This window comes from Podarcis vaucheri (assembly GCF_965113315.1).
Source record: "Podarcis vaucheri genome assembly, chromosome: 3".
NCBI classification, from domain to species: Eukaryota; Metazoa; Chordata; class Lepidosauria; order Squamata; family Lacertidae; genus Podarcis; species Podarcis vaucheri.
In genome coordinates, this window is record NC_138761.1 from 53,606,947 (window position 1) to 53,728,842 (window position 121,896).

The window sequence follows — 121,896 nt, forward strand, 5'->3', positions numbered from 1 at the left end:
TTTATGTGAAACACCCAGTGGCTGTTGCCACCAGAACAAAACATCCCATTGGTGGCCACTTCAAGGTACAGTGGTACCTCGGTTACAGACGCTTCAGGTTACAAACTCCGCTAACCAGGAAGTGGTGAAGAACTTTGCCCCAGGATAAGAACGGATCTTTGTGGATCCTAAAACAAACAGACCTAATCTGCACTTCTTAGACTTTGAACACAAGAAGATTGCATCTATTATTAGCTGTGAAGGCCATCTTTAAAATGCTTTTAGAAGCTCTTAATTGTTTTTAATTGTTCTACATTTGTTTTTATTTTATTTTAATTGTACTATTTTTACTACTTTGTGGTTTCCTGCCCTGGGCTCCTTTGGATGGATGGAAGGAAGGAAGATCAATAAATGATGTAGTTCAGCATCCTGGTTTTTACAGTGGTCAATAAGATGCCCATGGGGAGCCCACAAACTAGAGTCCAACAGTGCTTTCCCTGCACAGGATTCTCAGCAACTGTATTTAGAGGTCTGTCGTACCCAGCAGTGGAGGTAGAACATAGGAAATGTTTATCCACTTGCTTCTGTACTTCTTGAATGTTTTGTTCTCACCTAAAAAAACCAGATTAAAATCTGATTTAAAAGATTCATCATTTAAGGGGAAATGTGTTTAGTAATGCACATATTGACAGAAAAAATGCATTAAAAAGACATTTAAAATACAAATTTTCATGCAGGTTTTAAAATATACATATCAACAGCAGTTTAATGTTGAAACGGGGTGGAACATGAGTGACACAGGCTGAAAATAGACTGGTTTGTCTCTCCTTACTTGAAAGGAGTGATTCTATAGAAATCAATGGTACTGTCTGTCAAGAGACTCTCAAGGTGACTTTGCAAAGAACTAGCACTGCCCACTGAACTTTTGGTCACCTAGCAGGTCTTGCAGAACAAGATTATTCATGCCATTCCAAATCCCTGAATTACATACGGCGTGATTATGATACCTGCATTAAAAGTGTGTTGAGCTAAACAAATGCTAAGGAGTGTCAAACGTTACACCTACCAAACATGCCTCTCGTAAAATAACCATCTGTTGATTAAGTAGCAGGCAGCATTTCCTGTACACACACTATTTTCAACATGCACATTTTAAATGAGATTAAACTGGTTGGTGCACATTTCTTCCCCTTTCAAAGGCTTATTATTACCCTAATTTGTTCCACGGTAAAATCAAATATTCACTAATATTTTTCATGTCAAAATGACAGGGCGGGGGGGAAATGCTTTTTTAGCACTACGGAAAATTCTGTTAAATGCCAGAAGAGTTTAAAGTATTGTTGTGCAGCTGAAGTTCCCATTTCTAATTAGTTCTCCAGTATCCTTATTTTTTTCCAGGGGGTGTGGGAATCATTTAGAGCCAAACCAGCAAGGCATAAGCACAGTGCTTGCTCATAGACCATGGCCTTATTAGATTAATGCAGAACTGTTGAATGTCACTGTGCAGAAAATAATGCATCAGGAATGTGGCTCTGCCCTCCCCCATCAATTGTTCATTCCGCTGCAGCATGAATATGCATTGCACACTCTCCTATTCCTGCCCTAGCCAAATATCTGCGCGGCCGCCACAATGGCTTCCTTATTCCACCCTGAAGGGAACAGCTTTTTCATTCCCGGAAAAGAATGGCACACATTTCAAAAGTGCATGGAGATCGCCCACAGGGGAGAAGGATTTTGCTTCACAACTTTCATTGCTATGTTGAAATGCAGAAAACTGGGGAATAGCAAATACCAAAAATAACAAGGGAGCCTCCCAGTTTCACCTTAGTCTTAGAAACACCCCTCCCATGATGTTGCTCCTGCAATGGGACCTGCATTTTTTTCCTCAGATGATGATGATGATGATTAGGCAGCTCTCAACAGAATATTTAAAACACAATTAAAACATAAAAAACTTCCCTAAAGAGGGCTGCTGTCAGGGGATGATTAGCTGCTTGTGCTTAAAATAGTGCCCCTTCAGAGTTTGTGCGACCCCACAAACCTCTGTGTGTGACAGAGCTCCTCAGACATGTCTGCTCTAGTCACTTGTAGAGTCCGACAGTGGCTGTCTGCGGAAGCGCTTCCAGCAAAGAAGTTCCTTAACGGAAACGCGTCTCCTGGACTCACGACGTGACAGCTTCCGGCGAAGCATAGGTCTCCCTGCAGTTGCTTCTGACACCTCCCCGCTATTTTCGCTCGAAGTGTCTCTCACCCCTTTCTCTCCCCTTCTGCTTCCTGCCTGGGCTGCTGCGTCTCTCTCAGCATTACTGAGATCCTCCTCCAGAGACCCCGCGCTCCCCCTACTGGTCCCTGCTTTAGCTGTTGACTCTCTCCCAGTCTCTGGGAGCCCTACCACTTCCCTTTCCTCCGATGTCAGTTCCCTGACATCCACCTCCCCTCCAGGGCCCCCCTCTCCCCCGCCCCTACTCTCTCCTCTGGGCGGTGAGGAGCTGAAACCCCTAAAAGAATCCTCCTCATCTTCCGACGTCTCGAACATTTCCCTCCATCGGTCTTCGTTCCGACTCGCTGAATCCTCCTCCACCTCGGAATCAGCGAACCCCTCCAACTCTTCTTCTTCGTCGGTGGTGGCGAAGTATTCCCTCCGGAACCTCGCCACTGGCTGGGGTTTCCGAGGGAATCTCTGAGGAAAAGTTTCAATCAAAACCTCGTCATCTACATCCTCTGCCCTGACCCAGGTGTTTTCCGACTCCGGCTCCCCTTCCCACATTACCAAATACTCTACTTGCTCTCCCCTCCACCTGGAATCGAGAATCTCCGCTACATGGTAGCTGTGTTCTTTTTCCTCCATAGCTGGTCCCCTATTGACCCTCCCCTCTCTGTCCCCTATATACGGTGACAGCAATGATCTGTGGAACACTGGGTGCAACTTCATGTGGTTAGGTAACCGGAGTCTGAAAGCCACTGGGTTGACCTGTTGCGTGACTTCAAATGGGCCCAGTCTTTTGGGTCTTAACTTCTTACAACCTCCTTTAAATGGTAACCCTTGGGTGGACAAACACACCTGATCCCCCACCCTAATGCTTTCTCCTTCCCTTCTGGTTTTGTCTGCCTGCCTCTTATATTCCTCCTTCGCCCTGTTTAAATTAAGTTGGAGCTGGCGATGGATCGCTTCCATTTCTTCAACGAACTGTTCTGCGGCTGGAACGCTCCAGTTCTCCCCCTCCCCCCCTGGGAAGGCTCGGGGATGACACCCGTGATTGGCCAAAAAAGGGCTCATTCCCGTGGACACGTTCTCCGCATTGTTATAGGCAAATTCTGCCAACGCCAGCTTCTCCACCCAATCATTCTCTCTGTCATTCACATAACACCTCAAATATTGCTGGAGGACACCATTAGCTCTTTCCGCCTGCCCGTTGGTTTCTGGATGACGGGCAGTTGAGAAATTCACCTCTACATGCAATAAGCTCATGAGCTTCCTCCAGAACCTGGAAGTAAATTGTTTCCCTCGGTCCGAAACCACCCTCAAGGGGGCACCATGCAATCTAAACACATTTTCCACAAACAATTTAGCGGTTTCTTCTGCTGTGACCGCATGTGAGCAGGCTATAAAGTGGGCCATCTTGGTTAACAGGTCTACCACAACCATAATGGCTGTCTTCCCTTTGGACCTGGGCAGATCAGTCATAAAATCTATTGCCACTGCCTCCCATGGTCTTTCCGGCGTGGGTAGTGGTTCTAATAAACCTGCCGGTGCCCGCCTCTCCCCCTTGGCTCGTTGACATCGGTCACACCCTCTCACATACTCCCGCACATCTTCCCTGACCTTGGGCCACCAGAATTCCCTGGTAACCAGCCACATGGTTTTGTGTTGCCCAAAATGCCCTGCTGTGGGGCTATCGTGCAGTTGCTTGAGTACCTTTTCCCTCAATTCTCCTTCAGGTACGTATAACGCTCCCTTGTAGTACAACGCCCCGTTTCTCTCCTCAAAACCCCCGGGTTTGTCTCCCTCCCTCCTGAGACCCCTGAGTTTGTCCTGGGCATATTCATCCTGCCCCGTTCCCTCTATCAGTTCCCTTAGCCCCACCAGTGCCGCCCCACACACCCAGCGATCCTCGGGAATGACATGGGTCTCTTCGGGTGCACCCTCTCCCTCCAAATATTCAGGTTTGCGTGATAGAGCGTCCGCCCTAACGTTCTCCTGGCCTGGTACGTAACAAATCTCAAAGTTAAATTTGGAGAACTCCTGGGCCCATCTCAACTGCCGTTGGTTGAGCACTCGCGCAGTTCTCCAATACTCTAGATTCTTATGGTCCGTGCGTACTTGCACCTTCTGTTGTGCACCAATTAGTAGGTGCCTCCATCTCCGGAAGGCCTCATAAATCGCAAGAAGTTCCCGGTCATACACCGTGTAGTTTCTCTCCGATTTGTTCAGCTTTCGCGAAAAGAAGGCACACGGTCGCCACTCGGACCCCTCCTTCCCTGGCTGCAGAAGAAGCACCGCCCCTATGGCTCTGTCAGAAGCGTCTGTTTCGACCCTCAGCTTTTTTTGTAAATCCACATGTAGAAGTTGTTCGTCAGAGGCGAAGGCCTTTTTCAGTTCCTCAAACGCTCGCTCCGCCTCCCCCGTCCAAACAAACTTCTTTTTGCTGCTGAGACAGTCCGTGATGGGCGCCGTCAGGTGAGCGAAGTTTCGGATGAACTTACGATAAAAGTTTCCAAACCCTAGGAACCTCTGCACATCCTTCTTAGTCTTGGGGGTTTTCCATTCCAGCACCGCTTGAACCTTGCCGGGGTGTCCATTTTGCAACTCTAGCGACACTTCAATCACTAGGGCAGGTCGAGGAGCTTCTGGCACTGGCACTTGGGAAAGGGGCACTTTCACTGCTCTTTGGCCTGGCTGCAGTGCCCTGCTGGCAACCAGGCGTTGGCTTTTACCTGCTCCGTTTCTCCCTGCTCTTCCCCCTCAACAGTTCCCACCATCCCTTGCCATTCCTTCCTCTGGGGGCAGACTCTGGCAAAGTGGCCTGGCTGTTGGCAGAGATAGCATTTCCGGGGTCCCTTTCCCTCCTTCTTCGCCCCCTCACTGGGCTTTGAAACTGCGCGCGCGCGGGCTGTTCCGATTTCCATCGGCTCTGCCGGCGGGAAAGCTGGCTCAGGAATGTCTGGAATGCGTAACTCCTTCCAACGTTCCCCTCTCCCTTCCCGCCTCTCCAAGGCTCTTGCCTCCTGGCGCGCTCCAATGGTCAGCGCAGATTTGGTCAGCTGATCCATAGACACCGCCCTGGGGCTCCTGGCCAGCTCGTCTTTCACAGCTGAAGAAAGACCTTCTTCAAATAGCATCTGAATGGGTGCTGCCGATAAATCCCACCCCAATCTGTGAATCAGCATGGTAAATTCAGTCCAGTACTCACGGACAGATCTGCTTCCCTGCTTGCAAGCCATTAGCTGTCTGCGCACTCCCCCCTCCTCAATATCGCTGGAGAACATGATATCCATTGCACGAAAGAATTTCATAGCGTCCTTCAGGATATCGTTGTGCGTTGCCATCAGGGGTCGAACCCAATCTCGCGCCCCCTTCTCAAGATGCCCAATTACGAAAGCAACTCGGGATTCCTCATCAGGGAACTCATCAAACTGCACATTCAGGGCATATTGCATTTCAGTCCTAAAGGCATGGTAATCCTTGGGGTCCCCCCCAAACTTCTGCACTAATCCTGGTACCTTTCTGGGGAACTGAGTGGTTCTCCCCTTCTTGTCTGCATCTTGAGCCCTCCTCTCCTCGAGCCTCGCCGTCTGCAGCGCAAGTTGGACCTCCAATGCTCGGTATCTGTCTTCCAAGCTTGGACCAGCTCCACCCCCTGCGGCTCCGGCTCCTGCTGGGTCGCTCATGATGCCTTCTCCTGCACAGGCAGCGTACAGAGACTGTCGGACTGCTGTCAGGGGATGATTAGTTGCTTGTGCTTAAAATAGTGCCCCTTCAGAGTTTGTGCGACCCCACAAACCTCTGTGTGTGACAGAGCTCCTCAGACATGTCTGCTCTAGTCACTTGTAGAGTCCGACAGTGGCTGTCTGCGGAAGCGCTTCCAGCAAAGAAGTTCCTTAACGGAAACGCGTCTCCTGGACTCACGACGTGACAGCTTCCGGCGAAGCATAGGTCTCCCTGCAGTTGCTTCTGACACCTCCCCGCTATTTTCGCTCGAAGTGTCTCTCACCCCTTTCTCTCCCCTTCTGCTTCCTGCCTGGGCTGCTGCGTCTCTCTCAGCATTACTGAGATCCTCCTCCAGAGACCCCGCGCTCCCCCTACTGGTCCCTGCTTTAGCTGTTGACTCTCTCCCAGTCTCTGGGAGCCCTACCACTTCCCTTTCCTCCGATGTCAGTTCCCTGACAGCTGCCTTCAGGTGTCTTCTAAAAGTCAGATAGTTGTTTATTTCCTTGACATCTGACAGGAAGGCATTCCACAGGGAGGGCGCCACTACCGAGAAGGCTGTCTATCTGGTTCACTGTAACTTCACTTCTTTTTTTTTTTTTCATAATAATTTTTATTGCATTTTTTTCCAAATTACAGATAAAACAGAAAAAAGAAAGAACATAGAAGGTAGAAAGAAAGAAAAAACAGAAAATCACAACCATTTCAACAACTTATTTCAGATTTCTATCGGACTTCCCCACATCTCCCACATAATGCATTCTTGACAATAAAGTTATCAGCAAGTTATGACCTTGTTTCATGTGTTTCTTTGTACTTTCAATTGCAGTTTAAGTTTAAATCTCTTGTTTTCCAATTACTCTAAAAATATAACATATTGTCATTTTTACCCATTTAAACTTTGATTCTTTTATAAATATTATCCAATTTCATATATAATCCACTTTCGTTGCTGGGGCTAACATTCCAAGTCATACGGCATCTTAAGATTCATATAACTTATAATACTTTTGCAAATAGTCTTTAAATTTTTTCCAATCCTCCTTCATTGCTTCTTCTCCCAAATCTCGGATCCTTGCAGTCATCTCGGCTAGTTCCATGTAGTTCATCAATTGCGTCTGCCAGTCCTCCAGTGTGGGCAAATCTTGAGTCTTCCAATGCTTGGCAATAAGAATTCTTGCTGCTGTAGTAGCATACATAAAAAAAGTTCTATCCTTCTTTAGCACCTTCTGGCCGACAATGCCCAGAAGGAAGGCCTCCGGTTTCTTGGGGAAGGTGTATTTAAACACCTTTTTTAACTCGTTATAGATCATTTCCCAGAAGGCCTTCAATCTTGGACAAGTCCACCAAAGGTGAAAGAATGTCCCCTCAGCTTCCTTACACTTCCAAAATTTATTATCGGACAAATGGTATATCTTAGCCAGCTTGACCGGGGTCATGTACCACCTGTATACCATTTTCATAATATTTTTTTTCAAAGCATTGCATGCAGTAAACTTCATACCGGTGGTCCATAACCTCTCCCAGTCTTCAGACATGATATTATAACCAATGTCCTGAGCCCATTTTATCATAGCTGATTTAACTGTCTCATCCTGAGTGTTCCATTTAAGCAGCAAGTTATACATTCTCGATAATAACTTGGTCTTTGGTTCTAACAACTCTGTCTCAAGTTTCGATTTTTCCACCTGGAATCCTGTTTTTTTGTCTAGCTTAAAGACCTCATTAATTTGGGCATAATGTAACCAATTTTGCACCTTACCTTTTAGTTTTTCAAAGCTCTGCAACCTCCAATTACCTCCAATGTTTTCTATTATTTCCCAATATTTCGGCCAGCAGGCCTCCATATTGGGTTTTTTCCGAGCCTTGGCCTCTATTGGTGATATCCACCTCGGAGTTTTGCTTTCCAATAAGTCTTTGTATTTTTTCCAGACCATAAATATTGCTTTTCTGACAATATGGTTTTTAAACATTCCATGTGTTTTTCCCTTGTCATACCACAAATACGCATGCCAACCTAGCGAGTTATTAAAGCCTTCCAGATCTAGGACATCAGTGTTTTCTAACAGAATCCAATCTTTCATCCAGCAGAAGGCCGCAGCTTCATAATATAACCTTAAGTCTGGCAGGGCAAACCCCCCTCTCTCCTTTGCATCAGTTAGTATTTTAAACTTTATTCGGGGCTTTTTGCCCTGCCAGACAAATTTAGAGATGTCCTTCTGCCACTTTCCAAAACAATCCACTCTGTCCACAATCTGCAAGGCTTGAAACAAAAACAACATTTTTGGCAAAACGTTCATTTTTATAGCTGCAATTCGGCCTAACAAGGATAGTTTCAATCTTGACCAGATTTCTAGATCTTTTTTCACTTCTGACCAACATTTCTCATAATTATCTTTAAATAAATTCAAGTTCTTGGAAGAAAGATTGACCCCCAGGTATTTCACTTTTTTAACAATATTTAGTTCTGTTTCCTTCTGAAACCCCTCTGTTTCAGTAGCTGTCAAGTTTTTCCCTAACACCTTAGTTTTTTGTTTGTTCAGCTTAAAACCCGCCACCCGACCAAATTTCTGTAACTTCACTTCTCACAGTGTGGGAACTGCCAGAAGGCCCTCGGAGTTGGACCTCAGTTTCTGGGCTGAATGATGGGGGTGGAGATGCTCCTTCAGGTATACTGGGCCGAGGCTGTTTAGGGCTGTAAAGGTCAGCACCAACTCTTTGAATTGTGCTCAGAAACATACTGGGAGCAAATGCAGGTCTTTCAGGACAGGTGTTCTATGGTCTCGGCGGCTACTCCCAGTCACCGGTCTAGCTGCCGCATTCTGGATTAGTTGTAGTTTCCGGGTCACCTTCAAAAGTAGCCCCACGTAGAGTGCACTGCAGTAGTCCAAGTGGGAGATAACCAGAGCATGCACCACTCTGGCAAGACAGTCCACAGGCAGGTAGGGTCTCAGCCTGCGCACCAGATGGAGCTGGTGGACAGCTGCCCTGGACACAGAATTGACCTGCGCCTCCATGGACAGCTGTGAGTCCAAAATAACTCCCAGGCTGCGCACCTGGTCCTTCAGGGGCGCAGTTACCCCATTCAGGATTAGGGAGTCCTCCACACCAGCGTGCCACCTGTCCCCCCAAAACAGTACTTCTGCCTTGTCAGGATTCAACCTCAAACACATTTTCATCTCTGCTTTTCAACACAGCGCAGAACAGATCCATCTCTCCTTCTGGACACATTTTATGCTCATTTAGGAAAAGGTTAGACTCTGGCCTGAAATCCCAGCACAGACATTTCATAATTCAAGAACCATACATGTTGAATTAGGAAGGGCAAAGGAACACCAGTCTGTTTCTCATGTTAAATTTTACATTCATGTGAAGACTGTCATGAGCAATTCATGCAGCCTCAAAGAATGACATGCATCTTGCTCTAAATCAATAATAAATGGAACTGAATTTCCATCAGACCCATGAAATATGAAGATGTTTCCAGGGTATTACAGCTTACGGCTACGTGCAGGAGCCAGACATGCACATCTGTTGTTGAGACAAGAGGTTGTCTTGTTTTTGTGGACGTGAGAATGATATGAGCCCCCGGCAGCAATACATTCTTTTAATGGGATTTGAGCAATCTGACTAGATGTGGGAATGCAGCTAAAACCTTTAAAATATTATGTCTGATGCTCCCCTCAGATGATTAAGACCAGGTTGGCTTGATGTATGGGATAATGTTTTCCAATCAAAGATGGCTCAAACCTCAGGCGAAAGCAGAAAGTATCAGTGGAACCAGTTCTCAATACAAGGCATTAGGTGTAAAGGTGAGGCATCAAAGAGACCCAAGACCTAATCAATGGAAATAATTCATAATGACTGAAAATGCATATTCTTTGACTCATTAATTAAGGAAGTGGAAAGTGGTCCCCTATACTCTGAAACAAGTATTATAGCTCAGGGTAGATAGGGAGGAATTGACCCATTAAATCCCAGTCTGTCCCAGTTACACATGGGGAGGAGACACAGAGCACTCACTGCCTCTGTTCTTGAAAAAGCTATTTGCTACTTTTATAAAAAGATCAAAAAACAGATCATCCAGCTGCCCACAGTCTGGAATGGCTAGTAGGTTTCACAGCCACAGCCAGGAGCTACCTTGTGCTTTGAATATAACAAGTTCCTTTGGCAGGATATGTTGCTCTCAGGGGAAATTGTATGGCTGCCCTAATGTAAAAATGTGTTCAGAGTGGCAAGGAGCTTCGCATTGTTAGCAGCAAACAGGTTCACACAGCCAAGGCAGCATGATTTAATCCCCTCTCATCAGCTGATAGGAAGGGGTTAAAATAAGGTTACCAGATTTTTTTCAAAGAATCTGGGGACACTTTTTTAAAAAAGAAAAAAATATTTTAAAAAGTTATTTTTAAACAAAAAAAAAATTAAGAAGATATATCTTCTCTTCTGTGGTCTCCTCTGTCGCGTGGCCTTCCTCTTGGCCCCAGTCTACTCCTTTGAGCGCTATCTGCCGTAGAGTGGCTCAGGTCGGGCCTGGGCTCAGCCATGTGTCCTTGCAATCCCAGTGCTCTCCTACTGCTCCTCAGCGGCAGCACCAGCAGTGGTGTGGCAAGGTTGGGGCTCCCCTCTTTTTTCTCCTTCCTCTTCCTATCTCCTCCTTCTCCTCTCCTCCTTTTCCCTGCATTGGCTCCGGGGTTTTCCTGGCCCCAGAGTGCCGCTGGGCAGTCGGCCGGGTGCCCAGGCACTCTCGCTCCCTGCTTGATTTGGGTCGCGGGGTGTGTGTGTGTCAGTGGTTAGCGCAGTTGGCTCTGGCTGGCTTCAGGAGCTGCTCTCTGCTGTGGCACCCGCCATTTTGCCTTGCCGGAAGTCCCTATATGATGTGTCTTGTGCCGTTGAACTACTCATGCAACATTCATTCCCTACTAATAAATCTACAACACTTAAAATATAAATCCGGGGACATTAAATGAAATCCGGGGACATTCCTGTGACAGATTTTGTCCAGGGACAAATTTGTAAATCTGGGGACTGTCCCCGGGAAACAGGGACGTCTGGTAACCATAGGTTAAAACCCTTTTCAACAGTGTACTTTGAAACTGCTCCACTCTTCTGCTTAACCAAGTGGATGATGAAGACTGTGCAATGCCGGCTTCTTTCTACTCTTCTTCTCTCCCCCCCCCACATCACCACCTGCCCTTCCATTTAAAGGAGTATATTGGAGCTGCTTCAAAGAGAGCTTTGCACAGAGCTTTAAAACAGTCCCATCAGGACTTCCGGAGGCGGCGCGAAACGAGTAATGGCGGTCCTCTTTGCGTTGCGAAGAGGGGCTCCGCAGGAAAGGGTCGTTCGCTGCGGCAAAGCGACGACCCACTAAGATAAACCACGAGCAAAGCGAGCTCGTGGCCGTGGGATCCGGCGGGCACCTAGAGCGACCCCCAAAACAAAGAAGGAACCCCGTAAGGGGCTCCGGAAGCGCGGAGGGGAAGCGGTGCTGTGGATTCATCGCTCTTTCTGCGGGAGTGAAGCCGCGCGGCTGTTACAGATGAGCGCCGACCTTTCTTCCTTAATATTGGATTACAAATCAACTACTCGTGAGTAAGAGTTATTTGAAATTGGATTACAAATTTATGAATTTGTCTGAAAGCGGGAGACGAGAAAAAGGAAGTCCATCTCCCGGTGGTGCTTAGTGATCAAAGGCAAAGGAACTGACAAGCTGGAAGCAATACAAAAGGGTTTTAAAACGGGAAGTATCATACGTCTGGTGAAGTCAGAAATTGAAGGGAAAGGCAAGTTATCTTTATTCTCCTTGCTATTGTGTTTATTCTACTTGGGGACCCTCTCCTCTGCTGGACTTTTAAAACTTTAAAAACCCCAGTCCCGGGCTTGCAGCGGGGCAAAAGGCTGTTCTGCGGATACACATACAAAGTTGAAATGGATACTTAGAGGCATCACTGGTGGATACAACTAAATAACTGTATTTTGCACCTCCAGAGAAACTATTGTGGCAACATTGAGAGGGCTCTGCCAGAGGGAAAAGGTCTTCTCTAAAGACTATAGTTAATTCATTTAACTGCAGGAACTTTAATGGCGACTGAAACTCTGTTTCTTCTTTCCTGAACTGTAACAACACTCCCTCTAGTGGAGTTTGGGATTTACAATTTCCTGAGAACTAACTTTGTTTTGACTCTCTGTGGTTTGGTTATTTACTCTGAAGCCTGTCTTTCCCATGGAATTCTTGACAGCTTGACCTTGAATCCAAAGACAGGTGTGGAATGAGTGGCCGAGCAAAAACAAGAGCTGCGTCGAAAGCAGGGAAAGGCCAATTGGTACAAACAACCCTGATTTCCCAGGCTCGTAGATCTTCAGTCCCTGCTGTCCTACAGGGAGTTGTACCATCACCAACAACCCCATCTAAGGAAGCTGAACAGTCAACAACTGAGGATATGGCAGCTGGGGGTTCTAGCACTCTTTTAGAGGAAATGTTACAACAATTTGCAATTTTGAATAAAAAAGTGGATGATCAAACTGCAAAAATTGACTTAGCCACATCTTCAATTACCAAACTTTCTGAACAGGTGGCTAAGCATGCACAAGACATTGGGAATCTAAAGGACGCTACATCTGAAAATCGGAAATTGGCCGAGGCTGCGAATGAAAAAGCAGGTCAAGCAATTCAGAAAGTGGATGAATTGAAAGGAGAGGTAAGGCCGCTCCATAAACATATCAGCGACCAGCAGGCCTACCTGTCTTTGGTGGAACTGAGAAACAGGGAAAATAATTTAAGATTACGCTCTATCCCAGAGATTGAGAAAGAGGACTTGACTGGCTTCTTGACAGCAGAATTTTCTAAATTCTGGGGTATAAAGGAAGATACAGACTTTAAAATAACAACCGCATTCAGACTGGGAAGAGTTACCAGGAAAGACAGGCCTAGAGACTGTTTGATCATTTTAAGGACTAAGCAGGAGAGAGACAAGCTACTTGACTTACATTTTAACAAAGCACTTGAGATCCAGGACAGAAGAGCACAAATTTACAAGGATATCCCTAAACAACTATTGGATCTCAGATCTAACTACACCGACCTAGCTGGACTTTTGAGAGGCAACGGAATACCATACAGGTGGGAGTTTCGACAAGGCTTATCATTCAACTACAAAGGAAAGAAGATTAAAATCAAAACGAAAGAGGACAGCCAGAAGTTTCTACACGACCACGGAGAAGACTTGCAGAAAGGAGCAGCAGATCTTTGGCCTCCACCAGAGTTTGGAAAAGAGCTAGCACCCTCGGATTTGGATAAAAAAGAAGACGCCCCATAAAGAGCAACAACAGATTGGTACAGGATGTCTCTTCAGCTGTACAGTTGGAACATTAATGGCGCAAATTCCCCGGAAAAACGCAAAAGGATTTTTCATATCTTAAAGAAAGAAAATTTGGACATAATTTGCTTGCAAGAAACCCACGTGACCAGGCTCCACAGGAAGGTGTTAATAAACAAAAGATTAGGCCAAGAATTTATTTCATCAGATAGAGTTAAAAAGAGAGGCGTGGTGATCTACGCTAAGGAGAATTTATCACCAAAATTTCTGTTCAAAGATGAACAAGGAAGAATCCTGGCCATTGAAATACAGACTCAAGGAGAGAAAGTTTTGATATTAGGAATTTATGCACCAAATGAGGGGAAATCAGAATTTTACAAGAAGCTACATGAGACACTACTGGACTATCTGGACTATTCTAACATCATTATGATGGGAGACATGAATGGGGTTGTCTCTACCCTTATGGATAAGTCACAGAACCAGAATTTGACCAAAGATGGAAGACTACCAAAAACTTTCTTTGAACTAACTGACAATATGGATTTAATTGACCTATGGAGGACGAGAAACCCCCTAGGTAAAGAAGGAACTTTCTTTTCTGAGGCCCACCTGTCATGGACAAGAATCGACCAAATTTGGACAACTAGAGGGCTGGCACCTAAGACCACAAAAGTAGAAATCTGCCCAAAGACTTGCTCCGACCATAACGCTCTGAAAATGGAAATGAGATTTACTACTGCCGACTCCTTCAGATGGAAAATGAATGACAACCTGTTAAGAGATCAAGAGATTGTAAAGAAGGCCCAAAAAGCTTTAAAGGACTATTTTGAAATTAACTTGAATACCTCGGTGGAAAAAAGAATAATCTGGGACGCAAGCAAAGCTGTTATGAGAGGGTTTCTGATACAACAGAATACGATTAAGAAAAAATTCTGGAATGGGAAAAAGGATAAGATATTGGAGAAGATAAGAGAAGGAGAGAAAAAACTAAGATTGAATCCAAAATCAAAAGAGACTCTAAGAGAAATCAAATTCCACCAATCACAATATTCGAAACTGATTAACCAAGAAGTGGAATGGAAAATTAAACAAATGAAACAAAGATCTTTTGAATCTGCGAACAAATGTGGGAAACTGCTAGCTTGGCAGTTGAAAAAGAGACAAAAATTAAACTATGTTACCAATCTAGAAGTTGAAGGGAAAAATATTCAGAAACCGGGAGAAATTAGAAAGTGTTTCCAGAAATATTTTAAAAAACTCTATACACAAGGACCCGAGGAAGCAATTGAGATAGAACAATTCCTGAAAGACAATGGCCTACCAGAACTATCACAAGAGAAGAGGTCAATCTTGAATTGTAAAATAACACAACAGGAAATTGAGGATGCCATTCAGAACATGCAGTTAGGCAAATCTCCAGGCCCGGATGGACTTACCTCCAAATATTACAGGACGTTAAAAGATTTCTTGATACAACCATTAATGGAGGTTTGTAATCAGATTATGGGGGGAGGGAAGGCACCAGATACGTGGAAAGAAGCATTCATCACATTGATACCCAAAGTGGAAACTGAAAAGACCCAACTTAAGAACTATCGTCCCATCTCACTCCTAAATGTGGATTACAAAATATTTGCAGATATGTTGGCTAATAGATTTAAAAAAGTTCTAAACGAAGTAATTCACAAGGACCAAGCTGGCTTTCTCCCAGGTAGACATCTGTTTGATAATACTAGGAATATTATCGATATTCTGGAACTTTTACAAACAAATATTAACACCAGAGCAGTTTTAATTTTTATTGATGCGGAGAAGGCCTTTGATAATATTTCTTGGAAATTTATGAAGAAAAATTTGGAAGGGATGGGAGTGGGAAGGGGGTTTGAGAATGGAATAGAAGCAATCTATTCAGAACAAAAAGCTAAGTTGATAGTGAACAATGTGGTGACAGAAGAACTTCATATTGAAAAAGGAACACGCCAGGGGTGCCCCCTTTCCCCTTTATTGTTTATTTCGGTCCTGGAGGTTTTGCTGAATATGATAAGGAAGGATCGGCTGGTGCAGGGAATCCAGGTCAGAGCGAAACAATATAAACTGAAAGCATTTGCAGATGACTTGGTTTTAACATTACAGGAGCCAGAATCTAGTACAAAAAGAGTTTTGGAATTGATTCAGAAATTTGGTCGGGTGGCGGGCTTTAAGTTGAATAAACAAAAAACTAAGGTGTTAGGGAAAAACCTGACAGTTAATGAAGCAGAGGGGTTTCAGAGGGAAACAGAACTAAATATTGTTAAAAAAGTGAAATACCTGGGGGTCAATCTCTCTTCCAAGAATTTGAATTTATTTAAAGACAATTATGAGAAATGTTGGTCAGAAGTGAAAAAAGATCTAGAAATTTGGTCAAGATTGAAACTATCCTTGTTAGGCCGAATTGCAGCTATAAAAATGAACGTTTTGCCAAAAATGTTGTTTTTGTTCCAGGCCTTGCAGATTGTGGACAGAGTGGATTGCTTTGGAAAGTGGCAGAAGGACATCTCTAAATTTGTCTGGCAGGGCAAAAAGCCCCGAATAAAGTTTAAAATACTAACTGATGCAAAGGAGAGAGGGGGGTTTGCCCTGCCGGACTTAAGGTTATACTATGAAGCTGCGGCCTTCTGCTGGATGAAAGATTGGATTCTGTTAGAAAACACTGATGTCCTAGATCTGGAAGGCTTTAACAATTCGTTAGGTTGGCATGCGTACCTGTGGTATGACAAGGCAAAAACATTTGGAATGTTTAAAAACCATATTGTCAGAAAAGCAATATTTATGGTCTGGAAAAAATATAAGGACTTATTGGAAAGTAAAACTCCGAGGTGGATATCACCAATAGAGGCCAAGGCTCGGAAAAAACCCAATATGGAGGCCTACTGGCCGAAGTATTGGGAAATAATAGAAAACATTGGAGGTAATTGGAGGTTGCAGAGCTTTGAAAAATTAAAAGGTAAGGTGCAAGATTGGCTACATTATGCCCAAATTAATGAGGTTTTTAAGTTAGACAAAAAAACAGGATTCCAGGTGGAAAAATCGAAACTCGAGACAGAGTTGTTAGAACCAAAGACCAAGTTATTATCGAGAATGTATAACTTGCTGCTTAAATGGAACACTCAGGATGAGACAGTTAAATCAGCCATGATAAAATGGGCTCAGGACATTGGCTACAACATTATGTCTGGGGACTGGGAAAGGTTATGGACCACCGGTATGAAGTTTACGGCATGTAATGCCTTGAAAGAAAATATTATGAAAATGGTATACAGGTGGTACATGACCCCAGTCAAGCTTGCTAAGATTTACCATTTGTCCGATAATAAATGTTGGAAATGTAAGGAGGCTGAAGGGACATTTTTTCATCTTTGGTGGACCTGCCCAAGAGTGAAGGCTTTCTGGGAAATGATCTATAATGAGTTAAAAAAGGTGTTTAAATACACCTTTCCCAAGAAACCGGAGGCCTTTCTTCTGGGCATTGTTGGCCAGAAGGTGTTAAAAAAGGATAGAACCTTTTTTTTTTTTTTATAATAATTTTTATTACATTTTTTCCAAATTACATAGAGAACAAAAAAAAGACAGAGCTAAAGACAAAAAGAAAGAAAAAACAGAAAATCTCAACCATTTCGACAACTTATTTCAAATTTCCTTTGGACTTCCCCACATCTCCCACATGAGTGCATTCTTGATAATGAAATTTGCCAGCAAATTATACCCTTATTTCATGTGTTTCTTTACATTTTCAGTTGCAATTTAAGTTTAAATCTCTTATTCTCCAATTACTCTAAAAATATAACATAATATCCTTTTTACCCGTTTAAACTTTGATTCTTTCATGAATATTGTCAGTTTCATAAATAATAAAATTTCATTGCTGGGGCTAACGTTCCCAATCATACGACGTCTTATGTTTCATACAACTTATAATACTTCTGCAAATAGTCTTTAAATTTTTTCCATTCCTCCTCCATTGCCTCTTCTCCCATGTCTCGGATCCTTGCAGTCATCTCGGCCAGTTCCATGTAGTTCATCAATTGCGTCTGCCAGTCCTCCAGTGTGGGCAAATCTTGGGTCTTCCAGTGCTTAGCAATAAGGATTCTTGCTGCTGTTGTAGCATACATAAAAAAAGTTCTATCCTTTTTTAACACAAGGATCCGAGGATGCGACTGAGATAGAACAATTTTTGAAAGAAAACGGCCTTCCAGAAATATCACAAGAAAAGAGATCAATCTTGAACTGTAAAATAACACAACAGGAAATTGAGGATGCCATTCAGAATATGCAGCTAGGCAAATCTCCAGGCCCTGATGGACTCACCTCCAAATATTATAAGACTTTAAAAGACTACTTGATACAACCATTAATGGAGGTTTGTAACCAGATTATGGGGGGAGGGAGGGCACCAGATACGTGGAAAGAAGCATTCATCACATTGATACCTAAAGTGGAAACTGAAAAGACTCAACTTAAGAACTACCGACCCATCTCACTCCTAAATGTGGATTATAAAATATTTGCGGATGTTTTAGCAAATAGATTTAAAAAAGTATTAAATGAAGTAATTCATAAGGACCAAGCAGGCTTTCTCCCAGGTAGACATTTGTTTGACAACACTAGGAACATTATCGATATTTTGGAACTTTTACAAACAAATATTAATACCAAAGCAGTGTTAATTTTTATTGATGCGGAGAAGGCCTTTGACAACATTTCTTGGAAATTTATGAAGAAAAACTTGGAAGGGATGGGAGTGGGAAGGGGGTTTGAGAATGGAATAGAGGCAATCTATTCAGAACAAAAAGCTAAGTTGATAGTGAACAATGTGGTGACAGAAGAACTTCATATTGAAAAAGGAACACGCCAGGGGTGCCCCCTATCCCCTCTGTTGTTTATTTCGGTTCTGGAGGTTTTGCTGAATATGATAAGGGAGGATCGGCAGGTACAAGGAATACGGGTCGGAGCGAAACAATATAAACTGAAAGCATTCGCAGATGACTTGGTTTTAACATTACAGGAGCCAGAACCTAGTACAAAAAGAGTTTTGGAATTGATTCAGAAATTTGGTCGGGTGGCGGGTTTTAAGTTGAACAAACAGGATAGAACCTTTTTTATGTATGCTACAACAGCAGCAAGAATCCTTATCGCCAAGCATTGGAAGACCCAAGATTTGCCCACACTGGAGGACTGGCAGACGCAATTGATGAACTACATGGAGGTAGGCCTGCTATCCCCATACACTGCCCACTGAAAGTGACAAAATATCACCAAGCCCAGGCATAGGCAAACTCAGCCCTCCAGATGTTTTGGGACTACAACTCCCATCATCCCTGACCACTGATCCTGTTAGCTAGGGATGATGGGAGTTGTAGTCCCAAAACATCTGGAGGGCCGAGTTTGCCTATGCCTGATCAAGGCATAGACACTTCCAGGACTGTATAATACAAAGTATGTAATGGGAGGGAGACACACATACATGCCAGCTACTCCTGGCTGTGGGTATCTGACCAACTTTTTGAAAGGCAATAAATAGCTTTGACAAGGGCAGGGGCAGCCCTGAAAGCCTGACAGCCTTGTAAAGGTATCCACAGGACTGTGGGTTCTGACGTAGACTCATAATCCAATCATGATACATATAGATTGAATAAGATGTGTCTTCATTGGCATCTGATTTTGGCATCCTTAGAGGCACATGACTGATGACTGGTGGAAACAGAATTCTGGATTAATGCACCTTTGGTCTAACCTAGCAAGGCTCTTCCAATGTTCCTCCTTTAAAAAAAACAACCAGATTCAGAAGCTGGAAATTCATTTTGTTAAATGAAAGTCTTAATAAATGCATCAGAATCTAGAAAAGCATAGCTAGAGAGAGAAAGAGTTATGGCTGGAATGGTAAACAGAAAGTAAGGGACATGTCACTGTGTTAAATGCCACCCTAACAAGAAGAAAGAGCAAGTGTTATAAGATCATTCACCTAAATGCCTCCCAGGGTGTCTTCTCTGATTAAGGGTTTGCAAGAGTTATTGAGTTTTGAATTAGATACACTTTAATAAAACAGTAGAATGTTCTTATCTGATTGCACCTGTATTGATTATGTTAAGAGGTCTATCTTCAGATCAAGGTCAATAGTTTTGCATAAACTTAGAAGGAAGATGAATTCACTGTTATTATTTAGGTTTCCTGAAGTGTGCTTTTGCTCAATGAATTTCAAAAATCATTTATGGAGAATGTAAACATAGAAAGTGCATAGCATTCTCTCTCTCTTCAATTTCCCCCCACTTACCCACAAAAGCACATTCTTGCACTTATATGATGTGATCCAGAGATGTGCATGTGCTCTAGAACACTTAATATAATCAAAGTATCTGCTAAGAATGTAATTGTCACTGTCCTTACTGCCTGCATTTCATTTCCCTGTGACCTCACTGTTTACAACCCTCCCCATACCAGTAAATACCATTTTGAGCATCTAATGGGGTAGATTTTAGACCAAATAACTTGCGCTGTCTATCTAAGTTGCCACAAGATTCTTTGATACTTTATCAAGTCTGCAGTACAGTAGGGCTGCCAAACCTATCCCATTCCACTGTGTTTCCTGTGGCTCAATGGCAGCAAAAGATCTGTCAGCGTGACTTGTGACTCACTGCAGCACTGCAATTAGAAAGAGTCACACCTGATGAACTTTTCCTGCCCACAAAGCTCTGAAATACACAACAGTCCTCTTGTTCAACATGGGCTCCCTTCCCTTTCCTGCAAACCCAATATATCATTTCCCTTTGGGTGTGGCAGCGTCTCACAAAGTATCTCCACCCCCAACCCCCAAATACCAAGGTAGGAGAGCATTTTATTTGTAAAAATTATAGGTCAGGAACAAACATCACAAATGATCCATTTCAGCCTGTGGGAGTCACTAGCATCCTTCACACAAATGTCCCTCTCATTTTCTTCAAAGGCTCAGGTGAAAAAATGGTTGCATGGTCCCATCAATATTTAATTGCAGCATCCCATTGAAGTTAATGCTACTTAAGCATTTAAGTGCACCTTTGAGTCCCATTTAATGATGGGTGAACACGTCCTAACATGTCTTGTAATTAATTTGGTTTTTCCTAAGCTTTCACAGTAAAGCTTGGAAAAGGCAAGCATTGGGGAGCTTGCCCCCTGCCCTCATCAATCCTACCAGTGCCATACTTTCCAAGAAAATTTACCATTGAAATGCATATTTTGTTTGTTTGATTTAATATGATGAGAGCTCTTTTACAATGAAAATGTGGAATAAAAATATTTCAATAAATATATTAGTTGTGGGGAATACAGGCCACAGTGCAACTACTTTATTGCTAACATATTTCAACACCTGATGATGATGATTTTATTTAATATTTGGTTATTTGATTATTTAATAATTATATAGTCATCTTCTACACAAATGTTTCATGATTATATACAATAAAAATAGCAAAAACAGTATAAACAACAGATTATGCATGTGTGTATCTATATCTAGCAATACACAAAATAGACATGATGGCAGAGAACCACTCATCCAATTGCAGAAGCCCATCAAAACAAACATATATTTAGTTGGTTCCAGAAAGTGCAGGCAGTGTACACCTGCTATATTTAAAAAGGAATGCACAGCACAGAGGCAGCTACATTGAAAGCCCTGCTTCTTAGCAATTATGAGAATGTTTGTGAGCATTCCATTGCATGAAATAGCCACGCTTAATATTTCAGGATTCTGGGGTTTTTTAGTTAAATAGTTAGATGTTGTAATTTATTGTTGCTTTGATTGTTGTTTTGCTGTTTTAATTGGAATTTTAAGTCCTCTCAAGTACAGTGGTACCTTGGTTTGCAACCACTTTGGATTACAACCGTTTTGGATTACAACCACGTCAAACCCAGAACAGCATGTCCCTTTTCTTTAAATTACAACCAATGGGGGGGGAGGCCCCATTGGCGAAAGCGCACCTTGGGTTACAACCTGTTTTGGACCTCCAGAATGGATTATGGTTGTAAACCAAGGTACCACTGTAGTTGCAGGACAGCAATATTTCTTAGAGTGAGGGAGAAAAATAAAAAACAAGTTGCAGGCAACAATCCATTTCCATACAGAGGCATCATTCTATCTTTGACAGAAAGGCGGGCACACCTGCATGAAAATGGATCGTTACACTATGGAAATTGCTTCCACGAGATGTGGTGATGGCCAACAACTTAGACAGCTCTAAAAGGGCATTATATAGATTTTGGGAGGATAAGGATAATGAATACTATTTTTGATGGCTACATGCTACCTCAGGGGTCAAAAGTCCCATGTCCCAAAATACCAGTACTTGGGGAACGGCGATGGGAGAGTGCAATTGCCCTCAGGTCCTGCTGGTAGGTTTCCCATAGGCTTCTGGTTGAACACAGGATGCTGAGCTACATAGGTTCTTGGTCAGCTCCAGCAGAGCAATCCTTATGTACTTGTGATGGCAAGAAAATCCAGTCGCTTTCTATTTCTGTTGCAAGAACTGACTGACTCTAGAATATATGCTTCTTTAAAGCATTGTGCCCAGTTGTTTTGCCACAATCTTCTGTCCTTCATCTGAATGGAGTTTACAGAGCAACATGACGTTTTTCACACACCACGCATTTTCCTCAGATAATATTGAAACTTTGCAGCAGTTAGCATAGATCATGTGAAACGGAAGCAACAGCTGTTGGTACAAATACGCCTTTCTAAAAATAGAAAGGTGGATGTTTTTCACAGAGGTTACTTGCTGCAGTGTCCTCAAGGGCCATGGTTTTGCTCAACGGAGTCGCAGAAATGTTCAACAATTACTTTTGATTCAATTATTTTAAAACTGACACAAAAACGGCACCGGGAAAACCTTTATATAAACATCATAAAGCTTTAGAAATGAAGGTTCTTAGGCTACAATCCTATTATGGCATAGTTTTTAAGGTGCCACGCAAGATGCTTGCAAGTTGTTTCTGATGCAACAGTATAGCCTGGTGAAGAAGAGGTCACCTTAAATAGCTGTGTACAAAATGGAATTTCTGCAGGGGTTGCTTACAATTCAGTGTGAAATTCCCAATTCAACACAATTTTTGAAGATGTAGGAACCTTTCCGCCCTGCTTCTAGCATGGCTACCTTCTGCAACTAAGCCCTGAATGTGGAATTCAACATTGCATTAAGGTGATTGCTCCACCAGTCGAAGTATTCCTGCACACCTGATAGAATGATTGCCCAACACCATTCTGGTACTCATGACACACACCCACCCCAGAATGGATTTGAATGAGGCATGGGGACATGAAGGAGGAGGAAAATTCCATTGCATTAGCAAGAATCCTTGCGCTGGCTTCTGCTAGTGTACCAGGTTAGCTGAAACTGTCTCAAAGCTCTGAACGTAAGCTCAAAGAGGAAGCTCTTCTTAAAGTGTCTTCAAAAAGAACTTGGGCTTTCAAGACTTGCTTTTCATCCACTCCTGCATAATATTCTAGGGTCCATACTTAAGATGTGTATTATAATATCTAAAATCTACCAGCCCAAAGGCATTCCTGAGCACACTCCTTTGCATGTCTGCTCAGTAGCGAGTCCCACTTAGTTCAGTAGGGCTTACACCAAGTAAGTGTGCACAACTGTCTAGATGTTCACACAAAACCAAGACCCACTGAATTCAATGGGACATACTCCCAGGTAAGTAGCTATAGGACTGAACTCTAAATTAATCTGTCATTTTGGAAGATCAATTCATACATTCTTAATATGTTTTCCAGCTTCATGGTGACTCTGCATCTCCTTCTTTCTTGAAAAATCTCCCTCTCGTTCCTATCCGTTTTTTTATTTTATTTTGCAGTCTAAAAATTAAGTAATGCAGAGCAATTAGTTTGAATGTGATCATTTCTATCAAGGAGAAGTGAATAGCAAGATGTGGTTTCCTTTCTTGGAAAGAGAGAACGAATGAAGATGGAGAGAAATTAGGCAGTCCACATAATATTGATGCAAACCAAGAAAAATGGGTAAATTTATGCAGATCAGTTTGCCAGCCATCCCCCAAGTTCCCTACACTGTTTCCACAAGTCGGTCTCTTGTTTGGGGTTAATTTTATTAAGGCTTGAAAATATGGATAATGATAGCTAAAATTAGGCTTGCTGCTGCTGCTTTTATTTTTTTAAAAGCAGGGCTTTTTTTTCAGCCAGAACTCACCAGAACTCAGTTCCGGCACCTCTCAAGTAAGTGCCATTGCCATTATAAGAGAACAAAAGAGGCATTCGTGGTGCATTCTGGCACCTCTTTTTCTAGAAAAACAGCACTGAGAAAACCTGTTGTTTACCTGCCTCCCCCTTTACTGCTGATCTACAAATCAGATAGTGTAATTCACATCCCATTCCCAAATTGAGTAGTTCCAGGCAAAGGTTCTTCATTGGCTGACTGTGAATCAGACATCCCAGGGGGACCGAGGAGCCACAGTTGTGGTTTATTTGAGCCTCTCTCCCTGGACTTAAAAGCAGCTTCATCAATTTGTACTTAGATTTCAGTCCTAAGTACTGGGATGAAGGAAGGAAAACAACAACAAAGACATCCAGAAAACTCTGAGTGATCCTGCCAGACCTTGGGAAGTTAGATCCAACCACAATCAGCGTTCCTCAAAGGAAACGGGAAATAACACAGTAGCAACTTGAAAAGTTGTCATCCTGGCCATTTAAATTTTCTTGTTACAGTTACTTTGGTAGCATGACCTTCTTAGAAACTGACGTATCCAGCTGCCTGCACAACAGGCTCATTCATTGCTTCGCAGAGAAGGGAGTGTGTAGGGGAAACACACTGCAGAATTGCAAGTGCAGGAACTGGGAAGCTACAACATGTTCCCAAGGAAGCTTTGTACACCCACAAAAACTTGACAGAGGGGATCTGCAGCTCAGAGCATATAATAGAATGCAAATGAGGAGTTGGGCAGCGGCAGAGCAGTGATGCTTGGTGAAAAAGTGGAGGCATTGTGCCTTTCTTTAAGAAAGGGGGGAACACCACACAGCTCTCCAGGGCTGAACAAAAATAGAACAGATAGCTACTTCCTCTCTCCCCATTTCTCCCTGCTGAATAATTTTTCCCCGGTGAAATCTTGCATATGAAAAAAATTCAATGGACTTCTGAAATCAGTCAGTGTGTGAGTCACCACCCAGAACAGATATGAGCATTTGCTTTTTGTTTCAGTTTGTTTGTTTCAGAAAGGAGTGATGGGGAAAAAAAGGGGGAAAGAACAATGAGATGATGGGTATCTTTGAGAATGGGCCACTTTCAATTATCCAAGGACACTGTGGCTTTCTGTGGAAGCCTATGTTTGGGCTGCCAAAAAGGAGAGGGTGGGAGGAACATCACCAGGGGAAGGGAAAAAAGGGAATAAATCTAGCTAATTGTAAAAGGCTGAAGAAAGTGTAAGCAGTCAGCACTGGCTTTGGAGCTGGGGGTGGAGGGGAAGGAACTTTGGATGAGTTAACTAGCTTCCAAGTGAAGGGAAGACTGATGTGTGGAGAGAGCAGGAGGGCAGCTCACAGACATATGTCCACAGTGATTTTTTTAAAATGAAATTAACAGCATAAGCAGCCCTCAGTGGAAAACAAAAATTGAGGCTGAAGCCTGATCTGAACATTTTCATGCCGCCTTCCGAACAGATCTCTTGGGACCATTTTACAGCCCCACAAAGGTCAGAGGTTATTCAGTTAGTAGCCTGTCTCTGGAATGGCTTTGGCACTTGTCCTCCATTCCCAAGGGGAGGCTGTTCAGATTTGCTGGGTCGTTTACTTTTATCATACATTTCATGAATTTAGAAAGCCTGAGCTGGTGAAACTGAAAATCTCTGTAAAATGCCCAATCCTCAGCAAAACAAGGCAAGCCAATCCTCTTCTTCACCCCCCCCTTTCATCATTGAGTAAAGAAGGGGCTGATTCACATGTTTTGACTTATCTTGTGCAATGTAAGCACTGTCCCTTGGCTGTTGATTCATCAACAAGGACAAAGTGAGATTTTTTTTAAAAAGAATGAATGTGTTAATCCTTTTTTCAAGAATATATTCAGTGAGAAGAAGACATTCATTGAGAAGGGAACAGTTAACCCTTCCCTTTCTAGCTATGCCCACCCCTCAATGCCCATCCCTAAACATGTTAGGACTTAAAATAGCATCCCATTGGAGTAAATGAGCTGCTCTTTCATGCCTAATTCATTGAAGTGGTGGGGGGGTAGCAATGAGGGATTAGAGACTTAACCTCTCTTTCCTCTGCTGTGACCCTTCCCCTACTGTAAATCATTACTCATGTGGCATGGATGGATTTTTTTTTAAAAAAAAAACAAGACTAATTTAAACTAGATTAATTTCTGCATAGGGGAGGCAAGGCAAAGCATCCAATCAAAGACACCCAACTGAAGCCTGTCAGACTTTTTTTTGGGGGGGGAGTATGGGGTTGGGCTGTATCTTCTCCCCCTAACCATAGCCGTGCCCCAACAATCTAAAAAACAGTTTGCATTTCATAAGATTGATCTGGGGGGCTCCCTCTCCTCAGCAGTTCCCTAAATTCTACCCAGGATTCGATACAAAATAAAGCTGAAAGAACTGGAAGGCAAGAATGTTTTAATTTCAGACGCTCGACCAAATCAGGAGTTAACATATTAGTTTTATTTTAACAGCCGTTCGGTCATTTGCTTAGCCAGTATTAATGAACACCTTCGGCATGTTTCCCCAGATAAGGCTGTGATTCATGTAGTACATGTGACTCAGAGGCTCAGCGGGGCAGAAAGGTGGCAACGAAGAATTGTTATTTTTCTTTTTAAAAAATCAACCCAGAATCCACTCTGTTCCTGTGGCTATTTTCATATCAGTAAATAACTATAGGTTTTCTGACCTAAGCAGTTCTGTTTGAGATGTTTGCAGCCTCAACGTTTTCTAAAATGTTACCAAATGATTAAACACAAAATCCTTAAATGAAGAGAGCAGGTTTTATTAAATATCCCAGAGCAATGTTGTTTGCCCGCTCTCTTGCCTAAGTCTGGCTGCTAGCTGATAAACGCCTTCGCTTTAAGATATTACTTATTAGCATGCCTGTATATTTCTACCTCACACAGTCACCCAAGGGTGATTGCTATCTGTTAATTGAATTCTGTGCCAGCAACGACGTCTTTGTGTGCCTGCCATTATAATTTCTGAGGGTTGTAACTTCATTTCCTATTTACAAGACGTGTGTTGTCTGCATGTACATGATGTGTGGTTCTCTGTGGCGAAAGGGCAGGGGAGGAAGAGACATAGATACATAAAATGTGGGTGTTTCCAGATGGGGGCCTCATATCGTAAATGGGCATAACGATATTTATTATTTGACTGATTTAATGCCTACCCTGTCCTTCTTCCCAGGCAAGCTAAGGGTTGCTGGCAACAGTTCTTTTTTTTTAATGTATTGGCTTTCCCCCAGAAAGCGTAAATTCAGATTAAAGAGGAGGAGTGATGCAGGGTGGCATTCTGGTGCCAGTGATGTCCCATGGATGCTGCAAGAAACTTGCATGTCCCGAAAGCACTGATCACCATAATAAACACCCATCTGGAAGCACTCTCTGTGTGTTGGAAAAGGAGAGACATTACATTTTGGGATAAGCAAAAATAGCAAATATAAAAATATGCTGGGTCAATGAATATTAGGAAAACGAGGTGATCCCATTCCAGAGATGCTTTAGCAGTTGCTCGGAGCTTAATTTGAGCCATGGCTTAGCCATGTTGCGCTGAATGCAATGCACGTGAATGACTAATGGAAAATGATGACCCGAAGCATGTTCAGAATTTCCCATTGCAGCTGCCATACACACATCTGGGATTAGCAGCAGAGGCTTCCAGATAGATCTACCCCCCTGCGCTTCTTTGCCTAGAAACTCACCACTCTGAACACAGTACATGTGGCAAGTTGGTGCTTTTGCAAGCAGGAGGTGCAGCGCTACGGCTTCGAAGGCAGTTAGTAAACTGCTTGGCCGGTGAACAGGATTGGTGAAGTTCCAAGCACACTGCTGGAGTTCTCCTTCGATTCAACTGCTTACACACCTCATCCATGCTACTGCTTGGAGAGAAGACCTTGACATTTTAACATGTGCTCCAAAACAGGGAGGTGACGATGGGTGAGGACTGGAGACTGCTAAGCCACCAAAACTGTGTGGTTTGTGAGTGATTTATCTGCTGCAACCAGGGAAGCGTCGCATGCAGGGGTTTAAAGCACCTGTGTTGAATGCAGTGTGTCCCAGATTCAAGCCCTGGTATCTCAAGGCAGGGCTGAAAAAGATGCCACTCTGTGTGGACCAGAGGTAGGAACCTGAGGCTCAGAGGCCAAATGTGGTCCATGGGCTCCTGAATCTGGCTCTCTCTCTAGGTCAGGCTCTTCCCCAGCCCTGCTCCTTCCCACTTCTCAAGTGCTTTGAACTATGATCGTCTTCCACCTTGCTGGCCTCGATAGAGGATGGTGAAATGTGTGTGATGCATGTGCAAAAACCTCTCACTTTTGGATGGATGGACTATAGCCTCCTTACAATACAAAGAGAAGAGTCACAAAGAAATCTGGGTGTTTTGCCCTCCAACAAAATCTGAGAAAGGAAAATAACTAAATGAAATATGGCAGCCCAGCACTAGTTTACACACTGAGAAATGTTGGTGTTTCGTTCTCTGTGTTAAGGTGCCCCACCCCCACCATGCCTGCTGTTGTTTTGTACTATTGTTTCTATAAGTTTTCAGTTGTCCTTTCATTTCTCTGTTTTAACCATCGATGTGAGCACCCTTGGCAGTGGTTCCACTGATAGAGCATGAATACTTTAATAAATGCATACAAGCATTTACTATTTATTTACTGTTTATTACATTTCAGTCTCACCCTTCCTCCCAGCCCAGGGAAGCAAATAGCAAAGCATGATCAAATGATACTTAAAAAAAAAAATCAGACCTTTTAAAGCATCTAAAAGCAATCTGAAAACAAGCACATACTCTCACAGGAACACTGTATTTCAGCCATCAAATTCCTCAGTGAATGGAAATGTTTTGGATTCTTCTTGAATGAATATTAAGAATATTAAGAATGAAGGAGACAGGTGCACTACAGCAAGGAAAGTGTTCCATACACGAGGAGCCACTATCAAGAAGGCCCTGCAGTTGATCAGCCCCAACCGGGCAGCACTCAGTTTTGGCACCACCAACAGAGCCTCCCCTGCTGATCATAGGCTCCAAGATGGTTCAACAGTAGGGGTCTCCTAACAGCTTTCAGCACTGAGACTACAATCCTCAGAATGCTTTGGGGAAATCCATGACTGAAAGTGGTATCATAGTGCTTTAAATGTATTGTGCAGATGGGGCTCCAGTCCAGTTATGGACCATAAAAAGAGAGAGCAGGAGCTTTGAAATTTCACATCCACAATTCACACCTGGAGAGATTCTATTTAAATAATAGTAATTACAGTGGTACCCCGCAAGACGAACGCCTCGCAAGATGGAAAACCCGCTAGACGAAAGGGTTTTCCGTTTTGGAGGTGCTTCGCAAAACGAATTTCCCTATGGGCTTGCTTCGCAAGATGAAAGCCCATAGGGAAATCTCCGGGGACCTCTTTTAAATGCTAGCGGTGGGGAGCAAAGCCTTTCCCCCCCCCCTCCGGCCTTCAGAAGAGGTCCAGGAAGGCTGGCGGGGGCCGAAAGGCTTTGCTCCCCAACGACAGCATTTTAAAAGCAGTCCGGGATAGCTTCCCGCTATCCCGGACGGCTTTTGAAGGCAGGAGAGGTCCGCGAAGCCTGGGCACGCTGATCTCAGCGTGCGCAGGCTTCGGCATGCTGGCAACTCTCCGCAAACAGCGGCAGCGCTGCCGCTGCTCGCGGAGAGGTCCGCGAAGCCTGGGCGCGCTGATCTCAGCGCGCGCAGGCTTCGGCATGCCGACAACTCTCCGCAAACAGCGGCAGCGCTGCCGCTGCTCGCGGAGAGGTCCGCGAAGCCTTGGCCGGACAGCTTTTGAAGGCAGGCGGGGGGACAAAGACTTTCGCCCCCCGCCAGCCTTCAGAAGAGGTCCAGGACCTCTTCTGAAGGCTGGCGGGGGGCAAAACTCTTTGTCCCCCCTGCCTGCCTTCCCAGGGGCTTTTAAATCGCCCCGGACAGCGGAGAAGCCCTCCGCTGTCCCGGGGTTTTTTTAAATGCTGGGGTGGGTGGGAAGAAAAGCCCTTGTCCCCCCCCCCAGCCTTCAGAAGAGGTCGGGGGACAGACTGTCCCCGGACCTGGTCTGAAGGCGGTTTCCCTAGGAACGCATTAATTGATTTTCAATGCATTCCTATGGGAAACCGTGCATCGCAAGACGAAAAACTCGCAAGAAGAAAAAACTTGCGGAACGAATTTATTTCGTCTTGCGAGGCACCACTGTATTTCCACATTTGCATCTATGCATATAAATTAGCATACACAGATTTTATACAGATATGTGTCCTCTTTTGTCCTTTTGGGGATGGACATCTGACTTTAATACTGTATCGTTCCTCTTTACCTCTATATGTGGAAAGATGGGGTCTATTTTCTCCTGATAAATAAATAAATAAATATTGTCTGAGACTCACAACATCCTGGAACTAGGCTGGGTACTGGAGGGGAGGGGGGAGGAGAGTCCTGCAATGGCAAGGTGATTTGAAAGCAGCAGCAGCTGGGCTATCAATGGAAATAGCATCTAAGGGAAGCCTTATGGGACATCTGTGGGGAGATGTCAGATGCAGAAACACACATTGTTTTGAAGGACAGGTGGCCAGGCTAAGTATGAGGATTGACAGATGCATTTTCTAAATTCAGAAAGAAAGGCATTTCTACAGATAAGGATCTTCAGGCAGCCCCTCTTCAGTGATTGCTAAGTGCATGCATATGGTACATTTCCAGCAAGATATTTGGGGAACACCAACCTGCAGCCATTCGCCCCTGTCTTGTCACTGTGCAATATGATCATGGAATCTGTATTTTATTTATTTTATTTAGTTCATAGATTTTATTTAGTTCATAGATTTAGATCCTTTCCTTCCACCCACCCTTAATAAGAAAGACCCAACAATGCTGAAAACCAACAAATCAAATAATATACAATGAACAGCATAAAAGAAGCCAGGGTTCATTTTCCTATTGTGTGCAAACCTGGAAACTATGGTTAATGGGGAACAAACAAGCCAGGATATTAAGATACTTGAGAACTGGCATGTGTATGGTTGATTATCCACAGTTTGGGGGTTTGCATGTAACAGGAAACTCTGACTAAGAGATGTGTCCTGTTTTCTTCAGCCGCCTATATGGAAGCAGAAGCAAAACTCCATGCCCCACCACCCACCCACCCACCCAGCATGTGCACATCCTGGCTTACTAAGTCAGAAATTGATAGTATGAACCAGGTGCAAGTGTGCATTCAGCAAGAAATAGCCGCAGCCCCAGCTCTCTCATGGTGTCTGCAATACATGCATTTTTCCCACTTTTTGTGGTTTGAGAACTTCATTGCAAAACTTTAAGAGGTGTACATTTTGAAGGATAACTGTGTTTCTTGTTTTGGAAAATGATAATTGGTGCATTTGCATTGAAATTTGAACCAACATTCAACTAACCTGTCAGGGAACTGACATCAGAGGAAAGGGAGGTGGTAGGGCTCCCAGAGGCTGGGAGAGAGTCAGCAGCTAAAGCAGGGACCAGCAGGGGGAGAGAGGGTACTCTGGAGGAGGATCTCATGAATGCTGAGAGAGACGCAGCAGCCAAGGCAGGAACTAGCAGGGAAGAGGGAGGGGTGAGAGACACGTCCAGCGAGAACAGCGGGGAGGTGTCAGAAGCAACCATAGGGAGACCCATGCTTCGCCGGAAGCTGCCACGTCGTGAGTCCAGGAGACGCGTTTCCGTTAAGGAGCTTCTTTGCTGGAAGCGCTTCCGCAGACAGCCACTGTCAGACTCTACTAGTGACTAGAGCAGACATGTTTGAGGAGCTCTGTCACACACAGAGGTTTGTGGAGCCGCACAAACTCTGAGGGAGCACGATTTTACGCACAAGCAGCTAATCATCCCCTCACAGCAGTCTGACAGTCTTTGTACGCTGCCTGTGCAGGAGAAAGCATCATGAGCGACCCAGCCGGAACCGGAGGAGCAGGGGTTGGAGCTGGTCCAAGCTTGGAAGAAAGGTACCGAGCGTTGGAAGTCCAACTTGCGCTGCAGATGGCGAGGCTTGAGGAGAGAAGGGCTCAGGATGCAGACAAGAAGGGGAGAACCACTCAGTTCCCCAGAAAGGTACCAGGATTGGTGCAGAAGTTTGGGGGGGACCCCAAGGATTACCATGCCTTTAGGACAGAGATGCAATATGCCCTTAATGTGCAGTTTGATGAGTTCCCTGATGAGGAATCGCGAGTTGCTTTCGTAATTGGGCATCTTGAGAAGGGGGCGCGGGACTGGGTTCGACCCCTGATGGCAACGCACAATGACATCCTAAAGGACACTATGAAGTTCTTTCGTGCAATGGATATCATGTTTTCCAGCGATATTGAGGAAGGGGTGGTGCGCAGACAGCTAATGGCTTGCAAGCAGGGAAGCCGATCTGTCCGTGAGTACTGGACTGAATTTACCATGCTGGTTCACAGATTGGGGTGGGATTTATCGGCGGCCCCCATTCAGATGCTATTTGAAGAAGGTCTTTCTTCGGCTGTGAAAGACGAACTGTCCCGGAGCCCCAGGGCGGTGTCTATGGATCAGCTGACCAAATCTGCGCTGACCATTGGAGCGCGCCAGGAGGCAAGAGCCTTGGAGAGGCGGGAAGGGAGAGGGGAACGTTGGAAGGAGTTCCGCATTCCAGACATTCCTGAGCCAGCTTTCCCGCCGGCAGAGCCGATGGAAATCGGAACAGCGCACGCGCGCGCAGTTTCAAAGCCCAGTGAGGGGGCTAAGAAGGAGGGAAAGGGTGCCCGGAAATGCTATCTCTGCCAACAGCCAGGCCACTTTGCCAGAGTCTGCCCCCAGAGGAAGGAATGGCAAGGGATGGTGGGAGCTGTTGAGGGAGGAGAGCAGGGAGAAACGGAGCAGGTAAAAGCCAACGCCTGGTTGCCACAGTCGGGGCACTGCAGCCAGGCCAAAGAGCAGTGAAAGTGCCCGTGCCAGAAGCTCCTCAACCTGCTCTAGTGATTGAAGTGTCGCTAGAGCTGCAAAATGGACACCCCCTAAAAATAAAGGCGCTGTTGGACTCAGGCAGCTCCTGCAATTTTATGAGCAAGGAGTTTGCTGCTGAACACCAGATACAGACGATCCCTTTAAGCAACCCCCTGCAGGTGACCACGAGCGATGGCAGGGAGCTGTTGGGAGGAGGAGTCAGCTTGCAGACCGTCCCAATGATAATGAGGGTGGCAAGGCACACAGAACTGATAGCGTTTAATGTGGCCACCTTGGGAGGCGCTCCCATTATTTTGGGAATGAGCTGGCTAGCCCTACATGATCCGCTGGTGGGCTGGCATCAAAGAGTGGTTTCCTTCGGTTCAGCACATTGCTTAGAACACTGCAAGGGGGAAAAGGGTTCAGCAGGGGCCCAAGCCACCCTAGCAGGGACTGAAGTAATGGAGAAGGTGAAGGTACCACCACAGTATGCAGATCTCAGCGACGTGTTCAGCGAGAAGGAAGCTGACCAACTACCCCCGCATAGGCCCTTTGATTGCCAGATCAATTTACTCCCTGGAGCACAGCTTCCTGTAGGCAAGTTGTATGCCATGTCAGACAGGGAAATGCAGGAGTTGCGAGAGTTCATTGACAAGAACCTGAAGAGAGGCTTCATCAGAGAGTCCAAAGCAGCGGGGGGTAGTCCAGTGTTTTTTGTGGATAAAAAGCACACGGACAAGCCGAGACTTGTATGTGATTTCAGGCGGTTAAATGCAGTGACAGAACCGGTGGCTTTCCCTATGCCCAGGATTGATGATATTTTGACCAGGGTGCGGAAGGGAAAGATTTTTACAAAGCTGGACCTAAGGGGGGCGTACAACCTAATACGTATAAGGAAAGGGGATGAATGGAAAACCACCATGTTCACCCCTTTGGGGGCATTTGAATATCTCGTGATGCCTTTTGGATTACAAGCAGGCTCCGCGTGCTTTCAATCGTTTATGAACCACGTACTGGGGCCTTTGCTCTACAAGAATTGCGTGGCCTTCCTAGATGATGTGTTGGTGTATTCGGAGAATGAGGAGCAACATGTGAGAGACGTCAGAGAAGTGTTGAGCAGGCTGCAAGCCAACAGGCTGTGGGTGAAACTGGAGAAGTGTCAGTTTCATACCAAGGAGGTGGAATTCCTGGGGTACCGCCTGTCAGACAAGGGATTGGCCATGGATCCCGGCAAGGTTCAAGCAGTGCTGGAATGGAAAACACCCAAAACCAAGAAGGATGTGCAGAGGTTCCTAGGGTTTGGAAACTTTTATCGTAAGTTCATCCGAAACTTCGCCCACCTGACGGCGCCCATTACGGACTGTCTCAGCAGTAAAAAGAAGTTTGTTTGGACGGCGGAGGCGGAGCGAGCGTTTGAGGAACTGAAAAGGGCCTTCGCCTCTGAAGGACAACTTCTGCATGTGGATTTACAAAAAAAGCTGAGGGTCGAAACAGACGCATCTGACAGAGCCATAGGGGCGGTGCTTCTTCTTCTGCAGCCGGGGAAGGAGGAGTCAGAGTGGCGACCGTGTGCCTTCTTTTCGCGAAAGCTGAACAAATCCGAGAGGAACTACACGGTGTACGACCGGGAACTTCTTGCTATTCATGAGGCTTTCCGGAGATGGAGGCACCTGCTAATTGGTGCACAACATAAGGTGCAAGTGTGCACGGACCATAAGAATCTAGAGTATTGGAGAACTGCGCGAGTGCTCAACCAACGGCAGTTGAGATGGGCCCAGGAGTTCTCCAAATTTAACTTTGAGATTTGTTACGTGCCAGGCCCAGAGAACGTTAGGGCGGACGCTCTCTCACGCAAACCTGAATATTTGGAGGGGGAGGGAGCACCCGAAGAGACCCATGTCATTCCAGAGGACCGCTGGGTGTGTGGGGCGGCATTGGTGGGGCAAAGGGAACTGGTAGAGGGAACGGTGCATGATGAATACGCCCAGGACAAACTCAGGGGTCTCAGGAGGGAGGGAGACAAACCCGGGGGTTTTGAGGAGAGAAACGGGGCGTTGTACTACAAGGGAGCGTTATATATACCTGAAGGGGAATTGAGGGAAAAGGTACTCAAGCAACTGCACGATAGCCCCACAGCAGGGCATTTTGGGCAACACAAAACCATGTGGCTGGTTACCAGGGAATTCTGGTGGCCCAAGGTCAGGGAAGATGTGCGGGAGTATGTGAGAGGGTGTGACCAATGCCAACGAGCCAAGGGGGAGAGGCGGGCACCGGCAGGTTTATTAGAACCACTACCCACACCTGAAAGACCATGGGAAACAGTGGCAATAGATTTCATGACTGATCTGCCAAGGTCTAGAGGGAAAACAGCCATCATGGTTGTGGTAGACCTGTTAACCAAGATGGCCCACTTTATAGCCTGCTCACATGCGGTCACAGCAGAAGAAACCGCTAAATTGTTTGTAGAAAATGTGTTTAGGTTGCATGGCGCCCCCTTGAGGGTGGTTTCTGACCGAGGGAAACAATTTACTTCCAGGTTCTGGAGGAAGCTCATGAGCTTACTGCATGTAGAGGTTAATTTCTCAACTGCCCGTCATCCAGAAACCAACGGGCAGGCGGAAAGAGCTAATGGTGTCCTCCAGCAATATTTGAGGTGTTATGTGAATGACAGAGAGAATGATTGGGTGGAGAAGCTGGCGTTGGCAGAATTTGCCTACAACAATGCAGAGAACTTGTCCACGGGGATGAGCCCCTTTTTGGCTAATCACGGGTGCCATCCCCGAGCCTTCCCAGGGGGGGAAGGGGAGAACTGGAGCGTTCCAGCTGCAGAACAGTTCGTTGAAGAAATGGAAGCGATCCATCGCCAGCTCCAACTTAACTTAAACAGGGCTAAGGAGGAATATAAGAGGCAGGCAGACAAAAACAGAAGGGAAGGTGAAAGCATTAGGGTGGGGGACCAGGTGTGGCTGTCTACCCAAGGGTTACCATTCAAAGGGGGTTGTAAGAAGTTAAGACCCAAAAGGCTGGGCCCATTTGAAGTCACGCAGCAGGTCAACCCAGTGGCTTTCAGACTCCGGTTACCGAACCACATGAAGCTGCACCCAGTTTTCCACAGGTCGTTGCTGTCACCGTATAAAGGGGACAGAGAAGGGAGGGTCAATAGGGGACCAGCAATGGAGGAAAAGGAACACAGCTACCATGTAGCGGAGATTCTCGATTCCAGGTGGAAGGGAGATCAAGTAGAGTATTTGGTAATGTGGGAAGGGGAGCCGGAGTCGGAAAACACCTGGGTCATGGCAGAGGATGTAGATGACGAGGTTTTAATAGAAACTTTTCATCAGAGATTCCCTCATAAACCTCAGCCAGTGGCGAGGTTCCGGAGGGAATACTTTGCCACCACCGACGAAGAAGAAGAGTTGGAGGGGTTCTCTGATTCCGAGGAGGAGGAGGATTCAGCGAGCCGGAACGAAGACCGATGGAGGGAAATGTTCAAGACGTCTGAAGATGAAGAGGATTCTTTTCGGGGTTTTATCTCCTCACCGCCCAGAGGAGAGAGTATGGGCGGGGGGGAAGGGGGCCCTGGAGGGGAGGTGGATGTCAGGGAACTGACATCAGAGGAAAGGGAGGTGGTAGGGCTCCCAGAGGCTGGGAGGGAGTCAGCAGCTAAAGCAGGGACCAGCAGGGGGAGAGAGGGTACTCTGGAGGAGGATCTCATGAATGCTGAGAGAGACGCAGCAGCCAAGGCAGGAACTAGCAGGGAAGAGGGAGGGGTGAGAGACACGTCCAGCGAGAACAGCGGGGAGGTGTCAGAAGCAACCATAGGGAGACCCATGCTTCGCCGGAAGCTGCCACGTCGTGAGTCCAGGAGACGCGTTTCCGTTAAGGAGCTTCTTTGCTGGAAGCGCTTCCGCAGACAGCCACTGTCAGACTCTACGAGTGACTAGAGCAGACATGTTTGAGGAGCTCTGTCACACACAGAGGTTTTTGGAGCCGCACAAACTCTGAGGGAGCATGATTTTACGCACAAGCAGCTAATCATCCCATCATATAACCCGATGTGTTAGCAGAGGCCAGTACAAGGACTCCCACAAGCGCAATAGGGCAATCCCCTTCTTCTTCTCCTGTGTGCTGCCAGGGACTTCCTCAAAGCCACTCTGGGGTGTGGTAAAATCCCCCAGAAAACTGCACAGAGGGAAGAGAGGGGAGATGGTTCCACTTGGCCAGCAGAAATGCTTGTACTGATGGTAGTGTGGTATTGAATTCCAGCCGACATTTCTCTCCCATCTCTTATACGATACCAGCTGTGTACGCACCATACATTTAAAGCACAATCGAAGCACCTACCTTCTCACAGAACTACAATTCCCAGCACTCTTAGTAAATTATGCTTCCCAGGAACCAGGTGTGTGTTTTAAACGGGTGGTGCGTACACAGCCACACATGTTTTCAAATCACCCGTTTTTCATGTTCCCGCTGCGTATTTTGAAGTGTACCTCCTGAGTGTGCACTCAGAGATGTAAAGTGTGAAGAGCACATCAGAGGAGATAGTTCTGTTGTTGTTGTTTAGTCATTTTGTTGTGTCCGACTCTTCGTGACCCCATGGACCAGAGCACACCAGGCACTCCTGTCTTCCACTGCCTCCCGCAGTTTGGTCAGACTCATGCTGGTAGCCTCGAGAACACTGTCCAATCATCCCATCCTCTGTCGTCCCCTTCTCCTTGTGCCCTCCATCTTTCCCAGCATCAGGGTCTTTTCCAGGGAGTCTTCTCTTCTCATGAGGTGGCCAAAGTATTGGAGTCTCAGCTTCAGGATCTGTCCTTCCAGTGAGCACTCAGGGCTGATTTCCTTAAGAATAGATAGGTTTGATCTTCTTGCAGTCCGTGGGACTCTCAAGAGTCTCCTCCAGCACCAGAATTCAAAAGCATCAATTTTTCGGCGATCAGCCTTCTTTATGTTCCAGCTCTCACTTCCATACATCACTACTGGAAAAACCTTAGTTCTAGGCTGGATGAATTAGTAATCTGACTCAGTATAAAGCAGCTCCTGATATTCTAAAATCGCTAGGAAGCCAATCCTCTTCTAACCTAACCCTTGCATTCGTTTTGAAAAGAAGGACATTTGAATAATTTCTCATTAAAACTGAATGTTATAAATACTCGGTGTGCAGTTTCAAAAAAACCGAAGGCCACTCTGAGCTGTCCCATCTCTTGCAACTCGGTACAGTATCAGCATGCTGTCTACAATTTTCGCATTGCAGGCAATATTCACTCATACGTCATTACAGCACATTTAACATTGCAGACAATGTTTTGACGTTAAAATCTCCGCTCAGTGACTGAATGGAGGTTACAATAAATAAATAAATATCCACATATTTTATAAATATTTGCATAATGAGCTATTTAAATGCAAGAGTTTCTAAGATATGTAAACAATTGGAAAAACTGTTTATCTGCGAGGCTAAAGGATGCATCAATATATAAAACAATACCCACAATTCCTTGGGAAAAAGCACATGTGTGATTTAGGGGGTTAACCACAGCACACATTGCAAAAGTTTTCTTGTCTTCGGGAACTACAGTTTCTAAATACATGTTGCATTTCAGACAATCATACATTATCTAGGAAAAATTAGCAACTAATGTCATTGAGCTGAAACAAAAAGCAGGGTTGTAATAAATGAGAATTAGTTACTCTTCCATGGCAAATGGACAGGAAAATGCACAGGAAAAGAATTCTGTGGAATCAGTACTATTACCGAGTACAAACATCAAATGAATTTCTCATTGTTAAAATGATAGGTTATACAGTATAGCTGAAAGGTCTGAAAGCCACTTAATCTAGGCTTGCAAACAGTTGTTGTTAAGCACTGTATATACTAAAAATAACAATACAAGCCTGGCCCAGTAGCTAATCAGCCACCGGTGCAGCTCTCTGAATTATATGCTGACCATATCTTACTCCTGTCAGCAATTGTACTGCAGCATTCTGCACTAACTGCTGCTTCCAGATCAAGCACAAGAGAAATGACGTTCTTGTTATATGGCCAAAATGTTGCTTTGTCTTCCTTGGTAGGATGGCAAGCAGATCTAAGTCAACAGGTGCACAGTAGAGTCAGCCTTGTATTTGCAAGAACATGGTTTGCTTCTTTGGCAATGCGTAGCCAAGTATGATTTTGAAGATAAAGATGAACGCATCGGAAGAATCGTCCCATCAATGCAGCCTTCAGGAAGATGATGTATTTCAGATGAATGTACAATACCCCTGTGGAAATTAAATTCGGAGGAAAGGGTTGTGCAGTTATAAAGTAGATGATACAGTTCTACACCACTAGCTGTTTATAGTTCAGTGATTGAGGGTCTAATTGAGATTGTATAATTATCTCCTCACTGTATAAGGCAAAAAGTGTGTTTACTCAGAGGAGGCTGTTGATGGAAAGGCATGTGGGGAAAGGCTGAAACGTGCAGACAGATCAAATTTATTTTTAATAGCTTTTTAACATTTCTTCCATATATTTTTAATGATAGAAGCAGATGGCAATGAACGCCATGTCAGGTGCTGTGTTCTGTGTCATGGATTGCGGTGGTGACTGTTTTTGGTCTTCTCAGTTTAAGATCTTTACACCCAAATATTTTATGACAGCCATGATATATTTAAAGTAATGTTAATGGCAGGAATGTGTGAAAATAAATATTTCATTAAGGGGATCAGAAGCCTTTATAACCATCTTGAAAGTTTCTGTCTACCTGGGAGCAAAATAATAATAATAATATCCATTTGCAAATAACAACAATAATGATAATTTTTTGTTATTTATACCCCACCCATCTGGCTGGGTTTCCCCAGCCACTCTGGATGGCTCCCGACAGAATATTAAACAGAATAAAACATCAAATAATATGGAAACGAGGGATAAACTTGTGCTAATATGCCACAATAGCTCAGCTACAATGTGGAAATTAAGCTGCCATGGGAATGCTACCTCAGAACAGTCATACCTTGGAAGTCAAATGGAATCTGTTCTGGAAGTCCATTTGACTTGCAAAATGTCCGGAAACCAAGGTGTGGCTTCCAATTGGCTGAAGGAAGCTCCTGCGGCCAATTGGAAGCCGCAGAAGTCAAAACGGATGTTTGGGTTCCAAATAACATTTGCAAACCGGAACACTCACTTCTGGGTTTGTAGCGATCTATGAGTAATAATAGTAGCATCATTATAATAAGGATGTTTGAAGAATTCAATCTTCCTATATAAAATATCCTGATCTGAACCTCTCAGACAAATGTGTAGTTCCAAACTGAGATCGTCAACAGATTTTTCACTTCTCTCATGTTGGAAGACAGTTCTCAGTACTGAAACATAACAGATATTTTGAGAGAAAACATGTAGATAAATATATATTTTGAGAGAAAATGTGCCAGTAAATATGTGTCTTAGAAGGAAATAGGCATTTAAATACATGTTTAAAGAATAAAGGTAAAGGTAAAGGTACCCCTGCCCGAACGGGCCAGTCTTGACAGACTCTGGGGTTTGTGCGCCCATCTCACATCTATTGGCCGGGGGCCAGCGCTGTCCGGAGACACTTCCGGGTCACGTGGCCAGCGTGACAACGCTGCTCTGGCGAGCCAGAGCCGCACACGGAACGCCGTTTACCTTCCCGCTGGTAAGCGGTACCTATTTATCTACTTGCCCCCGGGGGTGCTTTCGAACTGCTAGGTTGGCAGGCGCTGGGACCGAGCAGCGGGAGCGCACCCCGCCGCGGGGATTCGAACCGCCGACCTTTCGATCGGCAAGCCCTAGGCGCTGAGGCTTTAGCCCACAGCGCCACCCGCGTCCCCTGTTTAAAGAATACGTCTGCTTTATTTCATTTTATTTTTAAAATTGCAGTTATGCCAAAATGGTACAGAACAGAATGGAATTATAGTTTACATGAGAAAGTGAAACATACCAAAAATAGTTTTGTACATCTCTAAGCAATACAACAGGTATGCGGGTGGCGCTGTGGGTTAAACCACAGAGCCTAGGACTTGCCAGTCAGATGGTTGGTGGTTTGAATCCCCGCGACGGGGTGAGCTCCCGTTGCTCGGTCCCTGCTCCTGCCAACCTAGCAGTTTGAAAGCATGCGCAAAAGTGCAAGTAGATAAATAGGTACCGCTCCGACGGAAAGGTAAACGGCATTTCCGTGCACTGCTCTGATTTGCCAGAAGCGGCTTAGTCATGCTGGCCACATGACCCGGAAGCTGTCTGCAGACAAACACCGGCTCCCTCGGCCTGTAAAGCAAGATGAGCACCGCAACCCCAGAGTCATCCGCGACTGGACCTAATGGTCAGGGGTACCTTCACCTTTAAGCAATATAACAACTAAGCATTTATATAGTACTTATACTGTGCTAGGCAATGATCAGGGGGGAATATTTTTCCAAAATGGAAAATTTCCAGGGAAGGGAGAATCCATTGCTATTTGTCCACAGAAAATTCACAAAACATATTGAATGGATATCATTCAACCCTTACCCTAGCATAATGAATAGATGCAAAGGGAAACAAATAGGGTTTCCCTATCATCAGACTACCCTAATGAAGAAGAAGAAGAAGAAGAAGAAGAAGAAGAAGAAGAAGAAGAAGACGAAGAAGAAGAAGAAGAAGAAGAAGAAGAAGAAGAAGAAGAAGAAGAAGCAGCAGCAGAAGAAGAAGAAGAAGCCACCCCAGCCACTCTGGGAGGCTTCCAGCAAAATACAAAAAGGCAATACCACATTAAACATTAAAAGCTTCCCTATATAGGGCTGCCTTCAGATGTCTTCTAAAAGTCTTATAGTTGTTTATCTGTTTGACATCTGATGGGAGGGCATTCCACAGGCCGGGAGCCACTACCTCCGTTCAGAACAGAATGTCCAATCCTAGCTTGCTCTGAAATGTGGGGATGTTGAAGGGGGCATATTCAATTTAGCAGAGGCTAAGGCACTGCAAACAGGAACTGAGCAGGAAAAGCAAACCATCTCTCATGGGTTGTGGGTATTTATGGGAGTGTTTATGGAGATCTTCACAAGAGCCAAAGGATGTACTGGTGGGAACACTGGCATGCACAAGCATTACATTGCAGCCCCTAAAGTATATGAACAGAATAATAATAATAATAATAATAATAATAATAATAATAATTTATACCCTGCCCATCTGGCTGGGTTTCCCCAGCCACTCTGGGCGGCTTCCAACAAAATATTAAAATACAATGGTCTGTTAAACATTAAACATTAAAAACTTCCCTAAATATGCACTGCATTTCACCCAATCAGTTTAGAAAGCTATAAATGGACATCTGCTTGGCCACTTAGAGAACAGAATATGGGACTCTTCTCAAGTTTTTTTGCAGAGAGGTGAAATACAAATTATTGTAATCAACAACACAATGACAAGAAGTATCCTGACAACCTCTGCTGCTCCATTATTCTGGTTTAAATATACGTTATGTTTCCACTGATTTTATTTTGTCCTTCATAAATAGATTTTGAAAGCATGGATGCACATTTATAGCTCAGCGTGGCTCTTGATGTCACAGTGAAATGAGTGCTTAATTTGAGCCACATAACTACATATCTTCTTATGACATGGATCTTTGGAATACATTATGTCCTGGCAAAGTTTAGGCTGCGTTTGCTGGTTTAATCACGAATTGTACAGTTGACATTTCCCCTGCTACATACTTTATTTTCTCAAATAGGCTTATGTCTCTTTGTTTTGCATGAATGCATTAAATGTTAGAAAGATTATCAGTGCCCTCAGATCTCCTATCAGATGTTGCTATTAGCTCTGACACCAAAATCATTAAAGAGTTGCCATGAGGAGTGATCAGAAATGTATTGGCCCATATGCATACTTGCATTATGTGTGTAAGTAATTAAAGAGAATGCATGCTGGGAATATATCATGTATGAATAATGACACAAAATGAAATTATTCTGGCTTCCTGACAATTAGGTACTCTCCATTTCAACTTTATAAACTCTCCAGCTGATGGGAGTGACAGAAACTCCCAGTGCAAAACTGCAGTTATTTAGTACGGGAGACTGAAGCAGCAAAACGAATATGTGTTAGCTTGCCAACAAACCCCTTTTTTACTTCACTTTAGGCCTTGCAGGACAATTACTTATTGTCCAAAGAGATAAATGGTATTTTGCTCTTGCCAATTTCAAATCTCCAAGGTTCCCAACACGAAAAGGTTGCCTGCTATTAAAACATCAGCACTGTTACAGAGCACTGAAGAAAAATAATTAACCTGAGAGTTCTTGGGTTATCTTCGTCCACCCCCAACTGCAAAGGGTAATTATTACCAATCAGTGCACAGGAACAGAGAGTGGGGATTACAGCGCTTTGTATGTGTTCTCCTAATTTGATGTGCAATGCAGAGTCAGGTAGCTTTGTGTCAACATGACAGCCTGCTCCCCTGGCGTCAGTGGCAAGTGCATGCTTCCCAGCTAATCTGGCTCGTTTCTCAATAACGACTGAAGAGGAGCTTATATTGCCTGCCCTCTTTAAAGTGTCCAAACACTTGGTCATCCCTGAGAATGACAGGCCTTACTGGAGCTGCTTCCTTTCTCCTGCAGTTGTCTCGCAGCTACATGCAAATCCATGCTATGTGCCCATTCATTTAGCCTGAGCATATGACATAAGCAAAGTTCTCCCGAATGCAACAGCTGGCTCTAAAGGATCATTCAAAGGACAACTTCTGTGGGTGGTGGCTGTGCAGAGTTGCAGAAGATTTGAAACATCAAATCACCAAATTTTATGCCCAGAGACTGGTGTCCGTAATATAGCTTGTACAGCATCAGTGTACGTTACTGGTAATGGCTGGAATATTCCATGCTATCCCAGAATGCAACGTATGTGGCCTTCAGTCCACAAAAGTTGACATCATAATATCCTTATTAGTCTTTGAGGTGCCACAAGACTGTTCCTCTCTTTCCCCCTCCCCTACGAGAGACAAACAGCATCAATTCTGTGATGCGGTCACACCTAAATAAATCAGCGTGTGTCAAAAGGAATGAGTTCTTGAAGCCTCTGATCAATCAATATTTTCAGCAGAGCATAACACGCCAGCTACCTCCTCCCCGCCACCACTGGCTGAGGCTCTACTCCTTTAATAGCTACAAGTCACTGAGGATTTCAACAGGCACAGCTTTCCTAGCATTATATGCATGGGAAATATTATACTGCATGTTGGAGAAAATGGAAATGCCTGTCTACTATTATAAAAAAATGGGATCAAAATACAAAGTGGGTCTAAATGAATCCCCAAGCGTTCCATTCTTCCATACCAATCCAGCCCTTTCTTCCTATCTATTAGCAGATAGGTCAACTTGTAAGCATAACCTAGAGTTATATATAGCATCTGTCGCATGCATTGCAAGAATCCATTGATAAAGTGCAATATATTATAAGTACAGCACGTGCCTCTAGAGATGGTGTCATGGAAAGGTTTCAGACAGAATGTACTACATCTTTGTAGGGGAAAGGCCCTTAAGTAAATAGAAGCATATAAGCCTTCCTTCAAAATGAGCACGTATAAATTCACAGGGAAGATTTGCTATGTCAATAAATCCTGGGTCACCATAAGATTCTGAATGCATAAATGTGGGCAGCGTTTTCTGAAGGCACTCTTAGGGTGGAACAATTTTAAAGTATACAGCGTGCACAGAGTCTATTCTCTTTCCCCTATTTCTAGAGTTGCTAATTAATTTCTTCCATTTACCATACTCTGTGCCCATTTCAGACATCTATAGCAATCCTTTTAAAAGAAGGCTTGAAGATGAATTAGAATTATTACAGATTTCCCTTACAACTTTGAGATATATGGACCGAGAGAGGGTAAAGTGAACAATGGCAAAAGGAGGGGGAGTGAGGAATGAGGGTGTTTCCTGAAGGATCCCCTCAAAGGGCAGATTGGTACATTAGCCATCCTTCACCTTTTCAGAATTCAACAGAGATAGCAATCTATATATGAAACACAGTGATTTATTGATTTAGTTGACAGATATTTATACTTACTTGAATTTGCTCCCTCAAAAAGTAGCAATGGCCACCAACATGGATGGCTTATGGAGGATATGAAATGAGGTAGTGAAGTACTGGTCTTAGTTTGCCAGTAGTAAAATTCTTGCAATGTGTTTTTAGGTTGACAGCAGCCACTCAGTCCAGAAAAAAAGACTGTGATTACAGAACCAGACCATGGTTCTTGTTGGGGGCACAATGATGTATATATGTAAGAACCCTTGTGTTAAAATTAGTTCTCTGTCTGTAAAAATGCGCTCTCTCTCTCTCTCTCTCTCTCTCTCTCTCACACACACACACACAATTGTTTTGAATATGAAAGAAGCTTTGTTATATTTTTAGGCACGTCATAAAACAAGTTCTCTAGGCATCATGCAAAGTTATACAGTGGTTTGCTGATAACAGATATTTTAGAAGCACTGAGATAATGCAGCTATAAAAACTGATGAAAAACAGTAAAGATTTGTAAATTCAGTAGACACATACAGTACTACTTTGTAAATAACAAAATTATTTAGCCTTGCATTCCACCCTTCCATACGTAGTTTCCAAGTCATCTCCTATGTCCAAATTTGCTAAGCTTCAGAGATGGATATACACAGTGATTTTTTCGGGGGGGGGGGCATGGATATATGTACATCAGGCACCTTATCCCCATATTTTTATTTTTATTGTAAGAGTCATCACCTGTTTGGAAAATATGTTGCTTATTCCAATACTTTCAGTTCTACAGAGCAATGAGCTCTGCTTCTGCCCTGCATATTTTTCCAGCCCCTGTCCCCTCTCTAATTTCATTTCCCATCATCGGTCCAGAGTGTCCCTTACCTTTGAAGGATTTATCAGCAACCTATTATTTGGGCCCCATGCTAACTTACTTAGTTTCTAATTAAGAGCTGATACCAGGAATCATACTCATGCCAGTACCACGTCAGTGTGACCAAACAACCTGGAGGCCATCTCAGATTTTGTGGCATAGCATAATTCACCAAAAAAAACACACCCCACCAATCTATTCTGAGTTCTTCCTTTCCTCCCACAAGTCCTTAGCTCTCAAATCCTGTCTCAAAATAATTTCCGTCCCCCACCTTTTTTTTGGGTCCTCTGGATGATTAATGAGAATATGACCCTCCCACGCTCTCAATGCATCACACACATTCCTGCTGAATAATACATTTCTAGGTCTGAAAAAGTTCAAAGCCAGTTTAATTTAGCATCAATTCCCCCTCCCCTCCCTTGCCACCACCACTTAAACTATGCCTTTGCTACAAAACCAGCATGTGTTATTATGATATGATCGCCAGAAGCCCCAGCTCATGTTACCATCCCTGCAAGCTGTCCATGACTTTCAGAGGTCAGGATCATGTTATCCGTCATCTCCTCCTGTCTGAGCAAAAGAAAATTGTGTTCTACTCCATGCCCAGTTTCACCTCTGCCTGCAGAGTTGGTGGCTGACAAGCACATGTATAATGGGGACGTGATCTACTAGCAGAAACTGCAGCAAACAGAGGGGGGAACGAAAACCTCTGGCCATATGTGAGGTTCTTTGCTTCTTCGGATGAAATTGGATTGAAAAGAAAAGCCGCCTGCATTTTTATCTGCAGAAAGTAAAACAGTCAACACGGGAATGTGGCGAAGATGCTCAGTATAGCTTTTGAAAAAGCACACACACATTTTTAATAGACTTTTAACTGGAAGATATATATTTCAAGCCAATGCTGCCCGGACACCTGGTAGCATGACATAAAATATCTGTACAATAAAAGACCACCTTGAATAGAGAGAAAGGCAATTCTTTGTAGCAGCATATTTGCAAAGGACGTCCAGAAGGATTTAAACAGGGGATACCCAGAATAATGAGCTGCGATATACAAAGGGTGGTTAAGGTCAGCTGACAAACAGCAGTGGCATTAATGATTAACAGCCTGAGCCAGGCCAGCAGAGGTGAGTCAGTGTGGCCCACAATATCAGGCTTGTGACAATCCTGCATCCATCCTGTTCATTCTAACATTGATTTTAGAACCTGAATGTGATGCCGTGATTCCCTCCTGCTGGGCACCAACTCCCAATCCAATCCAATCCATCTCACCCCATGGATGGTCGGGCTAGGAGCAAATTAATGTCATTCCATGCAATTCTAGTGCTAGTTTCAGAACAAAATACAATGGTACCTCAGGTTAAGTACTTAATTCGTTCCGGAGGTCCGTACTTAACCTGAAACTGTTCTTAACCTGAAGCACCACTTTAGCTAATGGGGCTTCCTGCTGCTGCCGTGCCACCGGAGCCCGATTTCTGTTCTCATCCTGCAGCAAAGTACTTCACCTGAAGCACTATTTCTGGGTTAGCAGAGTCTGTAACCTGAAGTGTATGTAACCTGAAGCGTATGTAACCCAAGGCACCACTGTAGTATGCAAATCTGAAATGCAATGGAGTTTTTTTAAAAAAAACAAAAACAAACAAAAAACTTCATCTGCAATGTCAGCATCTTCACATACGCTTATTTTAAAGTCCAGATCATTTCCAAGGCTTCAGCAGCAAGTGTTAATGTGTGGTTTCGAACATTGTACCTTCTCGCCTAAACATCCTCAGTTCCAACAGCATCCACAATGGTGAATGTTATGCAATATCAAAATGTGATGGGAGGAAGCTTTCAAAGGTCTTTTTAAAAAAAAGAGTTCTGAGAATACGCTTGAGGAAATGTTTTTGTCCAGATTTGGTTCAACTTTAATCCATTTTGCTTTGAGAAGGTCTGTAAATCAAAGGTAGAAGTGACCCTTTGAAATCAAAGGATGCTGCACCGGAAATGAAGATCATTCAAAACTATTCCTAATGGCAAGTGTTAAAGAAGAAAACAGGTATTGTCATGCTGGATCAGATCAGAGAGATCCATTTAATTCAGTATTATGTCTCAAATGATGGTCACCCAAATGCCCAAGACTTCACACATGGTCCCATGATAGAGAAGGGCATCTCCTGTCCTTTGTCCCCATAGTCTGATAAACTGAGGTAGAAGTGGGACCTGTAATTCTTTATGATGGCTGAAGGGGGTTTGCAGATGGAAGGGGGAATTTTATTCTTCCCGTTTGTTCTTACCTTGCAATTAGCATCTAGTGAATTTATCAGTGAACCAAACTTAATTGTGCTACCCAAAATTAAGTATATATGTTGCTTTTTTTCTTTTTCTTTTTTAAAATCAGCTTTCCCAATTAGAGAAGTTGATGGTAATGTAAGTTGTAAGATGGAAAAATATTGTTGATTCTAAATACTCTTACTTCAAAAATGTATTAAAAATATATTCTGAAGGATGGTATTGTTCAAGTGGTTATTTCTTTTATTTTCAGTACACAATGATAATTTTGTAATTTACAAAAAAAGAAAAAAATATTTTATCAAACTTTAAAATAAAGAATCTTTATGACTTGTTTCCCCTTCAAAGAACCTGTCCATCCTTTTAAGAGCAAAATCAAAAGGTTCAGAATTTAAACATTCTGAACATGTTTCAATTTTTAAAATGTGTGCAAAGTTCTCTTTCCACTCTAGAACATTCTTAGAAGTGAAATTCAATCTCCTGGAATCATGCCTCTAGTTTAACCAGGCTACTGTCACAAAACACCAGTGACTGAACAGAAAGTTTTAAGACCTTTGGGAATTTCAATCATGCATATAGTCAGAGGCAAATGAATCATTATGGCAGAGGGATCAAGGGTGGAATACTGTTTAGAAATTACCGTATTCAGAAACGGTGATTTTCAGAATGACTTCACTGAGAATCAGTCTATAGAAAATTATAGCAATTGTCTATGGCTATTTCAGTTCTTTGTCTTGGAGATTTCTAACAGCAGAAAAGAAAAGTCTTACAATCAATGCCACCTATACAAAATCTTGCCCTATTTTAAAGTCAACTGTTTGCAAAAGAAAAGAATTATTTGAGCATAATAATCATCATAGACAATAACCTTATAGATAAAACACAACTATCGTCACAATTTGAAGCAGATATGCATTGCAGTTAACCACTCATATCAATGCTGGTCTTGTTCCCACTTTCACAATTGCTTTTTAAGACATTTGTCCTGCAGTCCTGTGCTTACCAAAGAGTATGTGCCATTGAATACAGCGGTAGTACTAATTTCCAAGTAGCAGAGTTGATACCACATTAAAGAAATCATGCAGTGTAATCTTCTGCACAACCACTCAGAAATTAGTCTCATTGAGTTGAGTGAGACTTGCTCCCAGTTAAATATGTATAGGATTGAATCTTGGACTGCAAGATTCTACTTGCTTGTGAGCAAGCCCTGTTTAAACTGGGATTTACTTCTGAGGGGACGTGTAAATGTTTGCACTCTTAATTGATTAAATTTGGATGCATGTAAGAACAATATTGCTGAAGCAAAAAAGCGTATTTTCTTTACTTCTAGATGATGAACACACTTGCTTAAAAGATGCATCGCCAACTGTGTGAAAATGGAAATGTCTCTTCTGAGATGTGGCATGTCACCTGTAGGTTTTTTTTAACGACTTCTTTTTGTTTGTTTTTAAATTCAAGGAAAAAATACCCTAGTTAGTTGGACACCTTTTTAATTGTGTGTGTTTTACAAGTTTACTCCCAAGTAAACATGCATAGGATTGTATCAGTCACATAGACTATGCTAGCTTAAAGGCAATGTTATATTCAGTGAAAAAGAAAATGTCACTGCCTGGATGTTGAGACAGCCATGTGGATATTGCATGACTTAGTAGTAGCAGCAGCAGCAGCAGTAGTAAATTTATTACCTTCCCTTCATCTGCAAGTCCCAGGCAGAGTTACAATAATTTAAAACCCAGGATCAAAAAACCAGTTAAATCACAGTTGCAGGAATAGGGTGAGTCCTGAGGTCAGGGTAACGAGGTGCATCTAAAGCATTCATTGAAAGTTGTGTAGTGAAGAAAACAGATCAGGAAGGAATGCCACAATTTAGTGGCGGATGCAGAGGATGTGATCTCCCAGGCCACCACCACCCAGAACTTCTAAGAGAGATGGGACTACCAAAAGGGCACCCTCTACTTGTCTTAAAACCCAGGAGGTTCTGTAGGGAAGGAGGTGGTCTTTCAGATATTTAGAGTCTTGGTCTTTTAGGGGCACTAACAGGAGCAATTAGAATTGTGCCCAGAAATGAACTGACAGCCAATTGTTGATGTCAGCACCACCCTTTTTAAGGACAGTGACCGCAAGCGATTTGTAGTGGGATATGAACAGCGAGGCAGACGTTCTGTGAATATGAGTAGTCCCTATGAATGGGGGAAAATTGTCTGAACTGAACTACACATGTGTATTAACAAGAAATATTTCGGGTGGTATTATCTGGGAAAAATTAAAGTGTAAAACACTTGCAGTGAAACTGCAAATGAAAGATCTGGTAATCAGCTCTGAGCTGCTTAATACTCAGTGGAAGAAAACTGCAGGAAGAGATTATGTTTTCAGCCACAAATAACAGCCCCCTCCCGCAAATTCTCCTTGGAAAAATTAGCCCGCTAAATTGCCATAAATATGAGGTGGTGGGAGGGTGGGGAATCTGCATTCAACAGGAGTGAGATTTATGCATGAGATGCAAATTACTATGTGTTATTTACACATCTGAAGAAAAACAAATCTTGAATGTAAATGTTTAGAGGGCATATTATTTTTAAATATGAAAGTGGGGAAATTATTATAGTGTTTATAACTCCCACACTGTTAACAAGACATTTAAAATCAAAATAAAAAAGAGTCTTCTTATTAAAACTATAGAGGGTGCACCAAAGTAAGACCAAAAACAAGTTTTAAAATTGCAAGTATTTCTTCTCTTGATAATTGGATGGCACAATTTGTTCCCCTAAGATTTTAGCCAACATAGGGAGAATTTACTTAAGAGTAATTGCTGAGGGAACAACTTGCATAGTTCCACTGTTTCAATTAAACATTTCATCAATAATACACATTTAATAACACCATAAAGACTAACAGATTATGAAAAATGGCAGCAGTCGCTGAATAATTAAGGCCACACAATGTATTTCTGTTGAAGTCTGATAATTCCATGTCCCCGGTGCTTTTCAAGAAGAACTTATAGCCAAAACAAATGCATAACCATACAAAGTGACTTTAACAAGTGTATTTGTTGCATATTATGCTGGGCTGTATCCAGTTGGTGTCCTTGTCTTAGTACAATAACATTTGATCCAGTAGATCACTAATGGAAGAATAGTGGAGATAATTTTTTGCTCATTCCCCTTCCCACTTCAGTGACCCCACCCCTCTTAAAATCTATGATTGAGGGTTGTGGGACCCACCATAATAGATTTTCTGGGGTCACTGGGGTCTTCAACAGGGTGGCAGGTTAGCAAAAATCACCCAACTTCTTGTTAAGCCTGCACCTTTGCTTGAGCAATTGGAGTCTATCCACTGATTTTAAATGCGGAAAATTCAGGGTGTTTTTTTCCCCAAAATTGGTTAAAGTATATTACCATTCCTTGAAAGGATTCAACATTTTGTTTATATGGAAAGGAAATGTGAAGCAGCCCACCTTCTGATTATACTGGGAGAAAGGTTTTGGTTCAGACTGCTCCTGCAGTAGAATAAGATAGTAGCCCCCTAACCTTGGTTAAAGAATGGACTGCACCACTTCAGAGTTCAGCTAGGGGTCACATTTTTAAAATAATTCCATTGGTGCAGGAAGCTCACATTCAAGCTGTTGCTCAGCTACGAAGCCAAAAAGTGCTTTAGAAATGGCAAACAACATTAGATCTTTAAAGATAGGCATCACTCCCATGTGTGACCCTGAGCTATTTGGAAGCCATGTGAGAGACACCTCACAGTTATAATTTCACTTGGGCCAAATGCTTCCAGTACAATTAAAAATGAAGACGTAAGAACAAATCACTGAAAAACCTATATGCACAGCTAACATTTGATGTCATTCTTATTATTATTATTCTTGTTGTTGTTGTTCTAATTCTTATTACATTATTTCTTTAGTGGATTTTTATGGTATACTCCTTTGAGAGCTTTGCTTAAAAGAAGCCTCTAGTCAGGTGAGAGTTGATAGGAAAACTGGACTTTATTCATTTCTAATAATTCCTCTGTATTGGTAGTACAGATAACAACACTCTCCATTCTTTATCTAGAAGGTCTGGATTCCACAGTGGATGTGGAATGAAGACCAAAAGCCAAAACTATCATAAGTCAGACCCAGGATCTACTTTTAATCCAAACAGGCATTTGGGGATCCATTTCTTACTCCTTTATTTGCATGGTAGTAATGCTCCTGTTGTGACCTACCTCTGATCAGGCCACAACTCACCAGAGTGCCCCATACCACAAGCTGAAGACAAGCTTGTAAACACAAATGAGGAAATAAACTTCCACCATTAGCATATAACAAGCATTCCCCTTTCTGTTTGTTTTCAAATGTTATGCATTCACACTCACTAAAGGTGAAGTTACACTGTGAATTATCTGTTTATACCAGTGTAAAGGTAGAGTAAAATCTAATTTAGGCCTGCACAGCACACTGATGCAAACACAGTGCATGAGTTACATACTGGGAAACACAATGCTTGTCCCAGGCAAGTGGCAAAACCAGGAAGCATCACAACACTGTTTGTAGACTAACCACTAAGGATGGATGGATCTGTCAGTTTCAGTTTCTCATTTTTCCCCAGTCTTAAATTCAGTTCTCCACATGTCTGCATCAGTTTACTTTTTTTTAAGTCCTCATGAAAATTTGTCAGCCTTTGATGCAAATTTCATTTTATTTGTATGCGCATCTTGGTGTTTCCCCCTAATATAATGCATTTTGTATGATATTTTCACTAATGTAAGACTTTTATGCACACTTTCCCCTCGCATACACATTATTGTATACATTATTTGGTTGGGAAACTGCATCACAAAATTCCAAGAAGTGTAAATTTTAAAGGATAACTGTTTTTCAGTTCCCATATTCTTTCAGAAGGTGTGAACTAGGCCAGTTCACATTAAAATCAAAACTGAACCAAACTTCTCCACCCTCCCTAGTAGCCTAGTAGCATTTGGCTCGATAAATCACAATACCTAGAACAGCCATCTCATAGGAGCTGTGCAGACACTGGCCAGCAGGTCAACAGTGCTCTCCCACTCAATGAGTCAGCCCTATTAATATCACCAGAAAGAATTGCATTCATGCAGCAGGTTTTGGTTTACTATTGCAATTCCTCCAGCTTTGTCTTCAAACTCATCGGAGTTCAAACAGAACATCAAAGTGATGCAAAGGGGACAACTTTTCCCCAAAAGAAAAGCAGCCCTTTGCTCACCCAGATGTCCTCTTATTAAGATGTCCAATTATTAAGGTCAATAAGTCAAAATGCTTGGATAAGTGGTTTATGAATTGAGCAGTAAGGGATCTGTGTCTAAACCTTCAGGTTCCATCTTGTGAACTCATACTATACCCCAGTACTTTGAAACAATACTGGGGCTGGATGGGAAGAAGGCAAGATAACAACAGAGATTGATTGTACACCTTTGTTCTCTTATTTTCAGCATCAGACATACAATTGTGCTGTTCTTCCCCTTCTGTTGCTTGGCATTTGCTGATCATTAGCCTAGGGTCAGGAATCCATCTCTCTGATGGCCCTTCTGTATAGCTAAGGCCTTTTGGTATTTATGCTTTCCACCCCCTGAAACAACTGACATTGATCATTGTCACAGACAAGATAATGAACTAGATGGACCATTCATCTACTTGGGGAGAGCTGATCACGTGCTCTTACTGCAGTGATGACATCTGTCAGTAACATTTCGTTACAGCCTCCATTTTGCCGCCTTTCATTCCCTCCCTAGTAATGCTCATGCAAAGTGGCATCTGAAATCTGAAGTTCAGGCTTCATTTTATATGTGGTGATGGACACCAAACTGCCTTTTTTTGACATGCTGCCATCCTCGAGTCTGTCAGAAAAATATAGCAAATCCAACTGGCAAATCGAAAATGCCCAGAGACTGGAAAGGAGACTTGCATGGATCTGTCCACAACTCAGCCCTTTTCTTGTTCTGAATGTGTAAGTATTGTTTTCATTGAATTTTAGAGCTGTGAGGGATCTAGTCCAACCCTCTGCTCAGTGGTGGATCAGTCACACTCATTTCCTACTTCCTTTGCCTTGCTCAACAGTAGGACTTTAGTTTTGAGTAGCATATGACTTGTGAGGAGTTCTCACTCAGAATCAACAGAAACCAACCTATGGAGAAGGCCACTGACCTGCCAAAACTGCCAATTGCCCAGTGACTCCCCCCTTTGCTCAATCCTCCTCCACCTCCTTCTTCTACCTTTCATGGTCTCTGGTCCTGCATCTGGGGGCTTTAGAAAGATGGGTGTGCTCCCTGAACTCTGTCCTGCAGGTATTCAAAGTAACTGCTATTTCAAAATCTTCGATGACTCTTACCTTCCAGGAACTGCCATCACCAATGAAAAGGTCTACAGTACTTAGTGTTTTGTAAGAATGCTTTCATGCAGAAGATCAGCTTGAACTCAAACAACCGGTTTTGGCCTTTAACAAAGCAAGATGTGATAGAATGCAACAAATTCCTTTTTAAAAGTTGCCATACTTGATGTTTGGTATTACATCTTAGTAAATTCCACACCTGCAACTCATTTTTGGGTGGAAAAGATTTGATAATACCTGGCATTACAATATCTTGAAGGAGTAATATAATAAATAAATTATTGCACAAGAACCAATGACTAGTGTTCTGAATGACCCACTGTTAAAAATACAATATCCTCTATAATTCTTCAAAACCAATGCAATATCCATTTAAATATTAGCTTTTTAAAGAACCCCCCCCCCAATAAAGTTAATGTATTCTTGTTCCTGTTTTTCTGATCTGCAAGGAAGAATGTGATCACGGAATACAAAGAATCTATCAAGAGATAGTAAGAAACTCCTGCTTTAATGGTGCAATCCTAACCCTGGTTGCTGCCTAGTAGGGCTTAATAGGGCAATGAGACTACCACTGCATCTGCAGACCTGCTGCACCCACTGGCGAGGGTCAAAGATGTGGGGAGGAAGATGCAAATTGTTCTGTAAGCCTGGAGCTGGTACAGCAATTGGACCCAGATTGGGCCTGATGGAATCGCATGATGGTAGTGGAACTGGCTCAGGGCCCAATGGATCTTAGGCCACTTCAGGCCACTGCTACCCCCAGAATTATCTATTTTGGGGCTTTCTAATGGACAACCTGCAGGTATCACTGCCAAATGCCTGTATGTTTGGCAAACAGAAGAGGGAGCGCCATGCTGGAAGAGTGATGCTCCATCCGTCTGCAGGCAGATGTTGGCAGGGATTGGTGAACCCTCCTTCCAATCCAACTGCCAGCCAGTCCACTGCATTGTATCTTCCATCAATATTATTGTAAAAAAAATAATGGACACAACAATGCATTCATCTACTTGTGGTGTGAATCTTCTAGTGCTCCTTCCTTGATTTTTGCCTTGTGTTTGGGTAAACCGTGTCAAATATCTTCCATTATATCAAATGGAACTTGTGGACCAACATATAAATATCATAATGAGAACGCAGCAAAGAACTCAGACAGTCCCAAGTCAAGGTAAAGTTAAGGGAGTCAAGGGAGGGAAACGCTATCAGTGGCTACCCATAATGGCTATGTTCTACCTCCAGTATGGGAGCTGATATGCATCTGGATACCAGTTCCTGGGAATCGCATTTGGGGGGAGTGGTGCTGAAGTCAGCTCCTGCTTGTAGGTTTCCCATAGGCACCTGGCTGGTTGATGTGAGAACAGGAAGCTGGACTAGATGAGCCAGCCAGCTCTTATGTAGGTTCTTTGGGTTGTGTTGGTCATGACCAAGACACAATTGGGGCCGTGGCTTTTGAAGGTGAAGCTGGTACTTTTTGAACATTTTATGAGGTGTCAGTAAGACGCCAAGGAGGAATTAGCTGCATGCTCACATATTATATTGCTACGATTTGTTTATTTTTTTAAAGGCTTTCTCTGTTTAACTCCATGCATGTTGCATGATTTATTGGCTTGTTTCTATATTAACTGCTCTGTTTCCAGAGCTGTCCCACTAGATTCCAGTTTGCTTTGTAGCCCTTTCTGTTAAATAAAAAAAACCTGAGCAGGTATTACACAATTCTGGCCACAGGCTACTACTGACTGTTTGGCAAACATAAGAAAGAGCAAAGGAAAAATACTACAGTTTTTCAGGAGCTCAGATCATTAATCAACCCCTCGTAATTTTTGCTCTTTGGGTGGTAAGAGGCTTCATGAACACATCTCTGAATTCATATTGAAAGGCCAGGTATAAACTTTCTTCAGTAAACAGAAGGGCACATGGAGAAGAATAGTAATATAAGACAGGCTGGTCCATTCAGGAGGCAAGATGTAGCGACCACCTCAGGCAGCAGATCCTGATGTAGATCTTTATTCTCCCTTAGTTCCTGATGTTAATCTTCACTCCTTCTTCCCCTTCTTCCCCAGTGGGGAGGGCGACCATTTTGTGGTTCGTCTCGGGTGCCAGTGTGTCTCGGGTTGGCCCAAATATTATATCTCCTAATGTCTGACTGACCCTAAGCAGGCATCTCTTGCTTAACAAGTTCAGATCTGGTTTCAGAACTGAATCGACCTTGGTTGCCGTGTTTTTATCATGAGAGAGAGACAGGGAAAGGGTGACCCTGTCACTTCTGCTTAATTTCTCAGCTACTTTTGATACCATAGACTATCTTTCAGGACTGATTCAGTGGAATGGGTATCAAGTCACCATATTATGGTGTTTCCAGTCTTACCTTCAGGGCCATATTCAGAGAGAAGTACCAGGTGAGTACTCATGGGCCCATCGCTTCTGTCTTTGCATGGGTTCACATATGGAACAAGCACACAGAACAGTGCTTGTTTTAATTCCAGCTAAAGATCCTTTTCGGGGTGACCATTCTGTGACAACTTCACACAGGGTCTCCAAATGAACATGTCCATCACCCTCTGTGTTAACAGAATAAAGGAATGCATGCAGCCTGCACATCTCACCCTCCCACTTCCTTGCTGCCACACTGCCTCACTCTTTTGACAGACTGGATAGTTCTGGGTGACCTGGGACTATTCACAGCCATCTCAACCTGATCCAGCCAAATCAGCCTTGATTTGGTTCAGGATCTGGAATGCAGCCAAATCCAGTGCACAGATCTAGTTCTCAGTCATGCTTTGGGCCCATAGCAAAGAACCCATAGCCCCAAGAGGATTCTAAAGGTTCCAGAGACCAGTGGAAAAGATGGCCAATTATGCAACATCAAAAAGAGGAAATTCACCGTAAAAAAAGAGGGCACAAATTTCCATAAAACTTCCTTATGATAATGTATATAATTTCATATCAAATTCCATGTAATTTCCATATCACATGATACACATTGATGCACATTTAGAAATAATTACTATAATTTAAATAGAAACGCATTATATCTCATCATAGTAGGAAAGACTGTAACCAGGTAACCTGATACTTCTGGTCTTCCTTATGGCTCTTTAAACCAGACTTGGCCAGACAGCCTTTCAGTTAGACAAGGGGTAGTTAACCTGTGGCCCATCAGATAGTGGAGACTGGTTCACTGGGGCTAATGGGGCACAACCATCCCACAGAAAATGTCAAATTCTCCCTAAACTCTCAAAGTGACATACTCTTTCCTGTCCCACATACATTTTATATTTACTCAAAGTTATAGAGGTATTTCTGTTAATATCCTCTTCTCTTGCCAATCAGCTCTCTGCACCACTCAGCCAATCCCAGGCTTGAAGTAGAGGTATGTGAAAGAGGTCTCTCCTATGCGCCTCAAAGCAGAAAAAGGCATGGGATTAAATGGGCTACCTAAATTGTAGCCCTGTTAGGAAGGCTCCTACTCCATCTGATGTTATGAGGCCTATCCAGCACAGCCACTATAGCAGATATGGGAGAAATTAGGACTGCTTCAAGAATAGATCCATGTAGCTTTAAACTATAGCATGCTCAGATGTGTTTCCTTGAAGGCTGGGATTCCCCATAGGTAGCAAAAGGGAGCATTTCCTACTTTGAGGGGCCTTGTTTTGTTTTGTTATGCTTTGCATTCATTCATTCATTCATTCATTTATTTGGAGGAGAAATAGTGGGTGGCTTGTGTGTGTGTTGCAACAACCTGTATTAACCATTTCCTGACATTCACTCATTAAAAGCTGCAGCAGCTACTGGGTGGGGGCAGAGCAGGTGGATCTGAGCCACATGCAATTCCAGACTATTTTCCAGAGTATTTCCAGGAAAGGTGTGCGGATTTGCTTCCAACAAGCTGTTCCTGAGCTTAAACTCAGAGAATACCTCAAATACAGAGAAAAATGCTGTCACTATTATTTCTAGCTTACTTACAATCATAAAATCTTAGACTTAGAAGGGACCCCAAGCATCCTCTAGTCCAGCGCCCTGCAAGGCAGGAATCTCAGCTCAAGCTTTCCTGTGAGTTTGTCAGTGAATTTCTAAAATGAAAAGTTTGGGCTCTTTGCCTGTCTGGTTATGACTTCTGATCCTTCCCCAAACCTGGAAAGATACTCTCTCTAATCTCAGGCAACATAACAGAGGCTGGTTATGATTAGACTGGTGCGATACAGAGATTATTACTTCACATTTTTAGGACAAAGGTATGCACTACAAATATGTTCTGCTGTGCTCTGATGTGCCCTGACTCAAATGAAACAATCTTTTTTATTTTTATTTTTTTGTCTGTTGGTAGGAATACTTTATTCTTTTAATTTAGAGGGGGAAAGGTGATTTTGATAACGAAAAGTGAACTTGATTTTCTTTGAGGGAGTGGAAGAAAACCGCATGGATCTGGAAGCAGGTTTTCCTCACATTTTAGAGGTTTCTGAGCGTTTGTTTTGATTTTGGCAATGGATATGTAGGTGTATACAATACACGGATTCAAAAACCTATGCCATGTGTCAGGGCAGGTTGCTGTCCCACAAAATCTGGAAGATTGTCCTTATGGCAGCTATACCACATAGGAAACTTTCTATCCCAGACTGATCACATTCAGTTCTGTTAAGCATTTTAGCCAATGACATAAACCTTAGAGAATTTTTTTAATATATATGCCACGACTGCAGCCCAAACATTGGTGGCAATGAATTGGAAAGGGGGAAATGTTCCAACTATATTGGACTGGCAAAGCAAGCTTCAGGAATATATAGAAATGGCACAATTGACTAACAGCCTGAGAGGCAATTCAAGGTAAATATTTGTTCAGAAGTGGGATAAGTATAGGAGATATCTACAAAACCACAACAGCAGTATAATGTCTATGGCAGCATTCGGTGGACCCTTGTTTAAAGATATATATGAGAAAAACGAGAAAAGGCACAAATTGTTGTAAGAATGTATTAATAAAAATACAAAGAGCAAGCTAATAACGATATGTACATTCACAATTAGAAAGAGAAGAAGCATCGGGAAATGACAGGAAGTATAACTTTATTCTTTCTGTTTAATTTATGTTAACAAATAGACAAGAATATAAGAGATATCAAAATACAACTTTAATTTAATTTCTGTAAATATCTTAATGGTATAAGGTTTTTGTTTATATGGTTGAGATTTTTGTATATGTAAGATGATGTGCAGTATATGTTATATATGTAATATAAAAATTTCAATAAAGCATTTCTACAAAAAAAATAAAATGAAACTTTCTATCCCAAACTGATCACATTCAGGCATACGAAGTGTGCGGAAGAGATTTAAAGATGTTTTCAGCTGCTGTGTGTAAAAAAACCCCACTGTCTCTGTCTATTGCAACAGTGGCAAGACGGAGAGCTCTGAATAGCACACCCTTGTGAAAAATGCTAATCATTTCCCTGAAAGCATGTGCTTGCATACAATCTGTACAACATTCCTGTACTTGTGAGGGCATCACAGCGTGTTCCAGTCTAAATAAAGTTGCCGTGGAACAGATAAACAATTAGACTTCAACACACCCAGATGCACACTCAGAAATGCTTTCTTATCAGGCCCGAGATAATAAACACGAGGAGGGCAGCCAAGTGAATCGGACCTGATTGACAATGCATAACAGATTGCCTAGCATATTCTTTGAGAGAAGGAGAACATACAATTAAATAAAATTCGTGATTAAAAGGCAGAACCCCCTGAAAAATAGATGTCAAACCCACAGCTAAACTAATGTGGTACTTCAGGTGGAAAATTGAGTGGACAAATAGGAGTAATAGGAGCACTTGCTCCTGGTAGAGCCTGAAAAGTGTAAATATTGCTTGCCACAGATGCTGAGGAGTTGATGAATGTATCAAAATATTAGCATCCAAAGCCTATCGGAGTAGGTTTGCCAATGTGTCTAAGCTCGCAAGGGGTCTTTGCCTTCCTCCTGTGGCTTTGTATTAATCTCTGGGCTCTGGCTTATTCTCCTGGGGTTGCATGCAGTATAATTAGGGGATAGAAATACATGAAGGGGGGAAGGAATGGGACTAATTAAGGTAAACTATCTCAAACCTGTCCTCATCCTTTTTAAACCATCTAAAAATACACACATGGTGTGGCTGTTCAGTGTGCTGCCCATCAAGGAGAAAGGAGCCAGACGCAGTAATTGGGAGGTCTGGACTCCTGCTACTGGGGTGCCCCGCTCTTCAGGAAACCTATTTTCCACACCAAAATTGATCCTGCAAGGTTGTTATCTTATAATGCACACGTAGAGAGAGATGCTTGGAGGCCTCGGGGTATAGAATATCAGGGCCCTTAACAACTTTGGCTGTGCATTATGGGATGCCATACCCCAATCTTGAGCCACTTGATGCTGATATGGAATTAACATGAGAAAAAAAAACCAAATATCTAAGCACGAGTTCATTAAACACTGGGGGAGGAGAACCTGGACAAAGTAAAGAAGTAAAATTAGGTTTCATGACATCCAAACTGAAATTACCTCTGGCTTTCTCACTTCCTACATATGTTTGGGACAGGAGATTGGAATACAGCTAGGACTTTTATTTAACTATCCCAAGCCCACTTTTGTTCCCCAGCAGACAAATTCCAGGCAGGCTGAATAAATAAAGTCATTTGTACATAATTGCAAGTGCTTCTTTGACATTTCCCCGTACATTTTAAGGGCACTGCCTGCACGTTTGGGGCCAGTGAATAATTTAGTGCTGTTTGACATAAATTCCGTGGGTCAATTATTCAGTAAGTGCATTAATGCCTTCTGACTTTTAAAGAAGCGTGTTAGATTTTTGGCAGGCGTATCGCGTTACATCACTTCTTCCCTCTTCGGCTGCGTGGTGGAGAATGCTAATGCAATCCAACAATGTCACTTGACAATGTTATCCAAACAACAATTAAACATTCTTCAAAGCTTCTTCACAAACCCTGATTGTGTATCCCTAGACCTGTATCTATCTAGCAAAGCCTTGACAAGTCTTGTTGGCTGATGCTGATGGGAGTTGAGGTCCTAAAACATCAGAATGGCACCAGGTTGTCAAAGGCTGATCTAGGCATTTATCAGAAAGAGAACACACCACAGTATTTGACCATTTTACAAATATGACAGGTTTAACATAGCCCCACCAATCTTATCTCGTGCTAATTTTAAATATCATCCTCAAAGTACATGGAAGGGAAGGTGTCTCCTGATGCGAAGCAGAAATTCTCTTACATGGGGACATGTTCCGAAATGTACCACAGGACAAAGACACAGATCCCCTGGTTTTTATGCCTTTTTCTGTAACTCTCATCCCACCTACTCTGTGCTTCTCAGTATTTTTAATTGTCAGGATTCCTTCTGACTGCCATCATATGGGTGGCTCTGACTCACAACGGATTGCCTCCAAACTAGACTTAGCAGATGGCCCGTCTCTAGGCCGAAAGAGCTCACATTTGTAATTGCTGCTAGTGTGAGAAAGAAGGGAACAGTGAGGGAATAGTCATGCCGTCAGAAATGTCCATCTTTTCTCTTCCCCTCCATTATACACTGTAAAAACTATGGTGTCATCCTAGTGCTGACATAACAGGAACCGTGGCAGGGGGGAAAAGGGTGTGAAATTATCCATACATTTCATCAGGTGAGGCCAAAGAAGCCCTGATATGCAGGGAGCTGTTTGGCAGTTGCCAACTTCTGTCAATGCTATGGAGATGATGACGACGATTGTTGTTGTTGTTGTTTTATTATTTCTACCCCACCCATCTGGCTGGGTTGCCCCAGCCACAATAGATAGATAGATAGAAGATAGAATAGTCATTAATTAGCATGGGGGTGGGGGTGTTCACTAACAAATCCAAAATGGAGCAACTATTGTTAGCTGCACCAGCAGATATCACTGCTTGTTGTAACAGTAAGAAAATATTGCATTGGAGTGATTGCCTCAATGAAGATATGGGGCATAGATCAGTCACCATGAAGTGATATGTTCCAAATAAGCTTGCAAAGGGAAACCCATGATTAATGGGTTTAGTGCCCTAATCAACTGAGGTTTTAGCATCAATATTTTGTAACTTCATTACCAGTGAGAACTACATCACATTACATACTCAAGAAAGAGACAGAGATGTCTTAATCCAAAGGGCTGTAGACCTCCAAAATGAAGAGTTTCAATTCTACGTACACAACCAAATTTGTGCATAGGGTTTTACAGCAGGAGTGGGGAACTCTCCAGATATTATGGGACCCCAACTTTCATTGCCCCAGCCAGCCTGGCTGATGGTCAGGAGTGATGGGGGTTGTACTTCCATACATGTTCTGCATGATAGTGAAACTAATGAACACCTCCCACTGCTTTGAGACTGCTATCCGTACATTGAAATCTCAAAACTACAACATTAAACCTTCACATAATGAAAGAAGTTCATTAACAAAATCTGTTTATTTTAATGTATTGCACACAAATCCCAAAATATTGGCTAGAGGTTGATAGATTAGCAGACCAATCTAGGCAGATGTAGGTCCCATTATTCAATTGGATTTTGTGCTAGATATAGGATTGCAGATTTAATGTGATATAACTTTAGAATAAAATATACGTGTATTAAACAGCTACTCATTTTTTTTCAAAAAGTATTGTTAATTTTTAAAATATTTCCTTGCTGTGTGGAAATTCAGAACACAACAGCCTTTCTGACAGATGGCATAATCAGTAGCTGAAAGGACCATAGATTCTTACTGAAATCAACACTAGCGATTTTCAAGCATGGCTATCTTTTTACACAAATACCAGAACTCGGAGCAAATATACCAACTAAATTTTCAAAAAAATTATTTCAATGGCCACAATCCAGCAAAAGTTAATTACTTTTATCCCCCATTGATTTCTATGGCAGAGTTAAGCGCACATGCATAAATCTCTTCTATTAGAATCAAGGGGACTTAGATTGCCTTAGCATTTGGAATTGTGCTCCATAAAAATGGGGGAAAAAGTATTTTAGCACATTAATTTTCAACTGAATAAATTCTTCATATGTAAATAAATCAAACAAATCAATCCTATATTTTTATTTTAAGGTAATTTAAGTTGCCTGGTTTGGCACAAAACACACCTGACTTCCACATTATGCATAGATTTTAGTCCATCTTTCATTTTAATGGTGTTTTGTTTCTCAATTCCTTATGGATTTAAGAAAAGAAAAACTCTTCATTCACCCTCCCACCCACCCACCCACTAAGTTGCTTCGATTTAAGGCTACATCACACAGCTAAAACATTTTGAAAAGATCATTGTAATAAAAATAACCAGCAAAGATCAAAGCAGTACTGAAGACTTAATTGACACATGTAACTTTATCTTCTGCTCTGGTTATAGAGGAAGAAGCCAGCTTAGGAAAAGAATGTATTCCCACTGGGTGCAAAACAGGGAGTGTGACAGGTGCAAGAGGCTTATGAATCATGGTATTTCTAGCCAAGCAGATCCCTTTTATTTCAGGGCAAAACAGCAAGCAGTTTTGTTTAGTTCTCGAGCAAGGAAAACAGGAAATTGTAAAACATTAAGCTTTAGGACAGAAAATAGAAGTTCCTTCGCTTCCTCCTCCCACACGGCTTTTATGCATGGTGACTGCAGTTTCAGAATCGGTGGTGAAGACACAATATGAGTGGACTATGTTGTGCTATTCTTGCTACTGTTTTTGTCACACACCCAGGACATCTGAATTGCATTTCATGTATTGCGAATTCTGCAAGGCTTTTCTGCCAATAAAATTTTACTTAGGCACTTCCAATCAGTGTAGAGCAGGGAGAAGTTTTCAGCACAGTACTACATCCATGCAATGACTTGGATGGAATCTACACACATATTAAAAACCGTTCTGAAAATGCTTTTTTTTAGTGTGTTTTTTTTAAAAAAAAACCATTGAATTTTCCATAAGGCTCGCCATCGCCATCTAGTGTCACATTGTATATTGGACTTTAAGCACACTTAAAACGTTTTATTTGCAGCTATACACCGAGTCCTTGGTCTGTGTGAACATACAGAGCTGGTGCACAAGGCCCACAATTTCTTATCATTTGATCATGCCCATGCCTGAGGACCCTCAGATGCCTTTGTGAACTGAATCTGTAGAACATTGTTGTGTTTGATGGAAGGGGAGTGGGTATGAAATTTCTGTTTGTGGCCCTTTATTTGTCCTGGTTCATTCACATAAGTCACCACTTGGCACTACATTCTTAAAGTGGTTATTCTGAATGTGTGAAGGGCACTAGCCCACGGCTTCAGTAACCTGTAATAAGAGTTGTTAGTGCAAATCAACACCATGTTTTCATCTTCAGCCAATTGACAGGAGTACACTTTCCCCTTCTGATCATTGATAGTGTTTTGGCATCTCTCTCATCTTTGACACCCCAGACCTTTCCCTTGGGGGCAGACATGTGTCCATGGAGAGATGGACTGACTTCATTCTTGTATGGTCTACCTCCTACCCACCCGAGAGCTCCTATTTGGGAACTAAAAATGCATATCAATTTCACTTATTTATAGTTTCGATGTCCCACTGCTTGCAGTCATAATTCATTTCACAGGGACAAACCTCAGCATGTGGCTCAAGGATACTTAAAAGACTTTGACCTGTCACAGTCACACCTTTTGCATTTTATTTATCTTTCTCATCTGTGAATAAGAACAAGCAGCTTCAGCAGCGACTATGGCACCAACTTTGTAGCGGAGTATCCAGCAGCAGCATTTAGCAACCATCATTTCCACATCCATTCCTTCAAAGTTAATTCTGCGACAAGCAGGGCCAGCAACAAAACATTGTGGCGTGGAGTGCAGTAGTTTCTCTTCCCACTTAGTTTTCTCACCTCAGCCCTGTAGGTCAGCATTTCGTGCCCTCCAAGCATGCTCAGTCCTCATTGGTCTGTTTCCCCCCCTAAAGTTTTTCACACTTCTGCTAATTTGGCATTCCTCCAAATCTGCTAATGCCTTTAACATTCTGTGTGGGTGGTACCTTTTGGCTAGGTAGGCAGTGACACTCAGCCTGACTGTTGGAAATAAAATGAATTTGCTAGGACAGTATTTCTGTGTACATCTGCCTGAGAGAGGAGTATTGAACTAATGCTTCTTTTTGAAATGTGTTTATGATTTGAAGGGCAAAGTTTACTTCCCATGTTGAATATGCCACTTTCAGGACAGGTGCATCTCTAGCCAGTCCAGAAGTCTAGTCCATATGCTTGCAGCCCTTCCAACTTTGTATATATCATAGAGCATATCTGAACATTTGTTAGTCTTGTTCAGGTAAATGAGTGCAGATAACTGAGTGCAGGATTGAAGCCAAAATAACCAGAGCAGGAAAGCTGGAAAATTCAAAAGTTAATGTATACTAAAGATCATTAAATTAAGGTTTGTCAGCTTTTAAATGCAAGGGGTCAGGAGAATAAGGTTTGTGTGACTTTAATAGCTACATGGCAAGTGGAAATTCAACAGCTGAATCTTATCCTGGCATGCAGATGCAGTAATGGGGTAGAAATTTCAGCAAGTCACACAGCTCTGAAAAGCACAGTAGTCCTGACAGAAGAAGAAAAAAGATAGCAAGCTTAACTTAAGGTGACATTTCAGTGCCCCTCCCCAACACCACATGAAGGAAAACTGTTAGAATGAATACATTTCCCACTGTAAGAAAAAGGTCTCTCAAGTTTAAGGTCATATCAGCACCTCACAAAATGATACAATAAATAAATACATTTGTCACACACTCAATATTTTGAGTGCAGCGTGATTTGTTGCTAAAGGAAAGCTGCTTCAATGAGTTACTCTCTTTTCATTTTACTGACCTTTGAAAAACAACAACACATTTTTGTACACAGGTCACAAGCATGGCTCCTATTGTGTTTTGGTTTGATCTAAAGCCAACAAACAGCCCTTGAGAAAAGATTAAATAGTAATCAGTATTTAATTCCTTTTATGGCTTGATGATGAGAAATGTTCACCCCACCTCAAATTAGTAAGTAATGAATGTCAACTGAGACTGCCAAATGGCACCAATTTTCTTTCAGAGAATCCAGCAGCATATAAGTTCATGACGGAGCAGTAAAAAACAGGGAATGTATTCTTTCCTCACGGAGAAAGCTGAAAGTTTGGTGAGTCAGCCCAGAGCAAAATGGATTCATTGCAGTGTCGTCTAATATTCCAAATGCAAAACCAGCTGTCTGTCCTTCAGAACATGAAGCAAGTTAGGATCTAAAGGATACGGCTCTGTGACTGAACAGACTTGAATGACAGGTAGGCGAAGGGAGAAAACATTATTTTTATTTTATTTATTAATAGATGACTACACCACACTTCATTGCATATGTTGAGGATAGCTGATTAGGGAGAGTCTGGTGAGATGAATGCTCCTCTCTTCCTTTTCTTCAGAAAGAGAACTGCAGTTTTTCACTTTTCTTCAGGAGAAACCATTCCACTAACTGCAGTTCAAAAAAGGAAGGAAGAAAAACCCTTCTGTGACCTGCTAGTAGCCGATAAAGGAACAGAAGCTGAAAGATGCTGGATGCTTGCCATATCTAACTAATACAGCAGGTGCAGCTATTGCTCTGTACCCTTCAGGATCAGGCCCTCAATCCAAATGGGAATAGGAGACTTTGAAGAGTTGTGCAAGCAATACCATAAAGTTTGCCAGTTTGTAAATTTTACATGGCATGTTACATTTTCAGTAGTAGTAGTTAGCCACACTTCATCTTCAGATCCCAGGGCGGTTCGCAACATAAAATGACAATATAATAACCACAAAATTCATAGTAAAAATAAGAACAATAAACTAATAATATCCCCCTCCCAAATCAGTTTTCTCTCTCTCAGTCTGTTTGCTTTTAAAATAAAATAAAAGGAAAACAATACATGCTTCATGGGTTCAGCCAGATTTTAAAACCAGAAGGGCTCCTTAGGGCAATGGGAAGGAATCAGTAGCCCTCCAGGCCTGGCTGGACTTCATTACCCATCTGCCCCAGGCAATATGGTCAGTAGTCAGGGATGACTGGATTTGCAGTCAAGCAACTTCTGGAAGGCCACAGATTCCCCATCCGTGTATTTTGCAGAGGAAAGAACAAATTGAGACTTGCTTCTCAGTTGTCATGCCTAGGATTGTAGTCTAAATCTGTTTCCTTGCCCTTCTCCCTTCCTCACATGCCAAACATATTTTCCCCCTTGCAAAAAGACACTCATAATCCTAGGATAAGAATCATTTAAAAATAAATATATTATGCTGGTAAGAGAAAACATCTTATGCTTAACACACATACACACACTACATAATTCCATCTAATGTTTTGATCACTCTCTTGTTTAAACAGATTTAACTTGGCAAAATGGCAAATACTCAATGTTCTATTAATTGCAAACTTATGACTAGGAAAAGTGTTAGCAGCTGCTTTGAGGTAAAGAGCTCCCTCCCTGTGTGTGTGTGTGTGTGTGTGTGTGTGTGTGTGTGTGTGTGTTTGGTTTCCTCAATGGCAGCCACAAAACATCCTAACAAAAAAAGAAAGGAAAGGAAACTGTCAAGAGGCAGTCTATTTATTCATACCCAAACACCAGTTTCCATGGGAATAAATTTAGTACTTTGTGTGGAGACTGAATGATCCTGATTATAATATACAGTATACTACTACTAAATTGTCCATCACAGCAAATATTATGCCACAAATATTTCCTCTGCTTCCTTCCCAGTCCCACAAAGGAACTTTCCACTGAAACATTGGGGTTGCCAACTGATGGAGGGGAATTATCAAAGCCTGCTTGTATACTTTTGGCATCCTATTGATATGTAGCAAAAAGCAGATAAAGATTCAGGTAGGTACCCATGTTGGTCTGATGCAGTCGAAATAAATGGGGAAAAAAATACAAAATTGTCCAGTAGCACCCTAGAGACCAACTAAGTTTGTTCTGGGTATAAGCTTTCATATTTACATCATCATTATAAGCACAATTATCCACTACTGCCTGGAGACCCATATAGGCATGACTAGAGACCAGCAGGCAGAGTGAGACATATGCCTCAGTTGGCAAATTTTGGGTGTCATGATAGGGCAGCAAATTTTTACTTACTTGATTTCTTGTTAGATAACTGCCTGGAAGGAGGAGAGGTGCTTGTGGGGTTTTCTGCCTCAAGTGCCAACATGACCTTGGGTATTATGTGCCATGACTTGGTAGGGGCAGAGACGGACTTTGGTAATTGTCAGGCGTGCTGTCAACAGTTCACTGGCTATCTGCCTAGTGAAATCAGAGAAGCAGAGAGAGCTTGTCGGTTCTTTGATTTTAATCCACAGGTACACAGGAAGACATGGAAAATACACCCTCTCACTTGAGCCGACATTGCTCAGAGTGCCGCTCCAATCCCCAGCAAATACTTACTAACAATCAGATCCCTCCTGCTGCCTGCTAAGGACAATTCTCTTTGGGGCTTTCTGCTCTGAGTCACACAGTACACGTCTTGTCCTGGGGGAAAGAGGTGGCTCTGGCAAATTCTCCAGAGACAGCGTGTCACTTGGCTGATGCACTGTTTCTAACACGTCTAACTCCTGTCTCTGTTCACCACTACCTTGCTCCTGTTTGTCGTCACCCATTATTTCCCAGCTCCTCCTTTTTCTCTGGGGTGTGACCTGTCTCAAACCACCACTCCATACTCTCTCCCACTACCTCCTCTCTAGAAGGCTCTTGAGGTGGCCGTCTCCACCAGTCCCCCTCATCTGCCCAGTCCCTGACATCAAAATGGCGCCCTGAGCAAGGGCAAAATTTGGTGCATTCCCCCCCCCCAATTTTTTTTTCACAATAATTCCTTTTGGTACAGCTGCTTTTTCCTGCATCTTCTCAGTAGGCACCTGTATAAATATAAATATAAATTGAAATTGAAATTGAAATTGAAATTGAAATTGAAATTGCTTTATTGTTGTTGTTATGATTATTGTTACTATTAGTAGTATTAGTATTATTATGTGCCCCCTCGGCTTGGCACTGTGTGCAGGGGAACGTCCTGTACCATCCTAAATCCAGCACAGTGGTACCTCGGGTTACATACGCTTCAGGTTACAGACTCCGCTAACCCAGAAATAGTGCTTCAGGTTAAGAACTTTGCTTCAGGATGAGAACAGAAATCGTGCGGCGGCGGCGCAGCAGCAGCAGCGGGAGGCCCCATTAGCTAAAGTGGTACCTCAGGTTAAGAACAGTTTCAGGTTAAGTACGGACCTCCAGAACTAATTAAGTACTTAACCCGAGGTACCACTGTACTGGGAGGGACATCATTTGCTGCTCTGCCTCAGGCAGCAAAAATGTATTGGGCCAGTGCTCTCCTCCACATCCCCACATTCACTACTTGTGGGATTTCATGCTACCCCTTGTATAAAACAAGTTTTTAAAAATGCAAATCCAGACTTACACACAACAGCACCTGTGGGATTTCATGGGCCTGTAACACTAGCTGTGGGACCCTTTGTATGAAACAAGTCAGTAAATGATGTGACTAAAATCTCATAAACATACTGGATGCAGAGAAAAAAACACCTATTATTGCTTGAACCACCTCTTCTGACAAGCAGCATTAGCAAATGGTCAAACTATGTAGATGTTTACCTGACTTGTTCTGTGCTTTAAATGACAGCACATATCGAGCCTTTAGGGCAACAGCAGTGATATGCCTATTAAAGCTGGCACATGACAGGATGAGAAATCTGATGACCTAAGATCAGTCGGGTCACATGAGAACTCATGGTCTGTCTACTCCATTGGATCAAAGGGCTGTAATTTGACACTCTAAGACTTTTAAGGAAAGCAGTGTGGGTGTGGGTGTCAGGGGAGAAACTGTTTAGGAATCCATTATTCAGATGCTTCCACACACACCGTTTTGGGGTAGCAGTCACCGTAATGTCCTTGCCTTGCCTTCCAGTAAGGTAATTGTGTAGGACATCTTCCCAGATATCACAAATGAAATGCTTAATTTATTCTGTTGCATTTTCCAAGGCCTTAAGTTCGTAAGGTCCATTGTTTAAAGACGGTGGGGCAGAGTGATGGTAGTCATGACAACAAAATCATGACAACAGTCAGGTGACAATGCACAATGAACAAAACTGCCAGTCCAAAGGATGATTATACTTAATTGGAAACATTTTACTAAATCTCTACTGTACCTCATTCCCGGTATGTGTAGGTCATTTTTAGATTTTAAACCTGTAGGAAGGGCCATGTGATTTTCAATTCCTGGTGTGCAATGCCTGGTAATTTTAGGGGCATTTCCGCCTCCGCCCCCAATAAGAGATGATGTTGATGCCTGCAATCCACAAACCGATTATGCCAGCATGTTTCTACTGAAGCCAATCAATCACATTGATCAGTTTAATGGGACTAATTCCACTTAAATTCAAGTACTTTAGCTTAGCCGAGGGAAGGATTTAAATCAGTATTCTCCTTAAAGGCTGCCATCATGTGCACTGATTTTGGAGCAAGTACCAATGAACTCATAGGAGCATGGAAATCTGCCTTAAACCAAGGATGTGTACACATTACCAGCTTAAAACAAACTATGTCAGAAAATGGGGGGTGGGGTGGGGGTGGGAATGCTTCAAAATATAAAGTGTAAAGTGATGTATGCTGGGACAAAAAAATCTTACTTTCACATATACATTCATGGGGTCTGAACTGAAGGTGATGGACCAGGAATGCGACCTTGGGGTGGTTATAGATATAGCTTGATGAAGATGTCAGCCCAGCGTGTGGCAGCTGTGAAAAAGACAAGGGATCATTTGGAAAGGAATTGATAACAAAACTACTGATATCACAATGCCATTCTACAAATCTGTGGTGCGACCACCTTTAGAATACAGTGGACGCTTGGGTTGCGAACGTGATCCGTGTGGGATGCACATTAGCAAACCCGCAATGTTTGCAACCTGCAGCATCTGCACACGCACAGGTTGCGATTTGGCGCTTCTGTGCATGCGCAACCCCCCAAACCCAGAAGTAACCTGTTCCGGTACTTCCGGGTTTCAGCGGGTCCGTAACCCGAAAAACCGCAACCTGAAGCGTCTGTAACCCGAGGTATGGCTGTACTACGTATGTAGAGTTCTGGTCACCTCAGCTGAAACAGGATATTATAGAGTTGAAAAAGGGTTCAGAAAACGACAACCAAAATTATCAAGGGGATGGAGCAATGATCCTGTGAAGGAAGGTTGCAGTGTCTGGGACTTTTTAGCTTTGATAAAAGATGAATAAGAGGTGGCTTGACAGAATTTTATAAAATTATACATAGCCTGGAGAAAGTGGATACAGAAAAGTCTCTCCCCCCCCCCCATTACAGTACAACTCAGCCAATGAAGATGCACATGGGAAAATTTAGGACAGATAACAAGAAAGCACTTCTTCATATAGTGTATAGTTAAAGTATGGAACTTGCTCCCGCAGGAGGCAGTGAGGTCACCAACCTGGATGCTTCTAAAAGAGGATTAGACAAATTGGTGGAGGAATGTTGGCTATGCTCTGTTTCCACAGTTGGAGGCAGCAATGGTTCTGAATACCAGTTGCTGGAAGGGAAAAGAGGGGAGAGTGCTCTTGTGCTCAAATCTTGCTTGTGAATTTGCCACAGGCATCTGGTTAGTCACTGCGAGAACAGAATGCTAGACTAAATGGGCCACTGGCCTGAACCAGCAGCCTCTTCTCATGTTCTTAATGCATCTCTCAGTGATTTCAAATAATAGACTTTCCCTGTCCTGCCTGGAGATGCCAGGGTCCAAACCTGACCTAAACCCTGTGCCTAAACAGGACCTAAACCCTGGCAGAGGTTATTCTCGTGTTTCCAATAGATGCCACTGCCTGCAAATCTTACGCTCTGTCGCTGAGCTATAGCAGCCATGAAATGATCAGCAGCTACACACCAGCACATCCACTACTTTCTGCAAGGGGGCATATGTGCCCTGGGCAGCTGGTTGGGGAGTGACTTCTGCAAGTCCCATACAAGGCCTTTTCAGAGAAATTTCTTTTGGATTCTGCCCAGTCTCTCCAATATAGTCATTCACAGGAAACTCTGTGCCAACAATTTCAATTAGAGCTTTAGCACTGGCGTCTATAGATGGAGCATTTTGTGGCCACCCCCAGGGTGAACATGGCACACACCTGATTTTAACAACCCAGTTGAGGCACCGAAATTTGGTTCCATGGGGGAGTTTGTCTTTAATGGGCATATTTTTCTTATTTTATTGGAGCAGGAAAAATCCTCTCTCTTCTGATCAGCTTCCCCAAATGACTTCTTTTCTTTATTGATTTGTTTTCCGGAAGTATTTTGTTTTCCTTCTAATGTTTTATTTATATACCAATGTTCACATTTTTATCCCTAGGAACCTTTTTAGGTCTGCTTTGTTTGCATTTGTGTTTCTCTATTGGAAGTGGGGAGGAAGTTCAACAACTTGAATTTCTATGGTAATTTTTTATAGTTCCGAACATCCCAAAGTGCTGTACATTTAATTACGCACTCACAACAAAGTGACTGCATGACAAATGTAGCCTTTGGGCTTTCCATGGAGGGAGAGAATAACAACCCCTCACTGCAGTCAGGCGAGAGAGCGAGAGAGATGCCTGGCAGCCTTCTTGCAAATGAACCACAGTTCTTGGGTGCAATGCACAGAACAAAAATAAAACCTATTATCTTAGGAAAATCAAAAGAAGAGCATAAGGGAAACACCTTTTCATTTCCCCAAACAAAGGTAAAGCAGGAGGTCGACATCTGGCATTTGCCAAAGCTTAATTCAAATGAATGCTAAACAGTCAGCTCTGTGCTCATTCTTTTCCTCCAGCTGTACAGAAATGAAGGCAAAGTTAAAGAAACACAGGGGCCTACTCTAAGCCAAACATTGGCTTAGTGTGAACCAGAGGCGCCAAGTTTCCCCCTAGATTGAGGGGTGTGGCATGTGGCACATGTGTGTGACATCACACGTGCAATACACACGTGTTGTCTCGTTGTTTGGAGAAGGCCGAGCGCCCTGGAGGAGCTGGCCACTGAAGCTGCACTGCGCTCAGATCCATGCTTGCCCTCCACTGACCCCTCAAAATTGAGGGGGTCTGCCCCCTTCCAAGAGATACTGAGAGGGCCGAAGACACCTCAACCCCCTAGAGTTGGCACGCTTGGCATTAACGCACAAGCATGCTAGCTCTCAGGGAGGAGATCGTGGTCACTTTGTTCCTCTGCGGTCGTTTTGCTGCTGGGATTCTCTGAGCTAAGTCACAGCTTGGTTTAGCGTGTCATCTAAACCCAAGCTTGTGGTTTAGCTCTCCCAAACCACGAGCTGTAACTACCTCAGGAAAGTTCATGCCAAGTGTGGTGGCTGAACCTACAGAGAACAAACAGACAAACCATTTCCCAAGATACATAATAGATATTATAGTGGAGTTAAGAAGGATTTGATCCTCCCACTTTTAATGCATTTCACTGGTAGACTGTTGGATGTTATGTTAGCATTCTGTACAAAGGGAGAGTCGGAGTGAACAGATGTAAAGTTTTGTATGTCTTGCTTGCATTATGCTTCACACCAAAAGCAAACACTCCATATTATTTGGGGTCTGTTAGTCCAGTTGTATTTTACAATGGGTCTATGGCCGTATAAATAAATCCAATCAGCATGTTCATTCTACATGAATGAACACCTGAAAGGGGCTCATGGGTAGAGTAATCAGAAGTAGATAAGAAATGAAGTGATATAGACGGCTATCAATCCATTTGGTGAGGGGAATTCAACTCATGGAACAGGGTTCTCTCCTTTTTCAGCTCCTCCTTCTCTCTGCAGCCCCTGCAGCCCTTGAACACTTCCTCCAAGGTGGGGAAGCTTCAGGAAGAAGGGGGGAATTATGAAAATACACACACAGAGAGAGGGGGGGATTTATGCACATTCACTCATACCCTCTCATTTGCAAAAACCTTTAAAGCATCAAAGCCTGGATGGAACTGAACCTTCTATGAATGGATGGGTGCCTCTGGAGAACAGAAGACCACCTTTAACTTCCATCCATTGTGTTTTGAGTTTACATTGGTCACATTCACACACCACACACTTAAAGCACTATGATACTGCTTTAAACAGCCCTCCAAGGATTCTGGGAGCTGTAGTTTGCTAAGGATGCTGAGAGTTGTTAGGAGACTCCCATGTTGGCACATAAGTAGAGGAGGGATACAGAGAGCCAAAGGGTTAGCATGTTGATACCTGATTTATCATACCAACATTGTTACATCTGAACTGTCTCTCTCTCTCATTTCTCACACACACACTTATTGTGGGTCTTTTGACTGTGCTTTGAAAATCTGTAACTCATGTTCGAACTTGCAGCAACAACTCATTCTTCTCCTATCCATCTGAGATCACTCCTACATAAATTAGAATTTCTGCTTCATTTCCTCTAATTTCATACCAATTTTGGTATTTTTTCATCACCTCTGCAGTAATGATCTCTATCGCCACGCCATTATTATCAGACCCCAATACAGTATCTCTTCCATCTCTTCAGCAACGATGCCTCTTTTACCCACAAATTCATTCTAATCAAGACTGGAAGCCAAAATGTTGGATCTAATAGAGACGGTGATATTTTACCAAGCTTTTACTTATATGCTGAAAATCAATGCGGCACAGAGATTGCTCTGCTAAACGAATGCAAGGAGAAAGTGTATTTGTGGCTTGCCTGAGCCAAAGGAAAGTGTAGCAAAAAGAAGAAAGATTATGTAATCCAAATTGTCTCAGCTACCTTCTTTATCATTGTTATTCGCTCTGATTTCTCCAGGGGTGGAATTCAGCATGGAATTTTCCATCTTATTTTTCATGAAACTTAGAATCATTTTAAAGAACAAGGTTCATGAAGGATACTTCAGTCAGTTATAAATCTTGAATAACAATTAGATTGTGTTTTACTTCTGATGAATACCTCTTTCAATTCAAGTTAAAAATGATAATCAGGAAATTGACTCATCATCACTGACACATCAGTTTTTAAGGGATTGTTTTCAGGGGCCTTACAAACTTGTAACATGAGCTCCAACCTACACACATACCACAGGGGGATGCGTCCCATTTTGTCACTTGAGACGAAATGGGAATGTGCCCCCTGCTGCTTCCCTGCCCCCTTGCTGCCACCCCACTGCTGGCAATGCATTGTCTGGTGGCACCTGTGAAGTGGAGGTAGCGCCTGTCCGTGGAGTGCTAGCAGCGACAGCAGCTTCTGGCAAGATCTCGTCAGATTTTGCCAAAGTCTCACGACGTCTCACAATAAACCGGCGCCACTGCTGCCGCTGCTTCACCACTGGCAGCGGAGGCTGCAGGGCAGGTGGTGGAGGCAAGGGAGGTGCCACCCCTTAGGTTTCTACCACTTGAGGCAGGTGCCTCACCCTGCCTCATCAGTGGGCTGGACCTGCCACCAGGGCCGGCTTTACCCGGGGGTGCAAGAGGTGTGGGGCACCCAGGTGCTGAATCCTGAGGGGCGCCGGGCGCCTGCCGCTGAAGCCACCCAAGCTCTTAGCTATCAACCTGTTATGAAATAATAAATAATTTTGATCAAGCTAAAAAAACAAAATACATATATACCGGTACCTAAGTATTACCGAAATGTATACTTACTGTTTCACTAAAGGACTTTAGACTTTGTGCGCTCATTTACCAAAGACTCGCCGCGCCAGCGACGGCGCTTGTCATTCACAACGGCACCGTGCACACGAAATTAACTCTTACATCAAACTGTTATGTTACGTATTGTATTGAGCTGCTATGTGGCAGCGGGGTCAGCAGCAACTTTGACACGACTGATGTTTCTCCTAAGTGCCTAAACAATGCTTATAAGTTTAAGTGTGGTGGTGTTGTATACTTAAATATAAGTCTATTGTAAATAAACTTTCTTTTGCAAACAAGAGATAAGGCGTAAGCATGGTGTCTGATATAAGCATAATAAAAGCTAATTTGGGGGCTAAACTAAATTTGGGGGCGCTGGGCGGATCTTTGCACCCTAGTGCCACATATCCTAAAGACAGTGCTGCCTGCCACAATTCTGTACACATTCAATCTCGAAAGTCCTGAAAGAAAATTTTCTATTTTATTTCTGAAGCTACTGGGGCTTCTCTATTACGTCCCAACACATCCCCGCTGTCTCTCATACACTTTTTTTCTCTCATGCTATTTTTGTTTAACATAACATCTAGCCTGAATATGAGTTTACAGACTACCTTGTAATTTGTTTGCTCCTAATAAAGTGTGAGGGGATGATTAGCTGCTTGTGCTTAAAATTGTGCCCCCTCAGAGTTTGTGTGGCTCCACAAACCTCTGTGTGTGACAGAGCTCCTCAGACATGTCTGCTCTAGTCACTAGTAGAGTCTGACAGTGGCTGCCTGCGGAAGCGCTTCCAGCAAAGAAGCTCCTTAACGGAAACGCATCTCCTGGACTCACGACGTGGCAGCTTCCGGCGAAGCATGGGTCTCCCTACGGTGGCTTCTGACACCTCCCCGCTGTTTTCGCTGGACGTGTCTCTCACCCCTTCCTCTCCCCTGCTGGTTCCTGCCTTGGCTGCTGCGTCTCTCTCAGCATTACTGAGATCCTCCTCCAGAAACCCCTCGCTCCCCCTGCTGGTCCCTGCTTTAGCTGCTGACTCTCTCCCAGCCTCTGGGAGCCCTTCCACCTCCCTTTCCTCTGATGTCAGTTCCCTGACATCCACCTCCCCTCCAGGGCCCCCTTCCCCCCCGCCCCTACTCTCTCCTCTGGGCGGTGAGGAGCTAAAACCCCGAAAAGAATCCTCTTCATCTTCAGACGTCTCGAACATTTCCCTCCATCGGTCTTCGTTCCGGCTCGCTGAATCCTCCTCCGCCTCGGAATCAGAGAACCCCTCCAACTCTTCTTCTTCGTCGGTGGTGGCAAAGTATTCCCTCCGGAACCTCGCCACTGGCTGAGGTTTACGAGGGAATCTCTGATGAAAAGTTTCTATCAAAACCTCGTCATCTACATCCTCTGCCATGACCCAGGTGTTTTCCGACTCCGGCTCCCCTTCCCACATTACCAAATACTCTACTTGATCTCCCTTCCACCTGGAATCGAGAATCTCCGCTACATGGTAGCTGTGTTCCTTTTCCTCCATAGCTGGTCCCCTATTGACCCTCCCTTCTCTGTCCCCTTTATACGGTGACAGCAACGACCTGTGGAACACTGGGTGCAGCTTCATGTGGTTCGGTAACCGGAGTCTGAAAGCCACTGGGTTGACCTGCTGCGTGACTTCAAATGGGCCCAGCCTTTTGGGTCTTAACTTCTTACAACCCCCTTTGAATGGTAACCCTTGGGTGGACAGCCACACCTGGTCCCCCACCCTAATGCTTTCCCCTTCCCTTCTGGTTTTGTCTGCCTGCCTCTTATATTCCTCCTTAGCCCTGTTTAAGTTAAGTTGGAGCTGGCGATGGATCGCTTCCATTTCTTCAACGAACTGTTCTGCAGCTGGAACGCTCCAGTTCTCCCCTTCCCCCCCTGGGAAGGCTCGGGGATGACACCCGTGATTAGCCAAAAAGGGGCTCATCCCCGTGGACACGTTCTCTGCATTGTTGTAGGCAAATTCTGCCAACGCCAGCTTCTCCACCCAATCATTCTCTCTGTCATTCACATAACACCTCAAATATTGCTGGAGGACACCATTAGCTCTTTCCGCCTGCCCGTTGGTTTCTGGATGACGGGCAGTTGAGAAATTCACCTCTACATGCAATAAGCTCATGAGCTTCCTCCAGAACCTGGAAGTAAATTGTTTCCCTCGGTCAGAAACCACCCTCAAGGGGGCGCCATGCAGCCTAAACACATTTTCCACAAACAATTTAGCGGTTTCTTCCGCTGTGACCGCATGTGAGCAGGCTATAAAGTGGGCCATCTTGGTTAACAGGTCTACCACAACCATGATGGCTGTTTTCCCTCTGGACCTTGGCAGATCAGTCATGAAATCTATTGCCACTGCTTCCCATGGTCTTTCAGGCGTGGGTAGTGGTTCTAATAAACCTGCCGGTGCCCGCCTCTCCCCCTTGGCTCGTTGGCATTGGTCACACCCTCTCACATACTCCCGCACATCTTCCCTGACCTTGGGCCACCAGAATTCCCTAGTAACCAGCCACATGGTTTTGTGTTGCCCAAAATGCCCTGCTGTGGGGCTATCGTGCAGTTGCTTGAGTACCTTTTCCCTCAATTCCCCTTCAGGTATATATAACGCTCCCTTGTAGTACAACGCCCCGTTTCTCTCCTCAAAACCCCCGGGTTTGTCTCCCTCCCTCCTGAGACCCCTGAGTTTGTCCTGGGCGTATTCATCCTGCACCGTTCCCTCTACCAGTTCCCTTTGCCCCACCAATGCCGCCCCACACACCCAGCGGTCCTCTGGAATGACATGGGTCTCTTCGGGTGCTCCCTCCCCCTCCAAATATTCAGGTTTGCGTGAGAGAGCGTCCGCCCTAACGTTCTCTGGGCCTGGCACGTAACAAATCTCAAAGTTAAATTTGGAGAACTCCTGGGCCCATCTCAACTGCCGTTGGTTGAGCACTCGCGCAGTTCTCCAATACTCTAGATTCTTATGGTCCGTGCACACTTGCACCTTATGTTGTGCACCAATTAGCAGGTGCCTCCATCTCCGGAAAGCCTCATGAATCGCAAGAAGTTCCCGGTCGTACACCGTGTAGTTCCTCTCGGATTTGTTCAGCTTTCGCGAAAAGAAGGCACACGGTCGCCACTCTGACTCCTCCTTCCCCGGCTGCATAAGAAGCACCGCCCCTATGGCTCTGTCAGATGCGTCTGTTTCGACCCTCAGCTTTTTTTGTAAATCCACATGCAGAAGTTGTTCTTCAGAGGCGAAGGCCCTTTTCAGTTCCTCAAACGCTCGCTCCGCCTCCGCCGTCCAAACAAACTTCTTTTTACTGCTGAGACAGTCCGTGATGGGCGCCGTCAGGTGGGCGAAGTTTCGGATGAACTTACGATAAAAGTTTCCAAACCCTAGGAACCTCTGCACATCCTTCTTGGTTTTGGGTGTTTTCCATTCCAGCACTGCTTGAACCTTGCCGGGGTCCATGGCCAACCCCTTGTCTGACAAGCGGTACCCCAGGAATTCCACCTCCTTGGTATGAAACTGACACTTCTCCAGTTTCACCCACAGCCTGTTGGCTTGCAGCCTGCCCAACACTTCTCTGACGTCTCTCACATGTTGCTCCTCATTCTCCGAATACACCAACACATCATCTAGGAAGGCCACGCAATTCTTGTAGAGCAAAGGCCCCAGTACGTGGTTTATGAAAGATTGAAAACACGCGGAGCCTGTTTGTAATCCAAAAGGCATCACGAGGTATTCAAATGCCCCCAAAGGGGTGAACATGGTGGTTTTCCATTCATCCCCTTTCCTTATACGTATCAGGTTGTACGCCCCCCTTAGGTCCAGCTTTGTAAAAATCTTTCCCTTCCGCACCCTGGTCAAAATATCATCAATCCTGGGCATAGGAAAAGCCGCCGGCTCTGTCACTGCATTTAACCGCCTGAAATCACATACAAGTCTCGGCTTGTCCGTGTGCTTTTTATCCACAAAAAACACTGGGCTACCCCCCGCTGCCTTGGACTCTCTGATGAAGCCTCTCTTCAGGTTCTTGTCAATGAACTCTCGCAACTCCTGCATTTCCCTGTCTGACATGGCATACAACTTGCCTACAGGAAGCTGTGCTCCAGGGAGTAAATTGATCTGGCAATCAAAGGGCCTATGCGGGGGTAGTTGGTCAGCTTCCTTCTCGCTGAACACGTCGCTGAGATCTGCATACTGTGGTGGCACCTTCACCTTCTCCATTACTTCAGTCCCTGCCAGGGTGGCTTGGGCCCCTGCTGAACCCTTTTCCCCCCTGCAGTGTTCTAAGCAATGTGCTGAACCGAAGGAAACCACTCTTTGATGCCAGCCCACCAGCGGATCATGTAGGGCTAGCCAGCTCATTCCCAAAATAATGGGAGCGCCTCCCAAGGTGGCCACATTAAACGCTATCAGTTCTGTGTGCCTTGCCACCCTCATTATCATTGGGACGGTCTGCAAGCTGACTCCTCCTCCCAACAGTTCCCTGCCATCGATCGTGGTCACCTGAAGGGGGTTGCTTAAAGGGATCGTCTGTATCTGGTGTTCAGCAGCAAACTCCTTGCTCATAAAATTGCAGGAGCTGCCTGAGTCCAACAGCGCCTTTATTTTTAGGGGGTGTCCATTTTGCAGCTCTAGCGACACTTCAATCACTAGAGCAGGTCGAGGAGCTTCTGGCACGGGCACTTTCACTGCTCTTTGGCCTGGCTGCAGTGCCCTGACGGTGGCAACCAGGCGTTGGCTTTTACCTGCTCCGTTTCTCCCTGTTCTCCCCCCTCAACAGCTCCCACCATCCCTTGCCATTCCTTCCTCTGGGGGCAGACTCTGGCAAAGTGGCCTGGCTGTTGGCAGAGATAGCATTTCCGGGCTCCTTTTCCCTCCTTCTTAGCCCCCTCACTGGGCTTTGAAACTGCGCGCGCGCGCTGTTCCGACTTCCATCGGCTCTGCCGGCGGGAAAGCTGGCTCAGGAATGTCTGGAATGCGGAACTCCTTCCAACGTTCCCCTCTCCCTTCCCGCCTCTCCAAGGCTCTTGCCTCCTGGCGCGCTCCAATGGTCAGCACAGATTTGGTCAGCTGATCCATAGACACCGCCCTGGGGCTCCGGGACAGCTCGTCTTTCACAGCCGAAGAAAGACCTTCTTCAAATAGCATCTGAATGGGTGCCGCCGATAAATCCCACCCCAATCTGTGAACCAGCATGGTAAATTCAGTCCAGTACTCACGGACAGATCGGCTTCCCTGCTTGCAAGCCATCAGCTGTCTGCGCACCACCCCTTCCTCAATATCGCTGGAAAACATGATATCCATTGCACGAAAGAACTTCATAGTGTCCTTTAGGATATCATTGTGCGTTGCCATCAGGGGTCGAACCCAGTCTCGCGCCCCCTTCTCAAGATGCCCAATTACGAAAGCAACTCGCGATTCCTCATCAGGGAACTCATCAAACTGCACATTAAGGGCATATTGCATCTCTGTCCTAAAGGCATGGTAATCCTTGGGGTCCCCCCCAAACTTCTGCACCAATCCTGGTACCTTTCTGGGGAACTGAGTGGTTCTCCCCTTCTTGTCTGCATCCTGAGCCCTTCTCTCCTCGAGCCTCGCCGTCTGCAGCGCAAGTTGGACCTCCAAAGCTTGATACCTTTCTTCCAAGCTTGGACCAGCTCCAACCCCTGCCCCTCCGGTTCCGGCTGGGTTGCTCATGATGCTTTCTCCTGCACAGGCAGCGTACAAAGACTGTCAGACTGCTGTGAGGGGATGATTAGCTGCTTGTGCTTAAAATTGTGCCCCCTCAGAGTTTGTGCGGCTCCACAAACCTCTGTGTGTGACAGAGCTTCTCAGACATGTCTGCTCTAGTCACTAGTAGAGTCTGACAGTGGCTGCCTGCGGAAGCGCTTCCAGCAAAGAAGCTCCTTAACGGAAACGCGTCTCCTGGACTCACGACGTGGCAGCTTCCGGCGAAGCATGGGTCTCCCTACGGTGGCTTCTGACACCTCCCCGCTGTTTTTGCTGGACGTGTCTCTCACCCCTTCCTCTCCCCTGCTGGTTCCTGCCTTGGCTGCTGCGTCTCTCTCAGCATTACTGAGATCCTCCTCCAGAAACCCCTCGCTCCCCCTGCTGGTCCCTGCTTTAGCTGCTGACTCTCTCCCAGCCTCTGGGAGCCCTTCCACCTCCCTTTCTTCTGATGTCAGTTCCCTGACATAAAGGTATGATTATCCTGTTAAAGTTTTGATTTTTTTAAAAAAATATATTATACTATTGCAGCTGCAAACCTTTTATAAATATATGAATGCACTGTAAGGCTTGGGCTTTCTGACCTTCACTGCAAAATCATGGATTATTCCCCCCCCCCAAGTCAGTTTTCCTTACAAGGTCAGACTTGATAGACAAATAGCTAGACAGCTTAACTGCTCTTGCCCATAGTAGATCTCCTGTAGTATTTGATGAAAACTCCTTTTAGCTTCTGCCAGAAACACTGGCAGTGTGCAAAAGATCTGTAGGTTATGCACACTTCACACAAAAAAATAGTTGTAATCCTTTCTTTTCTTTTTCTTTTCTTTTCTTTTCTTTCTTTTTCTTTCTTTCTTTCTTTTTCTTTTTTTTTTTGCAAATCTTATTCCAAAGTAGACTTCATTTTGTTTTAAAATTCAATATTTCACAAGGAAACCTCTCTAAAAGAGCTGTTGGATATTTGCGAAGTAGATATCTTGAAAGTTCTTCCATTTCCCCAGCCTCTAGTGTCACACATTTTAGGACTGAACTGAATGTAAGACAAATTATATGGTTGCTTTAATCTACCATTCACCCTCAGTTCTCCTTCCATTGTAGTGAAGTGGCAGCTTGGTTTTTCAATATCTCTAGGCCTTGGGAAAATGTACCCTCTCCACATCTTTGGATTCTGACAAACACTTTTACCAACAGTAAATCAAAGGACAAGGAGAACCTTGTTTTGATATGAGGGGTTTTTGGCACAATTCTTAATGCAAGAAAGTTTAAAATGAAGCTGGAAATAACCTGTTTAAGATCATTTATGTTGTATTGTCAAAGGCACAAATGCTCTGAGATTCTTCATTTTGTGTTTAAGTGGGACCATTTGGTTTAGTTTAAAAAGCTCTTTAGAAAAATTCAAGACAATGTTCTGCACTATCAAACCCAACACATCTTTTGTCTGACCATCTCGCCCAAATTTGTCCTCGGAGCTAGTAAGACTCCTATTCATGGGATATACTGAGCAGTTGGCACCCTTCTCAAATAAAAGTTCTCTTCCCCGCCCCCAAATCTCTCTCCCTCTGTGTGTGTGTGTGCTATAGTTCTAGGGATGCGGATGGCGCTGTGGTCCAAACCACTGAGCCTCTTGGGCCTGCTGATCAGAAGGTTGGCGGTTCGAATCCTTACAACAGGGTGAGCTCCTGTTGCTCTGTCCCAGCTCCTTCCTACCTAGCAGTTTGAAAGCACACTAGTGCAAGTAGATAAATAGATACCCCTGTGGCAGGAAGGTAAACAGCATTTCCGTGTGCTCTGGCTCCCGTCACGGTGTTCTGTTGCGCCAGAAGCAGTTTAGTCATGCTGGCTACATGACCCGGAAAGCTGTCTGTGGACAAACGCCAGCTCCCCCGGCCTGAAAGCGAGATAAGTGCCGCAATGCCACAGTCTCCTTTGATCGGACTTAACCATCCAGGGGTCCTTTAACTTTACCTTTACCTGCTGTAGTTCTGCTGAATTTTAAGGAATTTATTTGAGAGGTTTCTAACCCCAGCACAGAGCTGCATGCCAGCAACTTGTAACGCAACATTTAAACAGGTTTGAAATTGTATTAGATTTGTACTTTTGACATGCACGATAATTTACTGTCCAAATGGATTATCCAGAGGCACTGTTGACTTTACTGGATGTAATAAGAGGCACTGGTACTATTACCCTAGCTTTAAATATTCTGGCACTCCTGCCAGTGCTTGGAAGTCAACACCATTGATTTCAGGAGAATGCTTTTCCTGATGCAAGTGTACTTAGGATCTCAGCCCATGTTTCATAACCAAGTCATCAATAAAAGGGGGGGGGGAATCCTTTCCATACTCCACTCACTGTCCTACAGCCGAAGCCATCTAAATGCTGATTGGAATTGATTCTGACACAAATTGAATGCTCCTGATCTCGCGTCTCAGTGGTAGCCTGGAAAACGGGAAGATTTAAGAGGCTATTTTTAAAATTTATTTTTGGGGAAATTCTTATTATACCAGAGTTCAATACCCTGGCAATCCATAGTCGCCCATCTAGGCACACTTAGAACAAAATGTCCACTGCATTGATTATGCACGGGACTGAATAAATCAGTTTAAAGAGTGCACTTACCACTTTCCCACAGCCATTTGGCATATGTTCCTTTTAAGTTTTTGACAAAAAGAACCTCTTGATGGATGAATTCATCTCATAAGTGGGCAAAACAAGGCCCGTTTCTTCAAGAGTGGAGTGTGGTTATGAAGCAGTCCTTCCAATAACTAAATCTGATGCACCACACTTGGTCATTAATCAACAGACAGCATCTCATCCCTACAAACGCATAACAGTAATTCATCACCACCCTGAAAGACCCATTTGAAGTTTCTCCTGCTTATTTAGTCATATTGGAAACTTCTAAATGTCTTCTCAAGTGACCTTATAATACCAAGGGGCATGGATCTTTCAGCCCAGCCCGGTTTGAATATTATAAACGTGAAAAATGTGGTGGAAATACTCAATTCAGGAAAAAACCCTGTTTTGCAGAAGTTCCACATTATCCTGTGTTGAACTCGGTTCATTTTGCCAGGATTCACTTAAATTCTCTGATCCCTCCAGACCATATAGGTCTTTTAGCCATGCTTATGCTGCGTCAGAGAGATCAGGAAACAGAGAGATCACCCAGGTATCCTAAGGTCTACAATATTCATAGCCTGTAGGGGCAGGAATTAAACTCCATAAACAATTGTTTTATTATCACATTTTTGTTGTAAGGTGTACATTCTTTGTTTCTTCAGCTTGGAAACTGCCTTGAGTATTGTAAAATAGAAAGATGGTATACAAATTAAAAGTGAAATGGAAAAAATTAAGCCTCAAAGTCCTGTGCAACGTTGCAAGTGATGAACCTCACATTCAGGTCATATCTGCATTATCCATGTAAAGTTGACATTCCCTCAGGGTCCCTTCCAACTCTACAATTCTATGATCCTACTTTAGACAGCCATGGCTTCCCCCAAATAATACAGTGGTACCTCGGTTACATACGCTTCAGGTTACATACGCTTCAGGTTACAGACTCCGCTAACCCAGAAATAGTACCTCAGGTTAAGAACTTTGCTTCAGGATAAGAACAGAAATCGTGCAGTGGCAATGCAGCGGCAGCAGGAGGCCCCATTAGCTAAAGTGGTGCTTCAGGTTAAGAACAGTTTCAGGTTAAGAATGGACCTCCGGAACAAATTATGTACTTAACCCGAGGTACCACTGTACTAGGAACTGAGTTTGCTAAGGATGCTGCAAATTGTTAGGAGATCCCTACTCCTCTAATAGCATGGCAGTTCTCAGGGTGGTTTAACAGTCAACCCCTCTTCCCAGGGAACTCTGGGAATTGTAGCTTTGTGAGGGGAACAGGTGGCTCTTAACAACTCTCAGTCCTTGACATGCCCCTGGATTGCCACCTTTCTGCCCTCTTTTCACATTTTCTAATGGTGGGACACTAGCAGCAGAGATACTTTCCTCGACAACTAGGAGGGGGCTTCCTAGGGCAGACCACCACCCAAAGGGAGAGAGATCAACAAAATCTCTTTGGTTCCTGAGATGCCTTCTGGGGAACCATAGGATTGCACTCTGAGGCATGTGAACAGCTAATTTCTTCTAAATGCTCTTGACAATTTATCCTTTCATGAGGTTCGCTGCATCTAATTACATTTTCTTTCTCATCGGTTAACCATCATTATGTCAACTGTATTGCCTGTATTTATTACTACTAGCACAATTTTAAAATAAATATATATGTATATATTACATTTATCCTGATGAGGTGAGATCATAGTGAGTCCATAGAAGCATGAAGCAGAATCCAAGGAAGAGGCTGTCGAAAGAGTTTGCGAGTGGAAACATGACAGGCCTATTAAAGAACGTGAGTCATAAATGGAAGTCATGCAGCGCTGATGCAAGGGGGGGGGCGTGTTGGACACAATGTATTGGGGCTTTCCACACCAGTAGCAATATGTAGGAACAGATTTACAGGATAGACCAAGAATCCTGTCAGATTTAATGAGGAACACAACAGAGTGGCGCCTGCAGCTTTGTACAGCCAACTTATTTGCTTATTCACTCCAATGGGAGCTTCTTTTCCCAATGCAAATTGCAGGCATGGGGAACTCAACCCAGAGTGGGACCACTGCAGAGGATATATGTATCTTTTTATGTATATTTGTATTTATCAGTAGATGCTAAATAGTGGCACTAAATAGCCATTGATTATGAGGGTTATAAATTGTGTAAATACAAACATAAAATATTTGCTTCAAGCTTATTAGGGGCTAATTTGTTATGTTTATCTATGGGGCAGTACATAGCTGCTTTATCAAGGGGGCAGAAGTGGAATGAAATGTAGATGAGCCCTGGTTCACACCATTAGCAGTGCTACAAAGCTGCCTCCATACCCTTCATTTCACTCTACAGTTTGGGTCCCCAAGAGGGACGGAGAGCAGGAAATAATTGATTGCCAAAAGATCACAAAGGAAACTGTGCTAATTATTCAACCCAAACACTGAACTCTTAATTTCCTCACCACTATTGCCCTATTCTTTCAGATGACTTGCTGTATCAACACACTGGCGAATGAAGAGCCAAAGAGTTTCAAAATGCTAAAAGCAAAATTGCCTTAGCAATACTCAGTGGGTGGCCACTAATAAAGTCCTAGATGGGACCAGACAGTTGGACCTGGGACATGCAGCCCTCCTGCGGGCTACGTTCCTGCGATGCTTAAAGTGTTTTTACTGCTAGTTTCCTTCCTCAAGCAGAGCACCAGCTGTAAGACTTGCCACCCACTGAGCATCACTAATGCAAGTTAGTTTCAGATGCTAGCACCTAGCTTATTGGGCTGTAGCTGTCAGAGGTGATTGGGACACATAAATACCTTTTCATCCAATGAAGCGTTTCTTATTTACTCATCTTAATTCTGGGTGGGTGGGGGACAACCTCACAGAACTCAGTGCAGGCTGTTCAGAAGTAGACATGTTTCAATGCCATTCACAAGGTATCGCCCACTTGATTTTAGCTCCCTTCTCCCATCCACATCGTTCACATGCTTTTGAAAATTATTCAAATACTTCCATATGTGTACATATAGTGCATAAACAAGCACATCCCTTGATGAAAATAAACAGAATAATTTCACCCTAGTTAACAATTCTTCTGAATCTCCAGTGGGCTAAAAACTAAATCCAGTTCTCCATGTATGAGTTTATTTCCCTTCCCTCTGGAAGGCTACAACCCTATATACATTAAGGTAAGCCCATTGAATTCCATGGGGATTATATCTGAGTCCATAAATGGGTAAATTTTGCCACCAGCAATGTAGTTCATCATCTTCCTAGCCAAGCTTCACTAGATAAAACATAAGAACACGGGGAGCTGACTTCTGTTGAGTTGGATCATCTAGCTCAGTTTTGTTGGTGTTGATTGGCAGTAGCTTTCCAGTAGACTGGGATCTATTCTAAGCCTACCTGCAGATGGTGGAGATTGAACCCAGGACCTTCTGTGTGCAAAGCAGATGCTCTACTAATGAGCTATGGCCTTTCCCCAGTACGGTGGTACCTCGGTTTAAGAACAGTCCGGTTTAAGAACTATTTGGTTTACAAACTCCACAAAACCAGAAATAGTGTCTTGGTTTGAGAACTTTACCTCAGTCTAAGAATGGAATCTGAATTGTGGAAGGGGACTGGCAGTGGGAGGCCTCATTAGGCAAAGCGCCCCTCGGTTTAAGAATGGTTTCGGTTTAAGAGTGGACTTCCGGAACAGATTAAGTTTGTAAACCGAGGTACCACTGTATTCTATTTAGATTCTGTTTCAGTCCTGGATTTTAGGAACAAATTAATCATTTATTTTTCATTTTACTGTCTCAAAAGATTCCTTCATATAACATAGAAGAACTATTGGATTTAATGAGAACTTTTGGTCTGTCTTTTATTATCACAGTTATAGCTTGCTGAAACCAGACATTTTTAGGGCAGGCCCACCAAATATAACCATTGTCTGCCTGAGGTTGTCCAAATCTTCAACAAGGATTATTTTGTATAAGATTATAATAATTAATGTTTCTTTATTTACTGCTTTTCAATGAATGCAGAGAGCCCCAAAGGGCTGATGATATATACATATCTTTCTCGAGTTAAGATCTGTTTGGTCATTGTTTCATTTATTTTTCATTTTTCATCATTTAAATTATTTTTCTCTTAAAGCAATAGCTATATACTTTTTACCCTCTTGAGTAAATATATACATATATCCAACATGATATTATAGTTCAGTTCCTTCCCCATTCAGGTGTAAATTTATGTTCAGCTAAAGATTTAGCCTTCGATCCTAAAATACTTTCAATGGGCCCAGCCATCCCAGAGGGTGCTAGAAACATTAGATCTCCTTCTCTAAGGCCACAAAAAGTTGTTAAACTCTAGAGAAGGACAGCCAGTGTTGGATGTCTCCTCTTCCCTACCACCATGGTACTTTCAGGGGTCCTTGATCTTCTGTTGGAGCATCAACATCAGTAAGGCAGAAAAGGTGCATGTCATGGGCAGATAGAGGGCATGTTGGTGGGAGGCAGAACAAAAGTAGGCAAGGATGCAAAGGATCCAGTGCTTTCTGGGTCTCCAAACACCACCACTCCCTGACCTGTGGGAAGAAATGAAATAAAACCAATGGGCATTATTTACAAATTAAAATACTTATACCTCACCTTTGGAATCATGGAATCCTCAAGCTGCCTTGAGAACATAGAAGTACACAATATAACTTTAAAAAATACATAGCATTATATCCAGGAAATAATCAAACCAAATGGAAAAACCCTTCTCCCCGTCCAAAGAACTTCCAAAATTCTCTAAAATAGTGCTGCCTTTCCCAGGTATCGAAAACAACCATAAAAGAAGCTGGATGAACAACCTTTGGGAGGGAATTCCATAATTTTAACATATAACTCATCATATATATAGAAGTACCTCTTATCTTAGAGTGCTCATTGAAGATATTATCATTTTTAGAGATAAATCAAAAGCAATTTTCTGCTTAATCTCATCCAAGTTCCAAAATAAGAAGTATAGTATTAGATTATTATCAATATTCATTGGTCTTTTCTTTTGCTCTGACCATGAATGTGAATTCCAAGGGTATCCCATTACCTTTTTGTTCCACAGATCAAGGATATCTAATCCAGCATCCTAATCCTATATATGATTGCCACCAATTCCAGGTGTCAGGAATATTCAAACTCCTATATTGATCTCTCTTTTGCAAGAATTTTCAATTCTACCCCTCCCATTATTTATAAATTTAATACATCTTATTCCATTTTTAAAAACATATTTTATCTGATACACTAATAGGTAATGTGGGAAACAGAAAAGGCAATTTCAAAGGGCCATTAGATTTTACTACATCTATCTGAGCCATCCATGATAAATTCATCTCATTCCATCGCCTGATATCCTTCTTGATTTCTTTACTATGGATCATAATTATTCTCAGAGTCTTTAAATCCACAGATAAGTTAATGCCCAAATGTTTATTTGAGACTTCTTTCCATGGAATAGAACAGGACTGTCTCCTGGAGCTTTTTGTATCGCAATCCTAGCTTTTCAAATTTGGTTTCATTTAATAAATAGCATGATGCTTTGCTACACTGGCGGAGGATTTCATTCAATACTTCTTTTGAAGACTCTACTAGTTCTGTCAACGAGATTACCAAACTATCGTCTGAAATTATCTGTACCTTTATCCTATCTGCTGCCTGTTGCCTGCTATAATTCTTTTTATTTGATATATGTATATTCCTGCTAATGAGTTAACGGTCAAAACAAATAGCACAAGGAAGAACAAAGACCACTGTTTCCCAAACAACCACGATCTCTAAAGTCTGTTTAAATAACTAACCATGTTGGGATTCAGAATCAGACATATTTACAAGCCCAGTGGAATGAAAAAGTAAAAGTGCTTCTTTTTCTTTTTAGCTTTCAAATCATGGTGGTGGTTGTTTTTTATACACATGTACATTATTGAAGTGTACCTTGGTTAGATGTGTGTTTAGCAGAGGGGTGGGCAACCTTGATGTAATTTTGAACGCTTTCTACCAGTGATTGTTTCAGATCTCCGGCAAGAGTGATCTGTTTCTCTTCCAGCAGTCCAGACAAAGAGGGAGAGCCATCATACAGCCACAATAAAACAGGAAAGCAGAACATGAAACCTCATTTTTAATTATGAGCCTGTTACAATTCTGGAACTTCAGAGTCAGGGGTCATTATACATATGGGAATTAGAACAGGCTAGATTTGCATTACAAACAGTTATAATTAACTGGTTTGGCATCATCATCACTGTACATTGATGATGGCAAGTGTGAAGAAATAACCAGTACTCAATACTCTTCCATCAAGACTCCTTCCTTGTTGCCCTTCCACCAGCAGGTGCAGGCTTTCCTGTTCTAACAGGTTTTGGGGAACTAATTGGTTTTAATGAAAGGGCTCGTGCTTTTCCTATGTTTTTAGCTATTCTTGTTTTTATCTGTAAACTGCTTTGAGTCCCTGTTTGGAAAAAGGCACAAAATTTTAAATATAAAATGGTCTCTCCATTGGGGTGTATGGGGTGTTAGGGGACATGTTGTGATCCTTCTGGGGTAGTCTGCCCACCTTTAGTGCCCATCTAACACTCAGCTCTCACCTGTGGCTCTTAGAAGCTGTCAGCATGTGACAGAGGCCACACCCTGGGAATGGATTCGACTGGCTGGCTAAACCAGGTGAAGGTAGACGATGGGTCTCAAACACTCAGTGAGTTAGGGACTCCCCAAGCTCTGGAGGATTAAGCAGACAGAACAAACAGTGGCTCCAATGGTCAAGAAAGTGGTTTCTACACATGCTGCAGAGGGAAGTGAGGGGCAGATGATGTCATCATCCCGGGAAGGTGGCTAATCTAGGAGAAGGAAAACTATAATCCTAAACCTCCGCTGCCTCATGGGATATCTCCGGGAGAAGAAAGATCTAAGCAGTAGACCCTACACAAATCCGGAATGGAGTCTTAAGATGGTTGGATGGCATCTTGGATGCCACCTCCCAACAGCTCCTGCAGCCAAGCTGGTACCAAACATATGGCTCTGCTTTCCTTTGAACTACATCAGCAAGGCCAAAGGGGGCAGCCCAGGACCTTCATACACTCTGCCAGGGCTTGTGCCACAGGGATGTCACTTCAGTGCTGCTAACACAGCAGTTTGACTTCACCCCTGGAGATGCACGCCATTGTCTTTCAAGACAGATAGATGCCAACAACAAAGATCTCTCCATCCCCTCTACCTTTATTATTTTATGTATTAAATTTGTACACCAGCCTTCAGCCTGCAGATCTCAGGGCAGTTCACAACATAAAAATATGGGACCTTTTCCCACCAGCCATCATCAACTGGACAGTTTTCTGTGTGCAAGCACAGGGAGTGGTGAGTTTTGAGAAACCATGGCTATCAAAGCCCTGCTTCCTCACAACAGTTGCTGTCTTCAGCTGCTCCAATTTCATGCACCGACCTACAGCCCCTGAGCTTACCTTCAGTTGCCAGAAGGGCTTCACGGTAGCTTGGGAAGCAGCAGGGCAGCTAAGCATAGCAGCTGTCGGAAAGCAACAGGAAAACAGAGGGAAGAATTCTAGGGACATGACTGAGTTGTAATTGTGATCAGGTTGATTAGCAAGTCTGCCACACCTGCTGGGACCAGACGTCAGCAATGACTGTTCCCCCACCACACACACACACACACACACACACACACGGCTTTGTCCTCTGGAAGCTCATCAGCTTGGTTTTTATTTTTTGTGCAATGTACATCTTTCCAAGGATATCTCACTTAAAAATTTGCATCAGTGATTTGCAGAAGGTTGAGATTCCCCAAAGAATCATGGTTTAATTGCTGTTATTATCTTCATAAAGCTGTCCAGGGTGCATGTGTGTGCTTTTATCCCATGGTTATTTAAAGCTTATCTCAAAGACATTGATAGCAGTGGAAGGTCTAGTGGAAGACTGCAGTCCTGGATTTCCACTAGCAGAGTTATGGTAAAAATAAAAGGACTCCTAAATCAATCATTGGCTTTCTCTAATTTATGGCATTGTTGTATTTTCAGGCCCAGCCGTGGCATACACAGCACATCATTATGGGGAAAAGCAGTTACTCGATAATATAAAAAAAGATAACTGCAGAGATAGTTAGTGTCAGCCCTCTGAAGAAAAAAATAAAATACTTAGACAACGGGTAGAAAGTCAATATTATAAATTGAAATGACAAAAAACCCTGAGATGCCTTAATAAAAAAACAAAACACAGCCCCCCCCCTCAAGCTTTAAGAGTTCACATTAGTTTTAACAAGTTGCACAATGCAGTTGATTATATGATACATAGCAGAACTTTCAAAAGCGGAATGAGATGTTGTTAGACATCTTGAGAGTTTTGTGGTGGTAGGAAATGCCCAGCTCTTGACAATGGACGCATGTGATTTGGTGGCACCCAATTCCATCCCTCACCCACAGAGTATTTCGGCCAGGTGGTGGATCTGCAGTCCACCAAGAGCAAGAACTAGAGATCTAACCACTCAAGTCAAACTTCCATTTGGAAAATGCTTTGAAATTTCATGAATTGAAATTCATGAAATTCATTTCAATATTATGGAAGGTGTTGTATCTACTGCTCAAGCTGTTTTGCTAATGCCTAATGGAGCTGTGTCCATGATGTGCCTTCAAACATCTCCAAACATGTTGGATGCTTGAGCATTCCTCCAGGCCACCCTTCCTCCACCTGATGCCTTCCATCAGCCCCAGCCAGCCCCAGTCATTGCTTGAGGCAATGACTACCTCAGTTGTTATTCGGGAATGAAACCAGAAAGCTATCTGTGACCAATAAGAAGCTTTGATGACATAAGGGTTTTCATGACCATTCCAGTATATCTGGGACACTTGGAGGGTATGAAACTGCATCATGATCTTGTCACAGCTGCACACTGACAAGGAGCCCTCTGTGACTTCTAAAGAAAGTACGTGCTGCTAGACATCCTGGTGTACAATAAGATATCATGATGTGAGGTAACATGCAAAACAGAGGTGAAAGATGAATCTTAGCACTAACAAAATGGCAAACAATGTGAAAAGTAAACCCCACTGAATTGTTCCTAGGTAAAGGTAAAGGGACCCCTGACCATTAGGTCCAGTTGTGACCGACTCTGGGGTTGCGATGCTCATCTCGCTTTATTGGCCGAGGGAGCCAGCATACAGCTTCCGGGTCATGTGGCCAGCATGACTAAGCCACTTCTGGCGAACCAGAGCAGTGCATGGAAACGCCATTTACCTTCCCGCCGGAGCGGTACCTATTGATCTACTTGCACTTTGACATGCTTTCAAACTGCTAGGTTGGCAGGAGCAGGGACCGAGCAATGGGAGCTCACCCCGTCGCGGGGATTCGAACCGCCAACCTTCTGATCGGCAAGTCCTAAGCTCTGTGGTTTAACCCATAGCACCACCCGTGTCCTGGAATTGTTCCTAGGGCTGCATATAAAAAGCATCTGAGTTGGAAAATCTGCCTGTGCAATCCTCTGCACACTAACCTGGGAGTAAGCCCCCTTGAATTCAGGGGGGCTTATTTCTAACTAACCATGTTTAGGATTTTGCTGTTAGGCTTCAATTCTGCACCTGGTTTCTTGGGGGTAAGCCCCATTGGACTCAATGGGACTTCATTTTAAGTGGGGGTGTATAGCATCACACTGCTAATCTGCAGTTTCTTCTTATTTGGGGAATTCCTTTAAAATTCTGCTTCTGTTTGGGTTTTTATTCTTCCCTCCTCACCTTATTGTTTACAATCTCACTTAAAGTGCACTGTAATTCATGAGGCCCTGCTTGGATTCTTGAAGGTCACTCGGGTCTCTGTATGTAGTCATACAATTCTGTTTTTCAAAGGTCAGCAGGGGGGGGGAGCAAAACTCTCCTTTTGGCCTACTCTGGCTCTGGAGTAATCTGATACTCTAGGAATCAATATATTCTCGAGACAGCGTTCCATGGAAAATGTAAACCTTAATGTTATCTGATATTTGGGTTGTACAAACTCAAGCAAATTGCCGAAACTATAATCCCAGGCTGTGAGTCGCTGGTCCAGATCTAATCAGTAACATGCTCTTCTGTCCATCAGCAGCACTTCTGGTGTAGCAGAGGAAGAATGGCTTGTGCATTACTGCAGTTTTGTTTTTTGGTTTAATAAGATGTGTAGAGGACTGACTAATGCTACTTAATATTAACAAATTATTAGAGCATTTTAAAGCAAGTAAACTATCCTATACCATTAGCTCATCTGGGATGGTGATTAGCTTAGCAGTAGAATGCATTCCTGGACTGCAGGAAATCCCAGTTCATTCTCTGATAACTTCCATTAAAAGGACTGCAAGGTTTGGGAAGGCCAGAGAGCAGCTTCTACTCAGTGTAGATTGCACTAGCTATGGGGGAAAGGGAGAAAGACAGATATAGATACGGAACTACTGGCAGATTGCTGAATACTGTGAAGCAGATCGGTAGGGATTTTATGAGTGTTTGTGACAAGGAGTGCTTGTGTCATGGGCCACGTGGAGGTGCCTTGGTGAGAGTGGTCAGACAGGGAGGAGTGGGACAAGACTGGAGAACTGAAGGGACTCAACCCAGGGGAGGGGACCAGCAGAGTGGGGGGGGCAGTGAGCAGAACTCATTGGCGATCTCTGACCCAGGGCAAGGGGCAAATAGGTTGCATTGTCATTGGATACTCCAAGTGCAGCATCCCAGCTTATCAAACACTGCCTTCAGCACCACCCCTCTGCCAGTAAAGAATCACTCCTTTCAGTGGAGAGACTAAAAGATAAATCTTACAGGAAGACACAAGATTTACCCACTCTGGAAGAATGGCAGATGAAGGTGATGGACTATATGGAATTGGCGGAAATGACTGGCAGAATCCGAGACCAGGGAGAAGAGTCGATGGAAGAAGATTCGAAGAAATTTAAAGACTATTTACAGAAATATTGCAAAATTAATGAATGTTAGAATGATGTCTGAATGAAGTTAAGTGGTTTTAGCAGCAATGTTATTAAGGTGTATGTAAAAATGGATTGTTAACAGATGAAAGTCCAAAGTCATAATTTATTAAGTTAAAGGATTAAGATAAAAACAAAGAGGGAAAGGAATTGCTGAATTAATTAATAGAACTGGAATACAAAAAAGGGAGGTCTGAGGAGGTCAGGGAAGCAAGGAAATGAAATGTAAGGTACGGAAAGATTGATGTGTTTTTGTTTTTTTAAAAATGTTTATTATCTTTTTTCTGTATTTTGTATTTTTTATTTCTTTCTTTTTTCTTTTTCTCTTTTTATTTATGTAATCTTTTCTTTGAAACTTTAATAAATATCATATAAAAATAAAATAAAAGATAAATCTTGCAGTGAGCTGGTCTCATCGTACCTACCTCCATCATCAAGGACAAGGAGACGAGTGCACCAGCACAGACTGCCTCCTCCACACACTCACCCTACTTGGCAGGCTGCTTGCTTGCCAAGATCTGAGCCTCAGGACATCAGCCACATGTATGAAGGTGCCCACTCTGCTCTTCAAAAGGGGTGTATGGGTGTGTGGGGCGAACAGTCATTGCTGATGTCTGGTCCCAGCAGGTATGGCAGAGAGAGAGAGAGAGAGAGAGAGAGAGAGAGAGAGAGAGAGAAATGTTGAGTCAACATCTTAGCCTCTGCATAGCCATATACTCTAGAGCTCTGCCATACTTTTTGACTTAGTAACCTGTGACCAGACTTAAATTTGGACACTAGCAGATTGTAGAATAAAGCCTTCTGCATGAGTGAGAACCAAGACAGCTTGCAAAACACAGGTGGGTTTTCAGGACAAGAGAGGTGGTGTTCACCTCTTGGGGCCTATTCAGGTTCTCCTGAATATTCTTCTGAGAGGACAATGCTGTGGTGATTGTATATAACCCCAGCCAATGATACTGATTCATTAAATGTGTCTATCATGGGAGAATCACTATGCAATGAGAAGTGATGATAAATGGTGACCATCAGCCATGACATTTTATCTGTTGACTAGCAATAGGGAAGCTTGAAGAATTCAATAAAAGTCAACTCTGATGCAAACTGACTTGATCTATAGCTCCTGAACTAATGTGTGGATCAGAACATAATTACTCTTTGGATTTCATTCTTTGACTTTTGTGGTGAACAGATCTCAACTCAAAAAATGTACCAAAATGTTATTTAAAATGTATATTTTAGAATGAAATAGGTTATGAATGTATATATTAAGATAAGAATGCATATATATTAAGATAATGCATACCTGAATGCATATTTTGTGAGACAGTGCATTTTTTGAATTTTTGTGCAGAATGATTCAGATAAGGGATGAAACAGATTTGTTCATCACTAACAGCAATAGCTGTTTCACATGCTGGAAATCATCACTTCATATTGTCATCATTAAGGGATGGTTTTTCAAGTTCTAATTAATGCAAATTGTGAAGTCATCCGACTTTCAAAAGTGAAGTTCCTTTGAGCTATAAATATAATCAGGCTATCAAAAATAACCAGATGTATACATTCTTTATCCAAGCAAACAAATACTAGAAAAACCCAGAAACATGCACATATATATATATATATATATATATATATATATATATATATATATGAATATGCATTGAGCACAGTTTGAGGATGTTCTTAGAAACACCTGGCTCCTGCCAATAATTGCATTTGTGGACCCTTGATTGTAAAAATTGACTGGTCTAAAATCTGCTGTTGTAATTATGGTCTTCCATGGTTGCATGGATTCTCAGCAAGCTCTTTCATTTTAAAATATCCCGCTGAAGTCATTCTTTAAATATTTTCATGCTTCAAAGAGGAAAGTGTCTTGGAGCCAATACTTTTTGGGAAAGGCTACCAGAATGAAGGCTGTGTGATTTCATAATGGGTTGTGCTTCCAGACAGCAGGAATTCAAAAGGTCCTGGGAAGAAGCAGAAACCAAAGATCTGATGAGATGAAAGCATTAAAAAAAAAAAAACCTTCCAAAGTGGAATAGTTCAATAGGTATTCCAATATGTATTCTTTTTTAAAGGGGTGCAAAAAAAAATCTTGCCCTTACCTAAATCTGCTCTTGGAAACTGAATAGAAATCCCTAAATCAGAACTACTAAAGTTTGGTTTGGAAGGAAGAAAAGTTCAAAGCTAAAATATTTCAGTCCTGATGAATTTAAAAAAGGAAGAGTTCAGTATTTTTTCTGAATTAAAGTGAAAATTCACCTGTTTGGTTTTTGTCTGGTTTATTTCTTTGTCCCATTTGACAAGATAGATACTTAAGCAGGGAACAGAAAAGGAACCCACTAGCTGAAGTATTTTTGGCCATCTTCATCAGGCAGAAGCATGACTGCTGCATGCTGAAGATAAGTAGAACATACATGGTAGCCAATGCCTGCCTGCCTGCCTGCTCTACAAGTCCTGGGAAAGACAGAAGGTGACAAGGATCTGTGAGCAGGTAGATCTTTGCAAAGCCAATGTGAGAACTTTAGAAAATGAGGCAAAGCAGGAATACGTGGGGTCATACCTTCATAGTCAATAGTTTAATTTTCCATAGTCAGTTTACTAAGCAATTGCCATTGACATATCTAACACAGCTACACAAAATTAACTTAGTGATTTTTGTAGTCAAATTGCCCGAAATAAGTTTTCATTTCTCAAAAGTGTACATGTACTGCTCGCTCTCTCTCTCTCTCTCTCTCATTTGTATATACAGTGGAACCTTGGTTGTCGAAAGTAATCTGTTCCGGAAGACCGTCCAACTTCTGAAACATTTGACAACCAAGATGCAATGGGCGGTTGGCAAATTCCATTGAGACAATGGAGAAATGCACCTCGGAAGCTGTTTGACTTCAGAGGCGCATTCGAAAGCAGAAGCATTCACTTCCGGGTTTTCAGCCTTCAGGTTCCGAATCGTTTGACTTCCGAGACGCTCAAAAACCAAGGTTCCACTGTATATATAAAGTATATATAAGCATTCAAAAAACTGGAATATGCTGTAGATTAGCTTGGAACCAAAAGTATGGGTAGGATGGAGAATTGTGTTCAGATTCCCTAGCCACAGGGGGTGAAATGCGGAAATAGCAAATTAAAAGTGGGTTTGATTATATAACAGAAAGGAACATTGTACAAAATGCCTTTTATGGGTAGAATAAAGGATAGAGGCCACAAAATGTAGATTAAAAAGAAGGCCCCTTTCTGATATCTAAGACACAGAAATGCTCCATCTGGAGCAGGACTCCCATGTCTTTTACTGTTTGTGATGAAAAAGTAGGGCATATGCTTGTATATGGAATGCACATGTGAAAAGAACAGAAGGTAAGTTGTGTGGCTCCTGAACACCCACCCCCCACCCCCCACGCAAAAGCATCTAATGCAGTTTGTATTTGTTCATCTGAATACAGTCCCAGACTTTTCAGTCTGGAAGGAACTGAAAAGACTGTTTATGTATGCTACAACAGCTGCAAGGATGCTTCTTGCCCAGAACTGGAAAGATGACAAGATACCTACCAGGGTGGATTGGCAGATGATATTATTGGACTACGCAGAGATGGCAAGATTCACCGGGAAAATCAGAAATCAGGAGGATCAAAACTTCAGTAAAGAGTGGGATAAATTTATATCATATCTGAAAGATCACAATAAACACTTGAACTCTCTGACAGGTTTTAAATAACTCTTGCAATGATATATTGACCTCGGATACAATGGAGGATTGTAAATTAGATGGACTTATAATATACAGTTTCAAAAGCTACCTAAAGAACCCATGGAGGGGAGGAGGGAAGTCTCAAGATTCAGAAGAATCTTGTGTAATTTTTATTATTTGTGATTATGAATGTGAATGAATTTGTAAAATCAAATAAAAACTTTTTTAAAAAAGAATACAGTCCCAGACAAAAAACTCTTCAGGCGTAAGGGGGCAGAGACATCTAATGGTTAGCAAAATTTGCAGACCAACATCTGATGACACCACTGTGTACATTTCAGCTACTGACCTCAAAGTTTCCAGCACTACTTGCCAATCCCCTGAAACAGAGGTTCCCAAATTGTGGTCTGAAGGCAGCTGCTTTGTCACATGATGCTGGCTCCCTTCTGCATTTTAAACTGGGACATCATATCATCTAAAATTACACTAAACAATTTTTGAATACCTTTTTTGCATATAACCAGCTAGCCACTGCCACAACAGCAGTGGGAGTGCGATTATGAAAATGTCCAGGTAGGCATCATGTTTCTCAATACAGTGAACAGATATGAGATCGCTTTCCCCTGCTAACCTTGTAACACCTCAGAAATGGATCAGGGTTCTTTCCCAAAACAGATAATTTCCCTATGCAACCTAAGACTCAAGAAAAGATCAGCAAAGGAAAGGGTGTGTGGGATTTGGTGGAGGCCAAATGAGAGAGAAGGGAAAGAGAAACCAAGAACCCTTTGCCAGATCAGTTTTTATTCCAAGACAGAAGAATTCCAGTACTTGTACATACATGCATACATCATTTTATTTGAATGCCGCCTTTCCACAGTTCAAACCATGCTCAAGGTGGCTTTCAGCATGAAATAATGTGTAACTACAGCATAACAAAAGGTAAAAGGTTAAGGTAAAGGGATGTCTGACCATTAGGTGCAGTCATGGCCGACTCTGGGGTTGCGGCGTTCATCTCGCTTTATTGGCCAAGAGAGCTGGCATACAGCTTCCGGGTCATGTGGCCAGCATGACTAAGCCGCTTCTGGCGAACCACAGCAGTGCACGGAAACACCATTTACCTTCCCACTAGAGCGGTACCTATTTATCTACTTGCATTTTGACATGCTTTCAAAATGCTAGGTTGGCAGGAGCAGGGACTGAGCAACGGGAGCTTACCCCGTCATGGGGATTCAAACTGCCGACCTTTTGATCGGCAAGTCCTAGGCTCTGTGGTTTATCGCACAGCACCACCCATGTCCCTTTTAACAAAAGGTAGTCATAAACAATAAATAAAAAATTGAAACAATACACAGCCAAACTGAAACATTTCCACATAAATCACAAGAAGATCTAAAATAAAGAGGCAAAAAACGTACAGCAACAACAGCAAACAACATTCCAGCCCAAGAGTCTGTCCACCAGCCTCAGGTTTTGTAGATGGAGTCAGTCCAGATCCTCACTTTTGCAGGCCACATGGGGAAAAGGCCTGCAAGGCATGGAGCAGGACTTCCAGACTCACAGCCAAGATGGTCTCACCTCGTTCATGGCTGGTTTTTTACTAGGCACCAAGTTTCTTCTTTGAGCATAGCCTGGAAGAAATGCATAGAACCATAGAACTGTAGTGTTGGAAGGGACCCCAAGGGACATCTAGTCCAACTCCTTGCAATGCCGAAATCAAAACTAAAGAATCCCAGACATATTACCAGCCAACCTCCATTAAAAAAACTCAAATGAATGAAGTAGTCTGTTCCACTGTTGAACAGTTCTCGCCATCAGAAAGTTAGTCCCAACGTTAAGTTAGAATCTCCTTTCTTGCAGTTTGAATCCATTGGTCGGAGCCTTACACTCTGGAGCAGCAGAGAACAAGCTTACTCCATCTTCCATGTGACAGCCCTTAAGATATTTGAACCTAGCCATTATATTGCCACTCAGTCTTCTCTTCTACAGGCTAATTCATTAGCATCTCTAAATAGGGAATTAGAAGACAGGTGCTAAGGAGAAGTAGGCCTACTGTGGATCTTTGAAAAATCCAGTCTAGTGCACTGTCAGGTCTTTGAGGCTGCATTCCTAAAATTGTATTAAAATGCTAGAAAATGCAGCTTATGAAACATAATGCCATAATAAATTAGTCTGTAAGGTACTACAAAACTGGTCGGTGTTCCTGTCAACCCATCTGCATGGTACACTTAGTGCTGAAAGTGGGACAGAACGGAGTCCAATGTTGACTCGCTTTGTTTTAAAAAAGACCCCAAACCATCTCCCTTGTTTTCAAATCTGGTGTGATCTAAAGAAAAACCACCCCACAGCCCTCCTCCATCCCACTTGGAGCACTGAGGCAGGGCCAGCCCACCCAAGAGGCAAGGTGAAGTGACCGCCTCAGGCAGCAGGATCCATAGGGGCTCTAAATCACAGAAGCTGCTCTAATACACCAGAAGCCAGATTATTATGAAGCAGCAGTTAATTTCTATTCTGGAAGATGCTATAATTCAGATGTTGCTGCACCTTGTTGCACTTAACCGAAAGGCGCTCTGCACATGCTTAGGGATGGCTCTGAGCACTTCAGAAATCCAGAGCTGAGAAATAAATCCTGGAATTAAACCCAAATAAACTGGCTCAGATTATGGCCGGTTATGAAAGCGATTTATTTGGAGTAACAAACACCACAAACATCACGTTGAAATATAGTCCCGTTCCGTGGATGCCATGTCCAAGCAGGCTGGGATCTTTCAGAAGCCTGAATGGTGATATCATAGACCACAGCCTGCTGAGGAATGCAGTGGGGCGGTTCCAAGGCAATCTTAGACGGGAAGCTGGGCAAATAAAGCTCCCTTTGCATGGTTTTTGGGTAAGGCAGCTGCATGGAGTTCAGCAGGAAGCTCTTTGTACTGCACGCTCCGGTCACAGACACAAAGAAAAAGGTCAAGAGCTTCTGCATCTGTATGTGTCATATTTATGTCACCAGGAATCAAATGCTTACAAGGGGAATCTGAAATGAAGCACATGTGCTGCCAATGTGCCCCGGAGAACTAAGAATCTGGAAGGAGAGAAGGTGTGTGTGTGAAATCTCCCCTTGCACTGGGAGAAATGGCACAGCTAGAGAAACAAAGGCTGAGGGGTAAGCTTTCAGCAAGAAGCACAGATGCGTATTCAGCTGTGCAACTTCCATTAAGGCTAATCCCCTTGACAGCTTGCCTTTAAGGATCTAAGAGGGCGAGGCAGTGCAAGTGAGGAAGGGCTATTCTTCTCCACAAATCTTGCAATGGGGAGAGAGGAACAACAGTTGAGTGGTCATCCGAGAGAATTAGGGCAAGAGGCATTAAGATTCTCCAGGGCTGTTGTTAGAAATTATTCTACTTGCCACGATAGATTTAAATACTGAATTTGATCCAATTTGTTGCTTGTGGAATTATTACCCAGCTAGGTTTGAAGGGATACGGAGGGGTGGAAGCGAGAGATTCTGAAAGTAATGCCAGTTGAGCTCTGGGAACAGGTCCATTGAGAGAACACGTTTTATTCTATTTAGATTTCTAACTGGCTGCCCCATAAAGAGAAGGACAGAAAACCCTGCCAGGGTCATAGGATGGGGCAGCTGCATGGAGCGTCTTCCACCTCCCTCCCGGAAGAGAAATCTGTGGTTACAGAAGCAGAGACAAGGATAGGCTAGAGGGAAATGAGAGGTGGCATCCTATAATAATGCTTTGTGCGTTAAATATTTATGTCCCGTCTCATCATCATACTGACTCATAAGGTGACTAAGAATCATAAAAATGCATAAAGCCACAGACGTTTCTGCAGTAGAAAGACCTGACATGTTATCATATGGATTCAGCTGCAGCAGCAAATGTCGTTGAAGGCTGCGGGGGGGGACAGTGGGTTGATCCAACATTGCCTCTCCATTTGCAAAAGGGTGTTGGGTTCAAAAGAAGCTCCCATTTGTGGAAGGGGGCAGGCAATTTTTGCTGATCCACCCTTTCCCCTACAGCCACCCGCACACCCCTAACAAGAATCTGCTCTGGAATGTTGGGGGACCCTCATGAACAGTGTGGGAACAACCTGGCTAGCTTTAAAAGAGGATTAGACAAGTTCATGGAGGAGAGGGCGATCGAAAGCTAGTACAAATGATGGTTACTATGTTCTGCCTTCACAGTTGGAGGCAGCCATGATTCTGAATACGAGTTGCTGGAAACCACAGGGGGCGACAGGGCTCATTGGCCCGATCCCACAAGTTCTTCTTATCTCCTTAAGTGGAAAGTGACACAGAGGACAGATGGGGGAATCAGTGAAAGCTGTCATCCGGTTCTGTTAGGAGAAGCCTCTGTGGGATCCAAGTCCATTCTGTGAAATGAAGAAGTCCTCACAGGTCCTGTATTGTTCTGAAGAATGGCAGACAGGGGGCCTGGGGAATGGATGGAGGACAGATAGTCAAGAGGCCAGGCTTCACAAGACTGATTCTTTGTTGCCTGCCACCTCAGAAGGTGGAGGCTGCTCTGAGCATTATTGTAAGGGTTCATAGGGGAATAGACCAGCAGGCTATCCTGGTCTCCAGCTGTTTAGGGCATGCTTTCCATTTCACCCTTAGAGCCAGGGAAAATTCAGGCAGGCCCAGGGTATTGGTCAGAGGAGCAATAGCTGCTGTGAGCTTTCTCAGCCTCCCACTGAGGGAGAATTCAGATAGCATTCTGTCAGAATTCCACCTGCCCTGTGGCTCTATAAATGAGGGGGAAAGACAGGCTGGCTTCTGTCACTGGTCAGAGGACTAAGAGCTACTGGAAGGTTACACCACATGCCTCTCAGTTGAGAATATGTGACACAACTGCCTCAACTGGCATTGGCTATTTAGGGAGAGGGGTGTCCAGAAATATTCAGGGAGATTCCATTTCTTGGTTGTTGTTTTTCCTTTTTTTAAAAAAGAAACACATAATTTTAAATATTTAAGCAAGCCACTCAGAGCCTTCAGGACGGGAAGTGGGATATAAATCTGATAAATGAATTAAAAGGTTTAGAACGAGCAACGAAACATTAAATAGCAATCCAATAACACCAGCTGATTAAACTATCCATTAAAATACCACATACTGTATGCTAAAATAGAACTGAAATCTCCAGAGAGTGAGACCTACTTAGTTTCTGCTAGTAAAATGTTCCAGTGAAAGGGAGGGGACATCACTCAGGGACAGGGAAAATGAATAAAGTCTTTGGCATCCCATGTGAGAGGCTCTCAAAAAGTACCAATACAGCTAGCTAAGGATGGCAGACAATTGTAATCCAGGCCAGATTTTATGGTGACACCCCCTCTCCCCCGATTCATTCTGTCAAACCAGTCATCAGCATGGACTGCAGATCTGAGATTTAGGTTACACCCACACCATACATTTAATGCACTCTTGTGTCACTTTAACAGTCATGGCTTTCCATCAAAAATCCTGGAAACTCTACTTTATTAAGGGCTCTGACAACACCACAGACCTACAGGTCTCAACACCCTTAACAAACTACAGTTCCTGGGATTCTTCTTTTCTATGGTATGAGGTATAAGGGTACGTTAAATATATGGCATGGAAGTGACGTTAGTCCTCAGATCTTTTGGAGAGCTCGTTGAGTTACAGGATGTTCTGAGGGCTGTTCTGTATTCCCCCTCCTGTATTTATAGATGTGAAGCTGCTTGGAACAGCTTCATAGAATAGTAAACATGTTTTTTAAATGGTGCAGGAAGTGACCACATGCCACTCCTGTGTACGGCCTCTGAACCTACAACAAAATGGCTGCCACCAACTGTACAACATGGGGCAACATTTTGTTACACATGCAATGGTCCTTTGTTCATAGAATTACACAGGAAGTAATGTATGGTCACTTCCTACATCGTTTTTAAAAGCATTTTTTTTACCTGGCATGGTGGAGGTGCTGTGATCTGAAGCTGCTCCAAGCGCTTCACATTGTTTAAAGGAATTAAAAAAAAATTAAGAACAGCCCTTAGTATACCTTATAAGTACTCCTCAGTTGAGGCAGGGGAGTTGACCGTTTTTATGTGCAGATTTGTTCCACACAGGAACAGAGCAAAACATAGGTTAAGATGTCAACAACTGTCTCATATAGAATCAGACCCTTTCCTAGTACAAACCACCCTCCTCTGGAGCCTGTTTGATCTTCTAGAACAGGGCAGGCTATCTGTGGGCCTCCATATATCACTGAAGACCAACTCCCATCAGATCCAGCCAGCCAGCATGACAAAAGGTCAGGGATGATGGGAGTTGAAGTCTAACACAATATGGAAGGCCACAGGTTGCCCACCTCTGCTTTATATAACCTTTGCCTGTCAGGGTAGCCTGTACTGGCTGTGTGGGCAATTGGTCTCCTTGTACCTCTGAATCCAAATATGCTGGACAAAGAATTGGACACAGACTGTGTTGAAATCCTCCCTCAGCCACAATAAAGCTTACTGTGGGTCGAGAGGACCTTAGACCACTCATTCATTTTCAGACTAATCTGGCTTGCAGGGTTGGTATGAGAATAGCATGAGCATTAATTTACTGAAGGATGGGTGGAATAAGAGCAGAACTGATAAATACAGTTTGGCCTACACATATCATACTGCTTGAGTTCTTCAGCGGCACAATAAATATGGGCTGAGTTGCTTGCTGGGTATGTGATGAAACTCCTACACAACAGCTCTGTTCCATATTTAATTCCAGCACAGACCCACTCATCCCTCATTCTCATCAAAGCATTTGCTTATGTGAATTCCCCTGTAAGGTCCCCAGAGCAGTGACAGTCACTTTTGTGATGTTGGTCTGAACCAGCAAGTAACCACCTACTGAATTAATATCTGGTGTAGCAGTGGGGACAGGCTATAAAACCAGCGCTTATTTGACAGTCCTACTTCACAGAGAGCTGCAGCATGACGAGTCTGACTGGAATCAGAACCCAGTGAAACAAATAATAAAAGTGTATTAAGATGTGACTGAAGTTAAATGGGTTATAAAATATCATACAGGGTTTGTTTGTTTGCTTGTTTGCTTGCTTGCTTTTTGCTGTTGCTGGATTATTACATTTTGAGCTTTTAAATTTGTTTTTCTTTCATTGCTTTATAAATTTCACCCTAGCTGCTTATTGTACTTCTGCTGTGGGACTTTTTTCATCATTTGGTAATAACAAACACTTCTAAAATAAATCCCTCTAGAAAAGATCTGGATACCTTAAACCATGACAAAGCAGGACGACAAGGAGGAAAAGGGCTGGAGGACCTCCCTCTTTCCCCTCTTTGATTGTCCCAATACTTGAAGAGCAAACAGTGTAACCAAAAGACACTTAGAGCAATGGTTCCCTAACTTCCCTCCCCTACGGACAACTTAAAAATTGCCTGCTATAGCAATTGTAATGTTCTGTGCTAGAAGTGGTGTGATTTTTATTTTATTTTTTGTATTTCAACGGGCATGCTGCAGGCCACCTGAACAAAGCTTGCGGATTACTGGTGGTCCACAGATCAGTTTGGGAACCCTGACACTAGAGCAAGAAGTCATCTCTCAAAGGGGAGATCATTCCACAGACAAGGTGCCACCACACAAAAGGCCCTGCTCCGAGTTTTTGTGAGATGAACTTCCACAGGCTAAAATACAACGAATAGAATCTCTTCTGAATATCTTAATGGATGGGCATGTCTGTATGGTGGGGAGATAACCTTGTGCCTAAATGTTTGGGGCATTATATGTCAGCAAAAAACCCATAAACGTTTTGGCTACTTGGCAGCCAGTGCAGCTCTTTCAGCACAGGTGTCTTATATGTACAAGAGGATGTTCCACTTAGCAACCTGCTTACTCTATTCTGCACCAGCTGTAGCTTTGGAACCAACCTTAAGGGCATATACAGTGCATTGCAATAATCCGGGCCTGGGACTGGCCATACAGGGGTCTGCGTGGCTAACCAACTCTGGTCCAGAATCAGTTTTAACTGGGGGATTATTATTTCTTAAATTTGGGGGAGCTGCCGCAGAAAAGACCCACCCCTAACTCCTGCTGTGGAGAGGGCATCAGTGCCTTCTCCGGTCAATGAGGAGCCTTGCTCTTCTGGCTATGTGACTGAGTAAAACAGCTGCTGGGCTGGCACTGACACCACCTCTGTTTCCAAGGATATAGAGATTCCACAGCTAGAATGGGCAGACCTTACAGAACTACACCAAGGAGTGTCTATTTGTTTGCCCAGTCCCAGGACTCTGGCTGCATGCCATGCCGAGAGTTGTGCCCACCCTGCTGTTCAAACGGAAGGTGGTGAGGAGATGCTGCACATTGGATCAATGTCTTGACTTGTGCTTAGCCATGTGTTTATACCTATGATGTACCTGCTGCACCTTGTAACCTGTGCTTTCCCTAGGTGCTGCTCTGATTTACGCATTAAAGCCTTTTGCAGAAACACAGGTGGGAGTTTGAATTCTTTGTCTGACAGTGATGGCCAGGACACAGACCTTACATAAGGGCAAGAAGTGAGGGATACATTCTAGTGCACACACCTGTAGGATAGCCAGAGAACTATGGGAATCCCCATTATTTCTAAAACACCGATTTTTGTGACATAACATGAACCCGGAGTCATAGTTTATGCAAACTCTTTTACACATTAGTCCAATTTATATTCCAAGAGACAGAAACCAATATCTTCTCTTGTATAAAACACATTAATTTGGTTCATGTGGAAACTTTACAAATGTGCGTTGTTATATTCTGAATGATGTGAATTTTTTAAAAAATAAAAAAGCACCTTCAAATAGAAACAAATCAAATTCCACAGGAACAGCTATAAAATGCCTCAGAAAAGTGAGAGTGAGCACTGATAATTGAATTTCCTCTCAGTTTAGAAAATGAGAACAGTGGAGAAAAGTGATGAGAACATCTGGTGTGTTCAGCGGGGTCTTGCTGCCAGAGTTTAATTGTGTTTCTGCTCCAACAATCAGTTGCAAAGCAATACATGAGGGCATGATGGGATACATTAGATATCCCATCATACATTATATATACATAATAGGCCAAACAGGCTCCCCTTGTGTTAGTAGCTAAGGTTGCAATACGGATTCCTCCTGCCCCACTCATGGCAATCTCAGACCCACGGAAGCAGCTGCAGCTGCAGACAATAAGGTTTCAATATGGTACTCATTTGCTGAAGAACTAGTCAAACCTCGGCTCCCAAACGCCTCCATTTTGGAACATTTTGGTTCCTGAATGTCAAAAACCCAGAAGTAAGTGTTCCAGATTTTAAATGTTTTTCGGAAGCCGAACATCCGATACGGCTTCCGCTGGCATACAGCAAACTCCTGCAGCCAATCGGAAGCAGCGCCTCGGTTGTCGAACATTTCGGAAGCCGAACGGACAACTGAGGTTTGACTGTATCTGGCTTTCTGTGTTGGGTTGCACTGGAAGTCTGATAATTTGTAACACTTAAGAGGTAGCAAAAAAATATTGGATTGTTGTTCTCTTTTTTCTTTTTTCCTGAAATCTGAGAGATTTGGAAAACGATGTCCTGAATGCCAACATGGTTTTATACTGTGGACCTGGTTCACCAACACATATAAAGCCCTAATTTAAGTCGCTGTGAGCCTCCTTTGAAGATCTTAGTGAATGGCAGGAGTGCCAACTAGGCCCCACAACCATGGGTGCCATGCAGCGTGCATGACCCTGGCACCGAAATTTGTGGATGTCCAGCTCCTTCATAGGGTACTTTGTGGGTGTTCGGGTACCCAGGGCCACAGGGAGTTGGCACCTATGGTGAATGGACTGTGCAGTGGGGAGGTATTCTGTCAGGTAAACTTTTCCCCCAGGCCTACAGCTGGAAAAACTCCCGTAAACACCAGAATTGCATAGCAGGTGCAGCTGTGTACAGTGGCTCTCAAATCCACAAACTTGGAGGTTGGCCCATCCTGAATGGGGTTGCGCTCCTTCTGAAGGAACAGGTATGTAAACGGGTTGATTCTTGTTCCATCTGTGTTGCCAGATGCACAAGTTAACTCAGTGGCTAGGAGTGCCTTCTACCTTGGCTGTTTGTAGAATGCTCTCCCCAGGGTGGTTCGTCTGGTGTCTTCATTACATATCTTTCGGCGCAAGGTGAAAACATTTCTCTTTCACCAGGCCTTGGGCTGATTGAGATCCTATATTCTTTGAAATGTGTTTGTGGGAGGAGGGGGTTGTTGGTTTGTTCTTGCTCTTGTTTTGTGTTTTTATCTTGTGTTTTTATCCTGAGATTTTTGGATGAAGGGTGGTATACAACATAAATAAATAATAATAATGTCTCTTTGGGACTGTTTCTAGACTCATTATTTCCTTCATTTCCCAGTTCTCTGAAACACAATACAGCCTTCTTTCTTTCTTTCTTTCTTTCTTTCTTTCTTTCTTTCTTTCTTTCATGAGATGAGCAAGGAGACTCTCTTTCACCATTCAGCTCTCAATTCCTCAATGGATTTTGCAGAACACCTGTGATACACAGTGTATGTAGTGTACTGATTAATCTGGACTTGTTTGGAGGTTCATTGGTGCAATTTATTAGTGAGCAAAAAGGATGTGTCATGTTCAGAAATCCTAACACCACTTTTGTTTATGACAATTTCATTATGACAGCACGTTGAGTGCAGGGGGTTGGCCTCTAATTTATTACCATGCAGGTATTTTTAACCACATCTACCCCATAGTAAATTTGCCCAGGCTGGACTTTTTGCATTACTGCCATTACGAAACTGTGCAAAAAAAGAGGGGGGTGGAGACAGCAAATCAATTTCATAGTCGGTGCTCACGCAGCAGGAGACAATTCATACTGACATTTGATACCTGCTGGCTGCTGCTTCCAATTATGCCAGATGCCGGGAGAGCAGGGCTGTCGAAATAACAGTGTCGACAGTGCAATCAGGTTGGTTAAGATTCGGGGAGTGTGGTTGCGCTTGGTTCAGCATGTCGTCAATTCCCCACCATAAGCAAAAGAGTGACACCTACTCCTTTATTTTGTTAACTTCTTAACTGGCAGAGAGACACCCATTAATTCAATGTAAAGCTGCATCTTTGGCTAGAAAACTGAAATCTGCCCAGAGGCTAACAATCAAAAAGATTGGAAGAGATGTGAATGAAAAGTGAAATAAACATGATAAAAAAAGCTATAATAATACAGGCCTACTAGACGGTACAACAAGAGTGCATTGCAGCCCTTGAGGCAAGATCATGCGAAACACTTGTCTGACGGCTCACAGAATACAAGAGAATGGTCATGTCATCAAATCAGATTCATTGTGCATCCCCAGCATTGACTTAGAACTTGGGTAGTAAGTAGGCAGGATGGAAAGTTGAATACAAGGGCAGGAAACTGCTGGGGCATTCACTGATCTGCTGAGACAGAGCAGGGCACTCATCCCTTTGCAGCAGATGCCTCAGCATAAGTTGGGAAAGGAGGCCAGCAGGGGATGTTTGACAGGAAGCATGAAACTGCACAATTCCCCTGGCTCTCTACCTTCCTCACAGGTTTTGAGGGTTAGAAAGGAACAATGGAGCTGTAGAATGAAATGCAAGGCCATTGTTAATCACAGCACACAATGCTTCCCTTAATCAAGCCCTTCTCAGGTGCAAGGAAAGATAATGGTCTAAGAAAATGGCTGTGCCAGTTAAACGGGACGCAAGCTCAAAAACGTACCCTAATTTCAATCCCCAATTCCACTTTAACTTCCATTAGAGTAGACCAAAGGGATGCGGGTGGCGCTGTGGTCTAAACCACTGAGCCTCTTGGGCTTGCCAATCAGAAGGTTGGTGGTTCGAATCCCCGCGACGGGGTGAGCTCCTGTTGCTCGGTCCCTGCTCCTGCCAACCTAGCAGTTTGAAAGCATGCCAAAAAGTGCAAGTAGATAAATAGGTACCGCTCTGGCAGGAAGGTAAACGGCGTTTCCGTGCACTGCTCTGGTTTTAGTGTTCCCATTATGCCAGAAGCAGCTTAGTCATGCTGGCCACATGACCCGGAAAAACTGTCTGCGGACAAATGCTAGCTCCCTTGGCCTGTAAAGCAAGATGAGCGCCGCAACCCCAGAGTTGTCTGCGACTGGACTTAACTGTCAGGGGTCCTTTACCTTTACCTTTCTTAGAGTAGACCAAGAGTCAAACTGGATGACAAGAGCATGATTCAATTTTACATGTCACTTTTAAAAAGAGGCAATAGCAGACACAGAGGGGAGGGGCAGTCAGGATCAGGACCACATCATGGAGAAAAGGGAGTTGGATGGGATATAAATAATAAAATTATTATCTGCCGCAGCCCTTTTGAAAATTGCTGCCCCTGCTCCTGAAACTATTTGTTCTGGGATGGAATCTGACCTTGGGGTAAGAGGGTTTCTCTCCCAGGGCAAAGAGCAAATTCAGGAGCAGTTTTAATTGGGACCTTGGCACAGATGAGAGGAAGGCTTAACACGCACATACCTTACTATGTTCCATGGTCCTGAATGTCATTAATCATCCCCCCCCCCAGAGAAGGGGGATCATTTTATCTGGCAAGCAGAAATGCTTGCGCTGATGGAGCAACTGCCATGCTGAATTCCTCCCTCGGGTGTGTTTTCAATTACCAGTTTTTTACTAATGCCAATTTTGAATGGAGAGTTGGTCAATCAACTACATTGGTACCTCAGCGGTTGAACAGAATCCGTTCCGGAAGTTCGTTCGACTCCCAAAGTGTTCGGAAACCAAGGCACGGCTTCCGATTGGCTGCAGGAAGCTCCTGCAGCCAGCCGGAAGCTGCCGAAGCCGTGTTGGACGTACGGGTTCCAAAGAATGTTCACAAACTGGAACACTCACTTCCAGGTTTTCGGCGTTCAGGAGCCAAAAGGTTTGAGTCACAAGGCATTCGTCAACCAAGGTATGACTGTAGATCTATCTCTGTGAAGTACAACATTAATATTGTTGCACCCCACCCGAATCTCCGAGCAGTGCAAAATTCCAGGGGTTCCAGGTGCTTACCCAGGATTCGTGTTTAGTTTTGGAAATGAGGCACATTGGGGACTGTGGTGTCTTTATGATTTAAGGTTTATTTACATATATATACAACCCGATCCTGTGTTGGAGGGGTTCACAGCATGAACCCTCCAAAAGGGTATTGCTTCTTCCATAGCCGTAGCCTTGGATTCAAAGAGAAATCTGCCCTTCCTTTCCAGTCTGTGGCTTTTGCATCCAGCTTCTAGATCACATCACGCAACTCCCCCCTCTGACCTTTTGTCTTTCTAACTAGCAGACAGTTGAGGGAGGAAAGGAGGCCCATCCATTTGTTTTCTCCCACTAAGCCACTTCCTTTGTTCCCTTATTGACCCATGTTTAGCAGGCCATTATCAGGATGGTCCACTTATTCCAGCAATTTAATCTGTGCCAGATCCAGGAATTAGAAGTGGCTACAGGCATTCAGCCTAACCTCTCCACACACTCATAACAATATGTTTTGGTATGTAGTGGTGGGTATTTTTCATTAATGAAGAAATGCCTGTCATATTAGATCTACATTAAATGAATAGTTGGGACTTTCCATTTAAAATGTTACTTTTAAACTCAAACAATGAGACCTATGGCTAATTCTAGCCCATAATAAGCCTCAATGGCTGTCACTTTGCAATGCATCAATGACTCAGTTGCAATTATACACTTGGGAAGTTTCAGTCTAAGAATAATTGGGGGGAAACAAAGGAAATCAAGCTTCTTTCCTACCAGAAGCTGAATTCAGAAATTAGACCTTAAATAAATATCAAATTTTATAGATATATTTGTTTTGCAGGAGGAACAATTCCCAAACACTTAATTGATATGCATGTTAGGGACTTTAAAAAATGGTATTTAGCATGAGCCGTCTTACAAACAAATTATACAAACATTGCTTAGGCTGGACTATAACATATTCCTTGACGTCAAACAAAAGGAAGGTTGGTACATCTAACTAGCTGACATCTATCCATCTGCAACCCTTGTCATATTCTTCATCCCTTTTGGAATTCAGATTGTGATCTGCTTTGGACATAGGCTTGTCTTTTTTCATTTATGGTTGCCAACCTTTTTAAGTCCATGGACACATTTGGATTGTTTAGCAAGTGCTGTGAGCACTACCCATTCTGTGCATTTCTCACCACTCCAATCAGTCTTCCCTCCATGAATGACAGAAAGAAAAAACAGTGGTACCTCAGGTTACGGACACCTCAGGTTACAGACACTTCAGGTTACAGACTCCGGAAGTAGTACCTTGGGTTAAGAACTTTGCCTCAGGATGAGAACAGAAATCGTGTGGCGGCAGCGGCACGGCAGCGGGAGGCCCTATTAGCTAAAGTAGTACCTCAGGTTAAGTGCAGTTTCAGGTTAAGAACGGACCTCCAGAATGAATTAAGTTCTTAACCTTGAGATACCACTGCACACACATACTTAGTTTGCTTTTTCCAAGGGTTCTGTGTAAAAGCTTGATTCAGTGGAAATAATCTGAGCCTTGAAAAGCATATGGAGCTGGAAAAAGAAATGGGAAAGAGGGTCACTGGGACAGAGCAATGGGAGTTCACCCCGTCACGTGGACTCGAGCTGCCGACCTTCCAATTGGCAAGTCCAAGAGGCTCAGTGGTTTAGACCACAGCGCCACCCACTCCCTTCATACAGAGAGGATGTCATGGGGGTTGACAATAATTAGTCACTTTGTTATGTATTCAGTGGTCTGTGTTTGCCTGAGCTTGAGTCTGGACTAAAGATTCTGAGCTCCTGTGTTCTGATTTGATTCATGATATCCAATCACAGAACATTTCACAGTTTGGGCTACTGGCATTGGCTCTTAAGCCCTGAGTTATGATTCGCAGCTTGGGAGTTTAGACAGCCAATCATCTTGAGAGAGAGAGAGTGGCCCAGGCTTTCAAAAAACGCATAAGCAGTTGCTTTACCCCTGTTCTTGAGTTCTGTTAGCTCAATAAAGTCCCTTGCTGTTATCAATGTGTCTCACCTCATAGAAACTCACATACGCTTCACAACACTCTCACATGGGTTACTTGATCAGGGTACTCTCACAACGGTAACCTGATCCCAAACATTACTTTATGTGCTTTAAACTCTGACAAAAGTATTCACCAGTGCATGGCACTATAAATGTGTGCAGTTTATTTTTCAGAAGAATCATAAAAGGTTTAACACAGAACAACTGACTAAAGAATCACACAGGGGCCTATAATTCTGTCAATTCCAAATTCCCCTCTTTTTTCAAAGACAGTTTCCCGTTTAGTTGCAGGTTAGTGGGCAAAGTGGACATTATTTCATGCTGATCAAATAGCGCAGAAATATACTCTGGAGTTCAGGATTGGTGTGTGATTCTCAAAGTAGGAGGAGGATCTCTAAGAAAGTTCCAAGAACTGACAAGATGGTGCCATTTTTTCCTTACTAACAGCCCCTCCACATACCGTACATATCCTGTAGGCATGCGGAGGGAAATTCCATTTGGTTCACATTTTAATGAGACCCTACCTAATTCACACTTCATATGAACTTAGACCACTGATTTGGCCCAATCAGGTACCCTCCCCCAGGAGTTAAGCTCCAAACTCTCCTTCAATAGTTGACCCATTAGCTGAATCAACAGAGATATAAAAAATGAATTCATTCAGGCCTGAAACTCAGGAATTCAGCTCTGGCATGACAAAAAGCCTGATTAAGTGCATTTCATACGTGTTGTACATTAACAGAACTTTAATTTCTTTCTTGAAGGAAGGTCAGAATAAGTATTGTGCAGTTTAACTAATTGTACAGGTCCATTCCTTCACAAGCATGTACTCATGATGTGCGTTCATCTATTTTGCATTATCTTGCAATCTGGCTTAGTTGCCCTGATGCATTTAGGCGTAAGTCCCATGCTCCAAGAGTGAGCAGATTTTAGGCTACAGCAGGCCTCTAAATGAACTAGACAGCTAGCAAAATAGAGCCCAATATGAAACAGCTGAGATGGATGATGAAAATTTTGCCAATGTGGCCCATGAAACAATTCATATTATATCTGTCTGCTTGGAGCTTGAAGTCTTGTTGCCTAATTTCAACAACACCCTTGTTGAATGTGTGCCATTTCTTATTTTGTGATTTGCAGACTCCCTGGGGCAGAGAATTTGTCACTTCACTGCTCTGTGTACTACTGCCAAGCATACAGTTAACATTCACTGCATGTCAAGTACTGTAATATCAGCATTTTCAATAAAATACACGGTCTACATTTTTTTCCTTTGAATAATTTCTTATGGAATTAAGCTTATCTACTATGTAGAAACTGGTCAGTTATGTTTTGTTCATAATGATAATTTCACTAAAAGTCATCAAATGCAAAATCATTGTACATCACAGTACCACATCAGTAATGTAGAATTAATTATACATTCTTCCTCCACCCATGAAATGAGAAACTTGATATGTCAATCATTTTTATCTCATTATATTTATATACAGTGGTACCTCGGTTGACAAACATTTCAGTTTTTGAACGCTGTAAATCCGGAAGTAGATGCTTCGGTTGTTGAACTCGCCTCGGAAGTCGAACATGCCACATGGCTTCTGTACTGAGTTTTCGGAACTCGGACGGTCTTCCAGAACGGATTACATTCAAAAACTGAGCTACCACTGTATCTACAAGTCACACTTTTTCTTAGATCAAGGATATATTTTTCGGGAGAGCTCAAATGTATGTTTTATTTTGACCAAACACGATAAGATGTTACACTGGCATGGTAATTCTATTATCTGACCCTTTGCAAGGGCAGAATTTGTCTTTACAGGGTGTGGGATGCCAGAAACTCTTACACTGTTTTCAGAACTTCTCCATCAATGGAAGCTTCATATACCTAATGCACCTCACATATTCAACAGGGATTTTTTTTACAGTGCAGATCAGTGAGAAATATTTTCCCTTTTCTCTCTCCCTTGGATTTGAATGTTTTCCCCAGAGTCTAGTTGAGAAAATACAGGTAAGTAGGGGGAGACATAGATGTCGTGATCACTGTCAATTTCAGTTCTTTGTGTTTAAAACGAGATAGTGATTTCTGGCCATGTCACTGAAGCAGTTCAGCCGAGAGATTAAAAGCAAACAGTGCTCAAATTCTAATGTATTTTTTCCTGTACAGAGCAAAAGTCTGCCAAACACATTTAAGTGAAATTTTTGTAGCATTAAATATGGAACTTTTCAGCATTTCATTTGTTCGCATAGAGGATCTTTGAATTGTAGCTGAAGTTCAATCAATTTTAAATTGATTTAAAAACAATATAATATATTAGCTCTTCTACATGCACATGCACATACACACATTTTTAAAGATTTATTGCTGTGTCTTATGCCCTTTTCTCCCCAAGCCTGCATCACCAGGGGGTATAGAGCACAGAGAAAGAGAGAGATGTGGAACACGACCTTTATGGCCATATTCCATGCTCTTACAGAAAAAATTAATGTCTCTTAATAAATCTGGGTATGGAGCTTCAACTGCACATATATCACTTCATATGCTGCTATAAATGCATTACTTTATAGTAAGCATGAGATCTTGTGACCTGAAAATCGAGCCTTTATAGTGGGAAATAAATGTGCCGGGTCAGATAATAGAATTACCATGCCAGTGAAACATCCCAACATGCGTCATCATTACTGGATGCAGGGTAATGGCAATGTAAAGCTTTTATGCAGACTTGGAAGAGACATGGAAGCAGTGAATGGGCAAGACGTTCTGAGGGCTACAGAAAACCTACCTATTCCAAGGCCTTCTAGATGTTGAGCCAGAATGGCTAGTTTTGCTGTATGCAACTGTTATACTGTAGAAAGCTGTATAGTGTGGGATGCTGCACAGCTAGATTGGTAAAGAAAAAGTGCTTTATATGTGTTTTATATGTGATACCAGACAGCGCTGTGGAGTTCCGTTTTTGCCAACGCGATTTCTCATTATAAAGGTTACAACGCATTTTTTGGAAGCACGTCTTTGATGTGTCTAGATCTAGCCCCGGTACTCTACAGATGTTTTGGACATGTATATCTCTGCCTGGAGAATATGCATATTGAAACTTCTGCATGCAAAGCAGATGTTCTACCAATGCAATACAGCCTCAGTTTGCTAGAACCCACTGCTGTACTCCCTAACTTTTGCATACTTTGACTACAGACTCTGCAACTGGCAAGCCAAGACAGGTGCCCTGTGTGCTGTCACTGTGCAAGAATAAACAGACAATTAGAAGAGCTCTGCTGGATCAATGCAAATGCCCATCAAGTCCATCATCCTCTTTCCAACACTGGCCACCCTGATTTACTAGCAGTCTTGGACCAAGATTGGTATAGAGCCCATAAGGAAGGCAGCCTCCTTCCTTGCTGTTTGCCTCCCAGCAACTGGTATTCAGAGGCCAATGGACTCTGAACCAATCAGCTATCATCACTAATAGCCACTGATAGACCTCTCCTCCATCAATTTCTCTAATTTCTCTAATCCCCTTTCAAGATCATCTTTGCTAGTGGAGTGACCATTATTGTCTTGTGGCAGCAAATTCAGAAAGTTAATTATGTGGACCTGTGAATACATATTCTTCTTCAAATCCAGTGCTACTCAATTTCATTGGGTCACCCTAAGGTCTAATATTATAAGAGAGGAAGAAGATTATCTATTTTTCTCCACACCACACCATGCATAAACTTTTAGACATCTATCACAACCCTTCTTACTCATCTTTCTTTCTAAAAAGTCGTTTCTTTAAATGCTTTAACCTTTCATTGAAGAGAGAGAGAGAGAAGAAACACCCTGGTGCATCTGCAGCAGCACAATTGGAAGCCTTCATCTGCCCCAACTGCAACAAAACATGTCTCTCCCCTATCGGTCCCTACAGCCACTGCAGGCGCTACAACCTTGCAACAGTCTGACTTCATCCCTAACATTGTCTCCCAAGACAGACGGATGCCCACAACAATCCTTGCAGAGATGTCCCAACCTCTTAATCATCTTGGTTACCCTTTTCAGCATTTCCCCCAGTACTATGCACTGTATACCAGCACAGACTAAGGCCCTCCAACAAGGTAAACACACACACAAAAACCCTTTTGTTGCTTAATCTTGATGCCCAAACAATTATTTGAATCTTGGCTCTTGAATATTGACCCACTATGGTTTTGTGATTTGAATCTTTCTTACACAACTTCTAAAGCGAGAAACAAGATTTTCTTCCTTAGTTGCTGGTTAGTTAGAATTTTTCTCTAAATGCTAATCCAGACGACATGGATAGGGGTTGTCCCCATCTTTAGCCTGTAGATGGCGCTCACGTGCATAAAACCATCACTCAACTGACATTTGGAAGAATTTACTAGTGACAGCAAGCCAAATTGCATTCTGTGCCCTCAGATGACCACTGTCTTCGACAAGCTGCCAATAAAATGGAATCTGGACCCAAAAAGGAAGTGAGGAAAGTAGTTGTGCAAATTGGCCCTCTGTGACTATTAAATTGTTGGGTAAAAAGGTTGCTGAGGCAATATTTATTTAAAGATAGCAAAAGAAACAGGCAGAAGCATTTACCAGATTGCTCAAATACCTTCCTGTGCAGACGGAAAGTGGCAGAGGATCCAGCTGTCCTGGCTTTAATGCAATCTGAAGCTTCTCAAACAACTTATTTGCTGCGTCTAAGGGTTTTTCTTGCTCGCTGCTAGGTTATGTGTGGAATTCGTTTTAAGATCCTGTTGATTTTTAAAGCATTGCTCAATTTGGACTCCCCAATACAACTAATTGAGGTTTTGGTTCCCTGTTGCCCAGGTCATGCTCTGCACTCTGCAGATACTGGACTGTGGCTTTTACTGTAATTCCAGACTGCTGGCATCTTTTTGCAGCATGTCCTTCCACCGTCACATGTCTCTAGGAAATACAATCATCGCACATTAAATGCTGCAAATTCAACATTTTGTGCTAATTTAGGAACAGCACACACAGTACAGCTGGCGGGTGACTACTTCAATTGTGTCACATGATGGTGATCACTTCTGCATTGTAACAAAAGAATGTCGGCATCTGGTTTTTCAAACAACAACAACCAAAAGTATATGAATCAAAAAATATTTTAATATAGAATTTATAATAAAGCATGAAAACCCCACTGCGTCATTACTTTCTGCTTATGGTCAGAAGTAAGATGACATCCGATTGACCTTGATCCACTTCCATTATTGAAAATATCCATGGTTCATTGTGCTTTTTCAAAGGTGAGGTGGTGGGTGAAGTAAAGAAAACTATGCTCTGGGGTGATGGCAGCATTGGCAGGACGAGAAAAATAAGGAATGCCTGCAGAGGGGAAAGCAATGTTGTGGTTGTTGTTTAGTCGTTTAGTCGTATCCGACTCTTCGTGACCCCATGGACCAGAGCACGCCAGGCACTCCTGTCCTCCACTGCCTCCCGCAGTTGGTCAAACTCATGCTGGTAGCTTCAAGAACACTGTCCAACCATCTCATCCTCTGTCGTCCCCTTCTCCTTGTGCCCTCCATCTTTCCCAACATCAGGGTCTTTTCCAGGGAGTCTTCTCTTCTCATGAGGTGGCCAAAGGATTGGAGCCTCAGCTTCAGGATCTGTCCTTCCAGTGAGGACTCAGGCCTGATTTCCTTAAGAATGGATGCGTTTGATCTTCTTGCAGTCCATGGGACTCTCAAGAGTCTCCTCCAGCACCATAATTCAAAAGCATTAATTCTTTGGCGATCAGCCTTCTTTATGGTCCAACTCTCACTTCCATACATCATAATGAAGACTAAGTTGCATGGCATCCCAATGTTAGAGGAAGGACCATAGCTCAGTGGCAGAGCATCTGCTTTGCATACAGAAGGTCCCTGGTTCAAACAATGGCATATCCAAGTAAGGCTCAAAGAGACCCCTGTGTTGCATGCCAACCCAACCTCTGAGCGGTGTGAGATTCCAGGGGTTCCAGGTGCTTATTCAGGGTTCAGTTTCCTTTGAATAAGGAACAGCGGAGACTGTGGTGTATTTAGGAAATATGGTTTGTTTGCACATATATACAACCTGAGCCTACGGTGCAAGGGGTTCACAGAATGAGCACTCCAGCAGGGTCTTGCTTCTCCCATAGCCACAGCCTTGGATTCCAGCAAAAATTAGGCATGCATCTGTCTCCCAGCAGCCTTGCTTCTATCTTCTAACACACATACACACCTCAGCTCTCAGCACTGGCCTTTTTAAACTACCAGCGAAGTGAGGGAGTAGGACCAACCCAATTGCTGTCTAGCACAGAGCCACTTCCTTTGTTGCCTTAATGGCCCATACCTAGAGGGCCATAACCTGAACCAGAAGCTAGCCTGGCTATTTCAGGAATTGAATGTTTGCTGGATTCGGGAATTAGAAGGGAGCTCAGGCATACAGCCTATGCATTTCCATCCTCCCCCCCCCCAAAAAAAAAACTCATAACAGCTGTATAAACCTTCGAGTATCACTGCCAATCATTGTAAATAATACAGAGCTAAGTCTGATAAAGCAGTCTTCTATGGTCCTAATGTCCAGGCCAGCCCTATAGATGCGCTCAAAGCGTCTAGCTTCCGCACCTGAATTGATATCCTCTGCAGCCCCTGGTCTTGGTAGATGGTTATCTTCTTCTTTATTGATTTATGACCTTCAGTTTCACATCTTCCCTCTCGCCTTTCACACTACAATACACAAGACAGCTTTTGAGGCAAACTTAGTTTTCATGGCAATGGCTCTGCCTTCTTTTTACTCATTGAGTTTGGCTGCTCCTGAGGTCTGGTGCCAGAACTGGGAAAGGACTTGCTGACTACTGAAAGGCATTGAGTCATCCCTCTGCAGGACTTCCACAACAAGCTGAAAATAATCACCGTTTCCGGCCACTCCCGGTGGCAAGGCATTTCTAAACCCAGGCTTTGTTTCCGATCAAAACCAAGACTCTGAACATTTTCTTGCACTGACACAAAGACATTTCCAACGAGCGAGAAAGAATGCCAAGTAATAGTTACTGCACGTAGGCCTCACTCCAGCAATAAGAGTATCAAGCCAGATGCAGTCTGCAGGAAGTCCTCCATCTGTAAGTGTAAAATGCCAAGTTTAAAGAGCCAGGCAGTTTACTAGTTTTCTTCCCTGAATGAACTTGGCCCAGATTGGTGAATTGTAGACTTGAGTTGGAAAAGTGCTGGAGTGAGATTGTCAAATGAACCAGAATACAGAACAGCAGAAGCTACTTGGAAAGACAATTACAGGCCAGTGGAAGAACTGGAGGAAGACACCATATGGTGAAGAACCCTGCCAGTTCTGTTTCAGTGAACAAAGACTGAAGACAACCGAGTTATTTTATCAATGTCTATCCAGTTTTCCCTTGAATCCAGACATTAAGCCAGCAACTTCCTCTTGAAGGATATCCACAAATGGCCCCTAATCTCATCCCAGGGGCAGCTAGAGTGGAATAACAATAGACGCTGACATCTGTCCAGTGGCACTCGGCAAGCCACATATCTGCTTCCGGAGGTAAAGAGTCAGCCTTGCCAAAGTTAAAAATAAGAGTCATTTCCAGGAGGAAGTGCAGAGAGCAATAATAAATACACCGGCTCCATGCCAGAGCCGGGCAGACATACACTTATGAGCTCAAGTCTAGAAAGGGAATCTGTATGCCTCCCACCTATACAGCCCTAAGCCTGATGAGTCAGAGAACGCGTGACAGAAAGCAGCCCCTCCCACATGAACATCTCCATTTCCCTATAAATCACCACCTTCTCCCCTTTGAGGAGAGACAAGAGTGCCACTCCGATTGAAACAAAAACTAACAAGCGCTTGCCTTATTTGAATGATCCCTGCCTAAATTACCTTCAGCATTAGCCATAACAGATGAAGAGACAAGAACAGATTGTTCAAATTAATTTGATTCTTCCGTTTCCAATTTCAGTGCTGCAGACACACTCAGAGGGCCAGGGAATGTTGTTTCCTGAACTTCAGTTGAAATGGTGATGTACATCCATAATTTGGAATTAAAATCCTATCCGCTCACAGAATTCATTGCACGGATCTGAGCTAGTCAGTAAGCAGCTTCACCAGGGGGGAAGGGCGCTCAACCAGGGCTTCCAGTTGCCAGTCTGTATGCATCCGTGCCTCTTCTTTACACCTTACCTCCTGGATCTGGCCACTCAGAAAACTGGGGAAATTCGCAGGGCAGAGGTCCTCCACTACTAATACGTAGACTGTACTGAACTTGCATGACGACTGCCTGCCAAACATACAGGCAACCCCCATATTAAATGTTCCGAGCCACTGCAAACGTTAGTGAAATTGTGTATATTTGAAACACCAATAAAAAAGCCTGCAAACACCCCATTCCGCCTCCACCCTGCCCTGCCCCATTCTACCTCTTTTTGTAACATTTTTGGGTCACTTCCAGGTTCAGCGCAATGTACGTATACATAGCCATGTGCATACTGAT

At 43.3% G+C, this 121,896-nt stretch overlaps 1 long non-coding RNA gene across 1 annotated transcript; it reads right to left on the reverse strand.

Annotated features, from left to right (window-relative positions):
• Nucleotides 1–66,198: 66,198 nt before the first annotated feature.
• LOC309528137 lies at nt 66,199–120,917 on the reverse strand. Its single transcript, XR_014217559.1, has 4 exons — nt 120,446–120,917; nt 95,240–95,359; nt 67,952–68,116; nt 66,199–66,318 (listed from the first exon to the last, which is right to left on the reverse strand). It is a non-coding gene; the product is annotated as an uncharacterized lncRNA (long non-coding RNA).
• Between the last annotated feature and the right edge of the window lie 979 nt (nt 120,918–121,896).